The following is a 131,823-nucleotide window of genomic DNA, read 5'->3' on the forward strand; positions in this document are numbered from 1 at the left end:
CCCCCTTTCCTTATATTCCATGGGGGCCCTTTCCTTGGATAGATAAGGAATGAGTAGAAGTTTTCAGGGCCACTGAATTAGCCAGACATGATAATGTTCTATGCCAGATAGAAATCTATTATAAAAATATATATTTACAACTGAACATTAGTGTAACATATGGACACATGGATTCATGTTGTGTTGTTTTGGATAAAGCAACATGATTTACATGTGGCTGGCCAGTCATGACCGAAGGTACAGTCCAACCATTAGAAAGACACTGTCATCCTGCCCTAAGCCAAGGTTTTATGTGGCCACTGAACTTTTCTGGAGTGCCCTATTAAGGTTTTTGGTCCCTCTGTCAAATAGACATGCTCATGGTCAGATTAACCATGGAGCACATGGTGCAATTGCCCCAGGGCTGCACAAAGTGAGGGGATTTTAGACACTAGCAGACAGGAGCCAATAAGATCAGAGGAGCTGATAAATCCAGGGAAGAGCCGGCTCGTCTCAGTGTCAATCTTTAGTTCTCTACCCAGGCAGGAAGAGTGGGAGGGCTTCAGGTCACAGAGTGTGCTCTGATTGGCTGTTCAGCCTCCTTCTTCCCTTGCTTCACTGCTCTCCCTTTCCTTTCCCTCCATGTTACATGGGCTTGTGTGGTCAGTCAAATGCTGCACAGGAGCTTCTACTCAGCTGCAGCCCTCAGAAGGAAGTGTATTCAAGTGCTGATAGCTTAGACCTAGTGCCTAGTATATTTCCACCCCTGTGAAGACCGTATCTGCAGAAGCATTTAGATAATATTATATGGATTACAGGATAAAGCTTACCAGGGAGGGTTAAAGGATTTTAACATATATAGCCTGGAAGAAAGACATGACAGGGGGATAGATTAGAAAATTAAAAAAAATGAAATACTAAAAGGGAATGAACACGATAAAGGAAGAGAGTTTATTTAAAAGGAGAAATACTACCACAACGAGAAGACATAGTCATAAGCTAGAGGGGCAACGGTTTAAAATATTACTGAAAGGGTAGTGGATGCATGGAATAGCCATCCAGCAGGAGTGGTAAAGGTTAATACAGAAAATGAGTTTAAGCAAGCATGAAATAGACATAAGACTAAGCTAGATATAAGATAAGGCCAGGGACTAAAAGAAGTACTCAGAGGCTGGGAAGACTAGATCAGCCGAATGGTTCTTATCTGCCGTCACATTCTGTGTTTCTATGAGTGGTATTATGTAGTATTATTATTATTGTGCCCGACGTTATATTTATTTTGACAGTTACAATATGAATGGGTCAGTCTTGACCAGGCAGGTGATCAGACACCTGTCTCTACTCTGTCACGCTGTGCTGCCGTGCTAGTATTGCTGAGTGCCAGTCTCCATGATGGCTACTGCTGCTATGCACCACCATCAGCCAGATTACCCATAGAAACATTGCGTGTATACAGGATAATACAGTTCTGCGTATCCCACCATGTGTGTTCTGGGGGTGCTCTCCAGAACCATATAGTGCTCCTTAAACACTGGTTTTATATGAGTAGGTTAATGGTGAAACATACCGAAACGGGTCTCTTATCCTTCAGGTAAATAGAGGGATCACAGATGGTAGGCGTCCCAAGAACAATGCAGGGAGTCATAAAGAGCAGGTTTGAATAACAGGAGTAACTCCGAGCAGAAAAAAAAAATGTCTGGCTATAGACCAACTGCCCTGCAAGCCATCTGTGGTAAAATGTGACAGGCGAGCCATGATACTAGAATACAATGAGCATCCTTTGCTGATCGCACCAAAGTTGATTGACATTGTTAACACAGTAAGCATGTTTATTCTGGAGGATGATTAACCGAAGCATAGACATAATGAGGTGTGGGACAGGTAATGGCTTCTGCAGACCTGGAGCCAGGAACCCATTGTCCATCACTAGCCTTCCAAGGCTTTATGGATGTGAGGTGGCTCTTAGCAAAATCAAACATTATAGAACCAAGCGTGGATCAGTGCAAAGTCAGTATAGAGCGGCAGCCATGCTACAGATATGATTGATTATATAGGCTCCGCTGAATTGGGATACTTTGACATGGCAGGCTACATGTTCACGGCCATATAATGTGATTAAATCACTAACATTAACATCACAGACTGGAGTTTTAAGAGCATTTATAATCTTTGAGTATTTAGCGGCTGACCAGTGACTTCTTGCAGATTAAGCAGAATACACAAGAATGTCATCATTGAGATTTTTATCTCTGTAAAATCACCTTGGGCAACTACCATGAATTTACACATAGCCTTAGCTTAGAAGGCGAGGAATAATTGTGGGGTAAATTTAGCGGGTCAATAGCCCACAGTCTGTGGCAGAAATAATTTTTCCAGTTCTAGTCAAAAAAATATTAGCATCCCTCTTTATAATAGCCAAAACTGGGACAATCTCCAAATAATTAGCTCAAACATCACGCAATCTGTATAAACATTAGAACTTGATTAGAAATGTATGAGTAACAGAAATCATACCTTATGATGGGGCTGTTCCCAGCAGCTGGGGTACCAGGCAGTACTGGTCCCGTTTATCTCATATGCTAATTAGCTATTGAAAGCGATGCTCCTTTTTCAGCTACAAGCCATTAATATCATTGTTCCATGACTGTAACATTCCCAAGGCCTTATACGCCTTATGTTTTCTTGTGATTCATGGTAAATCCTTGAAATGAAAAATTGAAGCTTCTGCTTTGACATTCTTTTCATAAATGATGGGGATTTCTGTGAATATACAGGGGTGACTCTGGATGTTGTGGGGGTCATTCCGCACAAAGACAACATTTAGTTATTATACAAAAAAATAACTCAGTACGTATATTCACGTGCTTGTTAAATATTACATTATAGTAAAAATATTAATTGTATATATATACAGTATCTCACAAAAGTGAGTACACCCCTCACATTTTTGTAAATATTTTATTATATCTTTTCGTGTGACAACACTGAAGAAATGCCACTCTGTTACAATGTAAAGTGAGCGTACAGCCTGTATAACAGTGTAAATTTGCTGTCCCCTCAAAATAACTCAACACACAGCTATTAATGTCTAAACCTTGGAAACAAAAGTGAGTACACCCCTGGAAATGTCCAAATTGGGCCCAAAATGTCAATATTTTGTGTGGCCACCATTATTTTCCAGCAGGAAATTTTCTTCACAGGTTGCCACTGGAGTCCTCTTCCACTCCTCCATGACGACATCACAGAGCTGGTGGATATTAGAGACCTTGCGCTCCCCCACCTTCCATTTGAGGATGCCCCACAGATGCTCAATAGTGTTTAGGTCTGGAGACATGCTTGGCCAGTCCATCCCCTTTACCCTCAGCTGTGGTCGTCTTGGAGGTATGTTTGGGCCACATGGCAGTATTCCAACATGATAACGACCCGTCTCTGAGGGAAGGGGATCATGCCCTGCTTCAGTATGTCACAGTACATGTTGGTATTTACGGTTCCCTCAATGAACTGTAGCTCCCCAGTGCCGGCAGCACTCATGCAGGCCCAGACCATGACACTCCCACCACAATGCTTGACTGTAGGCAAGACACACTTGTCTTTGTACTCCTCACCTGGTTGCCGCCACACACGCTTGACACCATCTGAACCAAATAAGTTTATCTTGGTCTCATCGGAGCACAGGACATGGTTCCAGTAATCCATGTCATTAGTCTGCTTGTCTTCAGCAAACTGTTTGCGGGTTTTCTTGTGCATCTTCTTTAGAAGAGGCTTCCTTCTGGGATGACAGCCATGCAGACCAATTTGATGCAGTGTGTGGCTTATGGTCTGAGCACTGACAGGCTGACCCCCCCACCCCTTCAACCTCTGCAGCAATGCTGGCAGCACTCATACATCTATTTCCCAAAGACAACCTCTGGATATGACGCTGAGCACATGCACTCAACTTCTTTGGTCGACAATGGCGAGGCCTGTTCTGAGTGGAACCTGCCCTGTAAAAGCGTTGTATGTAGAGCAACCATTCTTTTTTTCAGATCCTCAGAGAGTTCTTTGCCATGAGGTGCCATGTTGAACTTCCAGTGACGAGTATGAGAGTGTTAGAGCGATATCACTAAATTTAACACACCTGCTCCCCATTCACACCTGAGACCTTGTAACACTAACAAGTCACATGACCGGGGCCCAATCCCTGAAAAAGCAGCCATTATCCCTCCTCCACCAAACTTTACAGTTGTTAGATACAGGCAGGCAGGTAACGTTCTCCTGGCATCCGCCAAACCCAGATTCGCTCATCAGACTGCCAGAGAAGAGTGATTTGTCACTCCACAGAATGTTCCCACTGCTCCAGAGTCGAGTGGCGGCGTGCTTGACACCTCTTGATCTGGCGCTTGGGGTTGTACTTGGTGAGGCCAGGGCCGGCCTTAGGGGTGTGCGACCGCACAGAGCGCCATGGTAGCAGGGGCGCCTGCCCGGGACTTAACTTAAAACATCGGGGGGGTTTTTTTGTTTTTTTTTAAACTTTATTTAACATCATTCATGTTAAATAAAGTTTAAAAAAAAACCCCCGATGCTTTAATCTAAGTCCCGGGCAGGGGCGCCGAGCGGTTGCTCGTGAAGTTCTCAGCAACCGCTCGCCGCCCCTTACTCTCCGTGACTCTGTCGCGGTGCCGACATCTCATGTTGCGTGCCGGACTATTCCGGCACTCAACATGAAATGCCGGCACCGCGGCAGAGCGAGAAGACGGATGCCTCCCGCTCTCAGCGCAGGACTCCGGCAACAAGGTAAGTGTGGGGGGGTGTAGTTTGAAGGGGCAGAGGGGGGGTGTAGTTTGAAGGGGCAGATGGGGGGGTGTAGTTTGAAGGGGCAGATGGGGGGGTTTAGTTTGAAGGGGCAGATGGGGGGATGTAGTTTGAAGGGGCAGAGGGGGGTGTAGTTTGAAGGGGCAGAGGGGGGGTGTAGTTTGAAGGGGCAGAGGGGGGGTGTAGTTTGAAGGGGCAGAGAGGGGGGCGCCAGAGGAGTAGTCCGCACAGGGCGCCACAACTCCTAAGGCCGGCTCTGGGTGAGGCTTGCATGATTATGTTTATTTACACAATTTAATTTGTAAAGCAGTTGTTTCACTGTCTCTTATTACTTTAAGGCCTGTAGAATGCAGCAATACCCTTTTTTCTAGCAAAGATTTTGAGCTTCTAGAAAAGAGGTGGAAAAGGGGACAGATGGATTTGGGTCCCTAAGCTATACTATCCCTCCTAGATAAGGACACTTGGAATGTATAAGAGCACATAGCAAGAAAATCCTATACTAATGAATGTATACCCACTGCATCCTGCATAACGAAATGGCAAATAAACAAAAGCCAAAAGCAGCATTCACATTTGTGTGCAGAACGTTGGGAAGGGAGAAGACTGGTACATGGACAAACCTTAATATGTATTTTAAAGAACATTTCATCCAGATATTCCTGTTCTTTTTCCCCATGCACTGGCACGTGCTATCATGCAAGCTGAGAGAGGCCATGTTTGAGTAATCAGCAGGAGGTTGTATGTAAGGACAGCATGAGCCGAGGTTTAAGCCAAGGGAAATAAACAAACCTGATGGAAAGTGACTCACCGGTGTACATCCCGCAAATTAGTTTAACAGATATTTCAAGAAATGTTATTACAGGGTATCTGTTACAGATAGGAAGGAGAAGTGAAACTTCATAAACAAATACAATGTGTTGAAGCTAGACTTAAATGCACCAGACATCTAAAATAATTGCTTTAAGTTTCCAATCATATCTGTCTGCGTGTGTCTCTGCTGGTCTCACATTTAGACAATGAGTCCCGCTTATCTTTCAGTCTTGAAACCTGGCTATGGTGAAAGATTTAATTCCTACCTTCCAGCACAACCCATATCAATCTCTGAGCAGTTTGTGTATCAAAACAACGTTTGAGATACAGAGGAAAGCTCGGGAAAGGGGCCCGCCAGCACTGGGAGATACCGGGAACACAGGCAGTAATTGTTCTGTGCTCCAGACTGGTTTCAGGTAACGTTTCTTTTGTGACAGTTGGGCAGCGATTGTCCCTCTTGTCACGCTGGTTGCGATGGGAGATGGTTCTGCGGAAGGTTGTGTGAGTTTCATGCCCTCCTTTTCTCTACTGGTATCATATTAACACGCAAAGATTAATCAGAAAGTGAGACTTAAGAGGAGACAGCACACCGATATTTAACAGCAACCTGAACACCACCTATTCAACCACCATACCACCTATTCAACCCAAAACTGGAATTTGCGATACAGGAATAATATATATCAGCCCAATGAGAATTATAGGCATATTATGCCTAGATAATTAAAATTATCACATTAAAGGTGCACATTTCTACTTAATATATGGTTCAGTCAATTTTAATGTGAAGTCCTACATTAATTGCTGGCCCTTTAGTGTTGATGAATGTAGGATTGAGCGTGGAGACAAGGCCAATGTAATACAGCACACCATTTTGCAAAGCTAAACCATTAGCTCAGCCATGACCCTGATTAAAAGAACATAATCCCCAAAATTGTATTATTACGTATGAACTAGAATCTATCATAGTCCCGGGGGAGGCATTAACTGAGAAAGAATCAAATGCTAAACAAACTCCTATATGTGCTGGGGTGTTGATATAATAAAGAATTGATCAAATTTCCTTCACACCATAGGAAATTAAGGACACTGTGTAAAGATTACCATCCAGAATTCACAAAGTAAATACGAGGAACACTTGGGCTGGGCCCATATCCCATAATCAAGACTGACAGGACACCATAGAGTCAGACTCAAATATGTAAACTATAAAGCAAATTAATTTTTGGAGACACTTAACTTTCCATGTGTACCATCTTGGTTGTCATATACAGGTTGTTTTTTTTTTTTTTTTTTTTTTTTTTTGTAGAAACCATGTCTACCAGAGTCTTGACTAGAAGCAACATCAAGTCAGTAATCCTTCACAAAGTTGAAACCGCTGCAACTGAATTCTCTGGGCAGAAGTAATGGCCAAGGGGAATACAGTCAAGGTTAGTAGATGGCGAGAGGAAGTGAGGACATGTTCTTAAAGAGGCAGGGTGAGGTGCTACAGCATGGGATTCAAGTCCCAGGAAGATGCATTAGTTAGAGGTTAGGATCGCTGTCTGGAAAAAGCCAACTTCTATCCAGATTGATGGAGGCTAGATCAGAGTCCAAGAAGCTGTCCCACACTTTAATATAGATTTTAAGAGTCGTTGGACGCTAGCTCTTTTTCGGGGATATAAAGTCTAAATAAAGCACAAAAGTCTAGGCCCAGAAATCTCTCTAGAGGAAGAAAAGCCAGCTACTAGACAGACTTCCACGGTTTACGATCAGGCTGAAAACGTGCAGTACCAGAATTCTGTTGACTCAGGACTGAAATTAGGCTTGTTTGGGCTATCAAGAGCCAGTTGCCAGCTTGGCACCAGGGTTCGAAGACGGAAGATGACTCGGTCCCACCCTCAGTGCAAAATTATTAACGAGCATAAGGTTTGTTATCTGTGGGATCTGGAGAACTTGCATGATGTAAAACTCTTAAGGAACAAAAGTGTTGGATTACACTGAAGCAACCAAAATACACTGGACACTTTATTAGGTACATGTGTTCAATTGCTTCTTAACACAAATAGCTAATCAACCAATCACATGGCAGCATGTGAATGTCAATGCATTTAGGCGTGTACACGTACTCAAGCCTTGCTGAAGTTCAAACCGAGCATCAGAATGGGGATTTAGGTGACTTTGAACGTGGCATGGTTGTTGGTGCCAGATGGGCTGGCCTGAGTATGTCAGAAACTGCTGATCTACTGGGATTTTCACGCACAACCCTCTCTACGGTTTACAGAAACAGTCCGAAAAAGAAAATATCCAGTGAGCGACAGTTGTGTGGATGAAAATGCCTTGTGGATGTCAGAGGAGAATGGGCAGACTGATTCGAGATGACAGAACAGTAATTAAACCATTTGTTACAACCAAGGTATGCAGAATACCATCTCTGAACGTGCAACACGTCAAACCTTGAAGCAGATGGGCTACAGCAGCAGAAGACCACACCGGTTGCCACTCCTGTCAGCTAAAATCAGGAAACCGAGACTACGATTCACACAGGCTCACCAAACAATGGAAGACTGGAAGAACGTTGCCTGGTCTAATGAGTCTCGATACCAGCTGCGACATTCAGATTGCAGGGTCCGACTTTGGCGTAAAAAACATGAAATCATCGATCCATCCTGCCTTGTATCAACGGTCCAAGCTGCTGGTGGAGTAATGGTGTGGGGGACATTTTCATGGCACACTTTGGGCTCCTTAGTTTACCTACCTCATTGGTCAGATCTGGCTTTGACCAACAGGTGAACTGTATTCTGAAGTTCAGAATAGAACCCCAGGTTATGGTCCGTATTTGCATCAACTTCAGTGCCAAATGTTTAACCTTGGTGGAAGCCTTACTTTGCATCTCCTACTACTCAGTGAATACTAGAACAGACAGAAACAGGTGCACAGCAGAAACAGAAGAGCAGGCAGTACAAGATCACAAGCTGCTCTATCTTCAAACAGCCACTTTAAACAATGAGCTAGTGTGCTCTGGAGGCTCGCCTCAAAGACTGCATGAGGCACGTTAGTGGTTCATTTCTGCCCTAAATAGAAGCAGAGTTTTTTCTCATGGTCAGCGCTGCCAGAAACGTGTAAGGCGTTTCACTCTACCAGGTTTTGATATACTTTCTTACCTCTTGTCTTGATGGAATAAACGCTCCAAAGGAAAAAAATTTGTCTACCATTTATTTGCATCAGAGGGACTATATGCCGATTGTGTTTGGGACACTGCCGATTTACTTAATGATGCAAAGGTTGGCACAAGACTAAGTTAACACTATACTACATGCCGGTTAGTGTACATACGAACGACCAAAAAACGGGTTATTTGCACCAGGATTTGATGTTCATGACACACACACACACACGCACGCAATCTGAGGGCATATCTACTGGTTTCCAAACCTTCCATTGTAATGCTACCTACAGAAATTAGCCAACCATTGTCTGTTTCCTGATCATCGATCTCAAATCTATTTTTACACTGTCACGGTATAAACGTACAAAGCTCAAACAGTAAAATATAAGTGGAGACTTGGCTTAAGAGGAAACCTTAAAGAACTTGAATGTGGTTCCTTCTTTTTAATATTTATAAAGGCAAACACTTGTTTTCATATAAACTGTACTGTACATGTGCCAAACCCAGACAAAGTATCCCTTTATACAAGATCACAAGCAAAACATTGAATATATAGAAAAGGGAGAATCCAGTACAAAAAAAAAAACAAAAAAAAAAAAACACAGAAGTGACTTTCCTGTTTGTCAGTCGGATACCTGTGGCGACAGAGGGAACTAATTAAAAATAAGCCATCATTTGAAGGGAGGACAGCAAGATCAGTTTCTCTCCCCGAAACCAGCCAGAGATATAGAAGCAGTTGGCAGAAGAGTGCTGGTGATTATTTTTTTTGGGACACAATTTCAAGCTTTTGTGTTGCCTCCCTGTTGGACATTTTTACAAGAACAGCTGATTGAGAGTAAGCTCTAAGGACAGGATACACTTATGTTCTATGCATGACATGATAACATTACAGAAGAAACTAAAACTGCTCTTTGAGGGACCGCAGTGGGTGAAAGTATACCGTATACCACCCTAGAGCAGGGGTGTCCAACCTGCGGCCCTCCAGCTGCTGCAGGACTACATCTCCCATAATGCTCTTTCAGCTAAGGGGCTGGCTGAGGAGTATGGGAGATGTAGTCCTGCAGCAGCTGGAGGGCCGCAGGTTGGACACCCCTGCCCTAGAGCCTCAACATCAAGTACCGCCAGAAGTCCAGCTTCCTGCTTCTCGCCAAACGAGCAGATCGATCAAGAAGTCTTTCGGACCGATTCTTGTGTGAGAAGATGCACTGTTGGAGGTACAGATGTTACACAATGCACTAGAACGTAGAGGGTGGCAGGACATTTATAAGTGCATATAAAGGAGGTGTAGGTGCAGCTATGGCATGTACAATAATGTGTCGACTGGCAACTCAACCTACATTATATAGATTCTCAGCAGTTACACTGCGGACTTCAACATATCATGGTTAAAATTATACCAGGTAGCAGCAGGTTTTACAAAGTTGTGTAATGGGAGAAGGTATTTGGTTTTGTCACCACTACTTCACTTGGGCTGCAGGATACGCCACCACAGGGAAAGGTCAACCACAGAAGTCCTTTAACTGAATTATTCACAAGCTTCCTCCCATACATGATATAATCTCAAGAAAAGTAGATTTGGTCTCTAGAGTACGGGGAGAATGACTTAAACCTTCTGTCCCCACAAACTGCAGTCTAATCCTCAACAAAACCCTTTGCGCCTAGCCCTCCCCTTCACAGCCATGCTTTCATTTCTTCCGTTTGCGCCCCCGGCCAGTGTTGGCAGGCTCTGGCTGGAAAGCCTGGTGTTTACGATGCCTCCTCTGGTAAGCGTGTCCTGGAAGATGTTTGCTGAGAAGGTCTTTTGCGCACTGCTCAGTCTTCTCCAAACAAGACATTTCTTGACTTCCTGGTTCATTGTACAGCTCTGCATTTCCAAATACAAGTTTTAGGTCGTTCAGAAACTCCTGCACGGTCTGGTAGTTTCTACACGAGCATTTGCTTTGCATGGTCTGGAAGTCCATTGGGCTTGTGACCACATTTAGATAGTCCTCATTCTCCTCAGTATTTACAGGCTCCCTGTGTAGTAAAACAAACCATGCAAGATATTATACATGGCGTTTAAAAACATAAAACAAAATGTTAATGCAAATAAGGGGAACTACCATTGTTCTGCGATCATTTAATGGTATAAAGTATATTGGCAAAGCACGTTAAATAATTAAGTTAGATGACATGGCTCTCTCCTCTTCATCATGCAACATCAGGCACCACAATTGCAGACAAACCTCAAAAAAAGGCTTTAATGGTGTATGGCTTAGAGGAAGATACTAAGAATCTTCTGTAAAAATGGTCAACATACAAGCAATGTTTTGATAAAAGCGCCAAAGTTTGCACATGGAACACAAACCTGAAAGGCCAGCTGAATCTATATTTTATCAGCTTGCACAGGACCTCCTCACATTTCTGCAGTTCTTGGTTCTGGCGTCGGGACACTGGCTTGCTCTGCCGTATCTGCGCAAGGAAAGTAGGGTTAATTATTTTTATTTTATTTATTTTTTTTTTTTAAGAGACAACTAATCTTTAGGTTGATCAGTCTTCAAAGAGCAAACATACAGTTCCAAAAATATAAAATAGTTCTCAAGTAACAGGGAGAAATTGTGGCTTATTCAAGTTCAGTCCGTTTCGGAAGCTTAAGTGGAATGACTTTGTATAGGGCAGTGCAGGCTTTAGTTCAGCTGAAGGAAGAGAGGCGATTGCAAGATACAGCTATAATTTCTAGTATTATCTCCTCTCATGCCGATAGTATACTCTGAATCTGCTACATGACTCTGCGGCATAGCAGTTGTGGAATAAAAAGGCTCAGAAAATAAAGCACATTCAGATACTTTACTTACCACTTCATCCACGTCAGCATCATTGTCTGGTGATGAACGTTGTCGTGTAGAGCGAGGAGACCGGCGACTGTTCTTGGGTTGGAGTCGCACACTTGCACGACGCAATTTGTTTGCCTTGCGTTTCGTAGCCTTGCGGGACCGTACTATCGAATTAAAACGAAAGATGTTAAAACAAATTTGACGCATGAGGCAGCGCCTGCGTGATCCGACTATTCTCGCTACCGGCTGCTTGTAGTCAATTGAACTTGGGCTGGATCAGCTGAACATATCCAATGCTTAGAAAACGGGGGATGATAAAGCGTATTGCAAGGAAGACATCATGAAAATATTAAGGGACCACTTATCTATCATATGCATTAAAGTGCATAGAGCACTGGAGTGCCCCTTTAAACTCAGGTATATATGCGAGTGAGATATCTTTATAGATCACTACACACAAACACGCACGGCACAACAAACGCCGCATTTACATTGACAGACAGAAAGGTGCATATAACATAGGTGTTACAAATGTTCATGACTTAAAAGCACTTAAGAAAAAAGCATCAAAGAATAAGTATTGAGGCCAACAAATCACATTTTGGGAACGCGTCTTCTGCCAATAATCACCAATGCCTGAAGGACACAGAGCCCGAGTTAGCGAGATGTGGAGCATTAGAGGTCTGATCACTGGAGACAACTGGAGGGAGAGAGACAGTTGTTCCCACCTCAAACCCCCTCCCCAACTTAATCGTTCTGGTACAGCTGCTGCCGGTGAGAGACGAGCAGAGAGCAAACAAAAAGAGGGCCACACAGCGGGATCTCACAGTTGCCAAGTTAATCAGCGGGAACTTAACTGACTTGGGGAATGGGGCAAACACGTGTCTTGTTACTACGACAGGGGCTAAACACTGAGCTTTAACGCCTTTTGCCCCTCTACAACCGCATTCCCCAGGAGGCGGCTGTCACTCGCACAGAAATGCTGATCCCGTTCGATCCCTGGGCTTTCATCTTTATGTCGCACACTCGCACACAAACGTGCCTCTTGTAAATGAAACGACTGCTGAGCGCATGCTGTGCGGGCAGCTCCTGTGTGCCGGAGCCAACAATGTCCCATTCTCTGAAGTCCCGCAGATCTGCAAATGGCTACAGTTAACCCTTCAACAGATCAGCCAACATGAAACCTAATCTTCACATACTGTCCCAAGCCGTGAAACCTAATCAACTGCTGCTTATAAGTCACACACATAACATTGTAAAATATATGTCTCTGTACTGGAACTTACTACTGGGCCTTTGCAGCACAAGAGCGGAAGGGGGGGGGTGGAGAAAAAAAAAAAAGCACCTCATCTAGAAGTAAACAGTGGGTGACAAAGATGTAACATTATGTCCTGACAATTTAAGAGAAGACTTTGTGACCTTGGTGCTGATGCCTTTGAAACAGCAGATCCCCGGCTTATTTATAGAGAACACTTCATCTGTATACTTGGGCATTTTTCCGACTGCATGCATAATATTGTTTAAAAGTTTGGAATGTGAGCAGCGATGTGTGCTTTATTTAGACTGGTTTATAATAAGTGATTATAGTGCACTGTGTACCAGAGACGTTGGACTTGCTGTGGTCTCTGTCTGCGCCAAGATGATCTTGTGATCGGACCACAGAACTGTAGGTTGTGAGACATGTCATACCTTTTTGCTTACTAGGTATAACCAGTCCATCTGGTGAAGCAAGACAGGGACGGCATATTTGCTTTTTACTCACAAAGGCCCAGATACCTATGTTATGCTAACTAGAGTAACATTTACGGAACACTGAGATTATAGGTGGTGTCGATTTGTTAGAGGCGCGTTAGGTGCTCTGGAAATTCTCTGTGGTTAAGGACGCAGCTTAAGAGTCTTCTTGACACACAGCAGTTTTCCCAAAGCAGACATTGCCAGCTCCCAAAGAACGCATACTGGAGAGAATGTACCCGTATTTTATTGCATGCCTCAAATCAATATAGAAAAACTCACTTTTAAACAAACTCCAGCATGATTTAAGGATCATTGGCAAAGAGAAAAAAGCCCAGAAAACCAATGCTGGCAAGTAGTCAAAGCAAATACAGGAAGGAACAGGCAAAACATTCTTCTGAATGCCTCCGATGAAAACTTTATTTTCATGGAACCATCTTATAAAGGCTTAAAAGCATAATTTAGGGGCTATGAAGAGGGAATAACCAATGGGATGTTAATGTTTGTATGGGGGCTAATCACACAGATATCCCAATACCTCGATAGGTAATTTTAACCTTGCCATTACTACCTTTGAGCAAGCCTGGTGACAGCAGAACCCAGGGTGTTCCTATTCTAATTGGCCCCACACATGTCAAGATTGGTTGGGGGGGGGGGGGATATCACAACCGCCATATTTTTGTATGAAGACCCCTTTCCCACATAAATCCACTTACATCTCAATCCCACCACGTCATTATCTTCATCTTCCTCTTCATAGTCTTTATCGTGCTCGTCGTCGTCGTCCTCCTCAGACGATGACTCTTCCTCCTCCTCATCATTTGTGGAATCTTCCGCGTAATTCCTAGGAAAGGTTTTGTATTAGGCTCAGTAACGTACCTTCTTAATAGTTTTAGATGTTCTAGGACTGCACAGGGTGGAGAGATGTAAGATACATGCACATTTCTTATGACTAGTGCCATCGCAGACGAACAGCTTTCGGAAACATGGATCCATTTTGACAGAATATGTTGCAAATTGCAGCACAACGGTACAGTTGCCTCACCTGCCACGAGAACTGCGCCTGGCTGTGGCCGGTTGGCACGCAGGACACAGCCATTCCCCGTCTGGTATGTTTAAAAGCACAGGTCGAAGACAGAAGAGATGGAACGCCTTATTACACTCGTCGCACAAGATCAGCTTGTCATCCTCACCTGCAACAGCAGAAAAGTCTTTGTGCTATGCCAGCCACAGTGCCAAAAATCAAACAACTCTCTATAAGCAGTTGGTTTATGAAACCGGCGGAAAAAACCTAAACATGAAATACGCACCTTTCTTTCGACACACTTTACAGCGTGCATTTTCCGAGGACATGTCCCACTTGACGCAGGCATCCAACATCCCGAGTAACACGTGCATGCGGGAAAAGGTTTGAGCTTCACCGATCGCAGACTTCCAGTTTTCCACAGCTGATGCTACCTGCAACATGGACAGAATAGAGTTAAAAATCCAATACAAGACTTTAAAAATAGTGTCACTTCTCAAAGTATATTGTGTTATAGATGTCTACTGAGGCCTGTTTGATCATCCACTAGCTTACTGAACAAAAAAAACAAAAAACGCATAACTGGACAGAACCTATACTTTTTCAGAACGTACAATAAGTCCTGCTCAGAAAGGTTTTATGCTAAACAAAAGTGGGGTTAACTGAGAAAGACAAGTACCGGAGGGGGCTTATCTTGTCTCATTTGCTCTGGTTCAGTCAGGAGAGAAATTAACACTGACAGAACTAAAACAACAGATGTAAAGGAGGGCATTGTCTGAACCACACTGGCACATTCCCAGTCGGATACGTCTAGAACTAGAGAGAGAAGTTATAAAACCTTAATACTTCACTAAATCAAGGTATCCCCTGCAGAGTTTAGATTCTGCTATTTTTGAATCCATTTAGTCTTCTTGGATTAACTGTCAACGTGATAAACCTGTGAAACAAAAGGGCTTCCGCGGAACACAACTGCCGCAGTTTAAGATCTCAGAAATGAAATTATCCGAGACCCATCATTTGCAAGAAAAACCTACAAACAACACATAATAAAGCCCAACTTGTATTACATCAATGTTAAAGTCTCTGTGGTATTCGAGTAGCGGTAGGGCACGGTTTGTCCCGCATGTCTCAGAATAGTAAACGCAGCATGCACTGCCACTGTGTGGACTTCCACATCCTCGTTCATATTTACGCTCCGAGGAGGCACAGCACACGGCCATAAAAGGGGAACTTTCATACAAAACATAAACAAAGTTACGTTCAATCTCTTATCGATCCTGGTATCCCAACTGGAACATTTTGGAACGTAAATAAAGACTTCTCTAAACTAAAGCGTTCAAACAGTCTAAGCCATGAAGGAGTAACAGGCAGCATGGATGTGTGAACAGATGGTACATAATGTGTAGACTGTGCATTATATAAATGTTTTATTATACATGTATTTTACATAAAGAGGGGGGTATATTCACAAGTGCAAAAAAACCAAAAAACGACATAAGGTAAGATGTCATTCTGATGGCTTGAAAGCCTCTGGTGCCATTTTGAAAATATACATCGCCTACCACAAAGGTTATCAAAATGTAGTCTGCAGCAATCCTATTTGTGTATACGGCTTCTTGTATTCAGGCGCACGACAAAAATGTCTCATTACTGAATAATAAACAGTGCCCCGAACAATGAAATAGGCACCCAATTTTCACTTATTGGTTAAAGACACATTTCACTGCAATAACTGCTTCAAAGGGACTCTTTTTCACAGTCATTCCTGAGCAGGATATGCATTTGGTGGGTAAAGTGCGAGTGTGCGTGCAAGTGTGCGTGCGAGCGAGTGTGCCCCCCCTATGCACTTAGCTTTAGATTAGAGAGGACTGGAGTGTACATTTAAAATGAGCTGATGACACACGACCAGGAAGTACCAGTTACGTCCTGGTCTTGAAGGGGTTAAAGTAATGGTTTTCTCCAGGCCGATCAATGCACATTAAGCTACTTTAACAGGCATTCTTCATTGGTAGGGTTTTAAGTGACGCTGCACTCCCTCCATGAATTTGTTTTATTATAGTTTTACATAAGATTAAAAGGAAATGTGTTCCTCGTGATTTTATTTCACCCAGTTTAGCAGACATTGTAAATCTCACACAGATGGAGTTCAGTAGCTGCTAGATCCTCAAAGTTTTTTGCAACTGCTGTCACTATTAAACCAAGTTCACAATAATTGCTATCGTTGGAATCGTAGGAAATGATCCTAATTAACCGTACCTTTGCTTCTTCTACCATTTTCTTCTCCTCATCTTGTTCCTCTGCTTTGGCGGCCGCCTCCTCTGACTGAGCCTTCCGTTTTTTCTGTTTTGGAGCCATGAAGCCCTGGAGGAACTTTTTGATAACAGCAGCTTGAAGAGATATAATGCACTCCCCGAAATCTTTCAGACTTTCAAGTGAGCGGACCTGCCAAAGTGGGAAATATATATGAAATTGATATTTAACACTTTTTTGCTCCATTTTTTGTATAGAGATGTGAGAATGTGGCTCATAAACCACAGGAATAAATGAAAGTTCAGTGTATGTACACTAACGCAAAGCTATCCACACACTTTCACCGCAAAAATACTGGCTCAATTATAGGCCGCACCCTAAAAGTTTGATGCTATTTTAAAGACATTTAAAAAAAAAAGAAAAAGAAAATACACATAAATGGTAAAAGTGTTTTATCTAATAAACAGTAATACATGTATTTTAACATTTTTGGTATCTATTATGCAGTTAGCATGTTATATATAAACAAATATGGAATTTTAAGGTCCCCCCCTTAATTCATAATGCACCTTACTTCAGGGCTCGACAAATCACAGGTGCCAGGTCGCCATGGCAACAGAGAATTTTGTCCTGGCGCCTAGGTGTTTGTCAGCCTCTTACATCCACAAAAAATTGCCCCTGCGTCACCACGTGGGGGCGCTGCTGCTGCTGTCTGCCCAGGAGTCTGGACAGACCAGCACAGCCACTTCGAGCCCGCCCCGAGCCTGTGATCTCTCCCACTGAGTGATCCTGCAGGCTGAAAACGCGGTTGCAGGAAAACCAGCAATCGTGTTTTCAGCTGCCACAGGCAGCTTCAGGTAAGGGGGTTGTGTGTTGATTGGGTCCCCAAACAAGTGTGGGGACCTGACACAACACCCCCCTGCTGCCTGATCGCTCCATGAGAGCGACAGTGCAGCATTAACCCCTTCAATGCCGCGGCATTTTAGGGGTTAATTCCAGTTTTGTACGGGGCTCTGCTGCTGGTGGCCCAGGTAGACCAGCAACAGCAAAAACGAGCCCCCCACAAGCCCTTTGATGACTGCTGTAGGCTTCCATGCCTACAGGAGTCATCAAAGAGACTCCCCCCTGCAATGGCTGGTCTATAGACCAGCAATTGCGTCCCAGCTGCCAGAGGCAGCTTCAGGGACAGGGGAAGAGGGTTATTTGGTCTCCACATGAGTGTGAAGGCCAGCCCCAACACCCTCCTGCTGCCTGATCGCTCCATGACAGCGACAGTGCAGCGTTAACCCCTTCAATGCCACAATTGTGTATGACATTCGTGGCATTGCAGGGTTTAACACTTGTCCCCACAAGCTTGTGGGGACTAAATATCAGTCAATGCTGTGCTCCAATGGAACATCAGCATTGAAAGAGTTAAAAAAAAATAAAAAAATAAAAAGAACTGACCTGAAAGTCCAGGGTGCTTCCAGGTCAAATGCTGTGAGTTTAGCAAGTGGGCTGATGATGATCAGATCACTCCTGACCAACTGTTAGTTTTAAAAAAATCCTGGCTCCTAACTTTTTAGCTGGCGCCTAGATTCACAACAAATTTGTCAAGCCCTGCCTTACTTATAGATAAGCCCCTGCCCCAACTTACCAATGCACCACCGGAGAGTAGGGTCCAGATCCCCTGCAGCGCTGCGGGGGATCTGGATCCTAACCCTGCTGCTTACCCACATCAGGGCTAAAGGGAAAAACACATCCTGCATGCCCCGGGCGATACGAATTGGGCATCCCTGCGCTAAACCCCGATTATAGGCCGCATCCCCCACTTTAAAGACGTAAAGTGGGGGGGGGAAGTGTCGCCAAATACGGTAAGCGTAAACCGCTATATTGAACTTAAAGTAAAATTTGAATACCTTTGCTTCAAACTCTGTTGTGTCATCTAGGTATCCCAGACCTCCCTTCTGCAATCGTGTGGCCACCTCTATTATGTCACTGCGCAGAAAATTGAGCAATTCCACGTGCCCATCACAAGTCTTTAAACCAAGATTCTGCTTTCGAGCGAGGTGTATGGAATGCACAATGTCCTGATATCTGAAAATTACGAACAGCCAAAAAAAAAAAAAAAAAAAAAACACTCCGTCACGCTACAAACTTTGCATACTACAGTTTATTAAAATAAACCGAACATTTCCGATAAGTGTTTATTCTTAAGACTGCAAATTAAGGTTATTTGTTAAGGGATGTTGGATTACAACATGTAGTATATTCAGCCTCAAGCCTTTACGTTATTTGGTTTACTCACTTGATTCGTAGACGGTCCCTGAGTTCGCTCTCTCGAGCACCCTGTGGGTGCAGGCTGTCCACTAGCTCATCCAGCTCCTTTTGGGTATCACATAGGAACCTGAGTAATATATAACATGTTATAGTCACATCATACTGGCAGAACACTCAGACACCATATATGTAAATTATTGGTGAAACATTTCACAGGTTATTTCAATGTTTTTGCCAGCACAACATGCTAGTGAAGGCCTTTGCACTACGACCTCATCACTGCATGACAAGCACAATTAAAACAAAATCAGATTATGCTTTACAGAGAGCCATGTCCATAGCACTGAATTTGCGTTTCTTAATGTTACATATTCACGGTGGAGAAATTTATACTTAGGGGTTGTGATATTGGTTCAATATCAAATGCCATCAACGTCCAAGAATACTTTCTACACGTAAAACATCAATTGAGAAAGCTAACGAATAAGACCATGCCTTGTTCTCATTACCAGGCCAAAATATGAGACAAGAACTCAACTTACCACAGATTCTGACCCTGTTTGGGGACAGTGGTCTCTACCTGCCTCTCTTCCTTCTGTACGGAATCCTCAGTACCACCAATACTGCTATTGGCATCTTCACTTTCCATGTTACCTTAAAAGTAATAAAAAGTTTTAACAAAATGGAGGGTTTTTTTTTGTGTTTTTATTTAAATAAGGCTGCAAATTATCTAGCCCATTCACATACCTTCAGCATCCTCTTCTTCAGCCTCCTCAGGCAGTCTGAAGCTATAGTTGATGCTGTCATGAACCCATCCCTTTTCAATATACAGCCCGGGGACTCCATCAGAAAACAGCCAGTACCTGATAATCGGAATAAAGAAGATAGTACACTAATAAAGTATTCTGGAGAGGCACCAAAATCCTAATATGTCTTTAAAACAGTGGAAATATAGGTGTTTGTGTGTGTATATATATATATATATTATATATACATACACACATATTATATATATATATATATATATAAAATTATATATATATATACACACACACACAAATACAAAAAGGAAGCACTCACCTGAACTAGAAATAATTATAATTATAATTTGCCCGTTATATGACGAGGTTTTTTCCAGAGCAAATGCTCGGGGTCGTCTTGTAATCAGACCTCAAATAGGTGTGACTATGAGACTAAGATCCAGATCCCCCGCAGCAATGCAGGGGTCCTGGATCCTCCTGTGTTATGCCCCCCCAACTTACCGGTGCTTCTGAGTCCCCGGTGCTTAGTCCGGGCAGTGTGTAGAGCTCTACGGGATTCGCGTAGACAACTTCCGCTCAAGCGCGTAGAGCTCTACACGCTGCCCGGACTAAGCACCGGTGACTCAGAAGCACCGGTAAGTTTGGAGGAGGGAGGGGGAGGGAGTGTTAAATGGGGGGCATAAGGCATTTCTGGAGGCAGAGTGCTCTGTGAAATGCCTTTTAACCCCCTTAATGCCACTCTGCCTCCAGAAATGTCTTTCAACCCTCTATACGCCACTCTGCCTCCTGAAATTCCTTATACCTCCCTATATGCTACCCTGCCCCATAATATGCCTTTTAACCCCCTAAATGCCAGAGTGGCATATAGGGGTATAAGGCAATTCTGTAGGCAGAGTGGCACATAGGGGGGTCAAAAGGCATATCATGGGGCACAGTGGCATTTCTGGGGCAGAGTGGCAAGCCTGGGGGCAGATATGCATAACGGGGGGGGGCAGGTTGAAAAAAATAAAAATAAAAATATTTTTCTCAATCATAGCTTTTATTAAACAATTGTTCACATAGTTTACATGAATTAACATTTACTGGTAAAACTTTTTTCCTATAGGGTGGTCTTATATTCAGGCTTTTTTCATAAATATTCAGATTTTGGGGGGGTCGTCTTATAATCAGGGTCGTATAATCGAGCAAATACGGTAGAGAATATATATATATATATATATATATATATATATATATATATACATACACATACACACACACACACACACACATACCCCCTCACACACACACAGTGGAACTATAGGTATGGTACTCCACTTCATAAAAGTACGGCTATAAAAGTACATCATGTGCAAACTAGTTTGGTAGATCTGAATGATCTTCCTTACCTGTTGTGGTTACGGTCTGTACCAATCGGAGACCTTCTCAGCACAAGTTTAGCTTTAGCAATTCCTTCATGGAACGCTTTCTCCTGAGAAGCTCTCAGCTTCCTTAATTTTTCCTCTTCAGCTTCTTTTTCTAGTCGCTCTGTGGTACAGAACAGCCAAGGTGTACATCATGGTTAATTCACTTGAAAATGTAATTTTTAATCCCCCCCACCATATCAATTATTTCAATCCCCCCCAAAGTTAGCATGGTGGGCTAAACCGACAGTAATTAGATTTTTATTTTATTCTTGTAATTCTGCTTTTTATTTGTGGTCCACAAAATGGCAACAGCATAAAATATCTGGTTTTATGTTTAGTAACACCTCAATTTGTTTTCAAAAAATTGTCTAATCCCTCTATTTTTATTTAGATATATATAATTTTTTTGTTTGTTTTTAATTTAGTATAGGGATAAATATGAGATTTTACACACACACACTTCTCTTTATCAGCTGTATGGAGATCTACTTTGGGGTCTTTTATGACCTCAGGGAACTCTTAGCACATGTGTCTCTGACGACATGCCTGCCAATGATAGAGTGCCATTACATTCAACAGGACAGCTCAGGGCCACACATTTTGTATCCAGTCGTCAGAGGTCAAACCAGGCTGTCCTCATGTTCACTGGCAGGGTACATGATGAGTGTAATATATATATATATATATATATATATATATACACATACATATACACACACACACACACACGTTAGCCAGTGCATATGTCTATCTTGCAGTTTGTGCAAGTGTATAAGAGCGTGTGGCGAGGGGGTAATATATGAAAACAACTTGCGGAATTTAAGAAAAAATTAAGTTTGGCTGGCCCCTAGATCCAAATCAAGTTTGTCCATTCCCGATGTTACGGATAGGTCCTTGGTCCTCTAGGACCAGAGTTTGTGACACATTTCCTAAGCTAAAATTTACTTTTATTTCTCAGAAATCATCTATTAGGCCAACACGTAGACATTGGCTATGAGTTCAGACATAGTACAGTAGCAAAAATAGCATCAAATCCAGGTAAAGTGGCCAATATATTAAACTATAAGAAACTACCCCAGCATTGAAACTTTAAATACGCACCTGGCCATTAAAACCAAACACAAAACCGCCATTTGAGTCAACGCCGAGTAAGTCTCTGTTGCTGGATGAATAACAACTAAAAAAACCTGTAAATGTAATGCTAACCTCTGGTAAGTTTTTCATATTCCTCCCTTTCTTTCTTTGCTTGCATGGCCTGCAGTCTTCTGCTCTTCACAGCACTGATCATGTCCTCTGCTTCCTGCTCCAGCTGCTGCTCGGTTTTTACCAATTTCTCTGTTTTTTTGACAACCTTTGGAGTAACGTTTTCTTCTTTGCCTTTGGCACCCATCTCCTTTCGTTTCTGCTTTTCAGCACGCTTCTTGTCATTCTCCTCCTTCAGAATAGCGAGCCTCTCCTTCCACAGCTCAGCGGAGGTCTGCTGTTTTGCTTCCACATGGTCTTGCACAGAGTAAGTCATAAGGATACGGTGGCAGAGAGCAGCAAGGATATGAAGCTTCTCCGCCGTGGTTAGCTCAAAAAACTCAGATGTTTCCAGCTTCTCCAAGAACTCATCCTCCACCTCATCATCCTGAAAGACGGCAGAGCCCTCGCTGCATTCTTCCCCCTTGTCTGTTAATTCACTTTCTCCAGCAGGAGAGTCAGACTTGCGCAAGCACATGCGAACAAGTTCAGAGGCGGAGTGTAATGTGAGAGGGATTTCAGACAGTTTCATGTTCAATTCACCGTAATCCTCTGCAATCTCATCCTGCAGAAGGGTCTGAAGAAGCACTACAAGCACTCTGTTGAGGTACAGGAAGCCACCTTTTTCTGCTGCAAGAGCCTCCATTAACGATACAGATGTCACAGGATACTGCCCGTCCGGCAAAAGAAGGTCTGAGTAACAGCTCAGAAACTCCACCACCATCGCAACATCTCCAAACAGTGTATTTGGAAGCCCTTCTGGGGTGTCTACAAGTTTAAAGGCTGGAAGATTCTTGCCAGTCAGTTCCTGATCCTCATACCGCTTCTGCTTTTCTAAACGCTCTTGCCTCTCTTTCTCTTTGCGTTGCCTAGCCTTCTCTTTGATCCGTGCTTTTAAAGCTGCTCGCTTCTGCCTCAGGTGCTCTTCTCGCTGCTCCTCAGTCATCATAGCCCAGCGTTTCCGTTCTTCCAACAGATTGTATCTTTTCTGCACCATTTCTCGTAGCTCATCGGGCAGCCTGCCGCGATCATCAGCAGACAGAAGTCGTGCCACTTTTGAGATGAGGGCAGATATCGCATTCTTCCTGTCTTCACGATTCCTATTATCCCGATAGTACGCGATCAAATGAAGAGCAGCAGGAGGGAGCTGCTTCTGGGTTTTATTGTTTGACCTTGCAACACCTGAACCACTTTTCAGTGGTCGTGATGCTTTAGAAGAACCTTTAGTCATCTCCAATAAGGTCATCTGTTTCATCCTTGGGTTCTTCAGACCCTTTTTAGGGGAGCGGGCTTTGCCAGAAACTTTCTGACCATTCATAACTTGCGATTTTCCAACTTTGGATTTTTTCTTGTCTTGTTTTTTACCGGAAAGACCTGCAGAGGAACCTTTCTTGTTGCCATTGATATTTGCATTAAGTTTAGATGAATTCATAATCTTCATTAGTTGCTCAATTTCTTCAGGTGAGGCTTCGCCTCCTAGATTCTTTAATTTCAGTGGTGACCCGTTTGTCTTCTTATGGTTACCCTGACACCACAAGGTGGGACTGAGAGGAGACTTTGTTTTGTCGCCATCCGATTTTGCTTTTTTAGCAGGCTTCTGATCAGGGGACCCCAAGCTCTTTCTTTTTGTTGCAGGAGATGGATTAGACGTCATGTACTAGAAAGTAAAGGTAAGAGTGTCAAATATCCGTTTGCAGTGAGCATAAATCTAATAATACAAGACACTTTGTGAATAAGCACTCAGACACAGGAACAAAGCAAGCATAATATTTCATTTTTTGCACAGAATTCATTGCAAAATGCATAGAATTCTTATCTTGTGGATGGATGGCTCTTTTCCCCAAGGATGTCAGAAACTCTCCTGGGCAAAACCTTCTTGCAACCGATTGCAATGCGTGGGATCAGCAAGCAGGGGGGGGGGGGGGAGGAATGAGTCCTTCCTTGATCAGGTATTCAAACGTTATTGGTAGATCAGCGCTTGCACCGTTACACCAGATCTAATGCTTACAGGTGACAGACCAGGCTGTCTGTAACGGATATAAAGATATGCCCTGAGGGGCATCTTGTCATCTTTATGTAGGTATCGGTACACCAAATGCAGATAGCAATTGCGTAATCAAGTTTAGAATGAGATAAAACAAAATCAAGACCAAATATAAATTAAAAGGTGGAAAGTTAAATCTTACTTTATGTGGATCCAGCAAAAAGTCACTGAACTTGCTAGGGAGAGAATACTTTTTCACCAGCTCATCTTCAGCCACCCATGGTGCATTTTCACCTGTCCCAATACGCATTGAGTAATGCCGGATGAAGTATCTTAGGATCTCCTTGTTGGGAGGTCTTTCTGAGCGGTACAGGCTATCTACAGGAACATGGCTGATTACCTAAAAACATATATAATGAGAATACAAAATCTGAATGTGGTGTTTGTAAACAGGACACAAAACGTGCAACACCCAAATTAACCCCTTCAATCCCCTATGGACATACCGGGACGTCCAAAAAAACCCTCTCAAGAATCCCCTATGGACGTACCGGTACATCCAGCCCTTCTTGCAGCGTCAGGGACACATCCCTGCCGCTGCACGGGAGATCAGGCTGTCGTTTGACAGCCTGGACTCCCCACTGACAGCAGAAGCCGGCTGTCCGATCGCGCCATCGGGCATTCCCTTCCGGGTTGAGTCACTGCTGACGTAACCCGGAAGTTCATCGGAGGCACAGACGCTGCTATCTCTATGCTTGTCTGTATGGACCTGCATAGAGATCACAGTGTGATCGGTGCAGGGGGATCGCGGGGAGGGGAGTGAGAAACCATGTCTCTCAACCCCCTCCGGTCCTGAAACAGAAAAGGAGAAAAAAAAAACGGTTATTCATTTAAAAAAATAAATAAAAAAAAAATTATTAAAACAATATAAATAAATAAAATAATAATGTCAGCTAAGTGATCTCATTGTGACATCACTGGCATGTTCAGGAGGTCCCTAAGAGGACCTCTAACCATTTTTGTTTAAAAAAAAAAAATATATAAAAAAATAATTTTTTTTAAAAAAAAACCTTACATCCCATTGCCCTAGCATAACATCTACCCAGTATAACCCTCCTGCCCCCGTTCACAACCCCCAAACCCGTTAAGCCATAGGCATCAAAATTATACAAAAAATGTACACCTTATAGTATGCTCCCTGGAGCTGGGAAAGTATGGAAAATCTATATAAATGAGGTATTTCTGAAATCAGGACACCTGAATTGATGAACTTGGAGGGGATTTTCCTTCATTTTACCTAATTTTGTGAGGATTCAGAGGGAAAATTTAAAAAATTAGGGGTTTTTTTCCTTCTTATTTTCGCTAGTTTTTACTAAATTTCTAGCTAATCATCCAACTATGGTATCAAAAGAAAGCGCTATCTCTCCTTGAACAACATATTGTTTACATGGGTACACTATTCACAGGAAAAGAGAATAATCGGTGAACTGACATAGCGCAAAAATGGCAAAGTTGCTCTGGGACTTGAGGTACCAAAAACGCCTGGGATTAAAGGGGTTAAGCATCAAATGAAACCATCACATACATGTTCCCACTGTACTAGTCAAATGATTCTCCAGATTACGGAGACCACCACAAGCCTATGAGAAAAGCACATTTAAATAAAAACTTTAGCTGACATTTAACCACTACCAGAATACAAAAATATGGCAGGCTTAGCAAGTTTGAAAAATCTTAGATTATTCAGAATCTTTGGTATAAAGGATATCACCAACACTTTGGGGATGGTTGACACTGGGAATTACTATTTGAGACAACACCATTGTCATGTACCTTGTCCTCATTCAGAAGTTTCACATCATATTTATGTGGCAGGAATTTGGGAGGAACCCATTTTTTCTCCTCCTTCTTTAAGCTAACAGGAAGTTTTCGTGGGGAACGTCTGGCTCTGTCATCTTGGCGAGAAAGGAAAAAAAGAACCAAAGTTTACAAAAACAAATTACTTCCTGGGCAACATTTACAAATGTGGACTATGCATGAACACACACACACACGAGTCGTGTCACTGGGTTACTAAAGCTACTTCAAACTTTTGTAAGGATCGAGAGGTATAAAAGCATCATTTTTTTTCTTCTCTTAACTTTGGGGGAGACTGGTGATGTTCAGCCTCCAAGTTATTTCATTAAAAAAGACACTTCACTATTTGCATACTTAATCATACCGTGTAAGGCTCATACACCTGATTTTAATTTAAGTTCTTTCTTACATTACACTTTATTGTAAGTAGTGCTATTAAGTCAGGTAATTTAGCTAAAGAATATCTTTGCTCAATACATATGGTTGTATTCACATTACAACATACACAGGAAGTATCACTGAACATAAGATTTCTTTATATAGGTTTAGTAGCTCTTACTACATACTTTCCTTTAGGTTGCCAAGTGTATCCAACTGACTGCTTTCTTCCTTCAGTTGGTTGTCCTGAGCCACTCGATTGGAGTTTTCCTTATCACTAGACGGAGAGTCACAGGCCGTATCAGGCTTCTTCTCTGAAGGCTGCTGTTCATCATTCTCTTGTGGATGGATATGTACTATTTTAACTCGCAGGTACTTCTCTGGTCCCACCTTTAACAAAATGAAATACAGAGAAACTTCATTCGCAGATTTTACAACTTGAGGTCTACGTTTTAGCATAAATACAGCCAGCTGCATTCTCACAGACGTTTACTAATTTAAACAAAGCACTGCATAACATTTACCAAACTAAATAAGTCAGACTTTTCATCATCTATAAACATATTTCCAATAACAAAAAGGCAATACATTAATTTAAATCAAAACACAATCACACATTACATGCAAAGAGAAAAGAAATCTTTAAAAAGAGTCATGGCTCCTAAATAGTTGTTTACTTGTCTTCTGGCATTTGCCCAGTTCTGCATCCATCAAAATGTAACAGCCTTCAACTTTTTCAGACCCAATGAGCTTTTATCAAAAAACTCTATAATATAGGAATAATAATAATAATAATAAATGAGTTTCATACTGCACACAAAGTAGCTGCATACCTCAAAGTCACACTCCTCGCCTACAGCATACTTGGTCATAATTTCCATCCACGCCTGGTCAACCAGCTTGTCCAGAGAGATGGTATTATGATGGACAAGCTCCAACACCTGTTTTTCATACCACACAGGGAACTCTTCCTTCAGCCTGACAAAATAGATAAAATGTTATGGCAAACTGCCCAGTTTCGTAGTAATTTTGTACATATATTGTATTATGATAAAAGGCTTAGCATATACACCAAGTGATTGTTAACATATCGCCTAATGGATATCGTCACAGTTCTGGTACTACATGCTACTCACAGCTCTGCTGCTTCCTGTTCTTCATCCCAGGCCTCTTTGTGTGTCAGCTGATTGCTTCCGGTGCTTTTGCACGTCCATATCCTTTCTGCATAGCGTTCCAGACGCGCTTCGTACTCTCTGCAACACACTGGATAAGGAAAACAGACCGGACTACGGCAAATGCCATAACCTAAGCCCTACTTTGTCGAGATTGTAATATAACCATAAACGTATCTTCATACACAGCAGGAAATAAGCCAGAGTCCTTAAAAGCCAGTCAAACAGGTAACGAAATACTTGTGACTGTGTACTAACGTATCCATACCTATTGTACACCAACCAAAATACTTATTACACAACTGCATTTAATCTACCTATCCCTTTATTATACTGTCAACAATTACATATGTTTATGCCAAGTAAACCTATAGAGAACACTGTTTGTGTGGAGTTAAGCATTAGCGGGTACGTAAGAGCCTGCTTACTACTGCGTGTTGCTATGACATCAGAGGCAAAAGGAAGCAGAGATAACACGCTTACACACTAATCTCCGCTGTACCCTTGCCAGGGAGAGGCAGATCTCGCCCCAGCACACAGCTTTGAATCTTTTAGGGGCTTTATACAGAATAGTGACTGATGTTTGGCCGGCTACTGGTATACATAATGGAAGCAACTACATCCTACTCTGCCCTCTGGCTCACAGCGTGACATCGCAAGGTCCAGAACAGCACCTAAGAACGTTTGCCGTTATCCAACGACATCCCCCATCACAGGAACGGTGGGAGCTGGCAGCGTTGCCATGTACCGGTTACCGCGGGTTAATTCAATAACATCCATGCCCACTGGAAGCCAAGCAGGTTTAATAAATTGAGGACCTTTAATAAAATGGTTTAGTAAAATGAGATTTTCCCTAAGCGAAACATATAGCGTAATAAAAGGTTTTTTTTGGTTCTATGGCAACAACTTATGCCACGTGACACTGAAACCCAGAATTTGACTGCCTTTAAGAACTTTTCGGCCCATCTAGCCTGCTCTTCAATCCTGCTGTAAAGACTCAAGCGCTAATCGGTCCTTGGTCTCGTTTTATATACAGGATAACCACATGCCTGGGCCATGGATGTGGAAATTACACAGATAAATTGTGAGTAAGTGTTGTAGGGGTGGGGGTAAATACAGTACAGTATTCGGACAACAAACCGCAGCCAACGGTGGAACTAAAAACACCAGAAGTTAGAGAAACGAACCCTCAGATTGCACTGCTTGGTGATCTAAACCGCATCACACAAACAAAAGTATAGACATGTTGTTGGACACCCATAAAGTTAACTTGCGGATGATATTTTCTAACATGTGGAAGAGGCGTAGCAAGGTATTATTAAACACTAATCTACAAACAGCAGACAACGCGAGACTTGTTCCCACAAATCTTGTGGTGCTGCCATCACCTTTTTGCCTCTACATGCACTTTATACATGGATCCCTTGGAGCAAATGTATAAAGGCTTAGAGGCTGTGGTACAGCGGACATTTGCTCCAAGGGATCCATGTATAAAGTGGATATAGAGGCAAAAAGGTGATGACCGTTAACCTAATTTGCTCTCGCCTACCCAGAATCCCCTGCAGTGATGGCAGCACCACAAGATTTCTGGGGGAAGAGCAAGTCTCTGGGCTTGTCTGGTGGTTGTGGATCAGTGTTTAATGATACCTCTGCTACCCCGTGAATGTAAGCGGAGGGGTTTTCCATCACAACATACGTTGTGTGATCCCGACACGTTAAGTAGCATATCGGCATTTTAAGTGGATTGCGATTAGGGTATGTTTGTAGTAGTAAGAATGAAAAAACACCTTCAACTATTCTGTCCTGTCTAGCAAAGGCATTGAGAATAGACCAGAGGCAGGAGATAGACACCGCAAGCTACTGTAGATCAGAAGATTGTGTTAGTAAAGAGCAAACTGTAACAATGACGCACTGCCGCATCAAGCGAGCAACAAAAGGAAAACAAAATAAACCAGCACAGGGGAACAAGACCGAATTAACAGCGAATTAAAAGCAATCTTTTATATGTAGATAAGACTCCAAGGAAAAGCTCTCGCCGTTTAACAGCATCCGAGGCAAAAAGGAAAGACGAATACCTGAAAGCTGGATAAGCTAATGGTCAAAGGACACTAGGGGGCGCTCGTGTATACCGGTTTAGATCAATCGAAAAAATAAAACAGAAAGAAACAAATAATAGCGTAATATTGTATACAAAGGTGGCGCTGTATGACTCAGTGATGCACTCACACTTTGTGTAGACTTTCAAGCGTTATAGGACCTCCAGTCCTCCAGGTGGACGTATAATGGGAATATGCAAAGAAACAGAAGACACGTGGAAAAACCCAATGGTGTAGTAGTGTAAGCTAATGGTCAAACAGTAACCTGCATGTTGCTTCAGCATTTTAATGGGCAAGACAATGACCAGGGAAGAACTTAAAGTATTGAAACATATGTCTTCCCAAATCGGTTTACATGCAGAGTACTGATGGATCAGTCAAAGCCAACAGGAAAGAACAAAACCAAGCTGTCACGGATAACGTGAGTTTGAAAAAAATTGCTGAAGCCATATACAGGGTGCATTAAAAACAGCAGCTCTGGAGTCAGATGCTAATTAGTACCAGTAGTATACTTTAAAGCATACTTACATACAATACTACCGAGTAACAGTAGCCTAATTGTTTAGAGGGGGGGGGGGGATTACAGAAAGCTTTTATAGATTTGTTACGGTACACAAGCTATTAGCACATACATAAACTAAACTGGCTTTATGAAGAAACATAACCTCAGAAGGAAAAGAAATCCTCCTGGCTGAATAGGCAAGCGGGTAATCGCCATAAGGATCCAGAAAGAGGAAATTGTTTTTCTCCTTAGATGAATTTGCGCTAACACTTCCCACCATGAATCACGTTGGCAGATAGACCAGCAATAACTTACAAAGCTGTATTTCCTACCCAGGTTGTACTGGTGCGTAAAAGAATACAATAATAATAATCATAATAAATACTAAAGTGTCATTTAACTGTCAAGACGTCGTAGATCTCAGTTTAACACAAGTGGGTCAACTATTTGCTACAATTCAGCCAGCGGTCTACAAGCAGATGTTATGTTGCAAGACATTATGTAACAGGTTATAGAACGACACTTAAAGACGCCTAAAAAATATCTTGTTACAAGGAAAGTTGTAACAAAATTACCTACTTTTAAAGCTTTCGATTACAAGTAGCGAGCAATAGAAAACATGCAGTATTGATCCACTGCAGAGGATGCCGCAGACGAGACTAATCTAAACCCAATTTCACATTAAACTGGGAAATCAGGGACTACAAGATTATATTGTTATGATATACGTCAGCCATGTCTACGTTAACCCATTTTATACAAAAACAATTAAAAAAAAGTTCTAGTCACTCGCCCCATCTTATAGCCTGCATGTTCAGCTCTGTAGGCAAAAAGTCACCTTTACGAAGCCTGGGTGCGACATGCGATAAAAGCTGTATCTTGATCTGCTGTACTTAAATATCACAAGAGTAATTACACCACGAACGTCTTCAACTATAAAGACAGCAGATACACCAGTATAACCAGTAACAGTGAAGATCAACTGGGATCCCTCTGCCAACAAGAGATTTTTTTCCGAAATAATCCCCGTACTGCATGGCATGCAATGCCCAGGACAAGCAGGTGGTCTCTCCCCAGCCGATCCCCCCCATCACATCTGTACTGTCGGCCACTCACAATACCCCCTGTCTCCCTGATGGTGGCCTCCAGAGCAACAAAGGATCTCCATCAACAAGCAAACTATAAAACGCGTTCACCTCACAGTGCCTACTCAGCCCTGGCATTCCAGGAGTTAATAGGACAGAAGACTAGTAACTGCTGCAAACAAACACAAAAACAAAACACGTCACATCACAAACGGAGAGTACAGATACTCCGGCTTTAATACGACCTGCCTCCAAAAAGCGTGGCAACGAGCCGGTTAATGGTTGTATAACACGGTCATAATAAGCGTCCTCCCCTTATGGCCCACACCGAGCCCATAATATAAGGATACTCCAGACTCCTGAAAGCCTCCTTGGTGTGCTCCACAATAAACACTCCCTCTTCGCTGCCGGGTGCCTCAGTCAGCGGCTTCACCAGAGGGAAGGGTTTGCGGCCCAGCAGCGGCGCCATCCCAGGAGAAGAGAAAGGGGATGGTGCGTGTGTCCGGAGAGAACAGGTTTGCTATGCCGTGATTGACCCTAGTTGCAGCACTCAAGGAGTTGGAAAGAAGACCCCCCAAAGCCTGTCACTCCGGACCCCCACCGGTTTCCCGCCCTATAACACACACAAAAAGAGAAGGGATTGAAAAATGGCGGGAGATTCCCTTCCGTCGCCGGCTCCCTCCTCCTCCTCCACTTCGCAGCACATACGAACCTGAATACGCTGACAGCTTGTCTACGCCCACGCCTCAATGCAATTGGTTAGTCCTAAAGCGGCGCTGCATTCTACGTCCTCACTATTCGATATTCAAGAACACTTCGCCCCACCCATTTTATTTTTACCTTCTACTGATGAAGATTGGTTGCATCGCGCGCAACGGGGTCGCAGATGTCATCAAGACTTTTTTTTATTCAAATAACTTTATTATACAAACAGTATATATTCATTGACAGCAACAACATCCGGGCATTGGATTGCTTTGTATAATTTGCTTACGCCTATTACCTTTGATCACGCCCACTGGAAGTTTTTTTTTATTTTTCCGGCCTCCTAGAGTCGAGCTTGGAGCGTTCGAGTTATTGGTGGAAGCAATTGACTACGCTTTCTCGTTCCTACCGTATTAGCTGTAATATTAGCGTCTTGTATTAAATCTGTTACTATTCAAGCTCGTTATTTGCCGTATTACCAGTATGCAACGCAACATAACATATACTCTGCATGGGTAACAATAGAGCTTCTGAACTATTGGTAGCCAGTAATAGGTTCATGGCAAAGGTTTTGGGGTGTGCAGCCATCTTTACTAAGTGTTTAATTCCAGTATTTATTGTATCCAAAAAAAAAATTTTCACATCATAACTTAGTCATTTGATTTTCAATTTAATTAACTACTGAATCAGCCATCAGATCAGAAAATATCCCTCTTTCATTAAAAATTTTGAGTACAATATTTATGAAATGACATATTATGCATTTCACTACAATTTTCATTTTTAATTATCAACCTATAAAAGTAATAACAAAATGGGAAATGTTTAACAAAAAAAAGCGCAGGTAAGTTATGGAAGGGGTTTGGAAAGGGGGTCCGCATTTGCCATTTGCTCATCAGCATTTGTAAATTGGCAGCCTGCAGTCTGTGGGATTTATAAGTTGGTTTATGATTCCCATCTTTGAATTTATACATCCCACATAATGTAAAACGTATGCATGTCCTATAAAAGACAGCTGATGTGGCCGCCCTGGCTAGGATATACGTTTGGAGTAATATAATATAGTGCACATATAGTGAATGGCTTTATTTCTAAGAATAAACCAAAGAACAGGCGTGTATAGTCCCTGAGTGCAGCCTCACGCCCTTAGCCGTATGACCACCACTTTTAATGTAGCCAAGATAAGTGCTGCTGGTCTGGTGCTCTAAGGAGGTCTATGCTTTCCACACTCATTCTAGAAACAATCAATCAGATGTGATAATAGCCACAGGTTATCACTCTGTTGGATATGAAGCGGCCGTGTCTTTCTCTCCCGTGCATCATAGTAATTGCCCGAGTGTCTTCAAGCTTGGGACTGATGCTGTGATGCCCTGGAGGTGTTCAGAATATCCTGAGGAAGTCCAGCCCTAGCCAGGCGCATGCGCGTCTGTGCTCTCTGGAAGGCATCTGTAATTATAAGACAGTCAATCACTCGTGTATTAACATGTTTAAATACTGCAGGTAACAGTGAACAGAACTTCTATTTCTAGTATCAAACATGGCATACTACATACAGTGTTAGGTATAATTAGAAAATCATTCTATCTAATCATAGAATTACGTATCAAAACCAATATGCAGAATCTATTTAATTGTGAAATCGTGTATATCTGAATCAAATGGGTCCTTCACTCAATACCACCTTGCTATCTGTAATGCCATTGAGCACATTTTTATATATATAAAAAAAAAAGCAGTTACAATTCCTCAATATATAGCAACAGCATATGCAGCAACAATGTACACGGGATCTAAAAACACACAAACCACATACATTAAAATAAACCCCTGCTAACAAGAGGCTTTTGGCAGACAGAGTTGATAATGATGTAGATGTAGACTTGATAATTCAATGTCTGCCACTATTTAAGTATTTTTAAGTTTATTTATAAATTATCAGTTATTTTATTAAAGTGTAATAGCCTATCTGCTAAAATCAAGCCTAGCTATAATTAAAAGGGACACTCCGTTATTAAAAGTACTCAGAATATTTTAATATGCATCCTTCCTTACAGGGGTGTCTGGGACAGTAAACTGTATTCAGAGATAATACGCTGCACAGAGCCTAATTGGGAAATAGTCTGATCTTATTTTTGGATTCCATTTAAAAAAAATCAAATTAACACTTGGATTAGGAGATACGATATTAATTATAAAACATGGTCATCCCACTAATCAGCATAGGACTTCTAGGCTGAAACCAGTAGTGAGATTTTTAAGTGTGAAGAATAATACGAGAGGATAATCTCATCGTTTGCGTTTAGATTTTTGTTGAAGAACAGGATCTCCCTGCAGAGCGTTGGTTAAGTGTGACTGAGGACATGTAGGGGTTTAGTCAAAGGTCACGAATTTTCACTCTTTTTTAACCATGCATTATACAGAGCCATCCAAGTGTTTCTTACAGGGGCAGCCCACTAGACGTGTCTTTCCCTAATGTAAAGCGCGAAGTGTCTGCTCACTTAGCCCCGACTTTTGAACCTTAATCACTGGACTGTATAGCCACAGCTCATCTGAACGTAACCAGAAGCACACAGAAAGGTCAACTCAGATTCAAATACCCTGCAAATGGCTGCCAAGCCTGGATCCCTTCAAAGGGTCCTCTGATTTTCAGGTCACCCTTGTAGAAACTTGCCAATAAACCATGAGTTGCTAACAAATGCCGCTCTCCATAGAATTACCGTTACTGCTAGGAAGGTTCTGAAATGCCATAGGATCACATGTCATGCTTACATGGTGCTGTGTGCAATAAGACCGGCAGTGTGGTGTCTTTGGAAATGAAGGTTGCATGATATACGTGGTACCAATTTGCTACATTACCTGGAAGATATAACCCTACAAACCAAATACTGTGTGATCTGTAAAGCAGTGTCAATACTGTCACTAATGTCACTATCCCACATGGACTTTTGCGCAGTAATGCAAAATGGCCACAAGGTGTCACCACTTGACAAATTGAATGTAATGAATGATGCCATTCACACACACACACACACTTTAGACAGAGACAATGGGAATCCAAATGGGACCCAGTCACCTGTACTGGCGGCAGCAGTCATCTCCAAGGGCTCTGCATTGGAGTTTAAGATAAATTCAACATGTTTTTCTATTGGCATGCAAAACATAAAATTCATTCCTCCACTCCACCAGAAGACCTCTGATTCATAGTCAATGCTGCTAAATACATTAACCATTTAACCACTTGGCAGCCATGAGAAAGGTGAAGCGCCACTCCTTGTGGTCTCGGTATCATAAATTACTAAATGGATACGTGTTGTACAGAGAATCCACAGGGGTTCACATACCGAGGACATTGAGAATGGTACTTTGCTGGCTGGAGCTTCCCAAACGATCCAAGACGCTTTGCATTCTTTTCCTCAGGGAGCTGCTGTCAAGGAAGGATCTGCAAATCAACACACAGACATAAGATAATGCCCAATAATATACGGAATATTTAATTACTTATTTAACGCTATTTAAGGCTGAGCGAGTCTATGCAATATACTTAGCAATGAACTTAATGCACACCCCTTACGACTTAATAGTAGTCAGCCATATATTTATGTTTAATCCTGAACCATGAAAATATTATAGCAAACACTAAATATGTCCTTTAAAAATGCAATTATACTAAATGTATTATATACAGGTATATTATATATATATATATATATATTTTTTTTTTTTTAATTATTATTTTTCTTTCAAACCTATTATGTATAAAATGTTAATATTATATTGTAATTATGCTCCCATAGCTCTGAGGGGCCAGGGCTTCTTGGCACACAAATTAACTCTTTGAATCTGGCGCTAATGACATTTGCCACTTGTGGAAATCCCCCACCTTGTGTTGGGACATTTTGTTCTGGCTTTTTCAGGTTGTTCTCATCACACGCTACAGCCGGTTTCTACGTGCTGATACCACAGCATTAACCTACCTCTAACCCACGTCTATCGTAATGCTTAACATCAATTGTACCAACATATGAAGGTCTGATGTTTATTGAATTGTATTCATGCTTGAGGACCATAACAATGGGAATGCTAGGGGGGACTTATGGCAGCTTCTTGTGGTTCACTCATCATCTATTTCTTTATGCCTATCTTAGAAAATTTAAATATACAAATATTAAGCAAACAATATAAAGCTGTATACAAGTTAAGTATGACGCTCACAGACATTCAATAACATGTTGTAAGAGAGCCAGTATGGATACATGCATGAAGACTGGTGGCCGCCAGGAAAGTTCTGTTGTGCCACTGTGTGATCATACCGTGACTGATGTATACAATGAAATCTAAACGTCACTGTCCCTGTTGTCTCTGTCCTGAAGCCGATGCGACTGAGGCGATCCCCCTGTGGGCAGAGAGAGTATACACCTTGTTTCAAACTAATATATATGTCAATACAATGCGACTGTTCATTAAATACGTGGAGATTATATTTGAAATTTAAAACCAAATCCTTTGTTACCTGGAATGTTCCTGGGATCCTGATGTAGGTCATGTCCTCGAGTTCTGGTGATCCTCCTATGAAAAATCTCCGAAGCTCGGACACTGTTCCAATCTCCACGGGCCGCCACGTCCGAGCGGTGCAAGTGTGCATTCCTGAACAGAAGGAGAATTATGACAATTCTAAGCTTATATTACCAACCAGTTCATTGGAGCTATATGTGTGACTGTCATCAGCCGCTACAAAATTATTTTTACCCGCTTTTTAGGATGAAGATACACAAAAGAGCATGAGTTATAGCTTGTTTCTGTCCCTAAGCACCCAAAACAATCTTAATATGCATATCAAGACACTTGGCACATAATTCAAAGTTTTTTAAAATGTCATTGCATGCTGCTTTTTAATTTTGTAATTACCTGGTGTATCTGGCAAGACAACTGACCCGTACCCTTCCACTCTGTACCTCTGCCAAAAATCCAGAGACAGGACCTCAAAGTACAGAACTGGCAACTGTGGGATATCTGAAATACCAAATGTCACTCAAATGTCATAGAGCCATCGTTGGTTTTTGTGTTCAGTGTCCCCTTAACAAACACCACACTAGCATCACATGCATTCAATATGCTTATCTCTTTGGCAACCAAGCATCTTAGCCTCACTTCAACGTATTCTAGAACCTACAATGAAATGCTTGGGCAGATATCCGGTGGCGCTGGCTACTTTGCGTATGTTAGCAGGCTATTGCATAGGCGAAAGAGCAACGTTCACCCCGGAACATCGTTTTCTTGCTGCACCCTGAAAACAAATCTTGGGCATGGCCACCTCGAGAAGAGATATCCCCAGTCTACTCACCCTCTGATGCTACCTCTTCAGACAGGAAGACTTCCAAGCTGAACGGATAGGAAAAGTATGCAACGTTCTCCTGTAAATAATCAATTCATGAGAATAAAATAAGAATTTAATAATAATTAATACTTTGTTCCTAAAATCCAGCTGAATAGACTTAATATCGAAGCTAGTACGGGATGAAAATCTAAATGGAAAAAAAAAAGCTAATTTGTACTGTAGCGTTCACTTTTTTTTTTTCCTAAGCAGGACGCCGATTTTATATATACACATGTCAAAGCAACATAATGTATTGGTTTTTGTTAACGCAAAAGCTCTTTCTGGAATATATATATAATATATCTAGGGTCTGTTACCTTCCATATATTATTATTATATATTAGGGCTGAAACAACGAATCGATAAAATCGATAATAATCGATAACAGAAATCGTTGTCGACGATTTCCGTTATCGATTAATCGAGTGATCGATTCGTTGTTTACTTACCTCCGCGAGCGTTCCCCGCTTCTGCAGTCTCCGCCTTCTTTTAGTTACGTGACGCGTTCCGGAGGTAAGTATTCTTCATGTCTGTGCGAATCGCTCTGTGCGAGTGGCTCCATTCGCACAGAGCGATTCGCGGGGGTGGGGTTTCAGGGGATGCAGGGCAGGGTGTGAGTATGGGTGCAGGGCAGAGTGGGGGTGGGGGTGCAGGGCAGAGTGGGGGTGGGGATGCAGGGCAGGTTGTGAGTGTGGGGGCAGGGCAAAGTGGGGGTGGGGATGCAGGGTGTGAGTGTGGGTGCAGGGCAGAGTGGGAGACTGGGTGCAGGGCAGGGTGTGAGTGTGGGTGCAGGGTGTGAGTGTGGGGGCAGGGCAGAATGTGGGGGCAGGGCTGGGTGCAGGGCAGAGTTGGAGACTGGGTGCAGGGGCACAGTGCAAAGTGCTGGGTGCAAAGTGCCAGGGCTGGGTGCAAAGTGCCAGGGCTGGGTGCAAAGTGCCAGGGCTGGGTGCAAAGTGCCAGGGCTTGGTGCAAAGTACTGAGTTCTGGGTGCAAAGTACTGAGTTCTGGGTGCAAAGTGCCAGGGCTGGGTGCAAAGTGCTGGGTGCAAAGTGCCAGGGCTGGGGCAAAGTTTCTTAAACAGTAATAGTCCACCTCTTTTCAGAATGTTTGGGGTTATTTTGTTTCATAAATATTGTGTTTGGGTTCTTGTACTTTGAAAATATTGTTTTTTATTACATCATAACAAAATAAGAATGTTAATGTAAATTTTAAGGTGTTTTTCAACATCCAGTTCATTAAATTATTTTAAATAAACGAAAAATTTGCATATTGTTTTTTTTTATCCGATTAATCAATTAATCGAAAAAATAATCGACCAACTAATCGATTATTAAAATAATCGTTAGTTGCAGCCCTATTATATATTCCATATTATATATTATTATATAGATAAGAATGACATGTAGTTCATAATTAATGAAAAACACTACAAATCCACATAAGAAACAAAAACATATCAAATGTTTTATATCTAGCAGATCGGTCAGGTTATATGCTTGTAACAGAATTTGTTTTTTTTTTACCCGGCTTCAGATGTTCAGAAAAAAATCTTACCCTTCCACATGCTTTGGTTTTGCAGCTTTGGGTCACTCCTGAAAGCTCCTGGAAACCTGGACTGGACCAATCTAAAAATAAAATCATTTTAAAAGCCCACACAGTATAATAAAATACATCAGGCTCGTTAAATATATAAGATGTTTGGGTACCATGTTTGATAAGTAGTCGGTTCCAGTTGGATAGGCCATTTGATTGGTTTCTTCACATCTAGTATTCTGGTTTATTTTGGAGGGAGTACAAGAACATGGGCCCGATACAACATGTATATTGGGCATAGAAAGGTACATAATAATGAAGAATATACATAATTCATTGGCTACTTACATTTAGGTAGCTCCATAAAGAAGTGGACGTAGAGATTATCATAGTCATACTCCTGCGCAGATACTACGGGCAAAAAACAAAAGTCTATAAAGCTCAACTGGTAAAGCATATTGGTCTGAAACAGGGACATTTTATTCACTTACCAATCTCCCCATTAACGTAGAGACGTAGAGTACCAGCTGGAGGCTACAAACAAAGCAAAACATTTAAAAAAAACACTGTAGCATGTAAAATGTTAGTTTTTTTTATAGCATTGTGTCTATGCTAACACGATAGTCATAAAATAAAACGGGAGAATTTTCCAAGCAAAAAAGGGATACACTTGAAGCAGCAATACATATTTTCAAATACCCTTAAAATAAAACACAAAAAGGTAAATATCAGGCGCAATTCCTTCTATATTATAGGTAGACGGCTAGGTAAATAGCTATACAAAAACACACAACATCTGAAATCTTACCATCTCAAAGTCAGAGCCCACCAGGCTGTTCAGGTAATCCTTGTGTCGGCTGTACAACTGGAGAAAAGTCATTCAGACACCATAGTCAGCAGTTTGGCACCAGTAAACTTTTACTATCAGGTAATGTAGTACTGGAAATTAACCATATAAAACACATTTCACATACTTTTCCCAATCCCCCTTGATTACCACCCTTTTACAGTCTCCTTACATCCTTGCATAGGTTCTGTTCTCGCTCTTGTTCATCCTTCTGGACAGACTCAGACACGTGCTGCAATGTGTATCCCCATAGTTCTCGCTTGTGGCCCTCAACCTCCAGCCTACAAAGATGAGAACAACGTGCGTTACCGCCAGTTACATGGAGAATATGATTACATTCACAGGAATAAAAAGGATTTTGTTCATCTTTTAAACAGTGTTGGGTTTGTAACTGTATAAAAGCCAATTGGTCCACGTGGTTGTGGATGCCATCCATTATCGTTTGTCAGCTAGATCAAGGGTTGGCTCATGATTCATAAACACTTTTTGCATTCTTAATACCTTTAATTTTTACTGGGCTCTTCTGGCTAACAAATAGAATTAGATTTATGCATTATATGTTCACATTTATATATTTGTTCAACAATCAGTGGTCATAAACTGAAGTGATCTTCGGCCCAAACAGGAGCATGACGAACTACTGCAGAATATTGACAAACCTGATACACATTTAAGGCATCAATGATGATATCTATGGTGATTTTATCTGAACCAGTAACTTGCCCTTTTTCCATTTCCAGTCATTGGTGCACTCAGATGAGCCATGAAAGCCCATTAAGGATCTTGCAAACACAAATACAGCCTTGATATACTGTTTACCTGTAGGGCCCTTTTAGGCCAGTGATGTCAGGTTTCAGTGTGATGACACCATTACCATCTACACGTATAGTACACAGAACATGTTCATTCTCCTTGCACCCAAGCCTGGAAGAAGAAAAATACATAGGATTATTCCCTTGACAGCAAACAGAAAGACACACTAGGCATGATTAAACCATTCTAAGAAATAAAAGTCATCAAGGTTTGTGATGCTGAGAAGACGTCCTCAGGATCAGTGAATAAGCGGTTAAGTAGAGACATGGTAAACATTAAAAGTTTTAGCTTCGCAAAAGAAACACGAGGTGTGTAGTACATAAGCCAACAAGGCGAGTTACTCACATTCCACTTGGAGATAGATCTGCCATGATGTACATGGTCTGCACAGGAGTATTAATAATATGATTATTCCTAATAAACTCCTCCGATGGCTTCCATGTGATAAGACGATTCCTCAGTCCCACTCCATCCCTGGAAAACAGCCAAAAAAAAAGGTTAGAAAGTGATTTTTAACAATGTGTGAGAATAGCGTTTTGTGCGGCACAGTACTCAGGGTTGCCTCATACAATTGTTTTTTATCCTGCCGCCTCCGTCGGACATTTGCCATTCGTTCCACAAGAAACGTTGGAGCCTCTTGATGAGAAGTAGTCACTGACTGAATATGCTGAAACGAGATAGACGTTAACATGCCAACGGTGGACCAAAGCCTTCTGAATCCAAACATCCAGATGGATAAGACAAAAAAATACAGGCATACTGTATATCCAGATTATATAGTATATCCACATTTTTAATAGAGGCTAGGGTCAACATAAAGATTTAAGAATAGCTTTGATTTATAAATACTTTATTTGCTAAGTGTAAGAAACATTAATGATAACAATATTTATATAGCAGTCATTCATATAGTTCTTTACACAAAACATTCTTACTGAAAGGCAAATAAAGTCTATTACGTATAATAAAGATGGCCCTGCTCAGAAGATTACCATATAGGCTGTGGGTGACAGGTGGAACACATTCATGGCGGACGAGGAAGAGACAGTTTGAGAAGATGATGATGATGGAGGGTAGGGAATACTAGCTAAACATGTAATAAGCTTATTTCAAAGGGGGCTTTTTCTTGGAATTTCAGAAGGAGAGAGAGAGGTTGACGGTTGCGGGCTTCAGTTTAAGAAGTATGGGCAGCACAAGAGACTACTGGTAACTAAGCAAAGACAGAAATAAAAACCGGTTACAGATAAAGGACAGAAGCTGAAGGAAGCTAGAGACTGTTTGAACTGTTGAGGATCAGAGTTTCAGTCTTTGATTAAATTCTGAACAAATGCTGGACTTTATGGTGAAATCACCTCCTCTAGGTTGGTGTATCGGTCGTGGTCCGTATAGGTGAATATACGTCTGTTCTTCCGCTTGCTGCTGCCTAGAGATAGCACATCTTGATGATATTGCGTATCCAGAGGACTCTGACAGGCAGCCTTACTTTTATACAGTTCATATTCAAACTGAAATCACAGGAAGATATTACAGGTGTTACACAGGACAAAGAACGTCGGGAAGACATAAAATAGAACAAAACATTGCAAAAACTGTTCATGAGTCAGATATATATTACAATGATAGGGAAAAGGGATGAAAACCAATAACTTTAACATTTCATGGTTAAATAGTAGCAGAAGGCATATATTGTTTTATATAGCGCCATCATATTCCAACAGGGAAAACATTACATAGTGTGTCTTGGACACAGCTCTTTTCACCAAAAGTCTAGCCTGTCTGGGGCACATGAGTTTTCACCATACACCAGCAGACACCCACATCTGCTGAATGACCAACGTCAGCAGGCAGCCATAGAATGAATGAATGAATGAACGATGGAATGAACAGCATGTCTGTGCTACACACTGCTTATAGAAAAAGGAACCAATAAAGATCTGTACAACAGGAGTGGCGACTAGGCACAGAGTCATGGATATGGGGGGGAAATGGAGCAAGGAAGAGAAACAATCCGTGGATAGTAGATGAAACGTGAATAATCTTTAAAGGCTTGATATGAAGGGAGGTTACCAAAAAAAGTGATTTTGAAGAAGTGCATGTTAACCATTTCTCAGTCCCGGGGCAGGAAAAACCTAAATACATCACTCACACCAGACCATCTTTTTATTGCATACAGCCAAACACAGACTGAGGCATGTTATCCATCTTGCATGCGTGGCTCATACCACCTGCTAATGGTGTTGAACTATTAAAAAGTCACCTGGCTAAAGAGCTTCTCCTGCCAGGAAACAACAGCAACTTCTTCATCATCGCCAGGTCGATGTCCACCTGAAAAAAAAACCAAGGTAAACTGGACATTCATCTTATAAATCTTCAAAATCAAGGATTCACGTCTCTGATATAAGCGCCCTTGACATCATGCAATTGATGTAGAAGATCTCAAACTAATTAAACTCGTATAAGGTGGCTTTTATACTAAACTCGTACGAGATTTTCAAACGGTCATCACTTTTAAAGATTAAGTACCTCAAAAATAAATATTTTTCTTTCGTAATTCAATATTGTGTGGAATAAAGTAACGTTTTTATGCCATTCAAGTGGAGTTTCATATTGTTCCCATAAACATTATTTATGGACCTGTAGAATGCAATTTTAGATGGTGGTTTGATATTTAGAGGACATTCCCTGCTATTTCTACGAGAAATAGTGAAGTCAGTTTATCCCACCTTCAATAGGCATTTCTGTGTTTTTAAAGGGAAACAATCACAATCACAGTCGCAGTTAGTTGACCCCTATACAGTTTGTTGATCTGCGGTTTTTCCAAATTCCTGTTGTGGACTTCTCTCTCTTCTACTCACCAAAACTAATTGTTTTCCATTAAAAAAAAAAAAAGTTTTAAACACTAGAACGGTGAGAATATCCATTTAAAGGGATAGCAACGCCTGCACTGCTTTTTCTGGCAAAGTGCTAACCTTCGGGCTACCGTAGTTTCAAACGCCAGAGCTAGGTGCTCTAATTTAAACCTCTAACAATGTGTTTAGTTACCTTTATGGTTAGAACAGGGAGACAGTAATACAGACAGATTTATTCAATACACACTAAGTCATAAAGGAGTTCTGGTGAAATCTAGAAGCCCTCCTCGCGTGACATCACCCTTGTATTAGGCCAAGGGAACCCATGACACACAATGAATGCAGCTACATGAAGTTTTATGATTAATAAACCATATTGTGTGTTAGGAAATCTAAAGAGGTTGGGACCACACCAGCACTTGTAATCGGCCTGGGCTGTGTGTAAAAACGGGGGGGGGGGGGCTGTGTGTAAAAACGGGGGGGGGGGGCAATGTATATAACAACACGTCTGTTGTCGACAGATCTATACTAGAGAGGCAGATTACCAGCATTACAAGCGACCTCTCATTATTGATCTCCAGTAGACACAGTGCACTCACCAGCCGTAGGATTAGTACTCAGGCTCCGGAGGGGCAGGTCTCCGCCGATACCTTCTTCTTCTTCTTCTTGTACTTTTTGCACCAGGGCACTTACCGGCGTCACCCGCTGCAGGGTTACCCTATGGAAGCAGAGATAAGCTAAGTTACCAAAAGATGCCCCAAACTCCCTGCCTTACACCCCGCCGCTGTAACTTCATCCCTCACCGTATCCTCAAATTCCTTATAGGGTCCCTGGATCGGTACACCGCCTCCCCTGTATCCAGGTTCCAATCTTCCGCCATCGCGAGGCCGAGCGTCCCCTACACCTAGGCAACCACAGCGTGCACTCTGATTGGTCGAAAAACGTCATACGTAAGGCGTACGTTCTACCGACCGAGACGCGCTGAGATTCGGAGCTGCGCTTCCAAAGGCATTGCTGCATCGCCCTCTTCTGGCTCGTGCGGTTCATTTCTTCAGGTCCGATAGGGTTGATTAAAGTAACGGATGCCGATAATTAGCGCCATCGAAGGTTTAGGATTCGAATTATGCATTTCCAGTGTTGGATTCCCAATTACCGGACAACCGAACGCCTGTATAAAGAACAATCGGGGCACATCACGTAACCGCCAATAACGTACCTCCTCAGTCATACCTGCCAACAGTCCCGAATTTTACGAGACAGTCCCCTTCTCACTGCATTACGCTGCTGCACAGGGTATTACGTTTTAACTGTGTATGTCTAAGACACACACGACCTATGTGTTGTAAATGAGCTCCAAACTACCCAGTATCTGCACCGGGTAGCCTAGAGCTCAATGTTACAGGGTCAGAGCGTGGCCCCGCCCCCTTTATCCCGGGATTCAAGAAGGAAATGTTGGTGAATACACCTACGTGTACCCCTTTCCTCCCCTGATGTTCATCTTTTTGTAGGAGCTCGGAATGTTTGCTGTATGTGTGGGTATCGCAGTGTTCTACGGCCCAAAAAGCTACAATAATGTGTTTATAAACAACAGAAACGTGATTTTAGTTTTAATTAAATAAGTAAAAGGCACAATCTTCCTTAGAAATGGTCATCAATGGGCCACAAGGGCAGGTAACATTTTAATAAAGCCCTGCCTCTTGCCACACCCACTAAAGCAGTAGTCCCTTTTTGGCCACTTGAGCTGTTAGGTATGCAATACCGTATTGCCCTGACTATAGGCCACACCCCTATAGTTTGTAGCTGTTTTATAAAAAATGTATTTTTTTAAATAAAAAAAATACACAGTAGGATGATAAAACAGTATTTTCTCGCTCATACTCACTCTCAATGTCTCCCTACCTTCTCTGCCAAATGCTTCCATGTTCCTGTCTCTTTTTCTGCAGCCTTGTTTGTTCTCTTGCCTCTTCTTGTTCTGTCTTCTTTCTTCGTCCGCTTCTCCTTGGTATCAGCTTCCTGAACCAGGGCAGAGGCCCCAGACACACCTTTCTCCCCTGTTGGAGGAACAGAAAAGGATGTCTACGTGGCACGTGATGTGGCTGCACCATTTTGCAGAAGTTCTCCAAGAAGCCAAAATAATGCAGGCAGTAGTATTGTAGAGAGAGAGGTACAGCACGCGCCACATGGACAGCCTTTCCAACGGTTGGGGGAGAGGGTGCGTCTGGAGGCTCTGCCCTTTACAGAAGAACCCTGGAGGCCTGGTTCACTGAGTTAATACCAGGGAGAGGTGGGCGAAGAAAGAAGACAGGAGAACAAGAAGATGCAAGAGAGGAAGTGGAGCTTACAGGGAATTAATCAGCGGAGAATGTAGGGAGAATATCTCAGCCCTGATTATAGGCTGCACCCCTTAAAGATTTAAATTGGGGGAAACGTCTGGTTTCAGGAGGTGGCTAGCACCCAGCTTGGGATGTAACAGAAAGGCTTTAGAATCCTACAGTTGGACGTGTGATCAGAAAAGTGCAATATTCTGGAGTCGGGCAGTGATCATAAGGATACGTTACTTTTGTCTCTGACATGAACTATAAAGGGACTCTGCAGATCATTTTGGTTGCATTTTTGGAAACGTGAAACATTGGAAGGTTTCTCATCTCAATAAGGATAAATCCAATGACATATTTCCAAAGTTGTAAATTATCTGCATTACTATTTCATTTCGGAGGGGGGGGGGGACTCATTACCCCAACTGCAGCTTCTCAACCCCACTATTCCCTGAGGACAAGGCGGCTCATACATCGTGATTTAGAAGCAAGAAATATTTTAGTTTTATACCAAAATACAATAAATAAAAAACGGCGAAGATCCTGTATATGAACCCAAATAATAATGAAAGTGAATTTCTTTAGCACGCCTGTCCCTTTCTTTTCCCTGTAGGCAGGTACATGTGTCTCATACCTAGTCTTTTCTAGGACACATACATTTCACGTGTTGATGGCTGCTCCCTAGCAGTATAGGGGATGTATAAGTAATCGGTTCCCCCAATCACATATGGATTGCTATTCCTGGGAATACGGTTACCATGAGCTTTTATTTAACTAAATGTGAATATCGACAGCACTTCATGATGCGATAAATAAACAGACGTATCAGCGAGTGTTTATATAAGAAGAAAATGCACCTTGCTGAACGGCTGTGTTTTTCTTCTGTGAATTCTTGTTTCCCCAGAGGCCGATCCAGAGCCAGATGTGATTGGTTGTGCTACAGATAATATGATTAGTCAGTTGATATGGAAACAGGTAGAATAAGCAGAAGATATGATTGGCTTCTGACTGATCATGTGATCATACCTTTGGCACAATAATGGATGTGTTACACAATCCTCTAGCTGTCATGGCAACCATCCAGATGTGTTGCTTTATTGGTGAAGTTCTGGGAATCTGATTAAGGTAATCCTACTTGTGATTGGTTGACAGTGAGAGCACATTGATGTTTATATTTGGATCACATGGCTTTTGTATGTATCCCTGATTGGATCTCTCTTTGTAGGTTGTTATTAGGATAGTAACAGCAGTTTCCAATCTCGCGGTTAGCTTTGCATATTGTTAAAGCTGGTTACAAATACCGAACTCACCCATCACACTGAGGCGTTCTGTGTTCCAACAAGTACTGGTATTAGCAAAGCTAAAACTCATTTGTTAATATGAGGAGTGGGAGTTCTGGACTGAAGGTTAACTACCATCAAATTATTTGTTTCAGTGCCGTTTTATGACGTCATGGCAGTGGCTGGCAGCATCATCTTGAGATCTTTATACAGACAGTCTATACAGCTTTGGAAAGTCATTGCCAATATGGGCATACCTATGAACAGTGTTCCCTCTAAGCTGTGCGCTTGTGCGCGCGCACATAGCGTTTTTAGAGAGCGCACAACAGTTTTTCCCAAAAAAAGAAAACAATAATAATGTTTTGGAAACTTTATGCGGCGCTGATATTGTGCGCACAAAATTTTTGCTCTGTGAAAATTTTTGCACAACAGAAATTTTCTGCGCACGCCAACTAAGAAAAATTAGATGGAACATTGCCTATGAAGTATACCCATGGTAGAGAACAGGTGCATGTGGCAGAGTCTATTAAAAGCATTGATGTGTTTATGAAAGGAGCTGCCATAGGCAGAATATCAGACAATACCCCAATAATATTTTGAGCCTCGCTATCACATTTATCGTTTAGGGGGCTTTTTTGTATTGGTCCTCCATTGGCACATATCTTAACTCTTATGCCCTCTAGTGGCCATACTCTGCATGGCAAAAGAATGTAACTAGTTTTCTGCTACTTGAGATAGCAAAAGACAAAAGGAGTGGTATTAACTCTCTTATTTATCCGCATCAGTTATATTTTCCGTGACATAACTGCTATTCAGTGCAAGTGCTGCGCTGCAGTGTGTGTGCGATGTATAAACTAAAGGGAATTAAGCGGTTATACATCTCACACAATGTGTAAATCATGGCTGATGTGGTCACCCTAGACAAAGATCAAGATAACCAACCAATCGAAGCAAACTGATGCCTACATTAATCTTGCATATAATATTTTGAAATAAAGAAGAACCGCTATTTTTTTTTCAAATACTTTTGTTTATTAAAAATATTCTCTTAAGCAAAAACACATCCAGAGAACCGCTAAGTGCTTTAAAACTTGCCAGGGGACATTTTGGACAGAAAGGAAAAAAAAAAAAAGAGTCAATCTTTGTAGGGTCAGATTTATCGGACAAGGTGTGTGGTATTTCCAGTAAATGGCTTTTGTAATTATTTATTGTGCAGTTTGATGTGTTATCAGAAGAGTGCAATATTCTGGAGTTTGGCAGTGATCATAAGGATACGTTACTTTGGTCTCTGACATGAAATACGATTATAAAGGGACACTCTGCAGATCATTTTGGCTGTATTTTTTGGAAACAGTCACCTCTTTTAAGGCTTTTCAGCTTAAACAACACACACGCTTTCTAGATCTGTTCCGAAGATGGCTTTAGGATACACTTCCTATCAAACCGGCAAATAATGGCTGAAGATAATGTGAAATATGTCTAAATAACAGTTACACTAGAAACCGAGCCCAGACTACACATCAAATCGTGGTTCAAACACTGAGCTATTTTTCCGTAGTAGGCAATATGCTTCTGGCCTCAGTTATGAACAACTGATTTCCACATTTGCGTACGAGACTGGTACCGGGAACATGTATTGTCAGATCAGCCTTGGAAATAGTGAAAGCATTAGTGCCGTGTTCAGCTCTCTAGCGTGTGGGGGAAATTAAAATAAAAACACAACTTTCCTCCAAGACAAGACCAAAGGCCTTTGATTAGAGACTGGGGGGGGGGGGAGAATTCTTTCGATTACAAAGTGCATTGCGGGTAAGTCATACAACTTCCAGCCTCCTGTGCAAACATTGTCAACTAAGGCTTTCCAACAGACGTCTCAGCAAGACGATAGAGTACAAATCTGTCACTGAAACGAGGTCTCGAGATTAGCTGGCGGCTGTAAAGGCACATCTCGGCACACCTTCTTTAAAGGTGGGGCTCCTGAATCCTCCAGCTCCTCAGCCTGTAGCAACACAGGGACACAAAACAGAATTGTCATCCTAATATATTTTTAATGTCGCAGTACATCTTGGGTCATGATGATCTCATGACATTACCATTTAACAATGTATAGTCGCATGCCAAAAACTTCTTCCCTGTGGTGTGCAGTGAACAGCTTAAACCATTAAGTAGGACCAAGGGCACATGGGTAGCTGCAACGCCTACTATTAACTTCATAAACCAAGATGTATTATGTTTTCCCAACACCAAATGGTACTGCCAGATCTTAGTGTGCCTACTTGCAACACCCACTTCACCCAGACGTGTCCCACTCCAGTATCTGTGTTCATACCCACTGATTGCATCCTTCGAATTGATAAACCTTTGTGAGAGCGTCCTTCCTTTGACGTCCTGAAATAAACGATCCTCTAAACGGTAGCACAGATGACAATGGCATGCGATGCATGGATTCATGTTAATAGTCGGCTATTTTATCTCAGTCATTTACCTGAGCTGCAGAAAGGGCAGGTTCCTCCTTTGTTAGGGTGGGCGGTTCATCGGCCACTTCTGAAGGAGGCACACAGGGCTCTAAATTAATAAATATTAATTAGTAATAATAATACAAATAATAACTGGTCTATATGCCAGTCATTAAAATTGCATGCACTTTTTTCTTCTCTCTTGCTTTCTCCCTCTGTCTTTCTTTTATCTACCTTCACTCTCTTCTTTCACAGGCTCTTTCTCCTCTATCACCCTTTCATCTTATATGACACCAGGGATCTGATCTGGAACCCTATTCAGTCACAGATTACATCACCAGTGCAATCAGTCCGTGCCAAGAGACCTGCAAGTCCCTGCTGCATAAAGGGGATCCCCTGTCAACATCAGCAATTACTTCACAAGTGGGAAATGTTAGAGCATCGCTTACATTCAATCTGACAGCTCGGCCCCACAAACTGTGGGCCTGTCAGAGAGGAGACCAGGCTGTCAACCTGATCTCACGTGACCTGGCAGGGATTTAGCCCCGTTGGAGTAAAAAGAACAAAGGACTTGGGTCAGAGTGGAGGGAGCAGGTAAGAAACAGGAAGGGGCTGGGAGGATAAGAGGGGAGCTGGAGGAGCCTGGAAGCAGAGGAACAGGGAGGATGATAGAGAACAACTGTCCTGATGGGTACTGTAATGCTGGTCGGGACAGGGACCAATCAGAATGCAGCATATGTCCAGTTATGGACACAGGGATGGCTCTTTAGGTTAGCCCTGGTAACTCCACCATAAAAGCTGAATACTGGCTATCTGGGGATATAAGTCTTCTTTTGGAACCAGTCTTAGCTGCTGCATCCACTACCACTTAGACATTTCCCATTGGTACCCTGTGATAGCCTCTTATGACAAATCAACAGGAAAGGGCCTGTTTGTTAGCAATCCATATACAGAGTGGTATCCATCATCTAGAATACTCCGTAGGGGTAGAAAGTGACGCTACATGAGTCAAAGAATGAAAGAAATGCCATGTATCGTCTCCTTACCATCAAGACTCTCTTGTCCTAGTGTTGGAGGCTGGGAGTCTGAGGTATGTACCGGACTGGGGGACTCGCTGTGTGGGGGGCTTGGGCTGGATGTGCTGCTTTCCATCTTTAGGTGATAAACATCAGAGGGTGAGCTCTGGTTGCTGGTCTCATCTGTACAAAGAGTACAAAGTGACACAAATTTAACAGATAATTAAATAAGAAAAAGGTGTATCCACGCTGATATATAAATAGCACATATATTTTCAAGCTTCTGGATCCCCAATTTATAGAAAGAAATTTCCCAACAGCGTGTAAATGGGCAACTCCTATGATCTCCCTCTCCATTTAGTGTCAAATATGTAACAAACGGTTTTGTTTGGAAAAAATTTTGAAATATGTTGCTGCTGCTGCTGTCTGAAAGCAATTATGTTAGAAAACATAGGAAAGTAACTGCATTTAACCCTTTGCAGACACGTTGAGCTGATGTTTTTGTTTCCTCTTTAAGACAGCAGTGTTGGACAGTCTGTCTCGGCTGGACAGTCCGTTGACCAGATGAGAAATGGTGATGTGGACAATCAGAACAGTAAAGGACTGTGGATCTTACCCTGAAATTCCAGCAGGAGAGAGTTGTTGGCAGTGGACGAGGCATTGCTCTGGGGTGTACTACCCTTTTTATCCTTCTGGCAAATAAAAATATATAAAATACACGTAAGCTTCTATATCTCCTTCTATCTATACTGCCAGGGGCTGAGCAAACTACAGTCATCCAGTTCCCCAAACGCCAACTACTTTTATGTTAAATTGGAGCTAGCACTCATCAGAAGAGGTTCTTCAGGAGGCATGGACTCCATATTGATGACAGCAAGATTAAATCATTATTTCTTTGAACTCAATATTTCAGCCATACAGCACTGGTGGCATGTTTTTGCCCCACCCCCCTTTTATTTTTATTTATTTTTTAGAAATATACATCTTTTGCAAGAATAATTGCTTCAGTAAACACTGAATACACAGCTAAGTTCTAATTCTGTTTAGACTTAATACTGATATATACATACGTCTCTTCCATCAATAACGGGAACCCACTTGAATATCCGCAATGAAGTGTCACCAACTGTCACCCATTTCTTCTCCCTAAAAGAATAAAGGAGCATTTTGATCTACTTACACACCACCATTGCTAGTTTATTATAATATATATGCTCAGTGGAAGAGAAGCAGATTTCATTTTGACAGATCAAACCAACTTCATTGATAACAGTAACTTGGAGCAATAAACCCCAACGTAATGTGTAAGTATCCAACTAACAAACATTTCAAAGTGTGTGTATGTATATTTTTTTTCGTATTGAGCGGTAACATATTTACTTACTGCTTTACAGTATGACTACATTAGGAAAGAAGGTCCATGCCCCGTGGAGCTTACAGTCTAAATTTCTAATTTAGATTATCCTGGTACAAGATTTCCTAATACAGCAGTGATAAGCAAAACATGTGTGTATATATAGATAGATTGATAGATAGATAGATAGATAGATAGATATGTTATGGTGGGTAAAGGTGATGGGAAAACCCTTCCACTTAAAATTAAGGGGGTAGTAGAAGTATTATTAAACATTCATCTACATCTACCAGACAAGCCAGAAGGCTTGTTTTTCCCTCAAAAATCTCATGGTGCTGCCACAACCACAAGGGATTCTGGGTAGGCGCATGCAAATAAGGTTAACAATGATCACCTTTTGCGTCTATATCAGAAGTACAAACCATGCTGCCCACCTCCTGCAGGGTTTTCACCTAAACGTACACCACCGGTGCCAGAAAACCCATGAACAGTGCAGGTCTATAGCATGAGCCGGGGAATTTAGGGCAATGAATAGGGTTTCATCTAAAGTTCTTTATTTTTAGACTTTGCAATATGCTTTTAACAACACATTTTGACTCGTAGACAGTTTGCTTCTCTGACTCATAGAGTAAGTTTCCATTATCTTGCGATGAGTCAGGGTAGAAACAGACTTCAGAAACACAAAATTATAAAGTAACGTATTTGATTTGTTGTTTTTTTTTTTAGCAGCAATATTACAGAAGAATTGAAAAGCCATGAGCCGGATCCCACACAGGACCCCCATCTCCCACGCTGGACATTATAACTTGCTGTCCCTCACAGATATGAACAGACATTACTTCAAGGCTTCACCAAAACATAGGCATGATGGATCTAACCAAATTACAAAAGTTAGCTGTCTAATTCCCTTAGAGTCCTGTAGTCATGAAGCTGTACCTCATCAATGCATAGCTATTCAATCATGTACCTATTCAATCATGTACCTGGCTATCACAAATGCATAACGTTCTCTGTTGTATTATCTACTCCATGCTGCCATTCTCCACTCTTTAGTCATAGCTTGTAGGGCGCAAGGAAGGTCAGATCAGAGATCCAGATCAGATGTGGAGTGGGTAAAGCCTAATCATCATCACACCTAACAGCCATCATTACACCCCCTAACAGTTCAAGTGGCCAAAGAGGGGCATTTTTGTTTTAGTGAGTGTAGGTAAAGACATGGGCCTTATCAAGGCTTTTTAACTGCTGTAGTGGCCTCTCTATGGCGGTTTATAATGGGTTACCATGAAGAGTAATGTATTTTACTCACAAAATTTCAAATATAAACATATTTTGGACTGTTTATTATTGTAGCTTTTAGGACTGTAGAACACTGTCTAGAAAAAAAAGGGACATCATGGAGCCAGGCAGTGGTGTAACTACAGGGGCCACAGCTGAGACAGGCCCATGCCTCTAGGGGACGACCCCTGCCAGCTCTTGTTCCGGTCTCCGTATACTGGTCCTTCCAACCTGGACCCTTCCTAATCTATTTTAGACTAGCACTGGGGGGCAGTAATGTGACCCGGCGGCAGTGGCGACTCTAGAAACAATATATAGGGGGGGCACACAAGATACCACAGTCAAACTGGGGGGGCATTAATAATTTCCACCATTAAATCATACCACTGAAAAAACACACACACACACATATATATATATATATATATATATATATATATATATATATATTGCCAAAAGTAATGTGCTATGGAATGATACTTTTGTTATTGGCCAATACAATACTTGTACATTCAACATGGGAACCCTGAAGCCCAGTGGCGTCGCAAGGAATAACCCCCCTTGCCCCCCCGCCGAATTTGTAACCACCCAGGACAGTCCCAGTCAGGTGCTAACGACGGCATAAATATTAGACCCTGCTGCCGATAGCAGGTATAGATCAACACATTAACACAAAAACCCAGCTTTGCATGTATAGATCAATTGAAATTCACTTGTGATCTCAGCACTGAAGGTATATATCAAATAAAGTGAATCAGACATACAAATCCTGTATTTGCAGGTATACAATAATAATATATGAAATGTACCATTGCAGGTATAGATCAAATAAATACATGGAAACAGCATTGCAGGTATTAATCAACTGAACAAGACATACAAACCCTGTATTTGCAGGTATACATAAATAATGTATGGAAACATAGCATAGCAGATATGGATCTACAGAAACCCAGCTTTGCAGGTATAGATCAATTGGAATTCTCATAAAAACACGGCATTAAAGGTATATTTAAAACCCCTAGATTACAGGGATAGATCACAGGTTGCACACCCCAACCACACTGTCCACATAGAACCTGGTCAGCACCCAGATAACACACATAAGATTTGTCCCATATACACCCTGCCTGTGCCATCTTGGTCCCCAAGGCTCAAACATCCTGCTAGTGCCATCTTTGCCCTTACACAATTATACATCTATGATACACACAAACACATTAACTCATGCTCTCCCTCATTCAGACAAATCATCCACATATTAACTCATGCTCTCCCTCATTCAGACAATTCATCCATTTTAAGAAACTACACCCCTTGGAGCTTCAAATGAGGGGCTACATGTATTTCTAGGACAAAAGTTGAGTGCACAAATAATGATGGAATATGTCGCTTTGGCTAGAAAATATGTTTTTTCTAACCATAGCGACATGTTCATTTTTGTCTTGCTTACTCCAGGTTTGTACTAGAAACACATGCAGCAAGGGATGTCGTTTTTGCAAATGTGTACTTTTTGTGCCATAATTTAACTTCCTACGTGAGCAGTAATGCCACGTCAAGGCTTTAACCCTAATTACTGACCATTCACACGCCTTTCATATCTCCATTCACTCGCAGAAGCACACACCATTATTTCCCGTTACAATCCCAAAGAAATGATGGTAAAGGGAGAAAAAAAAAAAAAAAACACTTTTACAGCAAAAATGCAAGGCGCTCCAGGGATGAGATGGTTACTCACGTACCGCACGGGCTAAATGGCTGATTTTAATAATATTTGCAGTTCATCAGGATTTCAAAAATTGCCTCCCTCTACCGTTGGCTAAATTTAACCCCATGATCAAAGGCATCATAGGATTTAAAATTAGTATCGGCCATTTTTAAAAAGGGAATGTAACTTTTTATAGCTATATGATCACTGTGGTAACATTGGCTACCACAGTGACCATTTAGCTAGAATACTTAAACTTTTTATTTTTTTTTTTAAAGTTAAACTACTTTTTGTTTAAATAATTTAATTTGGGGGTCTCTAGGCAATTTTGATCTTTTTTTATCTGCCTTTAGAGACCCCCAAATCATTTTTTTTACATTTTTATTTTTTTAACTTAATATTTGTTATTATTTTTTTACAATCTATATACCGTTGGAAAGGTTAGGTGATTACCTTTCCAACGGTATATGTTGGGGGTATGTAGCTGCTTAGATGCCTGAGATACAGGCATCTAAGCAGCATGACCCCATACCTCTTTAACTGACAATTGTCAGTTGTTAATAAAGTTGCGCGGTGACGTTATCGCGTCATTGCGCGAGACGGCACCGGGCGGAACGGGTGGCCCCGGTGATGCCCTTCAGTTTGAGGGGCAGATCGCCGGCGTAGGTGGTGATGGATGTCCACAGACCTCCATCAAGGTAAGGTAGTGCTAGTGACGGCAAGGTGCCGTCGTTAGCACCTGACTGGGACTGTCCTGGGTGGTTACAAATTCGGCGGCGGGGGGGGGGGGGGGCAAGGAATAACCTGGGGGGGGCAATTGCCCCGCCCCCCCCTTTAGCGACGCCACTGCCCGGTGGTGAGCGAGCGGCTGGAGAGAAAGCTGCAGGAGCAGTGAGAGTTAAGCGGGGCGGCCGGGAATGTATATATTTGTGTTTGGATTTATGTGTGTGTGTGAGCATGGATGTGTAAGTGGGGTGAGATGGAGTGTGTTTTAGCGAGTATGAATAAGTGTGTATAATTTGTGTAAGTGTGTTTACATATGTGTGCCAGAAGGGGGGGGGCAAGTGGCAATGATGGTACAGATCAACTGGTAAAGTTGGGGGGCTCCAGGGCAATTTTCACACCAGGGCCCTGTGGTTTCTAGTTACATCCCTGGAGACAGAGGGACAGAATACAGACACTTGTGAGGTTCATCACTGATGTGCAAACAAGCATGACAAACACAGGTACATGCATACTATAGTTACATTACATTTATTTATATAGCGCCAGCAGATACAGTAGCACCTACAATCACTGTAATCTTTTAACCTCGCAAACAGATACAAAAGCACTTACAATTCTATAATACACATTCGTATGCACGTATATTTAGTGCCTCTAGTGAAAAAAAAATACATCTCAAATGAAAGCTTCTTCTGTAAAGTACTGTTTATTACATAAAAAATGCAAACAAATATAAAGGCAAGGACAGCTCCTTCCCCATTTATCAACCCTTACTACGTCATACATCGGACTTATAACTTCCTGTAGGAATACGTAGTCAATCAGTGCCCCACATTAGAGTGCATGTTAAAAATAGGAAAGGTTACGTTTCCACAACTGTGACGCTATGGCGTTATAACATGACGACACACAAAAAAAGCACTGCCAGAAGTGCGCTATCCGACCTAGGAGTTCTGGCCCAATAACCGTGGCACAAGTCAGTTACCATAGCAACCAGAAAGAGGCGTAAGAGCCTAGCGCGTCATCGGTGAACCGCGCAACCAATAGCAGCGTTGCCGCCCCTTTACGTCATCCACCCCGCGTCACAACCCCCCCTCTTCCCGCCCCTCTGAGTTGTCACTGTTCCCCCATTCCAATAGCAGGCACATCACAGCGAGATCTCAAAGGCTGCCAGCAACATCAATCAATTGCTCATCCAATGAGCGATTTCCTCGCTGCAAGTTATTTGCCGGCTCTCCGAGTCTACCTGTACATGAACGAGCCCTTCACCCTCCCATCATTATCTGGGACGCAGCTGTCTTAATTCCCCGCGACCTCTCACCATTTGCGGACTTTCTCGATGGCCGCCATCACTTTTTTGATATCATCTTTGGCCCGGCTGCGGGTCTCGGCTCTCACCGAACGACCTGACATTTTGCAATCGACACCGCCGCTTGACGCCGGCTAGGGGCGTTCCTTTTACTACATTCCGTTAGTGACGTCACAGCGACAGAACTCAAGCTCCTAGGGCCAGGCGCTTCGTGCAGTGGGCGTGTTCTCCGTCAATCATCATGTTGCCAATTCAAGCGATGTCTGAAACAGCGCATGCGCATTATAAACATTAAACATACATACTCGTATACAATCACAGGGAATTGCCTTGAGAAAAATTACAGTTTGTGGCAAAATAAAGAGCTGTTTGGGCTAGATTCACTAAAGGGAGCATTGTGTTTTTAACTTGGCGGCAGAGGGCCAACACCTGTGAGCTTGTGCTGCAGAATGAGCTTGGTTAGCCCTGTATAATGTATAGTTACATAAGTGACATTGAATTATACCAGGGCAGCTCAGGCCTTGCTGGGGAAACCTGTCCGTGTTGGCCCTCCATAGTAAATAGTTAACTGAGGGAGTTGAAACCACAAATCAAAGTCAAGATCCTGCTACCCTAGCAGATCCGCACCGAGAATGCAATCCCCGCTATCATACACAGAAATCATTAAAGAGAAAATTGAATGAAAACTAAAATATAACATTAAAACTCAACAAAAGATTATCTATAGGTAGCTTAAACAAATTATTTTCCTGCAAATACAATACAATAGAATAGAATGCATATTGTTACAAGATGTTATGACTGATACACTTGTAACCAGCAAACATTCTAAACTAAGACAAAAAAAAAAAAAAAAAAGGCAGAGGGATTTGGGTCCCAAATAGGTTAAGCGTAAAGTTAAAAACACAGCTTTATGTCCATGACAGCCTCACCAAAGAAGAACGCATATTAATGATCTTTCAGAGTAATATGCATTTTTTTAAGAAAAATTGAATGGGACCTCTCAGTAAGTCAGCAGCACTGGGCAAATGTGAATGCGCAACCAACGTGAGCAACAAATTGCAAAAGAAAGCACTAAGATGCCCACGGCCATGAAATCTTAGCACACAGCAGTTGTTTCATTCCCCCCTCCAACATAACTGAGAGAAAGAAGTTTATGGGATGCTAGAAATAGGGTCTGAGATAGGATGGTGAATTTTCAGAGGCTCATGAGATAAAGATGGAGTGATATGAGCATAGGCTACTTGCATGGTGAAGGTTCTAGATTCTGAGGTTCTAGGCTAACCCACTGCTTAGGTGTATAAGAGGCATAGGGCAAGGGAGAGCATGCCCCTCTCACAATGCTACTTAAGGAAAAATGTAGGCAAATGATCAATTACATAGGAAAATAATCTCACTACTTTAACACATCACCATAGTATTTTAAGCAAATAAACCTTAGAATACCTGTAATTTTTGGTTTTTGTTTCTATGACTGCTCCGTTAAGTGCTCCCAGCAAAATGTATTAATGGGGGAGAATGTTTTTTTTCTGGGAAGGGTTTAGGCAGGTTTTGAATGCTGCACTTAATTACAAGTGTTAAATTCAACCAAACAGGTTAGCACCTTTACTTGGAAAAGAAAACCACTAGGATTAGTTCTTCACAATTTTATAAAGTAATCAAAAGTTATGTACAAAAACAAAACTTAAAATTTACATCTAGAAGGAATTCTTCCCTTTTTGAGGCACAACTGGAAATGTGAGTTTTTCCCCCTTTCCTGGAGGTTGACTGTGATGGAGAACGAGAGCAATATAAACGCTGTTCCTGGCATTGAGTTTGGAGCCTTTCACCCACCAGTAGATTTTCAGTAAATAATGCCAAGAAAGGACATCATATGCAGGCCCTAACCTCAGTTCAGGGGGTTGAAATGTGACTAAGATGTGTGCCAAGTGAGCACGTGTCTTCTACCTCGGAGCCGGCTGTCCCATGCCTTAATATACACCTATATATTTCATGCAGGAATGACAAAACATATATACGTATGTATATGTATGTACCTGATACAGTTTATACATATCTCTCATAGGACTCATTGGTGTCATGGGGGTCCACAGGATTATTTTTTTTTCTAGAAGGGTGGGGGGGTTATATCATGCCTATTGCCTATATTTGGTGGTTCAAAAGAATGGTTTCCTGGTGGGAGGCAAATAAAGTTTAGCTAGCAATATGGTCAGCTAAATATTACTGAAAAATGAAGTCAACAAAAGTTAGCGTTCTTACTGTAGCTACTATTCTCAACTAGCAATGTTGTTTTCTCAACATCATGGGAGTTGCAGTCAAGAAAAGTTAATGTTATGTAATGTAGCGTAGCTCTGATACCCCAGAATGTTTTCTGTGAATCACAAAAAGATGGTAGCAAAATTGAACACGTTTGAAGTGGTTGTGGCTAACATCTGTCACTCAAAGTGCATAATTTCTTATGAGAGAAAAAAAAAAATTACGTGCATTCCACAGCAGCTCTAGTAGCAATCCATAATAATATAAAAGCTAACCTTTGGCACTCTGTAAGAAATCATTCTAACACACTGCAAATAAGTACTTACTTTCCCATGATGCTTAACATACCACATCCTGGCTAGGAGTCATAAGGTCTCAGAGTATTAACTAACCATAGCTATAATACATGTTAAAAAATAAACTACCTTGTGTCTGCAGCATGCAAACTGTGTCTCTGCCCAGGTGAAGACTTTGTGCCTGTGAAGGTGTAGCTGGCAGAGTAAAGGGGAGAAGACCAGCTAGAGGGAGAGGAAGAAAGCAGACAAACCACTCTGACAGCAGGAGATGTACAAAATTAAGCGCCGCACTTGCCCTCCCCCCGGATGCCCATGATTGGTGTTGGTGTTCTTAAATGGTATAGCTCAGCAGATGATCAAATGTGACAAGACTTTCTTGGATGAATAAATTGTCCAGTAGTTCCACTTTACTATGCATTATGAGAGGAAAATCCCGATGAATTATTCCTAAAGAAAGGGTTGGTTAGTCCAGAATAGTGGAAGTCCATGAAATGACTCCAGAATGCAACAATGTACTATACAGGACTAAACCAGCAGTATAAGGGAAGCTAACTTTGGTTACCATCTCAAAATGCCAAGTTTCTATGTTTTTAATATGTAAAGTCCCATGGATAGGTTTATTTAGTGGGTGGAACGGTAAAGTGTAGAATTTGAGAAAATAGATTCACAATTTTTTTTTCATCTCAATAAAAAAGCACCAGCATTCATTATTTCGTTTTTTTATGATAAAAGCTAATTCTTTCTATGAGAGAGTGAGAGACACAACATTTACATTTATAAGCACCTGGTCCCAATGGTTCTCCATCACACCGCTCACAAAATAAAATGACTGTTTTTATTACAACATTGTTGAAACAATTGTTGAAAAAATGAAAATATATAAAAGCAATCATGTTTTCTGATTGATTAGACCTGACACACTTTAGCCTCACATGTCACAGCTGTGCAGTTTGGCTTAGGCAGCAATCATCCATTGAAGGGCCCCCTCAACTTAAACGAAAAATCTGGGAGCTGACCCAAATCAGGCCCAGGGGCCCATCCCTCATAAACACATAAATGTTCATTCATAAAAATTAATTACTGTCATACTGTCTCAGCATTGTCGATTATAACCTGGAGGCAACTATAGTCTGCATATCAATTTGTGCCAACAGCGCTAATGCTGGACAACCCAATTTCCACCATAAAAACACACACATTCTTACATGAGCGAGGGAAGCACCAATAATACATACGGTGCTCGATTCCACAGTAAGATTTTAATTACTGCAGACTTTAATACCTTTACATATAAAGAAAGACAATAAAAGACCGATGCGAGAAAAGTATATCAGTTTCTCTTTTTGGTTACAGCATTAAGTGCCTTCTGAGCATCGTTAATCTGTTGCTGTAGACGTTCCTTCATGCCCTTATTGGTGGCTTTTTTGAGCATGTCCTTCATGTCAGCAATAGCAGCCCTGTACCCAGCAGTGTTGTGGAACAGACGTATTGCACGGTCTCCAGTAGAAACCAGAAATCTGTTACAGGTATCAAAAGTGAGGTCTGTGATGATTTCACCGTGTACAGAGTGGAATTCTTCCTCTACCTCACCTGTATTTGCATTAAATACTGTAATATCCGAGATGCTTGAAATGGCAACAATGCGGCCATCTGGCGATAACGCGATACGACATGGCTCATTTCCTGACCACCGGCCTGTAAACAACAGGTATGGGTCTTGTTGCTTCTTGTATTCAACATCTGTATCCCACAGCTTCCATGTCCCATCTTTCGATGCTGTTGCCATCCTGTGGGGAAGATGTAATATTGCAACTAGTTAACAACTCAATCAACTTTAAATAAATGTTTAGCTGTACCAAAACCTATAGAAAACAATGGAACAAACATGTTATTACATATGAAAATTAGGGTTTTGGCAAACTAATGGGCCATTGATACTGGATCGGTAAACATTTTTGAGAGAGAGAAGAAGACAAAAGAAAAATCACATACCTACGGGAATCATTGGAGAATGCAAATCCACACATTCCAGCCGAGTGTCCCTTTAATTCAAAAGCTCGGCACACTTCCCGGAATTCACCACTCTTACCAAAACACACCTCCCACACCTTCACATCTGGAGTGAACCCGCAGCTTGCCACAAACCTTTATAGGAAAGAGGAAACCAATTAAAGCAAAAAAAACAAAAAACCCAACAACTTAGGAGCCAAACCCCCTTTCATTAATGTACCATGTGACATAAGCAAAGTGGTCAATATTAAAAAGAAACCAGTAATAAAAAAAACCCCCAAAAAAACACTTTACGCTGATTAAGTAATTCTGAGCCTTAAAATAACCCTTCCAGTCCCTTTAGGACTGTCCTTAAAACCTGTAGCAAAAAGCCCGTTAGGACCTAATAGAATGTCCTGACTTTGTTGCAACAGCAGAGACATCTATCCGGCACTACATGGGAATTCAGCGTGTCTATTGACAGTCTGGACTCTCCCCTGTTGGCAGAAAAGAGCATTGTTGGTTTCCTGCTGACTGATTGCGAGTAATGGTACTCACAGCAAGTGCGAGTACACTCTCATTCAAGGAATGCATGATCACTTGATCGGGCGTTCACTTCTGGTAGGTGTCACTGCGGATACCCACCAGAAGTTCACTTGAGGACAGGAGAACCTCAGCAGGGCCACATATTGCAGCCCGGAATGGAGGGCTATGGAGTCCTGCTTGCTGATCACAATCTGGAAATAGTTTCTCGCCTTCCAGAAAATGAAGAAAAAGAAAAAAAAAAAGATTAAGGGAAAAAGTTAATGTCACCATGACATCAAAAATGTATGAGAGATCCCCAAAGGGATATTGCAGTAGGAAAAGTCAAAAAACCAAAAGAAAATGAAATGAAAAACATTTTTTTTTTTTTTTTTTTTAAATGTGCTCCCTTAGCCCTTCCAATATAAGCAACACATTTTTTTAAAAAATCACTACCGCCAAAAAATATGTAATATGGGGTAATAGGTAAAGCATGAATGAGGTATGACAGTAATCAGATGTTGCTGAACATCAATGTTTAAGAAACATGGTAACAATGACAAAAAAAATTGGTCCTTATGTTATAAAAACCCTGGGCCTAGATGGGTCATAATAATTTGAGAACTCAAAAATAATTGGACGCTTTCCTACATTTATCCAACATTGTTCCTGCTGTTTTTTCAGCAGGAACAATTTGCCAAATTCATTCAACTGTAGTCCTTTTCCTGGTGGGAAAATAAGATTCCTCTAAAGGAGTTTGATTTCAGATCACCTCTTTTTCTGATCCCTTAAGAATCTTTAGATTATAAGGTCTAATGAGCCGGCCTCTCCATACCTTCTGTTTTGGTTTGTCTGTATAATTAATTGTACAGCGCTACAGAATTGTTGGCGCTATACAAATAAAAGATATCGATTTTTCCAAAAACACATTTAGGGGAAAAAAAAGTAACCACTTTTCCTGTTAAGAAGGCAAAGTTTCTATTTTAGGGAAGTATTAAAAACGGTTTCCCGGGTTAAAATTCCATTTTAACTGCAAACTGATAAACACGACCAGTTCTCTACAGATTCCAGGGGCTTTTCAAACAATGTTAGCTCTTGGCTCTTCACTCCTTACCTTTTTCCTGTTGAAAAGGAAAGTAAACAAGTTTTTCCTCACCTCCCGCAGGGCGATACTGCTGCATAGGCATTATTCATCTGGTTGGTATTGATGGTTGCCAGTACCTCGCCCTTCAGATCCCAAATCAAAATGGTTGTATCACTGGAGGCTGTCATGATGAATTTCCCTGATAAACCAGAAAAAAGATCACATCACAAGGGGAAAATAAACTACATTTTTATTTATTAATTAACCCAGCTACAAATGGAAAATAAATTGGTAATTGATAGTTTCGGAAATCACGCACACATCTAGACTGTTTAATTCTAAAGGAAAAACTTTACAGAATGAACTCCAGTTAAGTCCATACTCGTGTGAAATAATTAGTAAGCATAACGTTTTTGCCACACAAGCCAGATTTAAAACAAATTTAAAAGGACACTCACAAATCCATTAGTGGCATGCTTAAATTAAAATCTCGACATCGAGGCATTACAGCAACACCGTTTAAGTGTAGATCACTTTCTAAGCTTGTTTAATGAAATGACGTTCCAGGCACGTCATTGGTCGTCATGTGACCATTTTTGCGTGACGTGCCTGATCCGTCAATGGACGTTAAGAGGTTAACAGATTCACACCATTAGCTACACACCTGTTTCTGCAATGCCAATGTTAATGATGGGTGCTTTGTGTTTTTTGGGGAAATCCTCAGAGGCAGGTGAAAAGTTAAAGCCATCTTCTTTCTTGGACATTTTAAATACCCTGATGGTGTCTCCATTTCCCAACCAAACAATAAAGGCTCTGGGGGAAAACAGACATGACTAAATCAGATCAAGGAGTAAACATATACATTAATAAACATCTACACACATATATATGTATGTTAGTGTTAAAATAAAATAAAATACATAGATATTTAGATCACTCAGTTTGTTGGCATATCGTTAGGTCACTTGTATTGAAGTGAGCAAAACACCATCACAAACTGCACTAGACTTTTCCATCAACATCATAAAATCCATTAACCCCTTAAGGACCGGGCTCATTTTTCGTTTTGTACCCTGTGGGACCGAGGCTGTTTTGACACTTTTGTGGTGCTTGTGTTCAGCTGTAATTTTCTCCTCACCCATTTAGTGTACCCACATAAGTTATATATTGTTTTTTTCAGGACAAGATGGGCTTTCTTCAGATACCATTATTTTGATCGTATCATCTTATTTACTATAAAAAAAATTAAAAAAACATGGTGACAAATTGAAAAAAAACACATTTTATGACTTTTATTTGAAAAATCTTTTACTCACCTAAAAAAGCAAGTAAAAAAACTAGCTAAATAGATTCTACTACTTGTCCTGAGTTTAGAAATACCCAATGTTTTTATGTTTTTTTGCTGTTTTTTGTAAGTTATAGGGCAATAAGTACAAGCAGCGTTTTATGATTTCCAAATCTTTTTTAACAAATCTGCTCAGTCTGCCTCCATCTCCTCTTTGGAACATCTTTGAAGCCGGTTAACTCAATTTAACCCCCTCAAACCATATATTTTTGAAAACTAGACACCCCAGGGTATTCCAAATGCTGTTATTTTAACCCTTTCCATGCACCAATTATACAACTACACTTTGTCAAACTTTGTAATAGTAAATTTTTTTATTTTTTTTCCCACACAAATTGTACTTTAGTTATAGATATACAGGTCCTGGTATATGTCACTGTCAAACAACACCCCAATGTGTGTTCAGGAACATCTCCTGAGTACAGCGATACCCCACATGCATGGGTTTGTCAGATTGTTTGGCTGGTAAAAGGCTACTTTTGGGGCATGCGTAATTCAGGTGGTCATTTGGTCATTGTGCCTCCCTCTCCTCTTTGGAATATCTTTGAAGCCGGTTAACTCAATTTAACCCATTCAAACCATATATTTTTGAAAACTAGACACCCCAGGGTATTCCAAATGCTGTTATTTTAACCCTTTCCATGCACCAATTATAGAACTACACTTTGTCAAACTTTGTAATAGTATTTTTTTTATTTTTTTTTTCACACAAATTGTACTTTAGGTATAGATATACAGGTTCTGGTATATGCCACTGTCAAACACCCCCCCAATGTGTGTTCAGGAACATCTCCTGAGTGCAGTGATACCCGACATGCATGAGTTTGTCGGGTTGTTTCAGATTTAAAATGCCACATTTGGGAAGTGCGCTTTTTTTCTCCATTTTGGTCAGTCTGTACCTATGCCCTATCTTTGAGCTCGGCCACTCCAATTTACCCCATCAGCCATTTTTTTTATATATTAGACACCCCTTGGGTATTTGAAGTGCTTTTATTTTAACTCTTTGTTGAGATTTTTGAGAAATTTTAGCACTTGCTCAAAATAATAAACTTTATTTTTTAATTTTATTTTATTTTTTTAATACTTTTTTTATATTTTTTTTTACACATTTTGCTGGTACTGGATGGTTCATCTAGTGACATCACTGCATAATTATTTTTAAATGTTAGCACATTTTTTTTTATTTTTTTTTTCCATATTTTTTTTTTTTTTGAATATTTTACTAATCACATAGTGATTAGAAAGCTGGGCTCCATTGACTTGCATGGTTGAATGCAGTACCTGTATTCAACCAGCAAGTGGAGCCAGTTCTCTAGAGGGTCTGGAGACCCTCTAGCGAACTTTTTCGTCTCTATTGTTTTATTTCCCGGGCCGCCGCCATCTTGCTTGATGGCGAAGATCACCGGCAGCGGCGGCTGTGACCGCTCTCCGGAGCGGTCACAGCCCACCTAGAGGTAAGTGTTTGGTGTCGCTGGATGCCTCCTGATCGAGGCATTCCAGCGACACCATTTAAGTTTAGGAGGCGATCGTTGATCGCCTCCTAAACGCTTTTAAAACGGGCGTCCGCCGCCATACAATGTATGGCGGCTGTTGACGCCCCGGGGAGGGGCCAGACATGGCCCCCGATGCCGATCTCGGCCTTGCTGAATGCCTCGACATCGAGGCATTGCAGCAAGGCCGTTTAAGCGAAGAAAGTGATCCTTGATCACTTTCTAAGCTTATTTAATTTTTTGACGGTTCAGGACCGTCAAAGGTCATTTAGTGACCTTCTTGTTATGACGGTCCTGAACCGGCAAAGGTCGCGAAGGGGTTAAACACATTATGTAGCGGGAGAACAATCTGTTACCGGCAGTCGGGGCTAAAGCGCACATGTGTAGCATGGTCTAATTCGACGTTAGCCCTCAGGCAGCGGTGGTCCCGATCCAAAAAGTCTTTGGTGCTCCATATCCTCACTGTTCTATCATCAGAGCAGGATGCCAGGTATTTGCCATTGCTGCTAAAATCTATACAAGTCACGTTTCCGCTATGTGCCTGCAAGAAACAGCAGGTTAAAAGTCATAACACTCAGCTCATCTTAACAACTTTAAAAGCACAGATCCATAAGACCACTAACCGCACTTTGAAAAGAGAGAACATTTATATTATCAAATTTTTAAGTTTGAAAGCAAGATATTGGATGGGACGCTACATGCAGCCCCAAGTTTATCTAACACACATACACAAAAAAATAATAAGTGAGCAATACCGTTCCACGTCGCTTAATTAATTTAATAAGTTAATGAAATAAAGTTCACCAAGCCAGTGCTGGAATTGGCTGGCAGTATGTGTATCAGCAGGGAGATGTGGTCAGCTAAACACATCCCCTGCAAGCGGAATAGCTGGGGGGAGGGGCAAAGGCCTTTTCAAAAGGTCCGCCATTAAATTTAAAGGGACCATGCAGCCATATGTAACAAAGTAATTCAATGTGGTGCTGAAAAAATAATTCAAGACAAGATCTGTGTTCTAAACCAATAATGTCGAGTAATCGGGGAAGGGAGGAACACTCACCATTCAGAAGATAGACTGGGTGTCGGAAATTGGATATATTTGGGAAAAGGGGATTTCAGGTGATCTTTTACAGATCTTATCACACATTATTTACAAACAGACCCTACTGCTTTCACAGACAATGCACTACATGATTTACAGTTGCCCTTTGATGTGGGCTTCAGGGGGCTACATTTGCACTTTAATAAAAGTCTCTGCCTGTCCTTTCTGTGAGCGTGTGAAATCAACTGGCCAAATGTTTAGTTAGGTCAGATCACTTTAACTCCTTCTACCCTTACAATGACTGGAATACATTTTGGTAATATAATTATGTTATTGTGTGCCCTCAGGTGTCTGACATAGCCTGCATGCTACGTCCACACTGGGGAGATTAACATCACTTGTGGTGCAAAAGTCAGACCTTCTGGACACGCTTCTCACGATCGTTTCAAGAGCAGAGCAATCTTTAGCAGCACTAGGCGCAGCATCTGGGAAACGTTACCTTGAGCGCAGAGGCAAGCAGCGGATGAGCGAAAGTGTGCTGTTGAGGTTTTTCTTTGCGCAGTTTCTGAAGCTTCTGCTTTTTGCCAGGCTGTTTCTCGGGTACAGTTTGTCCATTTGCTTTAAGATCTTAAAAAACAAACAAAATACATACTTTAAAGATCATTAATACTATGTGGAATGCACAACATGTGTTACTTAATGTCTCTCTCACAGATACATACAATATGATCAGTCAGCTCATCTAGTCTGCCCTTGCTCCCCAATCTTAGTCAGTCCTTGGCCTTGTCTGGTTCTAATAATAATAATAACATATCGATCTCACTGCATTACCCTATGGACCCGTCATTCTAACCCAGTCATTCTATTCCACATGCTCTCCAAACACAGTAAAGGGGTTAAGAAGCTGCACACTCAGGATTCGAGACGTTACTCCCCTCACACGCAACTTTATAGCAGTGTTTCTCCATGCACTGCACCGTGCATACCGTAGACCGGTCATTCTTACCCAACAGACCCATTAATCTGCAGAGCGCCCAACTACCCAACGTAAACTACAAAAACATTATCCTTTCGGTTCTTACCGCTCGGCTCCGGTTTGCTTTCAGTCCGAGTCTTCTGGAACAGGAACGTTAACAGCACTACGAGCCCCCCGAGAAGCACAGACACCGCTACCAGGGCTATCATGTCCGCGATTCAATGAGCCACGTCACACACAACGGGAGCGCCCACGGCTCCCCCTCCTCTTTTTTTTTTTCAAACAAAACTTTATTTTTAGTAACCAAGACGCACAGTCTTAATGTGGGCTCAATGGTCCTTGGCTTTTGGGTACAAGAAATGTTATTTTTTTTTTTTTTTTTTTCCTTCAGTCTCTTATGTTTGCTTCCCCCCTTAAATTAACCTCTGCAGAGTTTGTTAAGAAATGTGTCTTTCCAGAGAGTTCTGTGTTAACATTTAGTAAAATGTGCAATCTTATTATGGCCTTTTATTTGGCGCTCAGAATATTTGCTGGGTATTAGTGTATCACAGTGTTCTGTAGCGCAAAAGTCACTGTAATATGTATAGGAACCATAGGTATTGACATTTTAAATGAACATGCGCCTGTGTCTTGGAATGTGTTCCTTTTTCCATTTATCCGGGATTATACGGACATTAATAAATCCAAATATTTTTAACCTTCCTTCCCCAAAGAGCGGCCGTGTGCCTTAAAGTGGACATGCTTTTATTATGTAATTTGTTTTCTTGGCTGGCCCCGTGTAATGTATGGTTAATGTGGGGAGTTTTTAACCTCATATCACTAATTTAATAATTCATTATGGCTGGACAGCCCGACCCTTCCAGAAGCTAACTGGGGCTGGTATATTCACTCAATGGAGAGTTAACAGGCTGTGTTTTAGCTCTTTGACTTCACTATACATTCTGAAGGACAAACCCTGTCGAGCTTCTGTAGTATGAAGAGCTTAGTTGGCTCTGTACAATGTATAGTCAAATCAGCAAAGGTTCTTGAAATTGAATTATGCATTATACAGGATCAGCTCCACACTTCCTGCTATGGAAAATTGATGGAAACCACAACTCTCTTGACATCTCTACCTTTAGTGAATATACCATGCAGTGAAGTCAGGGATTTAACACGTTCAACAATGTGTATTTTTTTTTTGCTATGCATATTTGCAGGTTCTGATCAAACCTTAGGGTTAAGCAGCCCCTTTTGCCCCAAAGGTGCCTTATGAATGGTGTCCGGAGAAGGCTTTAAAGCGCATGAGAGTCTCTTTGGGTTAAAATGCTGTGCAGCCCCATTGATTCAGCTCCTTGGTAAGTAATCCAAATTGGATAGGATTTGCCAAACTTGGGGTAGTTTGACGCAGCAGCTGGCTAAACAAAATATGGCCATATACATACCTGGTGACTCTCCGGGTTTGACACGGAGCTCACCAGGTGAAGCACCGGTTCTCCGGGTCGTGGGAGCAGGGTCTTGACATGCCCCGCTCTCCGCCCATTTTCCCTTGAAATGAGGGTGTTTCCCGCTGACATCACTGGGAACGCCCACTTATGTCAGGGGGACCTCCCACCAATGTCACGGGACCACCCGCAAGGGAAGGCTCCGGGTAGCCGGAACCCAGAAGTTCCCAGGTATGGCCATATAGTGTTATTGAATCCCCAATATATATGCCTTAGGAGGTGTTTTTTGAATGGTTTGTTTTTGTGTTCAGCTCTCCAGCGACGACTAGGTTGGGGAACAAACCCCCCAAACAGATCTAGGGTAACACACACACAAAGGGATTTGGCCAGTAATTCAAACCTGACTGGCTCCCACGTTATCCTGTAAACGACGCTAATGTTCACAGGAGTGTAAGCATTATTATCGTTCTTCATTGTGTTTATCAGATGTTAGCGCATTTTATGCATAGATGCTGGTGGAGTAAGAGGATTTTAATGTACTCACATATGACTGTCAATGCTGTTATTCTTAGACTCTAGATAAAAACAAATAAGCAACACAGGTAAACATAACTTTAAAATAATATAAATGTTTTAATAAAGAAGAACTTCAATATCAGGCTTCTTGGTGGAAAGAACACACTGAATTTTGGAAGTCGTTCAATGAGGGTCCAATCAAATTTTGGTGTTTCCATCTCAGTGTGACCCTGATATCATGATGTGTTGGTGCTCATGGATCAGAGTTCTTTATTATGTACATTATAGGAAATTGGTATGTTCTGTACATTCAACAGTCTGAGAAGTCCAAGTCTCTGGGTATTTGGCTGAACTAAAAGACGCTGTTCCCACTGTCTCCTCTCGTCACGGCCTGGACAGCTTGATCAGGCAAGATCGTCGGGTCTGCGAGAATTGATGTTGAGGTGCTGAGCTGGCACAACGAACTGAGCACAGCTGAAGTAAAAGAGAAAAGCAAAATGTTGGTATTATAACCTCATTTCTTAGTGACTGGTTATTGTCTCATGCCTTGGGTAATGTATTTTGTCAGTGACATTACACTCTTTGTATACCACACAATATTGTTTCTCCACACATACCGGGTCTCAGGGCAGGTAGGGAGCAGTGCTGTTCCAGCCATTCCAATGACGTCTCTCTCAGATCTCGAATACTTGCTGTGGAAACCATCCTATTAAATGAATCAAAGAGCGGGCGGATAATGAAGCTGAACTGTGATGAGTTAAGGAAAAATCTCTCTCTTCTGTGATGAAAAATTAAGGGCTATTTTGTCCCTTTTCTGTCCCGACTTCTGTGCTACCTGCCCTGATATATTAATTTTTGAATGGCATGAGTCCATGACCCAGTCGATGCAAAGTCCATGACCCAGATAATGCTCTCCAGATTAATTTAATGTCCATAGGTTGTAGTGCAACAAATAGAAAACAGATTAGACATTGAGAGTATTCTCCCGTTTGAACTTTTATAGAAATGTATCTCATGTACTACTGGGTATGCCCTGCTTGCTTATTGTACAATGCTGCTGAATATGATGGTGCTCTACAAAATAATGAAAAAACCATTGAGGACATGAACAGTGGAGAAGGGTGGCTGCAGCATATATTTGTAGCTGGAACCTGAGATGCAGAGTCTTACTTAGTGTTCCTTCTTAATGGAACAGTTCCTCTCTAGATGGGAAGTAAAAATGGATTTATAGCCACCCAAGGCTACCAGTTGATGAGACACAACTGCCAAGACCAGCAGTTACAAATACCAAAAAATGTAATAAAGGAAAATAAGGGCTGTCCCTGGACATTCACCTGCTACTCACACTGACCTAAAAAATTAATATTCTTTTTGGGGATAGAAAGCCTCTTATAATAAAAATTACGATTTCTGGCCACAATTAACAATAAACCATCTCCTAATTGTGATTTTCTGTGTTACGACGTTATCTGGATAGTAATGCAGTTCTTGTACTAATGGTGTATTATTTTTATACTAGCTAATATACATGATGTTGGCTTTATAATGGGGAAAGCGGAGGTTCCTTCTCTTTTAACTTCATTAAGGATACAAGCCAGAACTTCCAGTTTTGTAAGGTCCTTGTTTGCACGTAGGTCTGGAACATTTGACGCATGTGCTGGAAGCGTTGGTGGCTGACAGGCACTCCAGAGGCTGGGAGTTGCTGCTGGCATAAGCTATGCAAGAGATAGAAACAGTCACATAAACATAACCACCTTTGGAATAACAGAGGGTTTAACAGTTCTAATGTAAAAGCACACATGGCAGACCTATAATAGAACCATTTAAATAAACAACAGGCTTTCATAAAGTATGGGAGGGAAGTTTAAATATAAGGAAGATTTACTTTATGCCTATGGCTTACTACCATGAACCTAAGATGAGACCATAGACTGCTTAGGGTCTTTACATAAGAAAAAATGGACAGCGTAGATAAGCAATATGGGTTTATCTTCCACCAGATTCTCTTCTATGCGTTCAGATAAAAAACCAAAGCCCGATTCTGATGTGGCCATTTTTACATGAATTTATTGTAGACATTTCTCACTTGATGCTGTCATTGAATTCCTGTATCTGGCAGCGGAGGCGTTGGGTTTCCTCTTGCAGCTGAACTCTTTCTTGCTGCAGTTTACAGATGTACTCCGCTGTCTTCTGCAGAGTGGTTGCCTTGCTCAGCTGAGAAGATGAAGTTGGAGACTCTTATCAGAGTTCTGTGTCTTTTCCACAGCCCTAAACGCCTCTTACCACTCAACCTCATCAGCCTTATTCATTTTTTATTGCTGTGACCTCTCAGCTGTACATTCTTTCTAGTAAGTACTTAAATATCAGTAGAACACACATACACAGATATACACACACACACACAAACACACACACAAACATGGGCTAAAGCCTTTCAATGGACATTGCCATATGGAAACAGACATTGAGCTGACTTTCTACATAGGACACCAGCTACATTGCTATTTGAACCTGCCTACCCTTTTTTTTTTTTTTTGCTGCTTTTCACAAACACACTTGATTTCCCAGATATGGTACCTTGTTGGGTTGCCCATGCAGAGTAGTCACGAGACTGTGCAGTGTGTCAAAGCCTAATTTTATGTTACACCGTCGTTTCTGCTCGGCTGAGATGTGCATAATCCGTCGGCTGTTCACCTGAGAAGACACAAGACAACTAAGTGGTATACAGCTGATACAGTTTCACTCAATATAAAAGTATAATAATGGACTTGTATGATAAAGAGAGCTCAACAATGGCCATATATTTACCGCATTACTACCATCAGACAAAACCATGGTGTTCCTTAGTTGGGAATCCAAATAGATAGCCTTTGTGCTCTGGCTGGGGAACCTATGTCATCAATAACTGTATATGAAGTGGAGACTTATGGACATGATGTTCAAACTTCTTTAGTACAACACATAGCCATGATTTCATATGGAGTGATGTGCAGAATATCTCTAAGTTCAGTCCAGAAAATACAGTCCTCACTTGGGATCGCAATTTTTTTAATGATCACATAGCAATATCATAAAATATTTATTAAACCTTTTAGTGCAATAATCATGTACAACCAATGATACTGCAAATTCTGTCTTGACTTCAGTCTCAACGGACCTGATCATCAGATATGGTGATCACTGCTGAAGTGGTGGTTTGTTTGGACACTGACCTTTCTTTCAGTTTTGCTCCAGCACTTAGGAGTCTGAGCGCTGGGCATGCTGAGCGAGTCTCTGCGTTCACCGCCTGCCACGAAAACAAAACAACGGGTGTAGTTACGATGATAAAAATCCCAGTTACCCCGGTGAGTTGGTACAAAGAAGCTCACCGCAAGCTGAAGTTGGTGAAAGTCTCTCTGTTTTAGGAGGGAGAGGAGAGCAGGATAAGGATGAGGAGTCAGAAACGTCAACATTACTCCGGCCATAAAATGCTGGACTCAGAAATATGGGAGGAGGTGGAGGGAACCCAAGAGTACACTGTGTGGATGGAGGCACCGATGGCGGCACAGCAGGTGCGATGCTACGGAAAGAGAGTGAATCCAACCTTCCACCTGTCTGGGGAGAAATGCAGACGTTGTAAGCCATAATTCAACGCAGTTTAACCACACAGAATGTCTATAAAGCACGTTGCATGGTGGATATGTGTTTTGTTGTCTGTTATATTTGTTTATAGATTACTGGCCACCTAACTGGCCTCCCCCACTAAGTATCTCGGTTATAAAATATTTGCTGAACAGAACCAATCTTTGTTATGTCTGACATTCATCCTAGCAAAACCTTACGGATCACAAAAATACATTTAGAGGGTCAAAAAGCATCTTGGGGTTTGCTCACTGTGACTAGACGGGAAGATAATATATTTAATTGAATGGATTTATGAAAAGGTAACTCAAACAATATTTATTTCTGTCTTGTTATGTCGGATTGGTTCAGACAGCCTGGTCTAGTTAGATCTTGACTTGTTTTTTGGGGGGGTGAATCTCATCACTAAGGTATAAACACAAGTAATTCGTAAAGAAAACAGTATTCACACAGAAAATAACCCGTCATTTTCTTTGATGTAAAAATGCTGTTAAATTGGACGATAGTATTTTCTTGTTTGTGTCTTTTTAAATAAGGTCTACCGGTCTGTTACTTTCTAGAAAACCACATTTATGGCTTTAAGCATCAGTGTGATGGTTATAATGTAATTTTAGATTGTATTTGTCTATATCTAATAGTTCGGAAGTTAACTTTTATGCATTACTGACACAACGTAATATTGTTAGCATGCACAACACCAAGGACAAGGAGCTGGAGTTCCCAGGAGCAGGTAAATAAAAGTTCAAACGCCTGGATATCGGAAAATGGCTTGTTTATTTCAAAATTGTAATCCACTGCACAGTATATAATAGCACGTTTGTTCTCATTCTCCTTCTTGGGAGGTCTACCCCGGCTATTAAATGCTATGCAGTGAATTACAATTTCGAAATAAACAAGCCATTTTCAGATATCCAGGAGTCTGAACTTGCCCTTGATGTTGTGCATTAATTTAGGTGAAACTCTGTGTAGAGTCCAGGGGAGAGAAGGAAACCTGAACGCTTCAGTCCTTGTTATGTTTAATATTTTTTTTGTATGTCTACACATATTCACCAATCATACAGTACTGTACTTTAATCTCACAATATGTATTCTTTCATTACCGTCATATTAGGTCCAGGTGGCCCACAGGTGGTTCTCTGTGCTGAAGAATCTGTCTTGGCTGTTGGGTAAAAGAAATCAGTCTGAGAGGACTGTATACTAAAACATAGGGGTGGATTACTCACTGAACTCATCCCTAAGCACAACCTTTTTGGCATAACTGTGTTAGTCAACATCAGTAGGAGCACTGTGCATGGGGAGCTTCATGGAATGGATTCTCATAGCCGAGCAGCTGAACACAAACCGATGACCACGATGCCATGTGTCGGCTGGAGTGGTGTAAAGCACACCACTACTTGGCTCTGGAGCAGTGGAAACCTGTTCTCTGGAGTGATGAATATCGCTTTAATATCTGGGAGTCTGTTGGATGAATCTGGGTTTGGTGAATGCCAGGACAGTGCTACCTACCTGAATGCATGTTGCCTACTGTAAAGTGTGGTGTAGGAGGAATAATGGTCTGGGGCTGTTTTTTAGGAGTCGATCTAGGTCCCTTAGTTCCAGTGAACGGAAATTTGATGTAAAAGGAAATTGGGTTGTCTGCACACCTTTAGGATGAACCGTAACGGTAATTGCGAGCCAGGCCTTCTCATCCAACATCAGTAACTGACGTCACAAATGTTCTTTTAGCTAAAATGGACACTTATTTTCATAGACATACTCTAAAATATTGTGGAAAGCCTTCTCAAGAGTGGAGGCTTTTCTGGCAGCAAACGGGGGAGAAGGCAACTATATATAAATGCCTATAGTTTGGGAATGCGATGTCCAATAAGCCCATGTCACTGTTATGGTCAGGCGTCCACAAACACTTTTAATCATACAGTGTATTTAATTTCTAGTACGTTTGGAAGAGAAAGTCTGTATGTGTGGGCAACACAGGGTTCAAAAATAATCACATGGCCTAGACAGAATAGCATAAAACAAATTGATGGTTAAAAAGCTTGCTGACAGAGCGGTCTGTCTAGCGTGTTTCATGCATAACAAGCACTTAGTCTTATGCTACTGAAGCTTAAGGTTATAATATCTAAATCATGTACCTTGGAGCATATGTAAACTCAGGGGGCTCAAGCACCCCTGTCACATCCACCCAGAAGCTTGAAACCCAGTCTGGCCAGATTCAGCCACAAGCAATGGTTCCTTCTGGGCACTGGCTTGGATGAGTACCAGTGCAGCCTTTCGGGTTATGTTGCAGGATGCTTAAGTTAAGGACCATTGACTTATTTTGTTCTTTTGACTATTCTGTTGGTTTAAACCCCCACCTTGACCACTACTTGCTGGTTTATCCCTCCTCAGACTACTTTAGTTATTGACATCCCTGGCCACTGAACCCTACCTACCCATGGCTACATCTAACCACTGAGTTTCTTCCGATTCAGGCCTAAACCATGTCCTGCCTGCTTGTGTTGAGGCTGGTATCATCACCCTTTGCACCACCTTTCGTTAAGTAAGTAGAGGGTGGAGGTTATTTAAGCATACAGGTTCTAATCTCCCTGCTGCTGGACCAGGTAGGCTCCTACCATACTAAACAGCAATTAAATTAAATATAATTAATCTAAAAACCATAAAAGAAAGAAAAATGTAGGCATACAAGATCACTTTTCATTGTAATAAAATAATTAAAAGTTATAACCATAATCTGTACAATGAATTCATGTAGATGAGATGCATTAAAGGCTTAAGGCTCCTGCTCTATAACCTAAATGTGTCCAGTAGGCAGCTTTGTAATTGTAAATTGTGAAATATCTCCTTGTTTCCTTTTAATTTAATCAGGCTGTTCCTTTAAGGAATTACCGGTATTTTGTTACTACTGTTGAATACTCAGACCCCCCCCCAGAAATAATGATACATTTGCTTAATACATGCAGGAATTTATTTTGATACTGAGTAATATTTTCATTAATCAGCTTTTTAAAGATCCCTGATTTTCCTCTGATTAAACTTTTAGAGCAAATAATTAAACAACAGATCTGCTGAGGATTAACCCCTTAACATGATAGTTTGATTAATGTTTTGTCTAAGTGGGGCAACAAGTTTGAAAACTTTAAACATAAAATCTATGCTGAGCTATGTTTTTGATTTATGCTCTATGCATTATGATCTATGCTGGAAGTACTTATTACCTGCAATGTGTGGTGGGTTAAAAATCGGGATAGACCTTGTGGTATCCTCTGGTGCAGGCCTTGGTGGCTTCTGGCTTGTTATTGTGAGTCGTGTTTTAGGCATTGGGAACATGTTAGAGGAATCAACATGTACTGAAGTCACTGAATACACAGGGTAGACATCACCGTGGATGGAGGAGCCCGCAGATTGGTTTAGGATGCTGGAGTCAGTTGTCACACCGGGAAAAGGATGCTTGGGGCTGGACACTGTTGGGAACATCAGATCCTGGTCTTGTACAGGGAGATTTGGGGAAATACATTGTATGGATAACTGGGGTCCAGTATTGAAAGAATCAGTGGAAAAGCCATCATTGAGTGAAGCATAATGTGGTAGTGTTTTGAGCTCATTGCTGGGTGAGGAGCAAGGTACTGCGCCACTGACAAACTCAGAGGACAGAGGAGGAGTAGAAAAACAGGACTCTGACTGCGAACTGTAAGAACTCTGTTGCTGTAGAGAATGAAACAGAGCATCATAGATCAGTAAGTGCATTTTGTGCATCATATACTAAATGAGTGTTGAAGAGAAAGAACCACTGTACAATAATGGGCAGCACGGAAAAGGAACAAAGTTATATTGGAAAGATACAAATAGGATAGGTAAAAAAGAGTGTATAAGAAAGAACCAAGGTAGAAATATTATTATAATATTATAAAACAGATATAAAAACAAGAACAGTTCATTAGTAATACATATAAAAGTGGTTATGAACACACCTCTGGAATCCTATGACGTGGTTGAGTGCTGGATCCCTCAATGTGGCTGGAGAAGCAGTGATGTTGTGGAACCAACAGTGGGAACTGCTGGGAAGTCATAGGCCGAGGCCCACTAAAGAAGTCTATTAAAATGTACAAAAACACATTAAGAACAATTACTAAAACAGAAAATAAACAGTTTATCTGCAAAATCAGGTATTAGTTATTTTACATCTGTGTCTCTGGGAATTGGCTGCTACTGACAAATAAGAGGGCTGGAGTACTTTATTTTGTAATACCTTCTAGGGCAATCTGAATAATAAATACAGGGCTGCTGGGTGGTGGATATAGAGCAGTATCTGCCGAAGAAGAGAGCGAGCGGAAAAAGAAGTGTGTTATGGCAGAAGTAGTCTAAAAACGGGCAGCTGATAATTTTCTGTCCATTCTCAGAAGAAGATGGAGGAAAACAAAGCAGTTGGAGGAAACAGATAAACAGCCAAGAGCGTAGAAAAGTAAATAATTTGTGCTTTCTGACATCATAGATTTCAGTGACTCACAAGCAGCCAAACTTTGGACAATCTCATCTTTCCATCCTATAAACCACTATTAGATTAGTCAAGGGAGTTAGTGGACTTTTTTTTTTTCAGATTTATCTCTTTGGATAAAACCTGTTCATGAAGGCTTTTATCAAAATAAATTTGGTTCGCCTAGCTCTCGATATAGGCCACTTATTTCTATATACTAATAGTCATATCATTAGTGAACATTTTGAACAATATGAACATTTCTTATTAGGACTACACTAAGCACAGTCAGTGAAGTTGAAAATGTGCAATGCTAGGCTTGACCTTGAAAGGCAGCGATGAGCCACATATGAGCTTGGAAGTTTGTGAAAAGTCTGATAGGACCATGGGTTTCTTTGGTCACCCACATACGACCTTGAAAGTTTGTTAACAAGTAGACATGACCTTGAAAGTCTTTGGTAAGGCAAGTTTCACATTGAAAGTCTATGCCAAGTTAGACATGACATTTTAGTACATGCCCTTAGCACAGATGCAATGCAAAACATGACATCGGTACAAAAAACACACAAAGATGGCCCAAAGTTATCTCATATTCTGATGGCAACACTGAAGGCTACCACAGTACAAATGAACAGCGCCACAGCAGAGAAGAAGTATGTACTTCTTAAAAATGCTTCTTCTCATGGAAGGTTGGCTTTGACGAAAATGATCAGGTGACACGAGTTTGCTAAGGTTCACTTTTGTTTCCTTTGCACAAATTCTTTTTTTGGATTGTTGGTAAATAGTTTCTGATGTAAGAGTAGTAGTCTTATTGTGCAATTCTAAAGTTCCTGCCAAGTGTGTTTCTGTTTATGTTCTGTGGAGGGTGGGGGGCAGGTCAGACAGACTCGTGGCAGAATGGAACCACGTGAAACCGCAAAAAATAAGAAAGGGTCTGCTGTCTGGTTTAACCATTTCCATCGCAGGTATACAACATTGACAAATTAATTTGCTGACTAAAATTGTGTGTTATTTATATAATTTTACTAGCCACGTAAAGATAGAAAATAGTCTTTTTTTCAGTGGGAGAAAAGGTGCCACATTTTCATCACTTATTTTTACCACCTGTATATAAATGCCACATGCTTCTGGCTGACATACGAACAGTGCCCCAAACACGGGAAATAAACAGTGCCACCCTTCATTTAACTTCAGCCACAGGGCAAATGGGCAGATACTGAAATGCTTAAGGTAGCCCTAGCAATGATAGATCACCAGGTAGGCGCAACTAGCTACTTCTGATTGATTTACTTGATGAAAGAACACGTGGCTTGATATGCAACATGACAATAGCTAGTGAAATTTACACTTTCTCCACCAACATTTCTTGTTTACTTTACAGAAATGACATCCGTGTAGCATGTTAAGTGTTGTCGATCACATAAGCTCCAGTAAGTCAGGAAGACAAGGTGGAATTGTTCATTGGGAAAGGTTAAGAGTTAAGAACGGGTCAGTATGTGCTCACCCTAGGTCCTTTAAGATTATAAGGGAGGATGTGGGTTAGCCACAGGGCAAGGAGGAGCAACTTCCGAATATCAGAGAAATAGGCAGAAATTACTGCCCTGCCTAAAGGACCTTTGAAGGTCACTAGGACAACATGCATTTGCAATTTCAAAACAAGCAGTAAAGACAAAATGAACTCAATAACTCTAACACAATGAAGTGTTAAAATGAACATAATGTATTTAGAAAGAAAAATCTACAATTTCCTATCAGGCCTATGTTTTTTGGAGCTATCTGGTTTGGCTCCATCAAAGTATTAGGAAAATATTCTGGTTGTGAATAGAAAATGTATAAAAATATAAAATGTATCCAGGGCACATATAATTATTCAACTGGGATGTCCCTACTCCAGATATCAACAGATTAATTAGACTGTTGTACTGTATTTGCTGACCGTTGTACTCATGTCAACTAACTAAGGTACTCAAGAGGGACCACATCGAATACTGGAGAAATATTGCAGGTGTGAACCCCAAGAATGTACATTTAAGTAAAAAAGTAACATTTTATCCACACTGAAGAACGTATGTTTATGCTACAAACTGTGGAATCTGTGTTAAACTGTGACACATATCCTTTAAGCGTCCCATACAATAATACATTTATACGTTTATTTTTTGGCCAGTGATATATATATATATATATATATATATTTTAATGCTATTATTTTATTATTAGGATTGTTACAAATTATGTATATATAAATTAGGGTACTTTACTGGCAACTTGTAATCCTTTCAATGGCATTGCAAGGATTGGGAAATATACAGAATTTAACTCATTCTTGCATTAATTCTGCTGTCGTCAGTATAAACATTCAGTTAGAAATTCTTTAAATCTGTTTCGTATAAAGAGATGCAGAGAAGCGTATTAAAATAGCATTTATCCGCATTTATCCACATCCTTGTGCCGATTCTCCAAATTTGATCCATGTTGTTTTGAGCTGTATTTATAGAATTCTCATTTATGAAGGAACATATACTTCCAATAATTTAGGATTGAGGACATAACACCTGAATTAGCCTAGATTTAGGTAAGGAGGTTTCTAGGATCATATATTGAAAACGGAGATATGGCGAGATGAACTTCATGTGACTACCTTCTATGCATTACAGTGTCATTGTTCGTGCGGCAGAACTTACAAGCCCTTCCATAGTTATTGTACGGAAAAGTTTGGATTCCTCATTTTAACTACAACTCATAACTTACTGAATAAACTCCTTAGAGGTCGAAAGCCAGAGGTTGAAAATTCTTATGACATTACAGTAATTTCTACAGCCATACACATTACAATCAAGGCTGTTCTTATAAGGAGAGCAGCCAGGAGGTTGTGAGCACAAATCCACAACACTGTTTACACGCCCTTACAAAGAATAGGACATGCATGCATACATGTTAATGTAACCAAACAAGTCATGCAATGTATTATCTCTCATATATCTGTTTGCATAGGTTGCATTACAAATCCCAGGCCACTGGTAGAATTAAGAGAGAGGGAGAAAAGTCTTCTAATTCACAGAATAAATCCCATACTCCATACCTGTGACCCCAGCTGGTATATCCCAGGTCCACATCTGAGACCCATCCATCACCTGCACTGCAATGCTCTTCCCTCTTTCTCCTTACAATCTCTGTCTTTCTCCCTTGATCTTCCTCCTCCTTTTGCCCTGTCTCGCTCAGCATTAAAAATACTGTCACCCTGTCATTCTGTTCCTCTGGCTGCAGGTGGTTCCTCATTTCTACTACTCGGCCTCTCATTGCATGTGTTAAGTACTCAGGAGCAGGGTGCACTTATCCTGTCAATACTACTCTGATCGATGTAACGCTTAAGGTAAGCAAACCTGCCTGACAATATCACTCTGTGAAATAGGTCTAGAATGGAGCCTATTTTTTTTTTATTTCCGTGTACAATGTTATGTTTTTTCTTTAAAAAACATTTCTAAAATGTTATTGAAAAGGTAACATACAAAGTGCAACTATATTATCTATTATATTTTCTATCTAATTTAAACGACAAAGATCTAGGCTTTATCAATGAAAACCTTGTTAAGATTAACAATTCTCCTAAAAGCAATTTAAGGTTTCAACAGTTTCATCCACTCCACTTCCATGCATCTAAAAACCTGTAGTTTTCATAAACCATGAAACACTAAGAAATGTTTTTATCTGTAACAGTAGGAAATCCACCCAAGACACTGGATACTTTTTCTTTATTATTTTCATTTAATGGATTTGACAGGCTCTGACAAATTCAACACTTCCCCAAGGAAGGAGAAATACCTAGACATTTAGGACAATGATATGCTTTCAACTTTGTGGTCAGAGTTTGGGGAAGGCCCTTTTCTATTCCAGCATGACTGTGTCCCAGCGCACAAAGCAAGGTCCATAAAGACATGGTTGGATGAGTTTGGTATGGAAGAACTTGACCGGCCGTACAGAGCCCTGACCTCAACCCCATCGAACAGCTTTAGGTTGAGCTGGAACAGAGATTGCGAGCCAGACCTTCTCGTCCAACATCAGTGCCGGATCTCACACATGCTCTACTGGATGAATGAGCTAAAGTTCCCACAGAAAGACTCCAACATCATAAAAAACATAGTGACATGGCACTAATATAAGTATCAAATGAAGATCACAGCTGTATATGAGGCACGTCTGGCGAAATGTTTGGTAGCCCACGCGGTACTAGGGAAAGGTTAGCAGAGTTTCATAATGTCACATAATGTTATAGTCTGGATCGTTGTACACACAGCTCAGATATCATATGACTAGTGACACTGTGTCAAATAAAATGGGGTTAAAAGGATAATCAATAATTGTAACCTATAACAAAAACATTTCTCTAAATCCAAGTCTGACTGGGGATAGTAGTAGTTGCCGACCTAAAACCGCCATAAGTCATTATTTTATTTGGAACAACGTGTGTGTACTTGAATTAGAAACATCAAACACAGAATTATGACATTGGGACAATGCAAAATCTGACAAGGTTGCATCAGCTTATACTTTGGTTGCCTCCTTCCTGATATGACCTGATTAGACAGCAGTGGGGGGCACTGATTAGAGGCTTGAGGAGGGAGGCAACCAAGTGAGTTCTTCCTTTCCTCCTACTCTCCCTCACATTATGACCTCGTGCTCCTGGTTTCCTCTTTTGTGGTTTCCCCAGATTCAATGAAACAAAAATAATACTTTTGTGAAACAGTTAAGGGAAAAGGAAGTGTTTATTTCATTTGCATAAAGATAAGCCATTCTGCTGTCCATGGTGGGAAGCTACGTGGCAGTGAGAGGACCCTTTTGCCTTTTTCTCTGTTCTGAAACTGTTTCACAAGTAGCATCAGGGATTCTATGTGGAGTTCTTGGGTCAACAGAAAGTGTGTAGGAGTGGAAAAGTGTTTTTTTTCTATGGAAATTCTGTGCTCCAGATAGAATATTGGAAGTAATAGTTTTTAACTATAATTTGTTTTGTGTTAGGGGGTTGTTTAAGGCAGATCATTTCGACCTCTGGAAACATTACATGGGGTGGGGTTTTCTACGTTCTTCAATGTGGATACTTGAATACAGTTCAGTGACAGTGGTTGAGGGGCAGTACAATATTAAATTCATGCTGTAATACTAGAACTAGAGGAATAATGAGGTTTCTATAACTCTGAAATCAATACTACAGTCAATGAGTGCGATCATGGCTGACCTGTTAGCAAGGTCACTAACTATAGTTAATATATGCAGTGGCTAATTTACCTTGGGCACTACGCTAAGCCTGACCCAGGGTAATGCCCTGAGCCACCTCTGCTGTCCAGTTGCCTCTCCTGTTTGAACCTAGCTACCTCTTGCATCAGCTATCGAAAAAGTAAACCACAAACACTACCTGCTCTTCACAAAGCTCATGTCTCCAACCCTGGTACACAACATTAACTGAATGTTCAATGGTCCAGAACAGCTTAAAACGTAGCTAGAGAAAGTTTTGGCCTGCGTCGGTCTTCCTCCTGTGTAAGTTCATAGTATGCTATTCCTCAGCTCTATCCCTTGCCAAGCAAACATACTTCTCTTCCCTTTTCTTCTTGTCTCGCAACCCTAAACGCCTCTTTGGTACTTTTTCTACTACTTCAAGTCATTGCTACCCCTTTCAGTAGCATTAGAGCCAGCCTACTTTAATGATAACATTGATACAATTAGACAATCAATCTCTACATGTCCTCCCTCTCTTCGACTGTCAAAATACCCTTGACTCTCCTTCTCTATTTATCTTTAACCAGTCCTCTTCAGTTACTGAAGATGAAGTTTCTGCTTTTCTCCTTTTCTCTTGCCCAACCCGTTGTCACCTTGTTCCTACCCCCCTCTCATCTTACCAGCTTTCCCTTCCACTTTAGTTCCTACACTAACATGTTCAAACTATCCTTCTCCACTGGATCCTTCCTATCCTCCTTTGAGCATGTCACCATAACACACAAAGCCAGATGCCATTATTCTTTGCTACTCGTATTGGGTCTTTCTGACACTTTTGACACTATGAACCACTCTCTTTTTCTTCAAAACCTTTACAATTTTTGTCAGCATTTGTTACACTTTACTGGTGCTCATTCTCTGATTGCAGTTTCAGTGTTTCCTTTTCCAAAAGCTCATACTCTCAGGTGATGTATTGTAAGGCTCAGTGTGACTCTTCTGTTCTCACTTTTCACTATGTACATTGCCAAAGTTAGTTGCCCTTTTGGTTTATAGTACCACCTTCATGCACAACACTCCTTTCTGTCCTGATCTCAGTCCTTCCCTATTTAATCAAGTCACTTATTGCCTTGCTGATTCTAACTTAATATCTGAAACTAATTAACTTATTCATGTACTTGTCATCTCCCATCGTCATTACTCCCAACGCATTTTCCTTTTCTACAAGCACCTCACCTCTTCTGTTTACCTGTACACTTCAGTATGCAATTTTAAGTCTAGCCTCTCAACTACGAAGTTGTTCCCCAACCTGAATCTCCTCACCTATCTCCAAATACACACCTACCCAGTCCCTCCTTCCATGTGATGATCTTCACTTGTCCTCTGTACTGATTTCTACCTCTCATTATTGTATACAGGATTTCTCATTGATACTTTAGAGTCCTAACCCAGTTTATCAGTCTCCAGTCTTTCAAAAAACGTCATAGGACGCACCTTTTCAGGAAAGTGTGTCAACAGACAGGTTAACCCCCCCTCCTCTAACCGGCTTACCTTTCCTAGTATCACTGCTACTACTTGGTGTCCCTCCATACCATCTCACTCTTTAGCCAGTTTGATATACTGTTCAATATTATTCGATCTCATTGTATACACTCATCGCCTTTTTAATACACAACTTCCTTAATTCTGCAGCCCCTGCCTGCCTACTCCCAAATTTTTCTTTATAGAGGAATTGCCTAAAAATCATCCATTCAATTTATAATGAGCATGTGTTTTTTTTTTTTTTTACTCAAATTTATTATTTCAAGTGTTTCAAAGATGTTGCTTCCGGTGCCCTGTTCCAGATCACTGGAAAAAAAATTAATACGAATTAAAGCAAAGCCAGATGATCAGGGGAATCCACTCAAGACTTTTCTTGAGTGGATTACCCACTCGAATTGAAGATATTCCATCAGCAATCCTCTGTATACTGTTTTACAACCAATGCTCTACACAAGCACAAATGCTTTGTCCCAATCCTACATGTATGAAATGATGCCCTCTTGACATTTATAGCCACAACTGGGGTTGTGTACAATTATTTCCTCCATGTGGAGATGACATGCATCTGTGATATAGAGTTTAAACGACATTCTTACAGTCATAATCGAATCTTTGACAATAAAATAATAAAACCAAAAAAATAATAATGTGGGAATGTCCATAACGCACCTGATATATCCACTAAATCATCCAGACTAGGTTGTAAAGTCGCCAGTTCTGGTTGTATCATGTCTGCATTACCTGCATAATCTATAAAAAATTTAGAAAAGCATTTAAGAATGAGAACATTGAAGATTGTGTCTGAGGGACAACACACTTGTCATTTGACAACAGTAGACACTTCTGGGAGTACAAAGTCTGGAGACTCCTATAACAGTGAATGCTTTTCAGGAAAGGCTTAGGGGTTGCATTATATATATATATATATATAGTAGCTTAGGAATGGTGATGTGATAAATACATAAAGGGATTTAACAATACAGGTAGGAAGATTATTTCAAATCAGGAGAAATATGAATGGAACAGCCTCCCAGCAGAAGTGGTAGAGGCTAATACAGTAAGGGAATTTAAACATCCAAGGGATAGACATAAATCTATCCTGAATTGACGATTAAGGTTTGCATCTCTACATTAGGAAAATTGACAGACTATATGGGCTAAATGAGACTTATTTCCTATCAAATTCTAGGTTTCTATGTAAATAATGACCTCTATGACATGTCTACTTTGGCAAAAAGAATCATGTGGATGTGTGTGGCTCAATATAATAAGATTGTAAATCACATTTCTGAGATACAAGAGATCCTATAAAAAGTATAATTGGAGCATAAAAAGCAAAAATGCCTAAAAAACAAGGGTGCTGCTTAAACTGTGCTTACAAATGGAAATGGGAAGATGGTAGTGGTAGGACAATTTATTAGGGAATAGAGAGTACTAATACTAACAATGTAATACTAACCATTGTGTGAGCAGTCATAAGTAGAGGGGCCGTGAGCTGTGGTGAACAGGGTGTCAGAGATATCCGTTAAGAAGTAATCCAGGTCATACAACATCTCTTCGTCAGCCCCACATACGTCTTCCAACCGAGGGTATCCAGTACACTTCTCACTGCATCTCCAAGAGGGTGCTCCCTGCCAAAAAAAAAACCTTAATGCAGGATAGATAAAACACTTAACTTTGGACTCTTTAGTCAATCTGGGCAAACATCTTCTGGGACTGAAGGCGAAGCTGCAACTTTCCATCCCATGAGTTACTGTATCCTATACATACAAACATTAAAATGCTTGCAGTATTACTAGGCACACAATAATCCCAATACATCTTGGGTGGACAGTTCAGTAGTGTTTTAATTTGCATGAGCTGGAAAAAAAATCTTCAATTTGCATATTCTTTAGGTTTCACCTGGAGACTCAAGTAGAAGCCCTGCTTTCCTGGCCACGGCCACTACATACCCACTAACGTTTGTCTGTGGCTAACTTATGCATATGCATACTAGTTGAGGTCTGATATGGCAACGGAATTAACACTTAATTTGACTGAAAACTCAATTCCCCAATGGTAGCAGGACTGATATGACTTTTATATGGCCTACCTTTTGCTCCTGGAATGGCTTGCCCTCTTTGTGAAGTTTCCTAAGCTGCAAAAAACATTATTTAAGTTAGATGACCACCTGGATAACCGATATATAATATAAAAAAGCAAAAAGATAAGGTTAGATCATGTTAACAGAAAACACAGAAGACATGGAAATCCCTGACTTGATAAGAAAGGGGGAGAAGCTTGATTGATAAATACCACCGAGAATGTTACCATAACTTACAGTCCAATTAGAAACAAAGTGTAGACAAGCTGGTATCCAATGTGTTGTTTAATATGTGAATATTGCAGTCTAATCAGTAACTGCTCAACAATTTTATTATACACCCAGTTCATATCCCAAGTCTTGTGGACACCAGGGATGCACTAGCTTTAGAGAGGACTGCAAACACAACCTTTCTTTTCATAGATAGTGGGGATTTGTGGTTAAATAGAAAATAATATTTAGAAATGAATGATAGTTTTTAGTGGATCAACATATTCATATAATACGATGCAGAATAACATACACTTTCAAGACCTCAGAGTTCTCTTGTTTAAAAAAAAAGGTTGTTCCAAAGTAGAAATTGGCAGCATTACCAACAAGTCGATTGGGACTACAACATGATGCTCGGCTTGTCACACCAGCACTTGGTTTTCCCTTGTATGTTAGCTGAGAAACACGGGAATTGTAGATCTATAAGACCCGGTTTCTTTTAAGAATTAGTTGTGATCTATGGCCCCATCTAGTGGCATGGACTGTAGAAATAAGACTGCTCATACTGATCTTGAGCTCTTTAATATGTCTGTGTATTGCTGCACTGTAACAGATATCATATAAAAGGTTAGCTTTTATCAAAATATAATGGAATCCTTTCTCCTAAGATTCTGAATTTGAAATATTTTGGAATCATCTTAACTATTATTCTCCCACTAGAGTCCCACTATCGCTTGTGCTCATGGTCTGTGCATCGCTGGAAGTGACAGAGAGCTGAGATATGATGTCATATGTTAGCACTTTGCTTCACTTAGTTTTGCATAGTTAATAATAACATTCAAATTGAGGTTGAGGAGGGAAGGAGAACCTACAACTTAGGCTATATGGCTTGGCTGAGAAAATAATCCTGACTGTTCCTTTAAGATTGATGATCAGTTTGGAAAAGACAATTGAGCATTTCAGATTTAACGTAGGTAACCCTGAAGCGTGAATGGAAGCCAAACCAATTTATAACATGTACGAGAAGTGGGTTAATATCAGTACAATGTCTTCAGCACAAACTTAAAACTTGCGTGTGGGGATACTATACCTTCAAAGTCAAGGCATAATCGGAATACACTGACCATGGGCTGCAGGTTAAACACAGTGATAGGAGATGAGAGTGGGCAACCTTGCTAGTGTCGTTGTGAACTCAGATTGATTTGTGTGGTGGGATCTAAATATAAGGTGAGAATCCCTGAAGACATACTTCGCAGATTGTCTGCACCCTCCAGAATAACTATGTCAAATACCTTCTCCCCATCCATGAAGAGAATCATAAACAAATGTTTATGATTTAAGTCAACATTAACTATGGCTGCTTCATAATGTGAGTAACAGGACAGTCATTGAAACCCTTAACGTAGTAAGGTGAAAGGAGTAATTGTAAGGATTTATAGTCACTGTAATAAATGTATCATTTTGTAGTTTTTGTAAAGAAATGTAATAGTGTCTACAATGTTTCTGCAAAACACATGATTCTTTTATTTGGTGAGAATATCAATTAGAAGACGGGATTGAAGAGCAACTTTGTGGAGACAGAAAGAGAGTCTTTACATTTCTTACTCGTTTCTTATAGTAAATTCTCCATTTGTTATACTCCTTCATCACTACTTCTATCCGACGTTTCCAGTAGTTACCTTCTAACACCACGGCCTGAAATAGACAAAAGCTGTCACACAAAAGGAGCTTATACTTCATGTAGATGTAGCTCAACTTCTACAGGCAAAAATAACAATAAACATGGGTTTTTGTCAATACAAAAATATAATACCAATACATGATATAATACATACACACTTAGTCATGTGATATACCTAGGTTACACAGTCACCATAATGCAAGGATCTGTTGGTAAGCCATATTACATATTTCACTGTAAAGTGCATGATTAGTGTAAAACATCCAAAAATTAAAAAGACTGTGCTTTCAAAACAAACCAAATATATGTTTACCATTATGCTTTATTATTCTCCCTTACCTCTGGTTTCCTGTGGTCATCTCCTTCTGATCCATCTAATGGTGTTACAAACCCACACACTGGGGTCTTCTTTTTCTCTGCATCTGAAAGGAGAGAGACTGTAAAAAGTAGATACAGACCATAATACAGTGTATCCGTCTTAAGGTGTTTATGCACATAGGGGTATGGTACAGAGTTTTGCAACCCAGAGTTCACTTGATTACTGATGGACTGAAAAGTGTTCATAACCCTGTACCAGGCACCATCTCAGTATATCATATGAGTAATCGTTGCAGCAGGGAACCCTACAGGCTGGAGGCTTCTGGTTGGAACCAGCTTTCTCCAATAGAACAACAACATTTAGCTAGTCACACTCCACTTCCTTTTAGCACTTACACCTGCATGATTCAGACTGGAGAACAGGCAAGAATAAACAAAAATGAGACAGTCTAGGCCACGCACATGCCAACGGAACTGAGCAGTGGTCTGCAGCCAGGAAGTTCAGTGCTCCAGCAAGGGAGCCTCACAGCACCCCTAGCATATAAAGGCCCTCAATTATCTGATGGGGCTCAGGTGTGACAAGAACTGGGGACAAATTGGACAAGGACATGGGGAGGCAGGAATGTCTGTTGACCACAGAGACCAGTAGTTGCATTGTCTGCCATGCTCATGGCCTCTGGATTAAGTACCCTGGTTCCTGACAGTAGCCTCAAAAAAGGGGCGGCCTCATGAGGTCCTACCAGAATTAGAATTAGGAAGATGAGTCTGCCCAGGAGTCTTTGTTTTCTGAAATGGAGCAAAGGCTCATGTTGCTCAGTTTGGTGCTGCTTCTATGGCACTTTGCTGTACCAGCAGTATTTATTCCTGGTTGCTGTGAAGTACTTAAGACATTTTGACTTTGTGTCGAGGAGTATTATTTTCTATCCTTGCCTGCTCTACACTGGGTGTTCATGTTTGTTTTGGGGATTTCTGGGGTCCTAGAGTATGCATAACATTGACTTTGCTGCATGATGTTCCCTTGATGCCAGGTCTGGTGGTTTAGCACCCAGGGGTCCGGGTCAACAGGAATTGAATGTGTTTCACCTCTTTTACCAAAAATTTAAAGTTCCAATGTTGCACCCAGCAGAACAACCTGCTGCAGAAGCATTGATAGAGCAGAGTTTGTCCCTAAGGACTCCAGAGTATGGCTGGATCGTTCTGTCACAACTGCAGGTACTGGATTAGACAGATAGATTAGTGGAGAGAGAGAGGGGTGCAGAAACTGTTCTCTTTCTCAGCGAATATATCTGCATTATTCTGGTCAATTGGAGAGAGGGTGTGCCCAGAGGCTCCACCCTGTAGCAGAACTGCACAGAGAGGACAGAATAATGTACCAGGAGGTCATGTCCACGGAGAAGCGGACAAAGAAAAAAGTGCAAGAGAAGAAGCAGAGCTGTGCAGCAAGGAGATAGGGACATGGAGGCAAGAATGAGAGTGTGAGAGAACATGAATGAGCGTGTGATAGAGCGTGAATGAGAGTGAATGAACCAATTATATTTGGCAAATTTCATTTGATTTAAATTCATACAAACCTGAACTCACAAGTCTAGCAAGCTGTAAGCTGTTTACCCTACAGTACCATCTTCAAGCTAAAGACAGCTACTGTATGAGTAGAAAAATAGTTGTGCTTACATATTTATGGACATATTTATTTAGAAAATAGGTTAGAAATTATTTACTGAAGTTCTCTCAGTCATTGCAATAACATGCAGTGGCCCTTGCAGTTTCAGTAATAAATCATGTAAAGGCTTTAAGGCACATGAGAACAATGTTAACATGTTACCCTATCTGTAATAGTATTCCTTCTATATATTATAGATGGCTATAGATAATGAAGTAACAGCTCTGCTGCACAGTGCATTAGCCACACTGTGGTAGTGATGTTCTACTTCTATTATATAATGGGTCAGTTTGTACTTACACTGTATGTACCAGGCTCTCCAGATTGCATTGTTCAGACGGATCTTATCACTCCAGGGAAGCCGTAATCCCTTAAAAGTCTTCCATTTGGGGGAAACCAGCTTTCCACTTTAAGATAAAAAAAAGTTATTGAAAATCAGATAATGTGGGTGGTATATTCAAAAAAATAGACAGACTGCTTTGTGTGGAACAACATGATAATGATTGAAATATATATATAATTTGTTTTAATGTTTCAGGGACATAACAATATCATTATAACAATTACGTAACTAAAATACTAATAAAAAGGCATTGTAAGATGGGTTTAAAAAAAACAATATTAGGAACTGGGTGTCTGCTTGTACTAAAAATATGGAACGCTATTTTAGTGCATCTGATTATCTAAGCCAGTGTTTGCCGACCTCTAATCACAGAGGCACAGCACGGTAAAAGCTCTAGGAATACAATTTATACAGACCGATTAGCCACTGATTAATCAGTGACTAGACATTTGATTAAACCTGTTCTGATCCCAAAGCACCAAAAATTCTCCATCAATATGAGACTGGAGACCGAGAAACCACTGGGTCCGGTCTGAGGATTATGGGAGCGCAGCGCGGGCCGGGGGGGATTGAATCTTTTTTATGGACACCCTAAGACGCAAGAAGAAGGGAAACCCCTGTACCTTTCCTTGTCTGTTGTTTTTGCGCAGAGTTAATATTTACTTTTGGAAGGCTCACAGAACATTAAGCAACCGAACATCTGTCCCCTTTTGGCAGCATAACAATGACTCTAACCTAAATACTGCCTTAAATTTTAGTGCCGGCACCTGCATTTTGAAGTATTTTGCACATAGAATTGGCTCTGTTCCTTTACCCTTTCACAGAGATTCTACATTATTTTGCCGGAATATACATTAATAATTTAAAGGGTAGTCATGCCGTTTGTATCTCTCCTTTTATTATATCAAACTTCTACTAGAGCTGAATAAATCAGTGAAACAGGTTGAGTTGAGTTAACTAATCTCTATTTCACTGAGACCTTACCAGTATTTTGAGGAGGAACATAGAATTTCAGGCTCTGCAAACTGGTACTGACAAGATTTCATATACACTTAAAGTTGAATATATTTGTCACATTCCCAGACTAAAGCTTTGACGTGTGACCAGAGAAGAAGTCTCATTTTCAGAGAGGTGAGAAAAACTGCATCTGTGCATTCCGGTCACACATATGTCACAGGCACATGGCATTGGTGCTGTTCTCTCGTGTCAAATCCAGATAAGCTGAGAACCCCGATAGGTGACTTAAATTTAGCTGGGAAATATCAGAACACCTTAACAAAGCACAACCGCATAAAGGTAATTAAGAACCTTCTACAGCTTACATCAATAGATATTACTTAGAGTATCCTTCTATTTATATTACTAAAAATTCCCCCCAGAGAGCAGTAGAGCATTTATCCCACAGAACATTCCCCAGAAGGAACTGACAAGGTAATGCAGTCGAAATGTATCTCACAAACTCCTTCCGGAGACTAGCAAAGAAGTACCCCATTAACATCTTTAAAATATCACCACAACATCTCTGGAAACCCTTTTGCTGACCAACTGAGAAGCCCCCAATTCAAGAGGCCATAACCCTAAACACTGGGTCAATGTAAACAGGTTGTTCAAAAACTCTTCTAGTCATCAACAGGATACCATAATACCATCAACTCCTTTCATAGACCAGCAAAGAATAACTGCTTGGACCTCTTCAAGAAACCAGCAGAACATCACAGTGCCATCATTGTTTTCCAGTGAGATGCAGAGAAACCAGTTCCACCCTTATTATTCAGGAGACTGACAGAAACTCCCATCAACACCCTTCAGAAATAAGAGATATGTATTGACTAAAGCAGGACTTTTTCAACTCACTGATTTAGTTATGTCCTATAAAGGCATAACTATAGTAAGTTTCACCCACAAGAAGAATTGAGCTGGTCTTGCATAAAAACCCCTTCTACAAGTGAGTAACTATGTATTACAGAAGGTAGCTGTCCGTAGGCAACAGGATAACAGAATTTGCTGGCGCTATATAAATAAATGTAAGGTAATGTAACCTTGCTGTCCTTGCAAGAGAAGCTCACTTGGGATTATATGAGTTTGGTGACTTGAAACTAAACATCCTCTTTTGTGAAAACTCCATTATGTCTCAAAGCCACTGTGAACCAATTTTAGAAGCTAAGAACATAACTTTGTTAAGCAAGAGTTAGGAAACGTTTTCAGAAGACATCCATAGAACATCCTATATATTTCAAAAATAACCTTAATGAAATTTTGCAATTTTACTTTACTAGAGACTGTAACAGATGTTCATCACCATCCATTAACTACTTTCCTTTATATAATCATGGTATCTCCAAAGTGTATCATGAAGAAAAAGAACTTAGAACTGGAGGCTCCTTTGCTATATATGTACGATCACTTCATGCTGTACGTTGTGTCTTCAAAAGTGTACTTTTTGGTAAATAAAATTATATATATTTTTTTTAACATGCCACCATTTATGGTGAAATTTTCAAATATTATACTAGTCAAATTGCTTTGACAACTCCAAAATAATAACTACAAAACACTGGACACTGCTTAGACGTATGAATTTTCTCCATCAGTCATACCTAAGATTAACAATATCAATTAGTAATTGTTTATTTATTTTAAATTTTTTTTATGAGAAAATAAATGAAAACTGCCTAATATTCTGCCTACTAAAATACTAACTGATCTAAAAAAAAACCATCCCGTTAATCGTATCTTGAATAAAAGTTGCAGCCTTAAAATGTGGAATTTCATTCTGGTCATTAGATCTTACTTCTTCAAAATAAGTTTCTAAACATCTTTTTTATTAGCAAATGTTATTAAAAGACAAAAAATCATGGTCCATATAGATAATCATCAGATTCTTAGTGACTGTCTTAAACATCTGATGATGCTTATTAGCAACTACTTTACATTAGCCATGAGACAAAATGCAGTGACCACAGACAACATAGTCCCTTCAAAGTACATCAAAAACGTACAATTAAATGTATAAATCATGTAATTCCATATTTTTGAGCTTGATTTAATTTTCTTCAATAGCAATCACATAGTTCAGCCTAGAATCAAGGGTCACTGGAACAAACTTCTTAAAACAACTGGTAAAGTATCTCCATCAAAGCATATAGTCATGGATTCTTGTACCATAGCTGGTGATATGACTTCCCTTCTAATCTAAAAAAGGAACCCCAAACAAAAACTTGACTTTTTGTGAAAATTCGGAGAATTATATTCGTGTGAGATTTACGAATGCCTCATCCAATAGGAAGGAAAAGTCCACGTATCTAGTTGAAATTACATTTAAAATGTGTTCCTAGGGCATTGTAGTGTATTGATCTAACGATGAAGCTTACTAGACAGTCTAGGTGTCCTAGCAGATCACTATATGGATTTGGGTTGCATATATTTGTACAAATATCAAAAAGTTAGTAAAAACTCTTAAAAAATGTTTACTCAAACATTAATTATTTCCAAAGTATTGATGACAGAACTTTTTCTGTAGGAGTGAGAAAACCAAGAAGTTTTCCCTTAATCTCTTCAGGGAACGATTGAGAAAACATTTCTTAAGTGTGTAAAGGTGCACTTTTACACAATTTCCAAATCCTTGTGAAAACAAAAACAACTAGATTTGTGGTGTTGTCCAACCTATCTACTTTAGTACCGTTGAAAAGCAAAATCTATTTCCAGAAATAACTGTTTCATTGTGAAAATGTTATTGCCATATAAATCAGAAATGTATATTAAACATTTTTGTGCTGTTTTTATATAATTAAATCTTGAGAGGAAGTACTAAAATGACAGATCTGCTAATGTGTATTTGTTTAGCACACTAGAGTGCAGTTAAAGGTTTTGTGTACGTGGAACAGTATCTTCAAGCAGCACACATTCCCCAAACTTGGCACCATTGCCGGATATTTAAGACTTGATCCACCCAAATTCCAGAAATGGTTCAATAGCATTTTTACTGAAACTACACATTGATATCTACACACAAACGTGCAAGTTAGTTGCGTATCCCGGGGTATAACACATTTCTGGATATTTAACCATTGTTGTGAACTATAAATCGAGAGACCAGATTTCTACTGTAGATGACTGTACTAACAATACGACCTCTCATTTATTATACTGTAAACAAAACAATGTTTCTGCACATTTTCTAAAGTCAACTATCCTTCATGCCTATTTGTAAAGTAACAAAAAACTGGAGAGAAAGCAACCTAACAAAAGATCTAGGCAAAAAAGAGAAATGTTTTTCATATATGAACTAAAAACAATAACACCCTTTGGCATGAATGAACATTTTGAATCACACATTTTTTTATAATAAGCCACAAAACTCCACACCCTCCATTCTAACCTTATCCGTCCTTTTCGTATTATTTGCCTTTTTTTCCCTCTGTAAATTGTCGTATTTGCTCGATTATAAGACAAGGTTTTTTTCAGAGAATCGAGGTCGTCTTCTAATCAGACCTCAAACAGAGGTCTGACTATGAGACTAAGATTAAACTAAGATCCAGATCCCCTGCAGCACTGCAGGGGATCTGGATCCTCCGGTCTGGTAACCTCAGCTGCTACCAGGCGTCTATCAGCGAACGCCATGAAAGCGCGGGCAGCAGCGTACCTTTCCCTGCATAGCGTGCTCTCAGCATGGGGGGCGCCTCCTCCGCGCCGCGATAGCCCGACCACTGCCAGGAAAGCAGAGCCGGTTGAGGGAACTCATTGATCTCGGCGCGGCATTCCAGAAGCAAGGCCCCGTGGGACACGGGCGGCACTGTGCCGTCCCAAAGTCATCGGCGGATACGGTAGATTTACCGCTTTAATTTTTTGGAGGAGGCGGGGCCTAGCGCGGTCACAACGCGTCATGCTGTAATGCCATGGGAGCCTCAGTAAGCGCCTGCTGAGCCATCGCAGTGAGTGAAGTGCTTTAGTTGCTTGAGTGCGTGTCTTGGTTTGGAAGTGTGTCTGAGTGGGTATATTAGTGTCTGGGTATGTGTGTCAGAGTGGGTATGTAAGTGTCTTGGTATGTAAGTGGGTAAATTAGTGTCCGGGTGTGTAAGTGTCCCCCTATATGCCACTCTGCCTCTAGAAATGCCTTATACCCCCTATATGCCACTCTGTCCCATGATATGCCTTTTAAGCCCCCAGAGTGTCATATAGGGGGTTAAAAGGCATATAATAGGCATGCAGAGTGGCGTATAGGAGGGTAAAAATCCTATCAGGGAGGCAGAGTGGCATATAGGGGGTATACGGCATTTCTGGGGGCAGATGTGCATAACTGGGGGGCAGATGTGCATAACTGGGGGGCAGGTTGGCAAATAAAAGGACATGAAACAAAAAAAATATTTTTCTCAATCATTTTATTAAATATGAAAAAATAGTTTACATGAATTAATATTTACTAGTAAAACTTTTTTCCTATAGGGTTGTCATATAATCAGCCTTTTTTTTTTTCCCTAAATTAATATTCAGATTTTGGGGGGTCGTCTTATAATCAGGGTCATCTTATAATCGAGCAAATACGGTATATTGATCTATGTATCAATAGGTTGTCCTTATGATAATATCCTCACGTTGGCCACTCGATCTTGGGTCACAGTAATGATATTCACATAAAGACACGCACTTTTATCACAAACTTGACAGCTGCCAACAATAAAATACTAATAACCATCGATCATCACATGTTAAATAAAAACTACTACAAATATAATATATTTATCAATTTTAATCACCCAAAAAATAAAACAAACAACCACAACAAATCCATCAACCTTGCCCACCCCAATACTAAATTGATCTTTATCCCCATTAATATTCATACCATTTACACAATTTATCTACTGAAGACATAAACTTAGACTTTACACTCATTTCTCCCACTTAACTTAACAATCACAATCTTTATCTGCAATCGCAACCAACACTGAGTACACAGTTATTGATTTAAACTGAACCCTCCACATGTTTTGTATCCCATGAAATCATCGAACCTCACAGACTATTATTATCACGCACACACACACACACACTCACTCACACACACACTTGGTTGGCTTCCATCCCCTTTAAATATGATGCATTATTTGGCGCTCAATATACAAACTTTATATACCATGATGAAAGCCCTCCATTTATACTTTGTACATGATTTTTAACATATCCTTCAAACACAAAATCAAGTAAGGTCACTTTTTTATTTCATATTTAACTCTTCCGCGATTCCTTATGGACGGACAAGCAAATATTCCAATATTTTCCTTTTTCATCAACAACACTAAACTGTCCTCCCTATCGAGGATGATCAAGCACATTGTCATCCTTCACAAGTAACCCCTAGCATTTAGTCTCTACCAACAATTCTCGAAATTCATTTGTTCACAAAGATTACTTGCCTACATAACCAGGCACTGGGTTCTTGGTTTATTATTTATAACATCACCTCCAGGTTACTCATCTGCCTCCATTCCCATCTAGGAACCCAAAGGGGTCACAATTACATTTTTTAGATATACATTGGCACTAAATCAATAAAAATACATACACATATCTATATAAGAATGTACCTAATCATAATTATGTACTTTATCAAGATCTATAGATTTGTCTGGTCAAGTAAACAAAAAAAAATCAGTGCATGGCAATAGCCGGTTCTTGACAGGTCAAACAGAAAGCATTAAGTAGTAGTTTACAGCATCTGGAACCATGAGTCATAGGCTTCATAATAACCTCTCGACACCCCACCAGCAAGTATTTTACATACCCCCTTGTGTTGGGTCATAAAGTATTGCATTCTTCACTTTGGTCTACAAATTAAAATTAGGACCACGTTCTCAAGTAAAAAGTTGAACAATTCTGGAGAACAAACAAAAAAATGTACATATGGAATACATACAGCGAGGTCCATAAATATTGGGACTGTGACGCAATTTTCACAAATTTGGCTCTATATGCCACCACAATGGATTTGAAATGAAGCAATCGAGTAAGTGCAGACTTTCAGCTTTAACTTGAGGATATTTATACCCAAATGTGGTGAATGGTTTAGGACTTGTTTGGAGTCTCCTTCGTTTCAAGGGACCAAAAGTCATCGGACAAATGACTGACAAGCTGATTCATGGTCAGGTATGAGCTGTTCCCTCATTATTTCATTAACAATTAGGCAGTTATAAGGTCTGAAGTTGATTCCAAATGTGACTGCTGTTTCTGTGAACTCTCAATATGAGGTCCAAAGAGCTGTGAACAGAAGTAAAGCAAGCCATCATTACGCTGGAAAACAAAAGAAGCCCATCAGAGAGATATGGGGAAACATTAGGAGTGGCTAAATCAACGACTTGGTACATTATGATAAAGATGGAATACATCGGTGAACTCATGCGTACCAAAAGGCCTGGACGGCCACGGAAGACTACTGTAGATGTGGATGATCGCAGGATTATTTATTTAGTGAAGAAAACACCAAAGGACAATGTCAAAGAGGTAGGCGTATCTTTGTCTACAATCAAGAGAAGACTTCACACACCCTTGCACACATCCTTACACACACATATACACACTCATGTTACTCACACGTACAGTAAAACGCATTTTCACACCTTAACACAAACGTACACATAGTTACACATACACACTCATGCTAACACACATACACACACTTATACATTCACACTCATGCTAACAGATACACATTCACTGTAACATACAGTCCTGTGCAAACAGTGAAAAAATGCTGTAAAGTTTTGTTGGGAACGTTTTTTTTTTTCTTCTTTTTTCTCTTCTTTTTCTCTCTCTCTTTTCTTTTTCTCTTCTTCCCCGCTCTCTCTGGGTCCTCTGTCCCCCCTTCCTCCCCCCCCCTGATTTGGTAGCTGCCCTCTGCTGTCTACGTTGTGTTTATGCCATTGCATCTGTTGTCTTTCGGCGCCTGTGACGCCGCCTGACGGCTCCGCCGCACTGCACGAGCATTTTCGGTATGCCAGAAAAAACAGAAAATACTGTCGACTATGGTTTATTCAGGTCTCTATCTTTATTTTTCTGCCCTGTACACGTACCTGCCGTAACGGCCATGTTTATATGTACCATCTTTTACTGCTGTACCATAGGTGCCTTTAATCTTTTTGGAGTCCTTTGCATTTTCTTATAGGCCCTGCGGGCTATTTCATGACTGGCTGTTTGTTTATGTCTCTCTTACGCCACTTGTTGTATTGATGTCGACACCAATAAACATATTTAAAAAAAGAAAAGAAAAAAAAATGCTGTAAAGTAAGAAAACTTTCACAGAGTTAGTATTTTTTTTATTATTTATATTAATAATACACATTTACTGATTCAGTGTCTTCAATCTAGAAACTGGTTAAATACATGATTATTATTAATTAGTTTATATGGCACCATGATATTCTGCAGTGCTGTACAATGGGTTCTTCGCAATGGACCTGCCACATTACTGTTCCTTGTACACACTATTTAAATAAATAATGTCGCTGGATATCAACAGCATCAGATTAAAACAAACACGATTCATTTTGTTTTATGTTAAAAATGACATCACCGTTATAATCTCTGCTGGTTGTTACCAAGCTCCTTGTGATTCATTTTCTTTTTAAATATCCTGTCTGCCTAATGTTCACACTATATTAATAAAAGTAGTCACACACGGCATATCTGTTCTGTGGCACCGATACTCTCGAAATGAAAGATAACTGAATACCCTAAATAACAGCTATATTTACAGTGATACCAGTTACCACTTGGGATGGGAGGCTATTCCATTTATCTAGCACGCTCTCTGTAAAGTAAAATGTCCTAGCATTACACCTAAACCTCTGGCCTTCTTGTTTTAGATTATGACCTCTTGATCTGACATTTCTCCTCCTTTGAAATAACTTTCCCTTCTGTACTTTGTTAAATCCCTTCAAGTATTTCAATGTTTTATCCAAGCTATACATATTGGACTATCTGCAAACCATTCACCACTTTGGTAGCCTCCCTCTGAACTCTCTCCATTATGTCTCTATCGTGTATCTGGAGATGGGGTCTCTAGAACTGTATACAATACTCAGTGAGGTCTAACCAGAAACCTGTAAACGTGGAACCACCTCTCTCTTTCTGCTACTAACACCTTTCGCTATACAACCCAGCTTGCTTTTTTCCAATGTTTTATAAATGTCGCGTTTATGTACTTAACCATGAATCGGAGAAAACTAGGTCATAACATAGGTCTACGTAATTCTGCTGAGATAACCCTCACTGAATCTAAACCATTGTGCGCATAGCAACAGATTGAATATGGATCATACCAACTGATATCACACATTTCCCTTTCTCTCTTTAAAAAAAACAGAAAACAAAAAATATATTTAAGTCTGTAGTCTGTGTGAAAAAACTTTTTAACAGTCCCTTTTAACATTGTTCAATGAGACAATTTTGGGTTTTTTTACATATCGACCTGACATTGTTTGCTTTGCGTCATTGGACGAGATGCATGGCAAGTCAGTAGACTTCTAGTCAACTAGAAGTTTCTCTGGCATCTTCGTTCTTCTTGCTGCAAAGGGGTGTTCAACGTATCCTCACAGGTTTTCTTCTCTGTCATCAGAATGTTGGGAACTGATGGAATATCCATTAAATGTCCATGATTCCTATGTAAGCATTGGCCATATTGGAGAATATTGCTGGATAACTGTCCCTTCAGAATTCCAGTTGTATGAATCTTGTACCCATACAGGAGTTTGTACATAAAGTTTCTCTAAAGGCTTCGCAGCTTGGTTATTTTATGCATCACTTTTTACTCTTCGTTTCAATTTGGTTTCTATTACATGTTTTGTGGGATCCTCGTACTCGTGTAACCAGCTGCCGAACAATAATCCTGCCAGTGACTATAGTGACTATAGCAGCTCTATAGCTGAGAAGAGCCAGACATGGATCCTCATCTTCTTCTGTTGCCTTACAAAGTATGTTTTTATGTATCTTTACTCCAGCTTCTGCTAATCAATTTGCTTGTGAATATCCTGGGCTGGATGTTTAATGTTTAAATTCATAGGTATTGGAAATACCTTAAACTCTCCACAACTGAACTGAGGACCACTGACTGATATTATTCCTCTTGGAATTCCATGTCTTGCCAAAATAGTTTTTCCTTTTTTGATTATTGTACTTATTGAGGTGTGACATTGAGTGATCATTGTCTCAATGCTTTCATTCATGTTTGGCCAGTACAAAAAGTCTCTAGCTTGTCTTGTGTTCTTTTCTATACCTGAGTGACCTTCATGTAGTCTTTTCAGTATTTGACTTGGAAAAGCCGCTGGTACAACAATCTTTCTCCCTTTCAAAAGTACCCCTTTTATCAAAGATAATTCAGGAATGTAAGGTCAATACAGTGATGGCAAACGGATGGAGGTTAAAACCGGAAAGTATGGGCGGTCTCCTGGTTTTAGTGACGTCACAGGTGCAACTGCAGTACACCCGCGATCACCCACCACGAGCAGCCGTGATCACGTGACCGCCCACCACTAGCAGCCGTGATCAGGTGACCGCGACCCGCTGGTTTTGGCTCCCCAGACTAGTTAGAGCCAGCCTGACATCTTTGGATACGGTTGCTGGGCAGGTAAGTCCTTACACCATGTTTTTCAAATAGAGTTGCCCCCGAATCCATTCTGTGAAGCATCTGTTGAAAACTTTGTTTTTGATGCTGGATGGAAGAATTGCAGGGTCTGTGCAGTAATAAGCATTTCCCTGATTCTCTGACCATTGCCAGGCATTGTTGTCTGATAGGTATGAACTTGTCAAGGTAATTCACCAGTCCTAGTAAGCGTTGTATTTCCTGCATGTGGCATTTCTCTAATTGCCTTAATCTTTTTCATGTCTGGTAAAGCACCACCTCCTGTGATTTGTTCACCCAAATATTGAATCAAAGTTATTTTCTGAATTGACACTTTGTCTTATCAAACTTCCAATTATTCTCCTTAGCAACATTTAGGACCATCTTCAGCCTTTCATCATGTTCTCAAGCGGTTTTACCCCGGCTCAGAATGTCATCAATCAATATGATTGTGCCCGGAATTAGTTCTAGAAGTTGCTGCATGGTACTATGAAACCCTTCTGGCGCTGAGCACAGACCAAAGGACAGTCGTTTGTGACTGTCCAATACTAGTCCATCTACCTTCCCACATATCACTCTACATCCTTAATGTAATGTATTTCCTACAATATTTTGCAGAAGGTGGTCTGTATCTTCTTGGATACACTTGCGAAATATTCTAAATATGTACTGTAGTGTAGTTCCAATAAATAAATGAATATTTTGGCATTTTCCATACCAAATGAGTGACATTATATTTATGCATGTTGAAGCTCTATATTCCATGTTCTTGCGTCCATTCCAAATGCTATTACTAAGCCATTGACCAAATCCAGTTTCTACAAATCCAGCATTCTATTTCATCTTCTTTTTTATTTAAGACTAACATATTTTGTTGCACCACTATAACCTAAATGCAACCTCTATGTCCTAAATGCAACCTCTATGACCTTAAGAGTCATTTATTCTGAGATCACATCTAATAAGAAGAGCTTCTACTATCAGTTATATCAATACTAGTAATAATACGTGCTGTGCTCTTAATTGAATTACATGTTCAATTAAAACCTTTTGTACCTGTCACTGCTGTTGATCTGAACACAATGCAAATACTGATATGCAATATTTAATAATAATGATATGTCACCAAATATTTTATTTAAATATAAAAAAACCATTATTTGACTTTCTACATTAAAGGGAAATTGAAAATCTTCCCTTGATGGCCACACACTCCAGGTCATTCCCTGCTCATGCCATTGATCCTATGCAGAATTGCTCTAATTTGACACTATGGAGTCTGGATGTGACACTCACGGTTCTATTAAGCTTTCCAATGCTGCAGATTATTATCCCATTAGTCCTTAGATAAAAGCGACCAATATTTTTCCATTAGCTCTTCCACAACAGACTTGTTGAACTTTGTCCCATTAGCATCCTCGACGACAGAGATTAAACATCACTGCCTAGCCGCATATCTAATAATTACCCTGCAGAGCATTGCTCCATTAGCCTCATCACTCCTGAATCAACAAGAACCCAGGACACCCCCCCTACAAAGGCTCTTTAAATGGTGCCTTCTACCCCTTAAATGTCAACTTTCCACCCGTACCAGTCAGATTTAACCCACTGAGTCCCAGATGTGTGTATACTCCTAATGCCTAGCATTGATTGTTTAACATCTTAATCTCCAGGTACTAATATAAATTCAATCGCCCAATATACCTTCCATGGCAGCCAGATTTAACCATTTATTATTATTATTATTGTTCATTCCCATAGAATTAACCAACTCCTAACACCCACAGAACTATCCTGTAACTTCCTACCTGTACCCACACAAGATCCCGTCCATGCCACTCTTGGCACTTGCAGAGAGTAGACGCCCTACCTGTATGCCAGGCTCATGCACTCAAACAGACGGGTCAGTGTCGGATCAATGTTGCCGAATGGGTCTGAATACTTTGCCCGGTGCCTGTCATCGCTGTGCGGAGAGGATACCATGAAGTGGCCGCTGTGAATGACATGAAGCCGGGGTCGCAGACTCTCCGAATCCGAGTCGGAGTCTGAATCCGGAGTAGCAGCAGCCGGGAGCTGTCCAGGGTTGCCGCCTGCCATGGTGTTCGCGATCCCCGTAGAAGGTTAACGAGGGAGAACCAAGCAATGGGAGGACACACCCACTAAAACTCTCACCAATCGAAGTCGAGCCAGTCGAAGACCCTACAATTCCCCCAAAAAACCAATCAGGAAAGAAATGACAAAATATTTGCATAGCCGCGCCTCCTTCCTGGTTTAGCTTGACATGGAGAACTACGCTCTTTACGTCTCGCCCACTTGCATGCCTTATGTCTGTAACGCACCAATCCCAGGTAAAAGCAGAGTGCTCCGTGCACCTGGAACCGACAGCTCTAACCAACCGTTCACTCGTTATGTAACTCTAAAGTGCAGAGGGAGCCCTGGTATTAATGCAGCGCCCCCCTGTGGTTCACCTGCGCATTCGAGGGTCAAATGATTAGTGTCACTAACTTGTTTCCGTTTAGTAACCAAATATCTCCACAGCTTCACCAACTATTGTTTTCTAACCATTGTTAACAAACGTATTATTAAATAAAGTTTTTCACTACTGAATCCCATGAGCATATGGAATCACAACATGAGATAAAGTAAAATGCTGAAGCCTTTTTGAATTGCCTATATGAGCCTATATGTTGTCTTTTTTTTCTTTTAGCCCCCCAACATTTAGAGCTGCTCTTGGGTTCTTTGACTGGTTTTTGGGTCACTTCAATGGGCAAATATTGATTTACTGTATATCTAGAACCAGATAAGCAGCATCTTCAGGCCCCTAAAAATGCGGAGGGACAAGCCTTACATTCCTCATAAAGCTACATCATAATGATAAAGCTCAAATGCACATTTTCATACAAAAACAAAATGCATCTATAATACACAAGACACTTTTTAGTCGCAAGTTTATTGTGTTCTTCGGCGTCTAATTTGAAGTTGCAAAATACAAGAGTCTAGTAATTATCTACGTTATGATAGGATGATTGGGAGGAGAAATGGTTTCTCCTTCACTGACTGTGAGGTCAGCAAGCTGGCAAGGAAATATAAGACAGTACAATGTGCACTCGGAGAACTATGTATATTGCACAAGTTTACAGAACAAAGTACAGCTCTAGTGTTGCATTTATGGGGAATTATGCATTGCGGAAGTGACATAAACACATGGAAAAAATGGGTCTGAACCCATACACACACATATATTAATATTAGACTTGGGCACCAGGGGGCTCTTCGTGTTCGTCTTCGGGGGAAAAAAATCTAAAAATCTTCGTATTCCGCTAATTTTCGCCTGTTCCTGTCTTCTCTTTGGGCGAATATTCGTGGACATTCTTCGTGTTCGGTTTTTCTTCGTTTTCCCGGTTAAGGGGTTAATACGGGGTTAACGCAGCTCTGGCGCCAGGAGTTTAAATGTACGTATGAGCAACTCTATTGGTCGTCAGCAGGGGGCTCGTCTGCCAATGGTTGATGGCAGACGAGCCCCCTGCTTGCGACCAATAGGGTCGCTCGTACAGACTGCTAAGCTCCTGGTGCCGTAACTTACCCGGCACATCCCACTGGTCTCCCTCCCTGTTCAATTAGTTAAATGTCCGTACGAGCGACCAATAAAATAAAATTGAACAGGGGGGGAGACCAGTGGCATCTGCAGGGTAAGTTGCAGCATTGGGGTTTTAAAACCTCAATGCTGCAACTTACCCAGCACATCCCACTGGTCTCCCTCCCTGTTCAATTAGTTAAATGTCCGTACGAGCGACTTTATTAAGGAGACCAGTGGGATGAGCCTATTTGTCACTTGCAGGGTCTTCCTCTGGCATCAACCAGTTGGTTGATGCCAGAGGAGGTCCCTGTAGGCGACCAATAGGCTCATTCGCACTGCCCTGTAACCCGTGACGGCGAACCTGCGGATTTCCACGAACACAAGGTAAGTTAGAAGGGGGGGGGGGGGAGAATGGTAGACGAAGACAATCACGAAGATCTTCGTGGTGTGTGTCTTCGTCTTTGCCTACGTTTTACCGCCGCTGTCTTCTCTTCGGCGTGTCTTCGGAACGAACACGAAAACGCACTCTTCGTGTTCGTTTTCATATTCGCCCGAAGACGAATGCACACGACTAATTGATATATAATATTACTATTACTTATTGTTTTATATAGCGGCATTATATTCCATGTGCTATATAATGGGCAGACAGGACATAACAAGTAGTATATAACATAATAATTTGACAGAAACAACAGGTGAGGAGGGCCCTGCTCAAACGAGTTTACACTCTAGGGGAATATATATATATATATATATATATATATACCGTATTTACTCAATCATAAGACAAGGTTTTTTCAGAGCAAATGCTCTGAAAAATACCCCTCGTCTTTTAATTGGATCTCAAATAGAGGTCTGACTACAAGTCTAAGATCCAGATCCCCTGAAGTGCTGCAGGGGACCTGGATCCATTTTTATTTTTTTTAGATATAATAGGTATATTTGCTATTTTTCTGATGTAGCTGTTGGGGGGGTGATTACATTGTTTTTCATGGCTTCTTTCCTTTTGTTCTTCTTGCCTCCATTTTGCTATTGTCTCTTCTCTTTTGGTCTTCTATGTTTTTCCCCTATACTCCTTTAGTTTCTCTCTTTTCTCTTTCAGCTACTTTCTCCCTCATATCCCTTATCTGTTATATCTCCTCTTTTTTCTCTGTCCTTTTTATTTTCTATTCTGCCTCTCATCTTACTTTTTTTTTTACTTTTCAATCTTGTCTTCTTTATCTCTTTTACTCCATTTTCTCTTTTCATCCTTCCCTTTCTTTTCTGTCTTGTCTATTCACTCTCTGTTTTCACTCTTCAGCTGTTTCTTTTCTCCTCTGTCTATTTTTGTCTTTTCACTCTTTTTTCCTCTTCAGCTGTTTCTTTTCTCCTCTGTCTATTTTTGTCTTTTCACTCTTTTTTTCCTCATTTCCCAGTTTTCTCTCCACTCTTTTTACTTCCTCATTTCTTTCTCTCCTTACTCTTTCTATTTCTGTCATTTTTTTCTCCTTTCTCTTCTCTCACATCACTCTCCTTACTCTGTTTTTTTCTGTCTCCCCTCTTCTTTCTCATCTTTCTTTCCCTATTTTCTTTATTATCTCTCCCTTTTTCTTTATATCTTTCCTTTCTTGTCTTTCTTTCACATTTAAGTTCTCTTTTCAGCTCAGCAAAATACCCCAACCTAGGTACATATAGGTTATTGTTGGCTTTAGGTATTGTGGAACCTTTGAAATATTATCAAAGCGCATCATTATCCTAGCTTAGTTTTGGTATTGGGGCAACCCTACCATATAGACAACTAGCCAGCCACCTCTAGTATTGAGTTGCTAGGGGAGCAACACCATGTGGTTCTTTCCTGGTAGTGAGCAATGAACGCAGGATTAGGCTGCTGGAAACATATTTGTTTTGGGTGCTAAAAAAACCCCTAGGGTCTGCCCTCACTACTGAGGACTACTGAGCTAACCACGCACATTAAATAGTACTTAAGGTTTATCTAATTTAGCTGAGCTATTGTGAACTTAGATTTTGGTATTACCAGTTGTATGTTTATGTGTGAGTATCAATTTTTTATTCTTAATAAATTGGGCCAAGGTATGTGGTTTTCATAAATGTTTTAATATATTATATGATCCACTAATATTTTGTCCAATAATTAGAAGCACATGGTTTCCAGTATTTTTTTAAAGCCATTGCTATTTTAAACCATTGCAAAATGGGTCCCAAAGTGCCCAAAACACTTGCAAAAACCCCCAATTGTTCACTCCCTTTGCAGAGAGCAACTTAACCCCAATAAAAGCCACGACAAAGTAAAACAAAATTATTATTATATTATTATTATTTTTTTTTTTAATATATATTTCTTTTATACACATATACAAATATACATCAACAAAATTAGGAGGGAGGGCAGGCGACAATTCAGCAGCTCTTCCATGCTGCTCCCCGTGGCTCTTGCTGAAAACCGCCGCTCACCAGACTCTAGGGTCAGTGCAGTCGGTTAACGCAGCCAGGGTAAGTGAAAATAAACACCTCAGGAGCCTTCCTTTTATAGGTGAAAATCCCGCCCAAACTCAGCGCGAGCTGTCCTCGAGCGCAAGGTAAGTGCAAAAGCGCGGGCGAACTAAGCAGCGCGAGCTAGTCTCGAGCGCATTCTAAACAAAAAGGCGGTAAAACTAAGCAGCGCGAGCGCAACCAAATGCTTATATAAGGTGTCCTTTATATGGCCCCTTAACATTAACCCTTGCAGTCTAACTATTTCCCCAACAACCACATGTAACCCCGTGCTATTTTCACAGGGTTTTTTTCATAATGCATTTAGAGTGTGAGAACATGCACAGATTGAACAGGAAGTCCTGATTGGAACGCGCTTCTAAGTAAAGCACCACAACAGGAATTGTTGAAGGAAAAGAATGCGCATGGCTGTGCCTTCAACAGAGAAAATGTACATTAGATGAAAATAAGCCAATAAGCTAAATTAGGTATGCTACATTTCCAGGCTCAGATCAATTTTGTCATTAGTTTTAACGCATATTGCCTATGTTTTGTAGTCATATCTGCGTGTAGTCACATGATCTCCAAGCCCGCTCCATTAAACTGAAAAATAAGTACAAAGGTCCTTGGGAACAGCTGGAGCAAATAGACCACGGTGCAGAACATGTGGAAACACATTAACTCTTTTACTGCTTATTGCTATGTCAATGACCTGCAAAGCCAGGGCATGAATGGCGTATTTGTATCCTTCTATGTCTGTAGCCCTATTAAAGTTTTGTATTGTAGGGTGTTAAGGGCCTACTAATGATGCATGGATTCAGGACCTCCTTACATAATCCGAGGTTAATCAAGAATGAATCTTCAGATCTGTGTTATGTGTGCACATATGTAATGGAAACTCAACATGTTTACTGCTGGCTGTAAGCTCTTTTGAGCAGGGCTTCCTCAATTTTTGTTTCTGTAAGTCCAAATTGTTATGTGATACACTACTGTATACCTATCGTACAGTGCCATGGAATATGATGGTACTCTATAAATCAATATGTAATAATAATACCGTATTTCCTCGATTAGAAGACGAGGTTTTTTTCAGAGCAAATGCTCTGAAAAATACCCCTCGTCTTATAATCAGACCTCAAATAGGTCTGACTATGAGACGACTAAGATCCAGATCCCCCGCAGCTGCAGAGTGGCATATAGGGGTATAAGGCATTTCTGGAGGCAGAGTGGCACATAGGGGGTCAGAAGGCATATCATGGGGCACAGTGGCATATAGGGTTAAAAGGTATATCATGGGGCACAGTGGCATTTAGAGGGTTAAAAGGCATATCATGGGGCACAGTGGCATATAGGGGGTATAAGGCATTTCTGGGGCAGATGTGCATAACTGGGGGGCAGGTTGGGAAATAGAAGGAAATAAAACCAAAATATTTTTTCTCAATCATAGCTTTTATTAAAAAAATAATTTACATGAATTAACATTTACTGGTAAAACTTTTTTCCTATAGGGTCGTCTTATATTAAGGCTTTTTCTTTTTTTCCTAAATTAATATTCAGATTTGCGGGGTCGTCTTATAATCAAATACGGTAATACTTATATCTTATGCCTATCTAAAAGAGAGTCCTCCTTCTAGATCCAAGTCCTTCTTTTTCCCTGGGGAAGTTTGCAGGTTAGGCTGCTTTTAGCTCTCTTGTGGTTGAGCTGTTAGAGGGAAGTAAGTAGGTGAGAAAAGGAGAAGAGGAGCAGCATTTGACCATGTCCACTACCACCCCAGAACAAGAAGAACCTGACCCAGAGAAGCAGGGCTTCACCCGGTGACTTCATGTCATTCCCCAAGTTCCCAGTTATGCTCACGTCCCTCTTTTTTTAGAAGCTTATAATATTTGTTGGGTGAGCGTATCACAGTATTCTACACCCCTAAATGTCACAGTAATTAAATTGTTTTTGGGAGATGTGCTTGGTGGAGCCGCTGGGGAGCAGGGCTTTACCAAGACCTTTTATGCGACTTTGTGACCTTACCTTATATGACATAAATTATGATAATGTATTATAATACATGTATTTATTCTAATATGTCAGGCTACTTGTGTGTTTAGCTTAACAGACCTTCTACCAGGAGAGAAAGAGGAAAATGTATAGAGGGGATTCCATCCCCCTTGAAATGATGGAATATAGGAGCACGAAATGTGAATGCAAGTGTTCACTGAAGCTGGCTGGACGTGACTACCTTGCGCATGTGCAGCGCTGAGAAGGAGATGCAGTCAGCCAAACACTTCTCCTGCAAGGACCTGGTGCTGGGGAATTGTGATAATTGTATAGGATGTCTTTATACAAAGAATATAGTTGAAGGGTAAACCATGTCTGTTAAAGTTCATAGGAGTGTTGGAGTCCACCTATAAGTATGTTACTATTAATTTGAAAATTGAAGCATCCATTGATTTGGTCCCCTTTACCATTGCTTGAAATGTATTTAGTACATTGCAGTGTAAACACTCTTTCATTTAGAAAGACAGGCAGAAATCTGCTGTATTTTTTCATGCTTAATTAAAAGAAACATTTTTAGTTCCTGCCATTTGTGGCATTCTTTTTGGTTGGGTTATAACTGTTCTTGAAGTGGGTATTGGAAGCAGAGTATCAGTAGCTTCCCAGGTAATCTTATGGCACTGCATTGAAGCTGCACCTAATCTTCACCCAATCTACCTACTGTCCACCACTTTTATATCATGATCTTATATGTGTTTTCTCTGTCCCCTCTTGGACCACAATGACACATTGGAGACAGTTCAGAGGATATCTACCAAAATGGTAAGCAGTTTGCAGGATAAAAATTATCAGGGAAGACTAAGAGATCTCAATATGTTTAGCTTGGAGGAAAGGAAGAGAGAGGGGAGATGTGAAACATTTAAATACTTAAAGGGATTTAATAAAGTACAGGAGGCAAGCATATTTGAAAGGAGGAGCAACGCTAGCACAAGAGGTCATCTTCTAAAACTAGAGGGTCAGCGGTTTAAATGTAATCTAAGGACGTTCGATCAGTAGTTAAGTGGTAAGTAAATAGAAGGGCCTCCCAGCAGAAGTGTAGTCTAATACAGTGAGGGAATTTAAACATATATGGGATAGACATAAAGCTATCCTCGCTATGGTACCAAACCAAAGACTGGTAGGGTTTGAGTAGACTAGATGGGACAAATGGTTCTTATCTGCGTCAGATTCTCGTAAAGTAGGTTAATATACATTCTTTAAAAGAGTATCATTAAAGCACTTCAACTGAAAACAATGGATTTCTGTGCAATTGGGGAGTCTCGTTGGACCCCATGACATTCAATGAATGAGAGCTAGAGGTAGTAACTAAGTATATCCCTCACCCAGGCAGTGATATGCTTTCTCCCTTTAGGGATGAGTGAAGCAAATAGTTTTTGTATTGCTTATCACTAATTTAGAAGTTTAATTTAGGAGAAAATACTCTTTTACATTACAGAGGCCCACTACACTTGCGCAAAGGCACTAGCGACAAGGCTCAGAATTAGACCCTGATAACAATCTTTGATGCCATTTGAATGTAGCCTGAGAACATGCGATCACACCAAAACTAAGTGGCTCCGCAGAGTGCTTTACAGAGAAATACTCTGCAGAACAGCATCGAGCTGGATATAATATTATTATAGTCATCATCATGTTCACCCTATTGATATCAAGATTTTTTCAGCAATGAGGCTTAAAACAGAACTCCCACCATGTTTTTATTAAAAAAAAGTTTTCAAAATGATGGCGGTGTTTTCTTTTTTAAGGTTTCAGCAGAATATAATGTTTTTAAACAGCTGCCTAATGGTCACTGGTACTTTTTTTTAATCTTAGCCCAATCTACTAGACAAACACCCTAACGCCTTTTCTTAACCACCAGTTGGACATTATGAATAATGAAAGACTATAGAGAACAGACTTATTAACATTGCCATAAAGAATTGCCTCATTGTGGTGTAAAAACAAGGAAAGCTACCCAAATCATCATGACTAACAACAATCTTTCCTATCTTTGGCTAGCTGTCTTATTTTGTTTCTGCTGATCAGTAAAAATATGGTAGCCAGACCCTCGCAAGCACTTATCTATGTTGGAAACTACATGAGAATTTTATTTTTTTACCCTCTGTATCGGGCAAGTTAAACACTGGTTGCAGGTTTGTTGTTCTAGAGAGATAACCTTAGAGGACCGTGCCCTGTTCCACCTATTAAGCATTTTTTACCAGGCTAGGGGATCTGTTTTTGCAGGGTCATGTCAGGTTGACTACCTTGTTCCTATGTATAGACTGTGTGGCAAAAGTTTTAGGTAAAAGGAAATAAGCGGCTTGGTCAGGCCTGGACTGGCCATGGGGCACACTGGATGAATACCCAGTGGGCTGGTGCCCAATGTCATCTCTCACGTACCTATATTGTCACCTATTTAGCCGATCCTGCCATTTAGTTTGCAGCCACCAGCTGGACACATGCGGTCTAATGCTGCAACATTGTAGGACATTGGCCTTAAAGTGCCAGAGCAGATTTTAATCCTTCATCCATTGCTGGGCTAGGTAAAGATTTATTTGAACTTGTCAGCCTTACATTACAACGTAGGAGAGCAAGCAGGAAATATAACCCCTTCATGACCTCATACATTTGCTTAAAGATGTAACTGTACATTGCAATTGCAGTAAATTTGGAGATGTGTACTGTTCTGCATCTGGGCGGACAACAGGCTATTCTCAAGATTTTGCAAGACTTTCATCCTAATGATGTTCAGCCAATGTCTTAAGGCTAAGCATTATGGGAGTTGCAGTTCCACAACAGCTTAATAGAGACTGTTGAGTGCCCCAGCTGTACACACTCCAAAGAAAACCAGTACCGGTGTGGTATTAATTTGATCCATATTTAGCACTTTACACTAGATATAGCCTTGATACATCATAGCTCTGGTTCTCTTATTTTCAAGGCAAAATAGAAATGATTATGATATGTTGGAGAAGCTGTATAGAGAGGAATGTCTTTTTGGTAATACACAGATCAACTGAAAACCTGGAAAGATTGGCACCAGTGGAATTTAACATTGAAATAAGCAGTATCTTGGAAAACCGAAAAAATGGGTATTAAAGATAAAGAAAATATCAACACATTATCTAAAGAGAAGTAAAAGAACCCTGTCTGTCAATTTACTTACCCCCTCGTCACTTAAAAGCTGTATTTAAAGGGTTTATCGAAATGCCAGAGTTGATTCTTCCAAAGCCCTCTTCTGTGTATAACATTACAGCTGTCTGACCTCCTACAACCATTGCTGGTCCCCTCTACAGACCTTCAAGCAAACACGTCTTCCGTCCAGCAGCGAGAGCAGAGCAGTTCAGAGGGAACAAATTAAGTCGTGCTTAAAAGTTTTGAACAAGAAACTACAGGAAAGAAAGGGTTAATTATGTGAATACAGAAATATGTTTATTTAGCACGCATACAAGAAAGTTGGTAAGTGAAACAGCACCTTTAAACTCTTCATAAATAGATTTTTGAATATATATATGTACTTATTTATTTATTTGGCATCTTTGAAGGGACGCCCACTGTCAGGAGGATGGGTCGGGCATGGATGTTCCAACAAATAATACTCTATAGAGAATAAGTTAAAAAACGAAGCTCGGGTGTAAGGTGGTAAAAAAGAGCAGTCGGCAGGAGCAGTGCGTTTGTTGCCTTGGTGATTGCTCCACTTTTGGCATTTTGCTTCAGAATTGGCATTAATATATTATTCTATGTATTACTGTTTTAGCCGTTCAATGATCTCTGGCAGTTGAGTAATCTTCTCTTAGTTAAACGAGCGGCATTCACTTAGAAGCAATCCTCTTTTACCGTCCCGGCAGCTGCTGCTTGCCTCCTGCTGTTCTAACTAGTGTTACAGTTCATGGGCAAGCAACTTCACAGGGTGAATAAAATCCAAGTGCTTCGCCACACACTGCTGGAGTGCGTACACATTATTAAACATAACATACAAGGAAATGCTTTAAATATAGTAAACATAAAAAAGTTTCACAGAGAAGCGCTGTGCAGAGAATGGGGAGGCAGGGGACATCTTAAGTTGGATTGAGAAGAAACAAGCATATACATATGTGAATAGAACACTTGTATAACCATTACGCAGAAAGCGTTACCGTTGATTTCAAAGGGAGCTCTTTCCTGCCGCTGACCATGGTGAAAGAATTCTGCTGCAGCTCTGGAGCTGCAGTTTCTCCCTAATGTAAGTCATTTATTTTCTGTCCGGTTTTAATTAAGGATGATTATTTACATTTTTTCAAGAGGCTGCCTGGGACACTGGAGTTATATATATATTTATGGTATAAATTTACTTACAGATAAAAGAATGATGAAAAAACACATTGTTTTCACCTAGTACTGTGTCTGTTAAATAAACCTATGTTTTTACATACAAAAATATATATTTCTTTTAAAAACACGATATATATGTTTTACGATGTATACGATGTTTTAAGTATATACCATGGGTATATGGGACTTGGGAGCCGCCATATTATTATCCAGTTCTAATGAGTGATTACTCCCTCAAAGTAAGTTATTGATGCCCTTCTGTTAAGTTGCTGGTTGTTGTTGATTTGGCCGATTCCGTCAGAGTTTAAAGATTGTGATAAGGGGAATGGAGAAAACTCTACTACAATATCATTATATGTGCTGGTTTTGCCACTGTTTGCCACAGAGTTCCGCTTTCTTTTAAAATAAATATCTCACATTGATTGAGAAATAAAACATATCATCTTTACTGGGTCATTATGGTATAGAGCAGTTTTCTGGAGTGGATTACCATAGCTGGTTTGACCCTTCGTTCTTGCCCCAACCTCATGTGGTCACACAATCTGGAGCTCACTATTCTGCACTAATGTGATCATATCTAAGACATCCAGTTGGTGTGCCTGCTATTAGCATGTTATGGTTGATATCCCTGCTTGAATGCAGGTGACTCAATTAAGTATATCTTTAAATAATGACAAGTCAAGGTTTGCCATTGGTGAGCCATTACATCAAATCTTTACCTCTGGCTATTAAAGGGTAAATATTTAAAGAGCCTTAGGGTACGCTCATTTAGAAAGTTCCCAGTTATGCGGAGGGTGATTGGATATTGCATTTGATTTCTTATGATTAATATTGTTTTTGTGTTTTTTTCTGAAATGTAGCGTTTTCCCCTTTAATGTGTATTTCCATATATTTGCACTTTTTTCTGAAGATGATTATTTTCCACATACCAGATGCTTATGACACAGCTATACTATACATGGAATTATGTATATACTTCATGTACTAGTTCTGAAAAAAAAAAGCATAGTATATTTTTCTAAAGAAAACGTGCACGCTATATATAGGTTTAATACATTAATTATGTTAAACTGTGTAAGTCTCTGTTAGTCAATTTGTTATATTACATGCTACTTGTTATGTCCTGTCTACCCATTGTACAGCGCTACGGAATTTGATGGCGCTATATAAAACAATAAATAATAATAATAAAGGTGGCAGCCCCTCTTGGGAGTAAGACTATAGAATAGGCATTTTTCAGCATTTAGTTTTTTTTCCAAGTGTTTACTGCTTCATGTCTACTAAACAGGCACAAACTGCATATAAACTTACAGAATATTTTTGAATTTTTTTATATTTTGTATTTGTAATAAAAAATAATTTTCTTTCGGCTTATAATCAATAATTGAATGTAATGTCACCTTTTTAAAAACAAATCCATTAATCATCTACTTTATGCCAGCCATCCTGAGCGGGGCCAGTGTGATAATGAATATATATAGCATGCCTGTTGGGGAGGGGGTATATATATTTATTTATGTGCGGTGAGGGTGTATATTTAGCCCTGTGTATAGGCAGACACAGCTCCAGGCGGCAGCTCCTACTCGCCGAGCTGGACACATAGAGAAGGCACTGGGCGCCCTCTGCTGGCCGCTCCGGGTATTGCGCCCCCCGCTGCAGACTGCGGGGACCGCGGGATTGAGAGTGGACCCGGAGCCCGGCAGCATGAACCCGGGGAGCCGCTCCCATCCGTCCCCGGAGCACGATAGCGCAAAGCCGGGGGTCACTCGCCCCCATCCATCCTCAGACGCCAGCAGCTCGAAGGCCACCGCTCGCTCCGATCCTTCCCAGGAGGCCAGCAGCAGCAGCGGTGGCTCCAGCCCATCGGACCGGTTCGGGGTACTGAGCACCGAGCAGCTTCGGCAGCTCCTGCAGGACGAAGGGAAATTGCAGCGCATCGTCCGCCTGAGCGAGCAGGTACCGGGGATGCCGTGTGTCTATATGTGCCTGTGTATATGTGCTGCTATGTGCATGTATCACCTGAGACATGGAGCAGCTGCAGACCCTGCCTGTTGAGCCTGGAGCCGTCATACACCCCAACCCATGATACATACACAATGACCCTATACACCTCCTCGATGCATGCAAGGTGCCCCCATCACCTATACACTCATACGGAGTAGGCACGTAGCCTGTATCACCTATACACCTTCCTAGAGCACAGATGGAGCCTATATAGGCTTTAGCAACCTCCTGGTGAAAATCAATGGATCTGCTGTTATCAGCCAGTCTATGGCTACTATATTTGCAGCTGGCATCACCTACAGACATTGCTGCTGTTGTATGTAAATGGAGCAGTCATTACCTTGTATTGTGTAAACTGTACTGTACAGAGGACACCCGTAACCATGTCTTCTGCTCAGCCTGATGTATGTCTCCTACAGGGCCCTGTCATCTCTATATGTGCAACTATTGCAGCTCGATCGTCACTTATTATGACACCATTTGTACACTGTTCTTCCTATAGGGTCAGCAGCAGGCACCCATTTGCTTTGTTTGTAAATAGCCGGGGCTGTTTACGAGCACATACATCCTCTGGTGCACAGGTTCTGATTTAGTGTATCGTGTGCCTGTAGGATGCATACACCTGTTCGGGGCCTATAGAACTGATATACGGTAGAGATTCAGACTGTATCCACACCTAGTCTGTGTGCAGAGACCTTGCAGCATCACAAGCAGAGATAGAGCCAGCTATTGTCTCGCATTGGGTTGTTTATACGAGGCATGTTCCGTCCATTGTGTTCAGATGGAGCCCAGAACCTCTAGTGTATGGTACCGGCGCGCAGACTTGATTGTCATGTACACATGTAGCTTGTAGCATCCATACGTATTTGTATGGATGGTCAGAGATTGTAGCAACCCCAGACTGGGCCTGTACCACCCACTTATCCTTCTTATGATTACACGCAGCCTGTAGCTACAGCACTGCCTTGTGATGTACACACAGAACCTGTAGCGTCTTTGTGATGCTTGCTTCAATGCCAGGCCTCCAAATCTGTAGCGATGTAGGCTAGCCTTGTGCAGGCTTATCTGTGTTCCTTCACTAAATGTAGAACACACGTCCGCAACACGCTTGTCACACGCAGCACAGATGTTGCTTGATGAGGCTACATTGCTATTAATTTGGCCGGCAGTGTTTGTGATGATATTGCAGGCCTGCTGGTGACAGGCTTTGTACGGGTGAACTGATTTCACCAGTCTGCCTTTTCTTTGTTTCCCTTTTTTTTTCTCTCTCTATGCTTTAGCTGTCTCTTCTTTACATCTCCCTCCTCTTACATCTTTTTCTTTGTTCTCTTTTTTCTCCTCCTCGTTATTGTCTGGACTCTTTTTCTTCCCCACCGGATTACAGCACATGTCATATGTCTGTTTACCTGCGTGCTTCTGTTTATCACTTTCTGGCTCCTCTTGCTGTATTTTTTGGTGTAAAATAAATGTATTTTAATACATAGTTCTAAGTCTATGTATTTCTCTCCTTTCATGCATCTATTTTTACCCTTCTTTCTCCACAGCTTATCTCACATTAATTGTATATTGTGAAATGAGCCCAGTGCCATCTTTTCGGCATGGCGATGTGTTCTAAAATATTAGCGTCACAAAATCCTCTTAATATTATTGTACCAGATGACATGAATATCTCTTAGCGCTATACATATGTGTAAGGGAATACCTATGTACATGCCTTTACATCAACAAGGAAAAGGGAAAACTCCATTATTCCAGAAGTTGGTGGGCTACTGGTTCTATCTGCCCAGTAAAGACAATGGACGTTTTCATCAATCAACAAAAGGCAGCCACAAGTTGTCCAATCCCGTTCTGTACTACTGGGACCTGTCTACTAATTTTTATGTTGGCAATATTTGGGCTTAACGATGTTGGCGGTCTTACAAGCACATACTTAAGGAGATGGTACCAGGCTAGGTGTTGCTGACAATTTACATGCATCAGCAAAAAAGTGGTTATCTCGCACAATAATGTATTTTACATTAATTCTGTAAAAATATTGCCAAGCGGGCATCTGATTTCACAATGTATTACTTGTTGCTGTGCTCATATACACTTTTTTGTTTTTTATACTGTTCCTTTCTTTATTTTTTTCCTTTTTTATTCTACAACTTGTTCTATTCCCCTAGATTTATGAAAGGTGCCTGGTTATATCGTCCCTTATCTTCTCACGCCATAAGTAGAAGATATGTCGGCACCTTTTATAATTCTAGGTCACCATACACTGTTTATGTATCCGGTGAAAGTACCTATGTATGTATTATATTGTCATGCGCTCGAAATGCTTCTTGGCGAGCATTATGTGCATTTATCAATTGGTATCAAAGTGATCACTGGACGCCATTAGTACTGATCAGTTCAAAGGTTCCTTTTAAAAACACGGCTTCTATGTTCCACTATTGCAGCTTAATGCAAATCCCTATCTTTTCAGGTCACCTACCTTTTTCTGGCAGTACACCTTAGGTTTCCCCTTACTAGGTAAAGGCAAATGTAATGGATTCCATCTCTTCTCCCCACAATCACATGCACCATTGACGGCTACCAGAAGTCACGCATGCTATTATAGTGTTTGCCCTGCTGATGGAGGGTGGGGTGTACTTCCCCGATGGTGGTGTCTGGAACAGCTGCACAGGCCACAACCCCAACCCGGTCTTGGTTGTTCATTTCTTTTTTGTAGCTTTTTCCTTTGTACATCTGTCTCTCTTTGCCTCTGTACCTTCCTCTGTCTCTTTCTTTCCTGTCCTCCAGGTGCAGTCACTTCAAGAGGAGAGGAAGGCTTCTCTGGCTTCTAATTTTCAGCTTGCTCAGAAAAACCTGTCTCTTCGCCCACGTCTCGAGACTGGAAAAGCCAACCTGGCGATCAAGTACCAGCTGTTGCGCGAGACATGTGCGTCCTGCCGTGGGAAGCTACGGAAAATTCGTAAGTGATGTAGCTGGTGCTGTACACTAGGATCCTTTTATTGCATACTTAGGAAGCCATATTTACTTTTTATCCATGGCCAGGCCTAGGACTGAAAAAGCCATGTACAAAAAAATGCAAGGTGTCTGCTGCTGGCGTCAGGCGAAAGGAGATTTCACAAGCCTTCAATTATTTATGCCACACAACCTGATTTAAAATGTAATTTTCTCTAAACTGATATTTAAGAAATAAGATTTTTCAGTATCATGCATTTTAGTATATTTGGTCTATTAATGTTCTTTAAATGAACGGGAATCATGGCGGACGTTCTGTTATTTATCTCTGCTTTTGCCTCTCTTTGTGATAGGGAACACGGAACGTTCTTAAAAATACATATTGTTCCTTTTACATGACACACGTAGCCGTGTAATTTGGCCTAGGCTGACCGCTCCAGAGTGGTGGTGCAGTGCAGTTTGGGAGATGAGAGACCAACATTTAACAGACCCATAATGGACGAGTGTGAGGGAGCGGAGGTCTGTGCCTAAACTGGCTCAAACACCTGTAGCAAAGCCCCCTCATTCTGCTTGCCCTCCAAAGATACTAACCTCATAAATATGACATCATATCCTGGTCCTCAGCCTCAGCAAACAATTAAAGCATAAGTGAGCCATGCCATAGCAGTATGTAAGAGGAGAGGCACAGACCTACCGCGATCAGACACCAACAAGTGTTTAGCGGTAAGGAAAGGGCCCTACATAATGTGTCACGCCTGGGTAGGTAGAGGTGTGCAAGTGACAATATCGCTAGGGACTTTGTTTTGGCCTTGTATCATGGTACTGTTGGCATATCTTCAGTTTGTCGCTTATTCTTTTCTTTCATCTTATGCATCATCACTGATGGTCAATGTAATCCCAAAGTGGCTCATTTTCTCAAGCAGAAAAGCAGTATCCATACCGATATATTTTAGTTAGGCTTTCCAATATCGGTAGCTGTGGAAAATTCTGTTGTTATCTTGTGCAATTCTGATGACATTTATATGTCACAATGCCCAACATTTTGGGTCATTCAAGTCCAACTGCTTCTTGGCTTTCTGTTGTACTTGTTCTTGTCTCTTGAGTGTCGTGTACTAGTTTCTTTTGGTTATAGCTATTACTTTGGACGCCTCACTATTTTGCTCCTTTATTGCTTGGTATCGGCCAATCTTTTTCTTCTGAACATCTTCTCAGTTCAGCATTTCCTTTTTGGGTGGAGATGTATGTCTGTGTTTCTCCTGTAAACTCAACGTCTGCCTATGTGTATCCCCTATACCTGTTGTATGTCCCCAGTTCCTTTTTCTTCAGATGCCAAGGATTTTGCATGTCTCTTTCTCTGTTGTCTATTGCCCATCAATTTGCTCTATATATTAGTTTCTTTCTTAAAAAAAAAAAAAAAGAAAATTGTCCAAACTTCAAGATTTCTGACCCTGACCTATCCAACTATCTAACTATCCGTGATCATCCTCCGTTATTTTGGTCACTGTTATTCCTTCATTTGCTCTGTTGCACAGTATATATTTTTGAGGTTCCATTACATTTTTATTTTTAATATAAATATATATATATTTTTTTTTATATATATATATTTTTCTGTCCCCCTTAGTATTGTACTATCTACTGCCATGGCTGCTGTTGGGACCCTCCTTGAATCCACTATTCTTTCAGCAGTAAATAAGGATTGTTTAAGGATCTATAAAATGTATAATGTTTTAAGTTGTACAGAAGTCTCTTGCACAAACACATGCTCCCATTGAACTTTATTTTCTGCTTGTACTTTATGCAAAGGTTCATCACACATCTGATTTTAATGCATATTCCATGGACGCCAGTGCGTTTTACTGTATGCAAATCAGTGCAGTCATCCTTCAGTTCCTGGAGCTAGGGAAGGAGACTTGTGTCTACTGAAAACAGGAATCATTTTAATGTAAACTTTTTTGCACATGTCAAACTCCCATTCTGTTTAACGAGAGCAGCGGCAGCCAAACACATCTATGCCAGTTAAACATCAGTGTTCAGCTAGCGTACCTGCGATTGGCTGCTGCTGCTTCAGTTGGAGTCAGCGGGAATGCTACTGAGCATGTGCAAGAAGTGTACATACAAATGCTTCCTGTTTTTAGTAGAGGCATCCGTGGGAGGAGTTAAATAAGACGTAAGTCTCGTTTTCCAACTACAATAACTTAATGGCACCTCCACCTATTTGCTTGAAACAAAATGCATCATAGTCCATGCGAAATGGACTCCTATGTGGATGTAACATGAAAACAGGGCTGCAGTGGAAATTTAGCTTTTATGGTTTAGGAATGGGAGGTCTTTATTATGTTCTGAACTCTATGTCCAATGGAACCATATTCCAACTTTTGCATTTGTAATGTTTCAATGTTAACTCAAATACCTGGGAACCCTCTGATTGTCATGGTTAGGAGCAACACTTTGTATTAATGTGTTACTTAGTGCCCCGCACTTAGATGGTTAATTTTATGAGAAAAGGGATTTTAATTCAGTATGCTTTCCACAGCACTTTATTTTGCATGCCTAAGAAAGCTAAATCTAGGACACCATTACCTCTGTTTTCTGTCATGTTCCTAACAATACATATGTAGACTTTTTTCATATATCCTCCACTCCCTGAGGTACCCACTGCTTCATACACAAAGCTCCTGTGAGTCAAAGGCTCAATAACGGGATCAATGGAAATGAGTCATTATACCCAGTTTGAAAGCACAAGTATGTCCACAGAAAATACTGATGACTTTTCTGGTTCTTGTTCTCTCTCTCCAGAGTGCCTCTTGCAGGAATGTAACCCACACGTTGCACTCAGCCACCTGCAGGAGGAGCTGCAGAGCACCGAGGCAGAATGTGAGGTCAGTCGCTGTGTTTTAAATCATACAATCTGCACATTTGATTCATTTCTAAGTTTAATAACATAGATTAAAACTAGAAAAATATAAAGGCTTAATACAGAACGTGATCTCATTGGATTGTATATATGACTATTGGATTGGCTCGCTCACATCTCCACTACCATGAGGCTCACCTTGTGTACTGGGATGCAGTGGGGACCCAGGAGAGGTGCCCTATTGGCCCTTATGGTTAGTGGAATACTTCTTAGGCCCTTAGGAGGACTACCCACCGTGTAGTTTATAGGTCCTGCTAGCTAATTGAATTACAGTTGTACATGTAATTCGTCTAAATGCTGCAGACATGACAGGTCGACTAACATCACTCTATTTTTTTTTTAACTTTTTTTATTTCCTCTTTTTTTTCCTCGCACCATTTCACATGATGGTTTGCACCATAGACTTAAAAAAGGATTGGTTCTCCATATGGCTTTATTTTGTTCATTTATTATGTACTGCTGTGTAACCTTTTTTTTTGGAGTCCTGACAAAATAAACAAATTTACTAAGACAGAAGACACCGTAGATCAGGAGTGTTTCTTAAGTGTTGTGCAATTTAAGAGGTGTACTTTAAGGTATATAGTTAGACTTTAAAGGGGTAGTAGGTACACTGAGAGTAGGAAGGGGTGGGCAAGACCAAACACTACTCCCCTGTCGCTAACTCTAACCTGTAGTACGAGGGTATCGGCACCGCGCCCAGGGAGTCCAGGTCACATCTGGCAGGTTCCTAGCTACACAAAAGAGAGGCATTTACTTACTATGGTTTGGAGAGTTTGGGTAGCTCCATGGAATAACATTGAATAGTATAGCTAAATCTTTGAGAATTACAGTCTAGATTGTTTATTGAGAATTTATCATCACTCAATTGAAAAACAAACTCTTGGAATCATTGGCTTCCACTAAGAGCAGGTCCTGACTAAATGCCGAACAGACTCTTTGGTTTGGGTTTATGTTGAAAATAGGATATAGTCACCCTTTTGTTATTTATAAATGATGTTATTTAAGAGCCTTAGCGTGCCCTAATGCCCTATTAGACAATCTGCTTCTTACCACCACCCAGGCTATGTTCCCAGGTCCTGTAGTAATTCTATTTCTTTTTTCCAACTATCCTTTTCTGTATATTGTTCTATTTTGTAGTTTGATTTATAAGTCACTAACACAACTGTTTTTTTTTCTTTTAATTTTTCTGTGTTGACTTCTGTAATTTCATGACTACTATACTTTACTGCTCCTAATATACTTGTTTTACTTCATACTATGTTCACCCTTTATTAATCTCCGTTTCTAATCCTGCAATCTCACCTGCCTCTCTTCAGGCCCTTTCTCAGCTGTTCCTGGAGGGTTCCCTCCCTCTTCTTGTTTTCCTGGATTCTTATCACTTGCTCCGGGCTCAGTGTCACATACGCAGGATCCAGAACGAGAAGCTGCTAGAGCTTTTGGGAGAGACTCTTGACCAGGACACATCCCCCCATACCCAAGAACTGCCTCCAGACCGGGAATTACCCCCTCAATCCACCAAATCGCCCTCTGACCAGAACCTGCCCTCCAAGCTTCAAGAACTCAACCCACCGTCCAGAAAACTGCCCCCCAAGCAGGCCTTGCCCCCTCCTCAAGCCACCAAATTGCCCCCCAACCGGGATCCTCAAGTGAAGCCTCGTGATGTAGCCCCTGGGGGGCAACAGCCTTCTCGACCCCGAGAACTGCCCATCCAGACCAGCAAACTGCCCCCTGAAAGAAAACTGCCTTCCAACCCCAAGGAAAAGCCCCACAACCCCAGAGATCAGGCTTGTTCTCAGTCAATTCCTTCTCCAGCTGCCCCTTCACAGATGCCCCCTGCTGTGTTCCGTTTGCCTCCACTGCCATGCGGGATGGCGCCCGCATTGCTGATCCCAGCGGAGGTGCTATCAACGTTTCAGGGTCAGTCTGCCCAGTCCCCTGGCTGTCTCCCTCAAATGGGTCGCCCTAATGCTCAGCAGCAGCAACAGCCCCCAAGGGCGCCTCTGCGCTTCATCGCTCGTATCTACTTCCTGAGCACTCGGCACCTGAGGGTGTTGTCCAGAGCCCAGCGGCAGCAGCAGCAGCAGCACCCTCCGAAGCGATAAGTGAGGGTCTACTGAAGGATAAGGGAGTGGAGCAGTTTATGGGATGGGGGACAGGGTAGTTGTCTGTGTGTGGGTGAGTGTGTGATTGTGTCTGCAGACGTAGTATGTCTGTTTTTTTTGTCAAGGAAGGATATTTTAGTTACTTTCTGTATAAGGAAGCGTTGGCGTGGGTGTGCTCGGTGTGGCAGAGCGTGTAGTCCTTTGGATGCAGTGTGTGTACCATTGCATCCACGAAGCGTGCTGAGTGCTTCTCTTTCAGTGTGTTTATTTGATTGTAGACGCAGTATGTGTGCATCATGGGACTGTGCAGATTCACTGTGTATGTCATGAGTAAACAACCTCTTGCCCTCTAACAGTTGTAGGGCGGTAATTTCATTCACCCTCACCCACGTACATGGGGTTAAGGATGATGAGTGTAACAGCCCAATAACAGTCTGTTAAACGCCTCCTTTTGTGTATGCAGTCGTGTTTCTTTAAGTGTAGATGCAACCACTCCTCTGCTTATTACGTTCCTTTATTTTATGCTAATACTTGAAGAAAGCAGAAAGATGCGTCTGGGATGTTTTGACGAAATATATGTGAATATTGCAAAACTGCACCTTATCCATCAACAAAGTGTATATCATATATAATCATTTTGAGTGGTGTATTTTGGTTGGGAGCCGGTCTAGGCTTGAGAACAACGTTAGTTCTGCTATGTGTCTCCCCCACAACTTGCCTCTGTGGCTACCACCTAATCTGCTGAGCGCTGGGATACAACCTCGTGCCACCCTAAGCTCAAGCCTTGTCGGCCTCGGCCACAATACACCACTGATCATTTTGTGTATCTCTTGTGAAGCTATGTCTCACCACTCTCCTCTATTGCTGGTGGACTCATACTCACACTGGCCCACTTGTTTGAACCAAATGGCTCTAAGACCAATAACCTGCTATGTCACCCATGGAATTTTTTTATTTTTTTTTGTAGTAAGATATATAAGGAGAAAATCCTGTCATGTATCCTGAGAATGAAGGAAATCTCTTTCCGCTGTATGCATAATTGGACTGTATGAGCGTAAATACATTGTAGCCCTCAGTGTGGGTTGCAGCTGTGTCTGTGTTGTTGGATTGTATGTGGGGGGGGGGTGTCAATGTTCAGCTCCTTATTACAGCACTTCCACCCTACCACCAATGACTATACCCCATAAAGCTTAAACAAATTGTGGTAACAAGTACACAACCTATTAGGACTGTTGCCATTGACCAGTGAAGAGAGAATAAATTTGTTGTAAACACAGTATCTTAGTATCTTACTCTAGAGTTCCCCTGTGTTCTGATGTAGTTCCAAGAAAGACTTGTTCCAAATTCCTCCAAGCATTCCAGGTCAGGGGGAAGTCGTCTACACGTCTTCATTGTAAGTCTTCCTTCAGTTACCAACCAAAAACCTTTTATTTTACTGACTACTAAATATTAACTGACAGCAAAATGTATTAACTGGCTGAAACGAGTATAAATACATTGACTAAAGATCCATTGGGCCTACCCAGAAAGGTTAGAATTGCAGACAGCAGCTGAGTTGGCTGAAACTGAGCAACTCATCTGTTTATTAAAGTTAACTTGACTGTCAGCTTGACAACCGTTCAAGTTGACTGAAGTTGACTCAACTGCCACTTTGCTGCAAGTTTTTATAAAATCACAGCAGCCCGTCTACATTCACATAAATTCATCTATAGTCAATTTGAATAAACGTTTACAACCCAACAAAAATAACTTCTTTTCTCAGGTGAAGTGTGTCATCAAACGCAATTGGACTGCCAAATGATCTCCTCACCTGGCGGACACATTCCTGCCCATACTCGGAAGACCAACTCACGTAACCAACTTGACGGTCAACTTATTGTAGCCCGGCAATGCCCAATTTGACAGAACCCAACACCAACCTGACTTTTTGTCAATACACAATCTAAATAGTCTAGCACTGTCAAGAGGTTTAATTTACAACTCCAACCTTACTGAACAGACATGTGGCTTGGCTCTTCTCATTGATAATCCAATTTTTGTTTACCTACAATTATAACTTTTATATCACTTTTTTTTAGTGGTTGACAACCAGACAAAATGGTGAAGCTGTATAGATATGCAGTTTGGGATTGTGTAAATATGAAGTATATACAATGTAGCTGAGCATATGAGTGGGATCTGATTGTATTAGTGTGTGTGTGTATAGTGCAGCTTTACATCAGATGTCTCTATGAAACTGTTTAAATGTTTCAAATTAGAAAGCCAAACCTGAGTTGTGATGTGTAGATTGAAGGAGGTATAGCCATGTTGATGAATTAGTCATAGAAATAACATTCTTCGATAATTTGATTCTTCCTTTCATATCAAGTACAATGTGTTTCGGATTCTCATAATACAAATGGCATACATGGTGACATTTTATTTATTATAATTGTTTGCTGTTTTGTTTTTTTTACTCCAAAAGTTGAAAAAGAATACTCCTTTATACATATGAACCAGGTGGGGCTCTTCAGAATTAGCTGCCACTCTTACCCCGACCCTTTCAATTTTATAAATTCTGTACAAATTAACATTCCTTAATTTTTTTAATGTTTTTATTTTTTTTATCTCAAGATCAGCATTTTAATCTGTAGTCTACAAACAATTAATATAGCGAGGATATTGTTAAAATTCAGTCCCTTTGCCCAATTGGATTTGTTTTTGCACACCAGCTTCTACCTTCGCTGTGGACTAAATTATGTTGTTATTTGTACTAAATGTAAATCCATTATAGATGTGTGAATATATAGAGAGATGAACCATTAGAATGCTATGTGTTTAACTTGTAAAAATCCCCTAAAATGTCTTAGTGACTTCTGATAGCTAGAACTTTCACTTGCCCAGCATTAACCTGGTTTTGCCAGGTGGCTCCGCTATTGAAGGAGCGGTTAAAATACTTATAATAGTACATTTTTATTGGCACACTCAGTATGTGTGGTGCAGGCCTGCATGGTGAGTATGTGTGTTGGGGTGCACGTGGTTTTACTAGTCAGTATGGTTATAGCTCTTTTACCCTGACGTCATTGGTCTGTGTGTTTACACAATGCCTGCAGCTATGGCTCTGTTTCTGTATAGTAACAACTGCATTTATGGGTCTTGACAGATACATTTGTTTGTTTCATAATAAACCTTAGTAGAAAATCTTTTTAGCTCTTACTCTGAAGTTGAATCACATAAAAATGTTGTTATTGTAGTTCCCATGGCAACAACCTCTTTGCTTTTGTGCCCTGTGATGATTAAGAAGGCCCTGAAAAATTATGAATGTTGCAAAATTAGTTAAAAATTAATTTCTGCATTCAGCAGCGTTACCAATGATGTTTCTAATACTGGGTTTAGTATTAAATTTGTTTGAGTAGCTGGAACAGCACTTTTAAGAAGTTGCACGGTCTGAGCTGTGTTTCTGAACAGTGATCCATCTTCTAGCCAGTTGTAAAAATGTACTGATCTTATTTGCCCTGCATCCTTCTTATCTACACCTGGTTACTCTTATGGCTCCGTGTATGTATAACGGAATCCATTATACCATCTATCATACAAAGAAAGTGTGACTCTGGCTATGCACAGTGACATCTGCCAGTATGCAGTGATGCCAGCAAGAATGGCTATTAGTTTGCCAGTGTGGCCGCCGTGTGTGGGTGAATGACAGCATTTCATGTGTGTGTGTGCAGTGCTGTCTTGCAAGCATGATTTGGTGTGTACCGTGATGTCTGCCGGTGTGCAGTGTCATGTTAAGAGTGGGTGTGTGAGCGTGCGCGTATACACAGCTATGCCTGTGAGTGTGAACGGGTTGTGTGTTGCAGCGAGGCTCTGCAGACGTGTGTCCAGGTGCCTCTCTCTTTTTGTTTTGTGTGTGCACTGCGCGTTGCTCCGTCTGCGCGGTAGTTTGGTTGATGTAACTCTTTATGATCCTCTGATATATACAAATAAATCCTGTTTCTTTCTCATCTCGGTTTCCAATTAACTCTCTGTTTCTTTTATTTGCCGCAGGGGCAGTTCTGCGCAGCATTTAGTTAGCATGTGTTGCGCAGTGCATACCACAATAAGATCTCTCTTTTTCTCAGCAGGGGACACGGAGCCTCTCTCCTTTCCTCTAATTGCTGCCCAGCAGCTATCAGTTACTTGACTCAATCAGACACTAATTAGGGTGTAAACGATCTGTACACTTTCAGCAAAAGGTGAGCCAAAGTACTGTTGTCCTACCTCGGTCAGCCTTCGTGCAGACTGCTGACAGAGAATTGGCGACTTGGGGAAAGATGTCTTTGTAAAGCTCCTACAATACATTGGCTCTTCTCTCTCTCTTGTTGTGAATCAGGTTTTATCAGAAAATAAAAAGGGCAATTGGCTAATAGGAGACTAAAACATAAAGTACAAAGAAATGGTTTAAAAGCTCTGGAATACGAAGAGGAGCTGGCTAGGTTCCTATTTCAGTGCAGCCAAAACATTACAGGCATCCAAAGAATATATTTACTAGATGATGGACTGGTCCACCATCCAGGGACAACTGATGGGAGCACGAGAAAATGTTCTACTTAAGGCAAAAGTCTTGTAGGAGTGTGAGTCTACAATTACGCTACTGACGTTTACGCTGTCAGAAACAAAGTGATACAACTTGCACAATACACAATGCATTATGAGGGCCCACATCAGTAACCATCCAACCCATGAAAAGCTTTGCTGGCCCTGTCTAGTGCATAGTTAAACTCACCTGCAAACTCAGGGGAATAACTCACTATGTTTTGTAATTACAATAAAAAGAATGCTTTGTAGCTCTACAAGGTTTAGAAAATAAAAGATAGACCTATGAATGCAGCGTTACAGGAACTTTATGGAGTGAAGACCTTTGTAGTGGACACTTCATGGAGTGAAGACCTTTGTAGTTTCTAGAATGTTTCTCGATAGGAACATATGAGTATTAATGAAGTTTGGAAAAGTTCCCATGTATGGTGTTTTCATGGGCATGTCTGGCTGAATTTAAGGAACACCTAAGTCAGAATACTCTTAATATAAATGGTCAGAATGCTCAGTTGTGAGTCAAGCTACCTCATATTTATTGAGTGTTAATGTACTAAATATGGTGCTTATTAAAAGGGCAATTTTCTCCTTGGCCTGGCGAGAGGTACCTGAATGGACATGGTCTGTACCTGTACCTTTATCCATGTGGCGTCACATGTAATCCCACTTCTTGAAGCTGGAAATGGCAAAGCCTTCTAGTTGTAAGAGAAGCTCTTCTAGGTGTGTCTTGAGGTTCCCATTGTCACTATAAAGTAATTAATATGTTATCTTTGTATTAACACTCGGGTTGCACATTCTGAATATCCCCATTTACATGAATATGACCACTTTTTTCAATTATAGTGTCTATTTGTGATGGAACAATACAGGGCTGCTCTGAAAGAACCAGCTACTGGTAAGTTGGGGGGGTTGACTAAAATGTGGCCAAAGTGCTGTAAATCAACTAGATATTAATTCTGTTGCAAATAGCATGGTTAGGGGATGTGTGCCTTTATTATACCTTCTGACAAGTAAAAGAAGTGGATCAGACTAAACAGAGACTAATCTACATACAAAACAATGGACAACACAAACTTTTTGTCATCGCACAATTACAGATCTGACTGTGGTCCATTTGGAAATGGCACCAACACTGAGGGGTTAATTCATGAAAGTGGAAGTCTGGATTTATGATTAATTCCCTGACTGCACTGTATTTAAGAAGGAGCAGAGCTGGCCCATTACAACGGAAAAGTTAATTCACTGACCTGACTTTCAATAACTCCCTCTTATTTAAGTATATATTTGACAGGGCCAATAAAGCTTTTTACCAATGGAAGCTTTCTGGAAGCCCTTCATAATGCATACTACTCCAAAAGTTCCCCCTTCTCCGATGGTACAGGGGTTGGCCACACGAAGATGTAAGAGCATTTTATGACGTCCAACTACCAATACAAGCTATGTCAATGTCAATGGACTTGTTACGAAACAACATGTCCAATGGCAAGAAAACGTGACTCCTTTGGAGTTAACTGGTTTTCTGCATTAATTGTTCATAAAATGTTTTCTGATCTACATCACAGTAAAGACACAACTAAAGACAAACACAATGTGCTTAAACTAGTAACAAACAATGCTGCGGATCAGACCTGCACATCGCTCAGGAGGAATTGTATACCATTCTTATTTTCAGAGCTGCTTAAGCTCAGCCGTACTAGGATTTCCGGAGTGTATGGCTCCTCTTGAGGTCGTTCCACAGCAACCTCTAATAGGTTAAGGTCTGGGCTCTGACTAGGCCACCCCAAAAGGGTTTCACAACTGTTCTGTAGATTTACTTTGTAGCCCTGCAACTTCTAAGCTTCAGCTGACAGACATGACATTATCCTGTATGATAAACTTGCTAATGTATTGACTCCCTCAACGATGGCTTGCTGCCAAGAGCTGACTCAGCAAAGCAGCCCGAAATCATGATACTCCATCCACCGTACCTCACCATTGGGATGATGTTATGTGGTAAGCAGTGCCCTTTTTACACCATACAGAGTGCAGCGTGTTCTTCCTAAACAATTCAATGTTAATTTCACCAGTCTGCAAACATTTTCCCAGTAGGGTTGTGGGGTGTCAAGGTGCTCTTTGGCAAACAGTGATGTTAAATGGAAGAGCAGCTACTATTTGTGTAGTGTACTTCCATGGACTCCATGCCTGTTCAATGTTTTGGATATGGTAGACTCGTGAACACACATGTTAACCAGCTCCAACAATTCCTTCAATCATTTAGCTGTTGTTACTCCATGGTTCTTCTTTTACCTGATTTAACATTCTGCACGGTGGCTTTGGTGTCACTTCGGCTGGGCATCCACTTCTAGGGACAGTAGACTTTTACTGTTAAAGTAGCTCTAAAATATACCTCCAATCTCGTTTTATCAATTCGACTCCAGGTTTGCCAACTCCTGACTTAAATTAGCTTTTGTAGAAGTGATTAGCCTAGGGGTTTACATAGTTTTCCAACTCACGCCGTGAATGTTTGAATTAGGGATGCACAGATATATCGGCAGAAAAGGGCATTATAGGCAAAATGCAGAAAGAAAAAAAAACCCGCCCGAAAATAATAGTCCGCAGGGGTTGCTTACCTGTGTGTTGCTCTGTGCGAGCAGCATCTCTTGTACGGGCCAGAAGCAAAAACCCAGCCAAGTCACGTGAATGCATGTCACATGACTCTGCTCCGTTCCTTCTTCCCCTGGTGGCGGGGCACAGAGGAAACCAGCAGGGCCCCTGCAGAAGTCTGAGTGAGAGATCTGCAGCTCAGGTAAGGGGGTGGGGAATGAATGAGTATCTGAATGATTACTACCTGAATTAATGAGTATATGAATGAGGGAATGAATGTTTGTGAGTGTGTGTGTAATAGCATGGCATAGGGAGCCTGTAATCACACTCCTATCATGCTCAGGATCCAGGATGTACTGGCTGCCTGGGCATGCTAGAAGTGTGATTGCCGTTATTGATTTTTTTGTCCAATTTTGGTGAGTTACTTTTAGTAAAAGTGAAATAATGAAATTAGACCACGTGGACTGGTTTAAAGGCAACAATGTATGTTTTAATTACACAAGGCATTAAATATTTTACAGTCTATTTTTTACAATTACTATAGTGTATTTAACACTATATAAAGTGCAGCACACCCAAATGCATGGGGGGGGGGTTAGCATCCATATGCTAATCAGAATCAAGGGTTGGCTTTAACATCAAGTACATTAAACCCAATGTCAGGAAAATAAAATGCATAAAATAAACCTATACACCCAACACCCATAAATGTATATTTCTTTGGTATAATGAAGTCCTAAAATCAGAATAACTGGTATGAAAGGGGACCTGGCCAAGGCAGCCCAGCAAAGTAAATAAATAATCTAAAA

The 131,823-nt window shown here is 40.9% G+C and overlaps 5 protein-coding genes across 5 annotated transcripts; all 5 read right to left on the reverse strand.

Annotated features, from left to right (window-relative positions):
• Positions 1–10,413: 10,413 nt before the first annotated feature.
• Positions 10,414–31,757, reverse strand: LOC149289707 (tyrosine-protein kinase BAZ1B-like). Its single transcript, XM_089490324.1, has 19 exons — positions 31,639–31,757; positions 27,570–27,686; positions 27,267–27,411; positions 26,622–26,823; positions 26,032–26,153; positions 24,401–24,598; positions 22,179–23,871; positions 20,955–21,093; positions 19,553–19,668; positions 19,348–19,459; positions 18,834–18,932; positions 18,445–18,622; positions 16,553–16,738; positions 14,583–14,730; positions 14,318–14,465; positions 13,989–14,116; positions 11,563–11,705; positions 11,076–11,179; positions 10,414–10,744 (listed from the first exon to the last, which is right to left on the reverse strand). Exons 1-19 carry the CDS (start codon positions 31,755–31,757, stop codon positions 10,414–10,416), a joined length of 4,428 nt encoding a protein of 1,475 aa, XP_089346450.1.
• A 1,578-nt stretch (positions 31,758–33,335) lies between these two features.
• LOC149289708 (tectonic-like complex member MKS1) lies at positions 33,336–44,289 on the reverse strand. The gene is made up of 18 exons (XM_089490313.1): positions 44,213–44,289; positions 44,009–44,127; positions 42,818–42,885; positions 41,913–42,065; positions 41,130–41,227; positions 40,906–41,034; positions 40,567–40,671; positions 39,920–40,028; positions 39,709–39,765; positions 39,392–39,434; positions 39,249–39,311; positions 38,922–38,992; positions 37,335–37,404; positions 36,899–37,003; positions 36,504–36,637; positions 36,304–36,386; positions 35,335–35,432; positions 33,336–33,439 (listed from the first exon to the last, which is right to left on the reverse strand). The coding sequence occupies exons 1-18, from the start codon at positions 44,287–44,289 to the stop codon at positions 33,336–33,338; spliced, it is 1,686 nt and encodes a 561-aa protein (XP_089346439.1).
• Positions 44,290–48,901: 4,612 nt separating this feature from the next.
• Positions 48,902–56,949, reverse strand: LOC149289709 (B-cell CLL/lymphoma 7 protein family member B-like). The gene is made up of 6 exons (XM_089490234.1): positions 56,858–56,949; positions 51,544–51,619; positions 51,090–51,165; positions 50,504–50,656; positions 49,487–49,566; positions 48,902–49,000 (listed from the first exon to the last, which is right to left on the reverse strand). The coding sequence occupies exons 1-6, from the start codon at positions 56,947–56,949 to the stop codon at positions 48,902–48,904; spliced, it is 576 nt and encodes a 191-aa protein (XP_089346360.1).
• A 3,778-nt stretch (positions 56,950–60,727) lies between these two features.
• On the reverse strand, positions 60,728–68,054 carry LOC149289710 (transducin beta-like protein 2). Its single transcript, XM_089490338.1, has 7 exons — positions 67,949–68,054; positions 67,366–67,493; positions 66,184–66,368; positions 63,657–63,805; positions 63,065–63,191; positions 61,390–61,542; positions 60,728–61,184 (listed from the first exon to the last, which is right to left on the reverse strand). Exons 1-7 carry the CDS (start codon positions 68,049–68,051, stop codon positions 60,728–60,730), a joined length of 1,302 nt encoding a protein of 433 aa, XP_089346464.1. The 5' UTR covers positions 68,052–68,054.
• A 2,080-nt stretch (positions 68,055–70,134) lies between these two features.
• LOC149289711 (carbohydrate-responsive element-binding protein-like) lies at positions 70,135–103,628 on the reverse strand. Its single transcript, XM_089490235.1, has 15 exons — positions 103,396–103,628; positions 90,871–90,977; positions 88,932–89,014; positions 88,517–88,606; positions 86,078–86,249; positions 85,288–85,368; positions 77,372–77,493; positions 76,619–77,105; positions 74,504–74,562; positions 72,995–73,177; positions 72,360–72,476; positions 71,869–71,996; positions 71,374–71,497; positions 70,400–70,529; positions 70,135–70,256 (listed from the first exon to the last, which is right to left on the reverse strand). The coding sequence occupies exons 1-15, from the start codon at positions 103,620–103,622 to the stop codon at positions 70,135–70,137; spliced, it is 2,232 nt and encodes a 743-aa protein (XP_089346361.1). The 5' UTR covers positions 103,623–103,628.
• Between the last annotated feature and the right edge of the window lie 28,195 nt (positions 103,629–131,823).

Source organism: Sceloporus occidentalis, unplaced genomic scaffold (genome assembly GCF_023333645.1).
Source record: "Sceloporus occidentalis isolate IW3139 unplaced genomic scaffold, rSceOcc1.0.p SCAF_43, whole genome shotgun sequence".
In the NCBI taxonomy this organism is placed as follows: domain Eukaryota; kingdom Metazoa; phylum Chordata; class Lepidosauria; order Squamata; family Phrynosomatidae; genus Sceloporus; species Sceloporus occidentalis.

Excerpts from the sequence above, each read along its gene's own strand:
- LOC149289707 (XM_089490324.1), bottom strand. The coding sequence starts at position 31,757 with ATGGCGCCGCTGCTGGGCCGCAAACCCTTCCCTCTGGTGAAGCCGCTG. Across the intron at positions 26,154-26,621 it reads ACTTGGCAACCTAAAGGAAA|ATGACAGAGCCAGACGTTCC; the intron begins GTATGTAGTAAG and ends TTTCTCGCCAAG. Across the intron at positions 19,669-20,954 it reads ACAGACCGTAACCACAACAG|GTACTGGCTGTTTTCTGATG; the intron begins GTAAGGAAGATC and ends TCCGATTATCAG.
- LOC149289708 (XM_089490313.1), bottom strand. The coding sequence starts at position 44,289 with ATGGCGGAAGATTGGAACCTGGATACAGGGGAGGCGGTGTACCGATCC. Across the intron at positions 39,766-39,919 it reads AACAGAACCTATGCAAGGAT|TTGTACAGCCGACACAAGGA; the intron begins GTAAGGAGACTG and ends ACTTTTCTCCAG. Across the intron at positions 38,993-39,248 it reads CTTTATGGAGCTACCTAAAT|ATTGGTCCAGTCCAGGTTTC; the intron begins GTAAGTAGCCAA and ends TTTTATTTTTAG.
- LOC149289709 (XM_089490234.1), bottom strand. The coding sequence starts at position 56,949 with ATGTCAGGTCGTTCGGTGAGAGCCGAGACCCGCAGCCGGGCCAAAGAT. Across the intron at positions 51,620-56,857 it reads ATCGAGAAAGTCCGCAAATG|GGAGAAGAAATGGGTGACAG; the intron begins GTGAGAGGTCGC and ends TTATTCTTTTAG. Across the intron at positions 51,166-51,543 it reads CCGTTATTGATGGAAGAGAC|AAGGATAAAAAGGGTAGTAC; the intron begins GTATGTATATAT and ends TTTATTTGCCAG.
- LOC149289710 (XM_089490338.1), bottom strand. The coding sequence starts at position 68,051 with ATGATAGCCCTGGTAGCGGTGTCTGTGCTTCTCGGGGGGCTCGTAGTG. Across the intron at positions 66,369-67,365 it reads TGCTTGCCTCTGCGCTCAAG|GCACATAGCGGAAACGTGAC; the intron begins GTAACGTTTCCC and ends TGTTTCTTGCAG. Across the intron at positions 63,192-63,656 it reads CATTGGCATTGCAGAAACAG|GGAAATTCATCATGACAGCC; the intron begins GTGTGTAGCTAA and ends CTGGTTTATCAG.
- LOC149289711 (XM_089490235.1), bottom strand. The coding sequence starts at position 103,622 with ATGGCAGGCGGCAACCCTGGACAGCTCCCGGCTGCTGCTACTCCGGAT. Across the intron at positions 71,997-72,359 it reads TGCATGGGCAACCCAACAAG|CTGAGCAAGGCAACCACTCT; the intron begins GTACCATATCTG and ends TCATCTTCTCAG. Across the intron at positions 70,257-70,399 it reads CCTACCTGCCCTGAGACCCG|CTGTGCTCAGTTCGTTGTGC; the intron begins GTATGTGTGGAG and ends CTTTTACTTCAG.